Source organism: Glycine soja, chromosome 9 (genome assembly GCF_004193775.1).
Source record: "Glycine soja cultivar W05 chromosome 9, ASM419377v2, whole genome shotgun sequence".
Lineage (NCBI taxonomy): Eukaryota > Viridiplantae > Streptophyta > Magnoliopsida > Fabales > Fabaceae > Glycine > Glycine soja.
The window spans coordinates 5,410,728-5,554,906 of NC_041010.1; the positions used below are offsets into that span (position 1 = coordinate 5,410,728).

Genomic DNA, 144,179 nt, shown 5'->3' on the forward strand with positions numbered 1-144,179 from the left:
AAAAACACAAAAAAAAAAGATGGATAAATACTTACAAATATACAAGAGCAGCAAAGAACACGAGGACGATAAGCCTCTGCCTTGATCCATCTTGGTTAAACAAAAAGATCACAGCTGCCAGCTTCAACATAAGAAACAAATCAATTTGAAATGCAATTTGAAATCTCCTAACAACAACTTGTCTTTGAGGTGCAGGCTGCTGCTGTTGAGGTAGCTGTCCTGCTTGCCCCTGATTTTCACTGGCAGCAGCAGCTTCAGAACTTGGCCTGCTACTGATGGTGACCATGCAGTTACAGAAATCATTAGTTAACATTAATGAACATATTTGTTCACAAAAACAAATAAAACTAAAATAGACTTTTCACCAATAAAACAATTACTAATATCTTTGTTTAAATTTAAACAAGCACTAAATGAAACTAGTGTGAAAGAAAAATATAACATCAATCTTAACCTACTGATAACTTTGAAAGCATACAGAACATCCAAATTAATGCAGGAACAGAAAAGAAAGTCCAACAAGTGTTGTTCATGCTGCCAGTAAATCAGAATCAGGTCCAATTTTCCATGAATGTTTGGATGCCAAATTCAAGTGCAAATGTGACCTATAGGTTCTTTAAAAACTGTCTAATTTCAGATGAATCATGTATACAAATAATTTCATTTCAGTCTTTCTATAGGTAGTCATGATATTATGAATTATCATTACAGTCTGTCAGGATAGTTTTTTATTTATAGTCAGTATTTAGTAACCTAATAATTTATGGCAAAACTTGGCTACAAGTTTTTCTACGCTGGAAGGATGCTCCAACTTCCAAGACTATATATGTATTTATCGCTTGGGAGTAGAAGGCAGACAGATCAAAGAAGTTAAAGAACCTTTGGTGCCTTCTTCCTTAGTTCTGCACTTTGATAGATTCCACTGAATGACGGAATTGACTTTGCATTTCTGCATCTCAGCAAGAAGCCCTAGATTTATAGCACAAACAAGTGTTGTGCATGTTGTCAAATGTGAAGAATGCAAAATCAGGAGTGATTTTCCTTGAAAATTTGGAAGTCCAACCCATGTCCAAACTCCAAAGATGACCTATGAGTGCTTGCTAGAACTTTGAAGCTGTGTGTGTCTAGTTTCAGATGAACCCAGCAGCACATAATTGTTTAGATGAACTTTTCAACAAGAACTTATACAAAAAGAAAATGGGAAGATAAGAGGAATAAAATTCCTCCCAAAAGTTAAAATTAACTTATGCACATCAGTTTTTTAGATGTTCTTTCATCTAACTTCTCTAAAAGCTGAGAATAAATTGATTTTAACTTAGGGGAGAAATTTTATACCTTTTACCTCCTATTTTCTTCTCTTATGAGTGCTTATTGAGAAGTTTTTAAGCTTTTAGGATAGTTAGTTTAGGTTCAGGACATGGTATCAAAGCCTATTTATCAAGTTTGAAATCCTATAGGATGTCTACTTATAAAGTCAATGATTCCTTTCAGCTCATTGATCAGATTTTGAGATTTCAGCAAATTGTTAATTACTAGGCAAGCCGACACAAACACTAGGTGTTAAGAGGCCTTCTTCTTGTTATCAACTACAATTCTGTTTTCTTTAATTTTTTTCATTCACTATGCCTAATTTTCTTGGCAGAGTAGCAGACTGTCTTCACAATCCACCCCAAGCAAATTCCTAATTGTTTCTTGCTTGAGTTTTCCGTAAACCCATCAACCCCAAATCCTTATTCCCTTAGTTACTGATCACATACATAAGTGGCCATCTACCCTTAACCTAATTTTACTTCCAACTTCCAAGATCCCAATGCCTTTACACACTAACAAAAACCCTTCAAATCAAGTAAAAAAATAATCATCAAAAAGGGAACTCATGCATGTTCATTCTGATGCCTCTATAAAACCATCCATATCTCATGCAAGCCAAACTCATTCCTCATATTGCTAGCAGTTACAACTTCCTCCTTGCTTCAAATAATGTAATTTCAACATTTCATTATTTTGTATTTTAGCAATTCAAGAAATTATTGTTCTTCTATGCATCAATCATTGTGACCAAGTGCAGATTGCAAGTCAGTAGAAACATTATACCTCACCTAAAGGACCTATGGGAAACAAAGTATGAAAACGGTGTAAAACATACTCTATTTGGAAGCTTAGAAACAACATAGTGTTCTCTAATGCCACTTTCAATGCTAATGCACTGTTTGAAGATGCGACTTTTCTACTGTGGTCTTGGCTAAGGGGTTTTGAGAAAGGTTTCACAGTCCATTTCAATCAATGGGCAAGCAGCTTTACACAAAGCTTTTCGTATCAGTAGTAGCCTACATTGTTACGCGCCTATTTAATGTAAATTTCATAGCAAATATATATCCATACTCTGGTTCCCTTTCAGAATATCAATGTCTGATTGAGGAACCATTTGTATGGTCCTTTATGTACTATTAAGTACCTCTGGTACTCCAATTAATATATAGATTACCTTTGCTGATAAAAAAAATGCTGAAAAATATGTTTCAATATCAGAACAAGTAAAAAAATTCCTATAAATTGTGCAATAACCAAGCTTCACATACATCACAACATTGTCATAACGAAATAACCAGCCACTTACCTGGGTGTGTGGTAAGTCAGCGGAATCAGAGTGTTGTATGTAAGTCCAGTAATTTGTCTGTCATACGGGTTAACAGGAACAGCATATATGCCAGCTCCGCGGTTCCCATTCTCCTCATGTTGCGGCAGAGTCAACCCTGGAACTAGCGCAGGGTACATACCAGGAATCATTTGATAATACCCACCCGGAAAGGGCATAAAATTCGAAAATGCAGGGACCTGAGACAACAACAACAACATCCATACAAAACCATGACGACGATTCAGATACATGCATTTTAAAAACAACAATTCAGGGCGCATTTTCATTCACACTTGTGTTCACACAGCAAGCTCAAAACACAAGTACAAATTAAAGCATAGATTTGAGCTAAATTAGGTTGTTAACACATAAAATGCCGATCGAATCCCATCTTAACATTTTCTATTTCGCTCAAAACTGTGTTTCATTAGCTCGTATCTGTTATAAAAATAAAAAAGGAAGAAAAAAAAAAACGAATTCGATGCCCGAAAAGCATCATGCACTGATTAGGTTGTACCCAGAATTTCCTGGTCTATCAGCTACGAAATAAAACAATTACGAACTTGAAATGAAAAATAAAATGAACAACAACAATAATAATAACCCTAGTTTGAGTTCCAATTATATGAAAAAGGGTTTTCTTTTTGCGAATTAGAGGAATGAGAGGCACGAAAAATACAAATAGGGAAGTGGAATTGAAGTGGATTATGGAACCTGCGGTGAATCTTGAGGCGACTTCTGAGAAGAAGAAGGTTGTGAGCTCGACGGCGCCGTTTCGAGAGGGTTTTCCGCCATTGTTGATGATCTTGATCACGCTCAGTGTGTTAGTGTTTGGGTCTCTCTAAACCTGAAAATGAATGAAATGAAAATTGAGTTTTTTTATTTTATTCCACGCTAGTTGTGCCAATTTTAGTGGTTTTTCTAAGGACATATTGCGTAGTAGAAACCAATGACTGGATGACACGTACTATTCATTAGTGTTCTTCCATGTGTTTATGCTTCACTGGTGTGTTTATACACAAATTAATTACAAATTTTACTATTTAATTTTTATTGTTTTGTAAATTTTGTTAATTAAGTTTCAAAATTTTGTGTATTTCTTTATCATTGACATAAAAAAACGTTTTAGATAAAATAAAATAGGTCATTTTGTTATAGTATGATGATAAAATATATAATTGAAAAATTAAATAATAAAATTCATTATAAAAAATTGAATGATAAAATTCGTAAAATTATGAAAATTTGATGATAAATTTATAATTCAACCTTTATTTAAATGTTAAAATAAGTGGGGGAGAAGAGAATAAAAGGAAAAAAAATTAAAAATATAGAAAAAATAAAATAAAATAAATATTTACATCAAGAGAATGAAAAAGAAAAATAATCACTTTTAGTTTGAAACGTCATGCTTTAAAATAGTTTTTATATTTAAGATGTTAATTTTTCATAAAATTAATGATATTAGTTTCTATCTTCTATTAGAATTTTATTGCGTGTGTAATTATAGGATAAATATTTAATTTTATATAATTAAAATTTATAACAAATATTTTTTATTATATAAATTATATTTTAGATTTCTAAAAATAATTTATATTATGATATAAGATTATTTTTAATTATTCATAATTTTTTAAAATTATTCAAAATAATTTTTAAAATAAAAAATAATAGATAAAAAAATGAACAATTAAAAAAATAAGTATACAAAATAATAGTGATTTTAGATACTTGAGAAAGAAATTTTACAAATTAATTATTAAATAAAATTAAGCGTGAAAATTAAAAAAAAATTGAAAAGAATAAAAAATAAAACTAGATGTTTAAAATATTAAATTATGATAAGACCAATGACGAATCTATATGGTGGCTTTTGAGAGCAATTCTTCCAGTGACTTCAAACAATTTCTTTAACATAATTTACATCTTTAACTATAAATTATTAAATTGTCATCATAATTTAAAATGCAGTATAAAATTTTAGGATTTATTTGTGGTTAGAAATGATAAGATAACTATCATATCTTGGTATCGATTGTTGTTTATAGTGTCAATGTGATAGATAATATTATTTTATCTTTTATCCTATTATCTTGATCTAATGTAATTCTTATCATAAAGAGGAGTTGAGTTAGGAATTGGTTGAAGTGATCTTTGAACCAACTAAAAGATTGAAATGTAATAAAAAAAAAATTGGAGATATTTGAAAAGGTTTTAATAGGTAGCAATTACTAGTCTTTTTTATTTTTCTTTGAAAGTTCCAAAGAATTTTAAATAGGATCAATAAGTTTTGGAGGTGTTAGTGAAACAACAAACATATATAACTAGAAATGCAACTAGATGTGATCCATTATCTCAATTCCAACCAACAGTTGGTTATTAGTTGTGATTGAAAATATGACTAGAGTTTGTTCGTTCTCTTTACTGTTTGCTTATTAAGGTATTTTTTGGGTTGGTTGTCTACTTATATACTTCAAGTTCTTTAATTTCACTAATGACAACAAATTTAAGTTTTTTTTTTATTTCTTATATTTGTATTTGCAAGTTTGTGTTTTTTAAAGATCATGTGATTTTAAGATGTAGTACATTTTTGTGTTTGTCTTTAGAGTCAAATTTTCTTGTAGTAAGAAAAATAGGAAGTGTCTAAGATTAGTGATATTTTGGGTATTTTATATCTATATCAATTCCCTTTTTGTAATGTTATGATTTGTTTATCTGCCATTTTCCATAGGTTATGATAAATTTTTACTCCAATTAGTTAAGCTTATTAACATGATCATCATTTGTTAAATTTAGATTTTCTTTTTGAACTTGGAAGTTAGACTTACATAAAAGAATTTGTTGAATGAGATATTTTTTGTATGTCTTACTAACCCCTACACATTTAGCTATCATATTGAAGTATGCTTCGAGTGGTGAACTTTTTGAGAGAATATGTAATGTTGGTTAATTTAGTGAAGATGAGGTTGTAGAATCTATAGTATGGTTTATCTATATATTTTTTCCATGCAAATAAACTATATACACGAATAAGGTATTCATATTGAAATTTACCAAGTGAATGAATTTCCTATATTGTAGTTGCAGGCAAGATATATATTTCTTCCAACAACTAATATTAGGGTTAGCTACTTCATTCAATGGTTTGCACTCCTAATTCATTATCTTCTCACTACCACAAAAATGATATTTAACGACGTCGATTCAAAGACAATTCTTCCAAAACCATTGTTAACCAAAATGCGGTGACATTTTTGTAAATCATAGCTAGTGTTCAGCGTCAATTTTTGAAAAATTGTCTTTGAATGCAAGTGTTCAATGATGATTTTTGGAAAAACCATTTTGAAAAGTGCTTCCTTTTCATTCTTGCGACCTCTCTCTCGCGCTCTTTCAGTCTCTCATGCTGCTCTCTCTCACACCAATCCTCACCTTTTCATTCCCACCATAACCACAAGCAAAACCAGCACCGCTCACTACTAACCAACAATGCACACCTAACCTTACCCCAAACCAACTCCACCACAACACTCACAGCCCCAGAGAAGCTATTGATCTGGGCAGAGAAGTCGTAGATTTGGTCACCAACATCACAGATCTGGCCTCCAAAGTTATGGATTTGGCCGCTAAAGCTCCCTCCGAACTCGACCCCTCTCCAACTCCACTAGTCTGCCATCGCCCTTTCCTTCGACAACCTTGCCACCGTACAAACCATGGCTAGGTACCTCTATCGCCACTGTCTCTTCAAACCCCCCTCTCTCTCAAAGCCCTTTCTCTCAAGAGTCATGAGGAGCCACGAGCCACAACCCATGAGCCACTTTTCTTAGGGACGAGCCTATTTGTCTCACTAACGAATCATTTTCTATGTTTGTTTTCGATCCTCGCTCAGACCCTTACTCACACAAAGCTCGTTCTCGATTCTCGACTGGCACTCAAGTTATTCAATCTCTACTAAAGTTCTGGAAACCCTAGTAAGATTTTTGGTGCATTTATGAATCTCCCTAACTTGAACGTTATTTTTCATTGTCTTTTAACTCTTTTCTCCTATTTTACTTCTAATCAAAATCATTTTTCCTTTTTTTTCTTCTTGTTTTCCTATCAGTGCAGAGACAACACATTCAATCACTATTACACTCTAATAAACAAGGTTTTAATGAAACTTGTTCTAATCTTGTTAATTCTTAGTTTTGAACTATTAATTGTGTGTATTAACGCTATTGTAGCCAATGTTGTGTTCTAACTTTTGGGTAAAACAATAGGCTCTGAACTCTGAAGCATAAATGTTGTCGTAAAGTATCTATAGACGATTGAAACAAAAGGAAACATGGGCAAAAACAAACAAAATAGAAAATCCGAATAATTGATTATAGGGGTCTGTTTTCAGTGTCTTGGATCAACATGTTTTGCTTTGCTTTTTGATAGATAAGGGGTTTTGTAGGGTTTATTCTATGCATCCAAAAATAATGGGGTCTTTGGAAAACAATGGAGCACACAAAGCAAGAGATGAAAAAGAACATGAACAAGAACCTATACTAATGGAGCAAAGTCAGAGGTTTTGCATGTTCCCTATTTGCTACAAGCAAATTTGGGAGATGTACAAGAAGGTTGAAGCCAGTTTATGGACTAGTTCGTACTTATTTACTACTTCATTAATCATTCCATAAACTAAACTTTATTCAATCATTCCTTTCATCACAATTTTAATTGCCACTAATTCCTTTACCCTGCTTTAGTAACGTTTCACTTCCATGCATGGGAATTCAACACAATACTGATGTTATCGAAATTCTGAGTATTCCATCCCCATGTGCGAATTTAAATTTCCATATTATAAATTATTGTTTCATTAAAAAAATTATTTTTTATTTTGTATGTTGCCTGAGTATTCTATTTGTGTCACACATGTTTCGCGTTCTATCTTTTGAATATGAGAGATTTGTCTGTTCCTTCTAGATTTTATTTGCATTATTTTTTAAATCTCTCCATCTCTTTTTTATTCCCATAATCTCTATCTTCTCTTTTATGACTTTGTTTTTGGTGTGAGTTTTTTTTCCAGTCAGCATCGTTTGGAATTTGAATGAGACGAGGCTAGGTAGTTAACAATCATATAGAGCCAATTGAATTTTTCGAAATAGATTTTCTTTTTTGCAGGCGCTGATGCTATTACAAAATATTGTGAGATTTTTTTTCATTTTTTTTATATTTTTTTTTGGGAGAGCGTAGACGAGAATGGGGCACAAGCAATAAAAATTATTCATAAGGACTACGACATAAATTTTAAACTGTATAGAGATGATACAAAATTTTCAACCATTAATTTGAGCATTTTAATATCTATTAGTAATTAAATCATATTGAACTTGTTTTTCTAAAGGTATGTGATAACATTGGGTTTAGTTTGCACAAACTAATGACTACGTTTCTGATAAAACAAAACAAAAAACTAGAATATGATGCTATGTAATATGAAATCATCAAATGCTTAGAATGAGAATAAAGTTTATCAAGGTGCATATTACCCTAATATTGAAATAGTATTGGGTCTTTCCCACTAAACACCTTGAAATAATATTGAACATTTGATTTATGTTTTATAATATAGAAATAGCACTAGAAGATGATTCTCTTGCTTACATAATCTAAAGATTGCAGTGATAACTCAATTGAAGTATATGGTCACTTTTTCTTTGGGCAATGTGAGCCACTCTTCAAAGTTGTAGTTGATGTATTCTTCTCTTCCTTAGCATAATGTCTAGTTGCTTCCTGATTTGAGGTTTTTTTTGTCAAAGATGTATAGCTTGCTGTTGGAGACATATATTAAAGATTCAAGAGAGAAATATAAATTGTTCAATGCAATTGAAACTTTGCCTTGTGTTGCAAAAAAGGCTGAATGGGCATTTAGTTGGATTCATAAGTGACTATTAATTCTATCCACACTTGCACTCTGAATAACCCATCTAATAGGTTTTTTAATATCAATGAACTAGTTAAAGGTTGGTTCTGTCTGAAGAAATTGATTGGCCTAATCAGTTGGCCTGTTAGGCCAAAATATATTGAAAAATTCAGTCTTCAAAGAGTGTGTTAAAGAGGATATGAATATAAGATATTAAAAGCATTTATCGTGGGTCATTTCCTTTTGTTGGGCGGGCATAATTAGGACCCAACTCAAGAAAATCAAAGGAACATGACAATTTGAGTTGCAATATTATTGTTTTATTTGGTAATTATTCTGCTATAGTTTTTCTTTTACCACCAAAAATATAAGTTTAAAAGAAACCAAAAGAAAAAAGGTAAGGAAAGAAAAACATTTGCAGTGCAGGATTATTTCCCGTGATAAAAATTAGATGTGTCAAGTGTAAGCAACATAAGAGTCCTTAGAAAATCAAACCATGTTCTAGTATATAGATATTTGAGAAATGTACTGCTAGTCTGCCAATGACTTTTGGGTTTATGTTATCTATTACTTTCTCATTAAGAATCAAAGTGAAACCCTGGTAACATAAAAATTATTTGTGAAAAGAGAGAAATATTAAAAATGCAATTGTACTTAAGTTATGAATATTGTTTGTTCATTTTATTTTTGTAGACTTTTATTCATGTACTTGTTTAGAAATCAATCACAAATTAATACTTGTGATATATGTATGTCTAATATTTACAAAGTTACTTCAGTGCTACTACTTTTCAAAAAGGCATTGAAGTTTGTGGATTAGGATCCAGTGTCTTGTGAGGTTGTAATTTTCATTATAAACTTTTGGATGAAGGCTTTTATGTGGATCCATTTACTTTATTATTTAATGGGGATATACACATTTCATCGTGTGAGCAACTCTTTAGTTTCTTTATAAGATAATATCTATCTACTCTATTTTTTTGTGAATTGTGATCATTAGCCTTATTAGATTTTATGTTTTGTTGTTATTTGCTCTTTTAGCTTTTGTGCCATATTTTGGCTTAAAAAGAAAGGATTGATGCCAGTTTTGACATTCTCAAATGAGCTAATCTTTAGAGATGAAGGCCTTTATTGTGATTTTGCTTGTCTTAGGTAGCATTGACTTTTTCATTAATTATTCTAAATAGAATGAAAAGGCATGGATGTACTGGAATATGTTCTCATGCTTGTTTTGGAGGATTGATAAGATTTCGAGGACAAAACTATTAGTCAATGCATTGTTATTGCCTACAATTTGTTACAAAAGCCACTAAGTTCTTATGAGGTTCATAAGCTTGTACCCCAAGCTATTTAAATTCAAACTAAGTTTGTGTGTGATGTTCTCCCCTGTGCATTGATTGGCATGAACTCAGCGCTCATGAGCCAGCACATAAAAGTTGTTGTTTACATGCTATTGGTATGACACTAAAACTTTTCATTTTACTTGTGTAAGATGGTAAGAGAAACACTCATGTTATTTGAATTTATTTGTACTATTTTATTGGATTTAAATGCACAATTTGTTTGTTTTTGGTCAGGGGCATTTTTCAAATTTCTCTTAATACCTATTACTTAACTTGCTTGCCCCCTCCATACCTTTGTGGGCTCTCTCTCCATTTACATTTCAATGGATTCATATAAGAGGATTTTTTTTCATGTTCTGTTTTTAGGTCCTTAAAGATGGATTATTGAATGAAGCTACAGTTCTTGGTGTCCCTGTGAAGGCCACAATCTACATTTCCGTTATACATTTAGGTGTGTGAACATTTTACATTTATGTTTTTCTTAGTAATGTTTCATTTTTCTCTTTTGTGCATGCATTCATCAATTGGTGATTTTTAGGTGAGCATGCTCATGGCATTAGCTAAACACATATTTAATTGAAGTGGTTGAACCTTTTCCAATCTTTATTCTCTTGGAAATTGAAACAGAAATAATTGACCTTGTTTTGTGAATTTTTGTGTGGATCTCACTTTTTCCCTATTCCCTATTTGCTACGAGCTTTTGGTCTGTACAATATCGAGACACTGTTTTGATAGATTATTGTCGCCTTCGAAAATGAAGTTTGATATTGTAAGTCTAAAAGTCTTTTAACATAATTTTTTTATATTGTTTACTGCAATACATATACATGCATGTGCAATTTTATTAAAGGGTCAGTATCTATGATAAATTTATAATCTTAAAGTTAAACTTATTTATCAAAATTAAGTCAATGGCTCCTTTTATATAACTTATCTTCCTAATGGTTTCTTATTCTTTTGAAATTTTAGGAGCAACAACAAGGTGGTATGACTGATGAGGCAAAACAATTTATGGGATCCAGTTGTTTTGGTAAACTTATCTCTTTGGCTTTTGTTCCTTTTCTTTTGGGGGAATCAGCTAGCACATGCATCTCATTTTTTTGACTCATATTTTCATTTTAACAACTCGAGCTTATTCATTGGATACAATTGTGTTGATGAAAAGGAGCTTGAAGCTACTTTAAGGTTATGTTGTTCTGTAGTGGATGATCCTATGTCTTATCATTAACCTATCTAGTATTTAACATTAAATATTTTGCAATTTCTCATGGCAGAAGAATATTTGCTTAGTCTCAGACGGTAAAACTCTGCTTTTTGTGTTGTCTTTTATATTAATAGTGTATCATGTATGCTTTAATGTATAGTTGAATTTTAGCGGGGGGAAGTTTATTTTCTCATTACTGCAATGTTGGTTCTTTATGTTACAAAAGTGATCATTCATGTGACATTTTTATATTGGTATTCACCAAAATGATTTTTGTTGAAAGTCGTATTACTTCATTCCAATCAAAATTGAAAAAAAAAACTCAATTGCATTTTACTTCACTCTCTGTCTTTGTGGGCTTTCTCTCCGTAAACATTAAAAAAAATTAAAATGACATCAATTTTTAGAAAATCATCTTAAAGTGTATACTTTTTTTTTTAAAAAAATATTATTATAAAAAACAACATATTTTACATCAGTTTATGAAACAACTGATGTAAAAATCGAGATTCTAAGACGATTTAAAACTATTGTGAAAAATGTTAGTTTTCATGACGGCAGATTAAAAAATGATTGAAAACCATAAGGAAAGTGTCAAATAACCTTTTTTTGAAATACTTTTTTTGTAATAGTGTCTTAAATCATGTCATGCATCCTATTTTCAAGAAATTTATCAAAGAGATCTAAAATTAAAAAAACACTTTGTTGGACAAAAATCTTTCTCTTTGACTTAAAACTTGTACTTTGTTACTCCAAGATTAATAACATTTGCACCTAAACGAGCCATCTTTTAGATATATCATTTATCTTATATTATGTTTTTGACTTTAATTATACTTTGTGATGAATTTTACCTCCAATTTTTAAAAAAATTGTAAATTTTATATTCGATCATTATAATGCTATGAAGAGATAAAATCATTGTAATTTTTACTCTCAATTTTATACTTTTTAATAAAATTTATCCTCAACTTTGATGAATTTTACTTTCAAAAGTTAAATGTTAACATGTCATGTCAACATAATGATAGAAGATAAGTTTGAAATTTTTTCAAAATAAAATAAAATATGTCAAATTAATTTTTTGAGAATAAAATTCACAAAATAAAAAAAAATTGAAAGGATAAAAAATACAATTAAATATATGATTTATATCAAATCCTCACATGTTATAATTTTTGTTGATTGTGCATTTAATTTAACATGCAACCGTAGTTTCACTACACTTTCAACCTTTATCAATAGTTGGAACACTTACATACATCAAGAAAAAAATATGTATGATTAATATAAAATAATTTTATGTTTGTAATCAATTATATATTATTATTCAATTATATATTATTATTTATGATAAATTTATTAATTTTTATAAAATTACCTTAAAAATTATATTAATCATTATTTATGATTGAATAAAACTATAATTTTTTTTTATCTTAAATTAATTTATTCTATCATTTTCCATACTATTTTCTTCTAAACAAATTCAAACACGTTTGTTAATTTATATATATTAAGATGCGTTTGTAAATCATGTGGCTAATATTGATTTGTTTCTTAATTTTTTTTAGGAGAATGATGTTAAAATTGATTGGATATAGCCTATATTTGTAAGTAAATACTATATTTGTCCACCCATCCATCCGTACAGCCCAGAAAGTCACCGTCTTTCATTCCCAACCTAACTTTCTTCCCTCTCTCTCTCTCACATCTATAAGCAACCAATCCAATCCCATCTCTCTCTCGCAAACCACGACGACGACGACGATGTTGGGTGTCCTCCGCAGCAAGGCTGGGTTCCTCCGCCGCCTCACCTCCCTCTCCGTCCCCCTCCGGCACCGGTCGAGCAAGGCGGCGGCGGCGGGTGGACATGTGGTGGAGGTTGACATGGCGGAGTACGACGTGGCGCTGAAGCACTTCGACGACCTAATCCAGCGCATCCTCGTCAAGAAGAACACACCGGACTGGCTCCCCTTCGTGCCCGGGTCCTCCTTCTGGGTCCCACCGCGCCTCTCTCCCTCCAACGTCGCCGACCTCGTCCACAAGCTCTCCTACGAGGACCACCGCCACCCCCACGATTGCTCCCCTCTCCTCTCCACCCTCCGCGGCTGGCCCTCCGACAATTTCTTCATCGATGGTAACTAACTAACTAACTATACCACCCCTTTTTTCTCAAAATCTCATTTTTTCTGCATTTTTGTTCAATTGGGTCAACGAATAAATAATCAAAATTGGTGCTTTTTCACACCCTCCGACAATTTCTCCATAGATGGCAACTAGCTCATTGCCAACACCCAATCCTTTTCCTCAAAATTTCGTTTTTCTACACTTTTGTTTAATTGGATCAATGGATATATAATCAAAATTGGTGCCTTTTCACACCCTCTTTTGGTTTTGTGTTTAGGGGAAATTTAGGGGGGAAAGATATGGGTGTGTTTTTTATTGATTGATTTGGGGGTGGGGGTTGTTTCTTCCTGCTCACATTTAGAACTGAAGTTTTTATAAATGGTCCACAACAGCAATTTCAAATTCTGCATTTGTGTGCAATTTCTTCATCAATGGTAACTAATTGCCACACCCCCTTTCCTCAAAATTTCATTTTTTGCCCTTTTTGTTTAGTAAAAATTTAGGGGGAGTGGATGGCGCCCCAGTCCACGGCAGGGAAAGCCTCCGGGCTCAAAGAGCTCTTACAAAGGTACTTACATTTACCTCACCCCAAGGAGACTAGTGAGGGTTCGATCCTACGACATGTCAGATGGGAGACCCTGTCTTGCTCTACTCGGCCAACCCCTTGGGGTTGCCCTTTTTGTTTAATTGGGTCAATGAATAACTAAACAAAATTGGTGCTTTTTCCACTCCCTCTTTTGGTCTTGTTTTCGGGGAAATTTAGGGGAAAAAAGACATGGGTGTGTTTTTTATGGATTGATTTGGGGGTGGTGTTTGTTTCTTCTTGCTCACATTTTAAACCAGGGTTTTCAAAAACAGACCCCAACCGCAAAGTTAAGGTTTTTGGGTGTTTGCGACTGCAACTGTGGCTGCATTTATGCATTTGTTCGTAATTTTCTGTGATATCAATTAACGTGATGAAATTGCTACAGTGATTGTGATTTAGAACTTTGTTTAGAATCTGCAGTTTTGTGCCAGTGCTGATGATGGATTTATTCTTATCAATTTATTTGGTCATTGGGGTCTTCTCTTTACCATATGCTAGAGAGGAATGTTTCTGCAACGTTTGTCTTAACTTTTAGGTGTAATTTTTGGTTAAAAAGGTGCAAACTAATGGTTCTAATGCTGATTGCACATTACTATTTTCAAGTGGCTTAATTTGAGTGCAACTTATTCCAATTAAAAGTTTGTATGCCTTTCCTCATATTTTGCTGCATTTTCCTGGTATGGATGGCTGTGAAAAGTGATATGTATATGTGTTTGTTAATGAAAAATATTTTTATCTGTTTAGGTTTTAGTTTTAATGGGCTGGAAGGATGCAGTTTGTAATCTGCGTGTTAAAAATGTGAGACTTGGAACATGAAAAGCAATGTGATGGGTGTTATGCATTATTGGCACTGCATATGAACAAATTATGTACTTATGAGGAGTGCACTCTAATGGCCCATTGCTAACAAGTTGATGAATATTAGAGCACCAGATTATTCATTTAATTTGCTCTTCATAAGTCTCTCGTGTAAAAAGTTATTGATTTGAATTGAACATTAAGCTCACTGTAAGACAATAATTATTCTACATTTGAGACTGCAAATCAATGTAAACATTTTGCACTTTGGGATGGGTAGAAATATTGTGATTTATGAACTCAAACAATTCTGTGTGCTTGTCTTTTTTACTTCAGAGAATGAATCTACTGATGGTGAGGATACTGATATAGAGATAAATGGCCCAGACGGGACGAACGGGACTGTGAAAGTGAAGGTTCTGACATTTTCAGAAAATGTAGCTCACTCAGAAGATGAGGAAGGATGATCCATAATTTAGCCAAGCCAGTTGCTGCGGTGAGCCTGCTTCTTTAGCTTGGACGTTTCTTCTGTGCTTGTGCCTTTATATGTGGACATTGTAATCTGTAGTGCAAATCAACTTTTGGTTTTTTGATGGGTAACCTAGGAAAGGAGGAATTTTAAATTTCTTATAACATGTGCTACTTTACAACCTGCCTACCTAATATCAATGCATGATTTTGAAAGGAAAAGCAAAAGGAGGAGAGATCAGAGATTTAATTCAAAACAATGAAACATATGAAGATGATAATTTTAAAATGTTAACAGCTTCTTATATTCACCTTCTACTACCCAGCCTTATGTGCATATCCTTTCAGCAATTATGTGATGTAGGAGGGTAACTAATAGTATGCCCTTTGGGCAGGGTAGTTGGGTACTCCCCAGACCTATTAGCCAAGAGTACTTTGACTTCTTTTTTTTTTTTTCCTAAAGGAAAGCAAAATGTCAATAGTACACAAAAGTTTGAAGCACTTACGGTACCTAAGTGGTAGCCCAAAGATAACAAAAATCCTATTTAGATATATAATCTTAATAAATTGCAATTTTCCTTAGAATTAATATTCAATCAAAGATAAAATCTCTAAAACTAAGAAAAGATATCAAAATCCTAAATAACATAATTGTTGTCAGATCTATAGGTAAAAAGTAACACAAATTATCCTAATATATTATGCCTTGCATCAGTAGGTTGACACTTGTGCCAAGCTACTTCACAATTTAAGTTTTGAAGGCATACGATAGTGTGACACTATTTTATGAGGAATGTCCTGGAAATTTAAGCGAGTTAAGGCAGCATAGAAGAAACTGGTGGAAGTGTTATAGATGGATTATCACTATCAGGCTATCACAATGATTCTTACGTTCAATTATGTACATCTTTTGTGCTGATGCTCGCTTTATTGGCCTTGTGTCTGACATTTTGCGGTTGGTAGCGGTATAGCTTATTTCTCATTCTTTAATCCATAACTTTTGGCTTGGGGAAACAAGGGACATCTCAAGATGAAAGAGAACTAAAGGTTTTGCTGTTTTGGCAATCATGATTTTGTAGTGCAAAATCTGTGTAATATATTTTTGAACATTGTCATTTATTGTATTGTTTATCCATGTAATAATACCAATCTGAACACTTATTTTGTAGGTTTTTTTATGATGCTATGTAAGGTTGTGGAGAAGTCCAAAAAAAAAAGCATGGGAAAAAAACCAAGCTCTCTGGATGTTGGAAAGGACAGTGTGTGCAAATGAAAATTCCTTCAGGATACAGAACTGTTGGTTCTTTTGGGATTTAAACCCATCTCACTCTGCATGACTCAACATTGATCTGTTTATTTGCAATGCTAGGTTGAATCCTTGTAGGCTGAATGTATATATTTATTTATCCAACTAATAAAACACAGACATTTTAGAATATTTTCCTCTAAACCAGCAAGGACTTGCTCAATCTAGTGCACATATAATTATGTTGATGTGTATATAATTGTAATAGACATTTCTTTGGTGGTACAAAAGTGTAATAGCCTTCATGGGGCAACACTTCGAAAGTTTTTCATTAAAGTCACACTCTAGCTTGAATTTTAGCATTAAGTTCCATTATCTATCTTTTCTTCTCAACCCCATCCCCATTATTTTGTTTTTGAAGACATAGTTTCCCATTGAAAGGTTGCAAGTCAGCAAACCAACAAAACATGTTAAGGAACAAGAATTGTTGATGTGATTATCTACATACCTCTGAAGAAGAATTGTTGCCATTAAAATGGACCATGTTGGAAGAGCATTACATATTTTTCTTCATGTTTGGTTAAATCAATGTTTTCCGAATTAGCCAAATATCTTTTAAATCTAGTTATATAATATAAGTGTATTTTTATGAATTATATAATATAAAATATGATTAAGCCTTTTAATTATAATTTCAAATACTAATTGCGGAAGGCAGTCACAAAATATGGGTTGTCTTAATTTATTTCATCAGAAAAATACTAACGATATTAATTAAGGAATTCAAAGTAGAGTTTTTTAATTAAAAAATATATTATAATGTGCTCTTATCATAATTTTTAGGTTAAAATATAATTTTTGTCTCTTTATTTTCTTAAATTTGTATTTTTAGTCTTTTAATTGAGATATTTTATTCTTATTTTTAAAAAAATTTACAATTCACGTTTCTTATTTTTTAATTAAAATATTTTATGTTTCATTTTTAAAAAATTATTAATTTTAGTACTTGTGACTAATTCAAATGTTGATCTACTTATTATTTTAACGTTGAATAACAACGATTTATTTATTATGTACATAAACTTGACTAAGGAAATTAAAATCATAATTTTTTTAAAAGTGAGAGACAAAATGTCTTAATCATAAAATAGGGAGATTAAAATCGTAAATTTAAAAAAAAATAAAAGGATAAAAATTATATTTTAATCTAATTTTTAATAACAACAAAATAATTTTTAATTTTTTTAGCAAGCTCGTAATTTTATAACCCAACTAGCAAAATTTAAGCACATTCCAACATGTATTTATCCTCATAATGAAATGAATTAATCTAGTTATTCTAAAAAAAAGGTATTACAAATATTTTTTGTAGAAAAATAGACGAATTTTTAAAATTGAGAAGCAAATTATGGAAATAAATTATTAAAATCAAGACACGTCATCTTTATTGACATATCATGTCAAAATTTAAAAATATGTTCAAATTAGAATTGATTAAGCTTATAATAATCTTAAAATTCAGTTTATCTAAAAAAAATACTTTCAAATTAATAGTGTATCGTGAATTAAAATTTAAGAAGTACAAAAACTAAAATTTAAATCAAATTATAATGAAAATTGAGAAATAAAATTCGAAAGTAAAAATTATAAATGAAAAATAATTGGATATTTACATATAATTTAAATCAATTTATTTTTTAAAATATCAAAATATTTCTTATATATATATATATATATATATATTGTTAAGTATTGGGATAATTTTTTTAAGTTATTTGATATGATAAATATATTTTTTTAATTTCTTAAAATCTTGACAATAAAGGTTCATGTTAAGAATACCTATAGCCTAAGGAAAATAATATTTTTCATCATTCTCTATAAAAAAATAATCATAATGCAAGCAGTGTCAAATTTATACACATTTCGTAAAAAAAAAAAATGCTTTTTAATATTATTGATGCAGTGCAACACTGGTCATTTGTGTGTGTGTGTGTGGACTTGGCCATTTTCAAACAGACCTCTACAGAAAACAGAATACAAATGACCAGTGTGAAAGTGTATCTATCTATAGCCTAATTTATGCAGGGATGAAAATCATGCATCATCATAGTTCTCACTGGTTATAGTGTGAGCAAATGAATGGAGAGGTAAATAAACTTAAGTTATGCTAACCATGTGTGCTACCACATGCATCAAATCTTATCAAAGGTTTGAAATCACTGTTTTTTTTCCACATCTCATGCTATACGAAATACTTGTGGAAATCGCACAATCGGATTTTTCTCAACTCAAATGGATATAAACAGCCAACATTTTTTTTTTTACTGAAAAGCCATCAAAAGTAATAAGTTCGAAAACATACCACAAGTCATCACAAAACTCTAAAGTACCAACGACTCCTAACAACAAACAGATCACATAAAGGGTACCAAAAGTATATAATGCAAACTGTGCTGAAAAGCAAAAATTAAAAGAGAATTGCTATAAGTGTGAAGGACTCTTGCTCGTATTAATTAAAAAAATATGATTACACGGTATTGGTTAAATAGTGAATTAAAGAGGTTTTCTCTGGCATAAAAAATGAAAATAATAATAATAATTAAAGACTAAAATAAAGTAAGGATTTAATACTTGACAAAAATCATGTCACAATATTGATGCAGTTTTTTTTTGTCAAAATAAAGTTTTGTATTACTATTATGCTTAAGTGATCAATTTATAAGAAAAAAATGATGCAAATCAATCACTTTCTTTTGTTAATGTTATCTTTTCTCAGTGAAGCGTGCACGCTTGACGATTATACAGTGAGGCCACAAACATGAAGATTTTCCGTTCACTATTTGTTTCAACAGGAAAATATCTGAATGCTTAAGAAGCAACGATGCAAGTGTAATACTAGATCTAGGTGAGAGAACAATTTGTCTAAATGAACCATTGATAATTACAAGTGAAAAAAAAGGATTAAATATGTCATTCACTTGTCAACAATTAATTAAAGAATTTAAATATGATAAAAAAAAATGTTATTCTACTACAACCAACAAGAATACATTCATTTTGTGGTGGAAAGTGGGGGTGTGAGGAGAGGAGAAGATATCAAGTGGCAAAGAAGTCATGTTCTATATTAAATTGTAATTTCCACGTTGGGGCATGGAACTATGATTATAGTTTGGTACCAGTAAGGGATCTCCAAATGGATTATGAGAACCTGAATTCTGCATCTGATGAGGGAATTGGTTATATGGTTGTTGCTGTTGGTGAGGGACCATCATCATGTTGTTGTTGTGTTGTTGTGGTTGTTGGTACATCATTTGCTGCTGTTGGAACACCATTTGTTGTTGCTGTTGTTGTTGAGACATTAATGCCATTTGCACACTGGGGGGAGGTGCAATGTTGTTGGACATTGCAAATGGATCATGCTGATTGTAATGATCAAATGGGTTGTTATGTATATCCATTGTTCCACCATGTCCATAACCTGCATTTTGGAGTTGGAGTTGTCTCCTGGCATTTTCATCTTCATATAGACTATCCAGTAATAGCTTGTCAAAACCACCAGCCTGACTCAATAGTAAAGGATGGAAAGAGAATTGTGTTATATTTTTGCAACATGAGCTAAAAGATTGTAACCTATAACCTCATTGAGCTAAGAATAATGTTTCTCTCACACCTTCAACGACTTTTTGGTTTGTGAAAATGTATCATATTTTCACTTTGTTTCTTGTTTGGTAAAGTTTTTAGAAGTTTTTCCTCATACAAACTTTTAAAACAAACAAAATGGAAAATAGAAAATATTTTCAAACCAAATGGTCCCTTTATTTTTTACACTATTCTACACCTTTCCTTTTACGGCAAAAAGGAATGTAGATATAATTTCGGGGTAGTGTAAAAAATTTGAGATTATTGTTGCATAAATATGTAAGGAGCTCACTTCACCATGACCTTGATGCAACACTAAATCATGATTATATATGGTATATAAATTTAGCCATTTTCAAACAAACCTCTACAAAATACAAATGACTAATGTGAAAGTGTATCCATTTATAGCATATTTATTTGGGGATGAAAATCATGCAGTCATCATAGATCTCACTAGTTACAGTGTGAGCAAATAAATGAAGAGGAACTACATTGATATTAGTATAGTAGAGAAACAAGTGTAAAAAATAAAAAAAACAAACCATTCTGCGATCCGGGGCTTGACTGGAATGGTTACTTGGTGCAGTAACAAGTGAAAGTTCCCATCCAATAGTCCCGTCAATGTTACTCAAAGCAAGATTGTTTGGATTATTTCCTACAAAAGCTTGCAAAATTTAGAATTGGGTTGAGTAAAAAAAAACTAATGTAGTTTAATTAAATATGGGGATGATTGACATATAAAAAAGAAAATAATTCAAAGTTTCTTAGGTTCAAGTTCTAGTTAGTGCATGTGAACAGGGAAAGAGAAATACTACAAGCATCCTCATGGATTTTAGAGAAAAGCATGTTATGAAATGATGACTGTTAGGGTATTAGTTTTTTTTATATAGCTATCTACCATCTTCTCTTATTAGCTTCATGTGGCAAAGTTGAAAAAAAAACAATTGTCCATCAGTTGTGTTTACATTTTTGGATTTGCTTATAGGCAGATCAAAATGTACATATAAGTTGTCATCATTTACAGAAACTTTGAAATGCTTGTATGCATTAATGAGGCACATTGCAATCTATGGAAAGACTTGTACTAAAACAATTTATACTTCTCAATCAATTATCAATTACTTTAGGCCTTACCACCAGATGGTACAATTGCAAGAGCCATAGCATTGCTTTCCTCCAATTCCATAACTTTTGGATTTATTTCATTAAGACCCTACAAAGGTAGACAAATGTATATTTTATCAAGCCAACCTCACAAACATGCATACAAAACATTATTTTATAACCAACACATACCAGCAAATCATCTATACCATCATCAGTTGATATAAAAGGAGGAGACTCTGCCTCCTCCTCCTGCTTAGGTTTTTCTTCTTCCTCTTCTACTGACTCTTCCCCATTGACTTCCTCAGCTTGTTCCTCATTTGCTTGAGGCTCTGCAGATTCATTGGATTCTGATTCCTCTTTAGACGATTCATCATTTTCTTGATACTCCTGATGTTGAATAACATTTATTAATGAACCATAAATAATTACATTGCAAGCATAAGTAAGAATAACTATAGTTGAAAGCTTAGAGAAAGTTTGTTTATGAACAATTAAACACTTTTCCCTCCATTACATTAGTTTCTCCACGATTCTAGTTATAGAAAATAATGAAACCTTAATAAGGTAGTGCCATGTGAGAAGTGGCAGAACCAGTAAACAATAACATGGATACAAAGTTTGGGTTAGCTATAGTTATAAGAATAAATTGTGAAATAGGTTTTGGAAATGGTAACAAATGCTTCAGAAGCCAATGAAGAATAAATTAGTAGCTCAATTTTTTATATTAATAGCTAAGATGTTTTAGAGAGATTTGTCATTCCTTCGTGTTATTAAACATAATACATAATACACTATAGGCCTTTTCAGATCTTCTTGCCTAAGAAAATTACTCGAGCCTCATCTGCTATAATGTATATGATAAGTCCTGTAATTTGTAATATTAGGGAGTTCAGTTTGGATTTGACTCACTTGTTTTATCACATTATCATGTTAGAATGATATGTATACTTGTTCGTTAAAGTTCATATACAATCATAAGAACATGTATAACACTAAAAACCACAAGTTTACCCCAAGGAATTTGTACATCACTTTTTCTTACCAGTCTCTTATTAACATGGCCTGTCTGGGGTGCTTCTTTAATGTATTCTTCCATTGTTGCAAGGAAAGAGGGAGGTGGCTGTTCATCAAAGTAAAAAGCTTTGTGAGATTCTTTCATTCATGATAGCACATGAGACTTACTTTAACAAACAAAAGGAACCTGTCTCAGTGTTGGAAATTGGAAATTCCTAGCAAGGTCCAAGCCTTTGCAGTAATCATAGAAGTCAGCAAGATTCTCAGCCTGCATAGTATTCATAAGGAAAACCACCAACAATTAAAGATCATAAGACTCAATCCATATTGGTCATCTACAAGAATGTCTGAAGAAAATCATTGTTATAAACCTGTTGGCCAGCTCTTTTATAAATGTTTAGAGCCTTCACTGCGTCATGTCTTGTCATATCAAAGAACTGCAATTTTCATTAGTTTGTGTAATTTAAAATTTAAATGAAGCAATCAAGTTGTAAGTTAAACTGAGATAGGCACTACCATGTCAACAAGATTGATGATTCCATCATTGAGTGCGCAGTATATTTTGAAACTTTCTTTCAAAACCTAAATGAGATTGCCAAAAGCCAAAAGATAGTGACAAACAAAGATACAAGTTCATGTAAAGAAATGTACTAAAAAATAATCAAAATTTATGGATTTAAATGGTGTGTTGAGGATGAATTAGGCTACTATAATTATAAATTATAGGAGATAAAATTCTCTATATGTAACAACTCCACCATGTAATTCACTTAATCACTATGATCTTCACTCCGAGTGGAAGCAATTTATTCATTGACTTCTAACATTATGTAATAGCAAGAATCATACAGATATAATCCAGACCAAATTTATATGTAATTTCTTAGATGCTTTTAGTGTTATTCTACAATCAAAATTGAAGTTTCACATCGGTAATTTTTGTAATAAAGATCAGCATTAAAGGTCAGTATAGGTGAAACTCCAATTCAGACAAACATGCAATTCATTAGGTGTTTGATGTTACTCTCTGATTAGAATTGGAGTTTCACTTTGGTAAGATATATATACTGACAAACATATGCAATTCATTATGTAATAGCATATGCCTCTAAGTTTTGTCCATATAATTCTAATAGTTCCTTGTTGACAGATACCGATTTTTGTGTATATAGGATCACGACTCACGAGTAAAAGTATTCACAATTATCTAGTCATGCTATTGCCCCTAAACACTTTCTAAGTTTATACTCAAAGTGCTATTATGTTGAAAGTAGAAATTCTAAACATGCATACCAGGGCCAACGCATATTGTACTAGATGATTACGGTAAGCACATCCTTCAGGCTGCAAGATGTTAAAGCAAATTAAATGCAACTTAGAGCAAGAAAATACAGTGATTCAATGTTAAGGGATATGTCATAACAAAAAATGCAGACATCAAACTTGAAAATTACTATTAATTAATTTATACCTGACAACCAATAAGGCGATATAGAAGTTGTTGTAGTGCCGGTAGCTGCTCCAACAGATCATTACTATCCAACAATCGAGTTCTGCTATGTGCCTGTCATAATTGAAAGTTAGTGATATTCTGAACATAAAAATATGATTCTTGAAAAATAAAGTTGAGTATGAATAAAACAAGGCAAAGTGCACACTTTATTTACAGCTGGTGATGCTTTTGTTAAACGCTCGGATTCTATGTCATATTTAAGGACTCTAAAACATTCAAGTCTTTCTTCTAAAAATAGTGCATAGACTCGAACCCATGCAGAACAATCCCAAGCTGCAAAAATAAATTTAGTCAGTCATGGAATTTGGAACAATAATGAATAAGAAAGAAAATGGTCAAGATATTCAAAATAGTCACAACAAATTCATGTACAGAACCAATTAATTTACCTAGAGGGCTTGAATCATCTTTGAAATTGGATATATGGAGAATATGTCCCCTGCGGGAGTAGTTAAGAATCTCTTCTCTAAAGGTGGGATCACCCTCTCTCAAAGTCCTGTGAATGACTATCAATGTCTTTATAGCAACCTGACATTTCATTATTCACTGACATGAATGTTATACAATGATAAAAATTCTTTTTCTCAGTAAAATTGTGTGCAAATCCTCTCTCTAAATGTGAGTTGAATCTCAATTTAGCCCCTTTATTGTCCCTTTCATATTGGACGCGATGATAATTGATGAACATGTCATATCCCATTAGTTTTGCAATAACATTAGAACCATGATTTATATTATATATGGGTGTGATTGATTACACACATGATATCATTCAAATGTTTCTTTCTTTCTTTCTTCTTTTCCCCCTTTAGTTTTTTGCTAGTATAGGTACATAAAGAGGAAAACAAATCTAACAAAACCCTTAACTGAACTGTTACAACACTTAAAATCTTCTACCATGTCATATTAAAAAAAAGTTCTTAAGATCTTAGTGCTTTCAAAGGACAAGATATCAAACTACTATAAGTATCATGAAAAGAATTATACTATCCAACTTTGAGTCTTAGAAAGTCTCTTAGAAAGTTTGTGAATACAGTATGCCACATCTGCCCGTGGCTGGTGTGCTGATGTTGCATAGAATATTTCTGCAAACCATTCAGGAAAATTATATTTAGAAAAGAAAGATGTGAGAGAAATTAAAACAAGCTTTTCAACAGAAAAAAAAAAATCCGATTTATGCCTTAAAGATGACATTATGGTAATTTTTCTATATATTTGGTGCAATATTAGCAAGGAAAATAAACAAGCATAGATTGATGAATCAAAGCTTTGAAAATACCAAAGATTACATGAAACAAGTTTCATGATGACACATGATATTAATTAAAAATGTATGAGTATTATTTACATTCAACAAAAATTGGGAATTAGGAATGATTAATGATATATATATATATATATATCATATCATATGTTAGCATACTTCGAACATGACGTTCCTTGGGAGGATATTCCACATGATTGGTGGCCTTTACAATTGCAATATCCAACTCCTTCATAAACAAAATGAAACACAATCAATCTAAACAATAGAGATCATGTGTATATGTATGCATGCATGCATGTTTATGTATATAAAATAATGGAGAAATCAAATCACCTTGTATTCACTATTGACTTTGGCGAGGCCAACCTTGGTTGAGTCCTTGAGAGCTCCATAGGCTTTTCTGAAGCTCTGAAACGTTCCCATTATTCATTAAAAACGACTTGCTATTATGATTTGGATGAAAGAAAGAGAAAAAGAGAAAGGGAGAAAAATCCTAGTTTTCTTCTTGATTGTTTTATCTCTGAGAAGGGTATTTTGGTACTTTGAGGTTGTGTGATCTTAACTAACTAATGAATCTTGAGGGGACAATTGGGTTACATTGGACGAAAGTTTCTGCAGAATCAGTTGGTTGAATTTTCCAAGAATAGAAAAAGTCGGATTCAGTTTCGTTGAGACTCAAGTTACTCAATTGCCCATTGCTAAATTCACTATTATGGTAGGAACATTGATTGGTGTGGTATTTTGAACTTAGAATGACATGTTGCTTCTAATAATAATGAACTGTCATATGGTGTTGCTTAGTGGTCGGAGAAGAAAAGAAATATGTCTATCATACAAAATAAGTTGATATTGTTGAACTTTTTATTATATATATATATATATATATATATATATATATATATATGAGGAATGCTAGTAACATTTTTTCTAATCTTTTTTTTTATTCTTTTATGATATAATAAAATTGATTAAAAATCATAAATTTTGTTATGTCTTATTTTTTATTATTTAATAATTTTTTCTTCTAATTTAAGAGTGAGACCCCCCAAAATAGGTGATTTTTAATAAAATTTAGTTAATCACTGAGAAAATATTAAAAAGAGAATGTGTTGCTCGTATTCTTTTTTTTATACACAGTTTATTCTAATAATTTTTTCGGCATTAGTATTTATGTATGCAAGAATTGAGAAAAAAATCAGATTACATTATTCCCAAACAATTACATATAATTAAACTCATATATTACCTTTGTTGTTGGTGAAACTTGATTATGGAAATAAACATCAACAAATGTATTGATCATAACAGTTTGAGTCTTAATCACATTGTCTATAGAAGGTGAAAAAATCTTCCATTTGACTATGTGTTTATGTTTTCATTCCAACAATTGATCATTTGTCAACAATAATAAAGTCGTAGGGATGCACATGAATGGTGAAGGCACAAAGGAGGTAAGCAAGAAATTGTTTCCTGAGAAAGAAACCAGAATAATTTGAGATAGGAAATAAATTAGAAGGATATTTAAGACAAAAAAAGTATTGTTTAGAAGAGGAAAACAGAGGCATATTTATTTATTAAATAAAATAGGGGATTATTCAAAAATAAAAAAAATAAAATAGGGGAGGTATAATTATCATTAGCCAAAAACTCAAAACTATGTAGGGCCATGCTAGGTGCACCACACATATTACTTGTGCACCCTGCATCAAAGAAAAAATTTTAAAAATGCCCTTAATTTTGTTTATATAAATTACATAATTTGTATAATTCATATGAATCATATCCGTAAGTGTTTTTTATAAAAAAATTTAAAAATATATTTTATGAATTAATTTAAATTAATGATTCTCTTTATTCATATCCCTTTTACGAAAGGATAAAATAGAAAAATCACATCGGTAATTTGGCTGGATGCACGTAACTGCCCTGTTTGAGGCCTAAAATTTAATCCAGAAACACATATTAACAGCACGTGAGGCAGCATCAGATATGGGTCGGGTCACGTGCAACGAACAGACACACAGTCACATACATAGAAACCCATTATTCCCAATTTCCCAATTTCCATTAGGCAGAGCAAAGTAATCGCAAAATCTAGGGTTTGTTCGTTCGCTCGTTCGCAACAATGGCGCTGAGGAGATTCTACAACGAGATCAAGGGGAAGAGGGTGAGCGAGGTCCCTGAGCACGTGAAGCCGATGCTGTCCCTGAGCTACATCAAGAAAGCGATTCAGAGAGGCTTCGACAATTACCATGCCAAGTACATTGAAACCAGTTCCCCTGATCCCATCTTCCATGTCTGCTACGGCGGCATGATCTTCTCCTACCTCGTCGCTCTCCCCCACGAGCGCCGCCACCTCCTCCACGCCCAGGAGCACGCTCAGCAGCATCACTGATTCCATCCACCTTCAGGTAGCACCTTTCTTTCCCAATACGATGACGCCGTTTTTTTGTTTGTTTCGATCTTCGAGGAATTAGATAGATCATGTGCTTGAGTGGTTTGTTTTTATTGAAATTTGAAGGGTTTTTTTTTCTTCTGCGGTTTTCGTTTGTGATTATTGTAAGAGCATGATTAGGAATCCGTTTGTGATTAGTTACCCAACAATTATGTTTTCTTAACATCCAGAACATTGAAACTTTTCTTAGTAATTATTCAGAATACATTCTAGTTTTCCAAATCTGGAAACAACCACTTTGCACATGCTAGGGTAAGGCTGCATATAATGACCCTCCTCCAATTTTCATATAAAAAAAGGGTACTTTAGTTAGTGGCATTCTACTTATACAAATTTTTAGTTGGTGATGTCTGATGAAACAATATCTCAATTCTATTGCTGTCAATGCACATTACTTTTGGTTTTTATTAACTCGATGTGGGTAATGTTTTGTTTTATGTTTGGTGATTGATATCTACGTAATTTATTGTTGTTGTTGTTGTATTGAAGATGGTTTCCTTGCTTGATCTCAGATCATTTTTGAAAAATCATGGCAGGAGCTTACTGTCATCTTTGATGTATTTAATTGGTTACGTTAGATGATAAAATGAGCTCTCTATGATACAATCACAAATGAATTTTTTTGGACTTTTGTGATAATTGAGTGCATGAAAGAGGATGGAATTTTTTATTTGGTTGCAGTGCTTTAGTCTCCTAACTGAATATGTTTTGATTACTATTTGCATTTGAATCTTGCATGTCATTTGGACTGTGTTCATGTTCATGATGAATCAAGTGGTTCTTAGGCTTGCCTTGTCAAAATGTGTGAGATTTTGTTTTTCCAAACACTAAATCTATATCACCTATGGGGACTTCAGACTTTAGTCATCTTGCAGAAGAAAAAGTGAAAGGGTCAATGCTACAACAAATATGTTTGGAAAAGGCGCATATACAAATTTTGTTTGGCATCTCCTCTGTTGTCCCCTCTCATAAATTGTTTTTATCACCATTCTCAGATGTTTGAAGAGGAAGTTGGGACATAAATAACATTCTTAGGAAACCTATACTGACCAAGGTGTATGTTAGGTATAATAATGGATGACCAAAGTCCACACATTAGTAGATCCTCTTTGTTAGTTTCTGTTAATGAAATTTGTTAGTTAGGAGTCTCTGACTGAAATTGTTAGGGGGAAGGAGGGAATATTAGGTAATAAAAAGTGGTGAACAAGAGGAGGGAGTTCAGACTGGAAAGTGGTGGGTAGTGGGGCTAGAATTATCAGCTTTCTGGAATTGAGAGGAGACAGAGCTTCTTTTTGTAGAGGAGACATAGCATAAAGCATCCTATTTCTATGATCTGCAATCTTCTTGATTCATACCTGGGAATAGGGGACTTGCTCAATAAAGTTTCTAGTTTCTTTTTAGTTATTTCCTACTTCTAATCCACATTTTAAGGCATATATTTCCATATTTATTTTCAGTTGATGTGTTTCCATTTACAATTATAGTTTTCTTTTTAATTCTTATTTTCAAAATTGTGAAGGAGGTAGTGAAAACAAAGAAATGTTTATTTTCACCATTTCCTTTACTAATCTTGAAAACAAAAAGCATAATGAAAACAAGATGACATGTTTGTAGTTATTACTGAAATTTATAATGAAAAGCACAACAAACCAAACACCTCCAAAAGTTCCATCATAATTTTGGGATGCTGGCCTTTGAATATAAATTGACCAAAGTAACTGCCGGGCAAAGCAGTTTTTATGGCATCCCAAACATCAAATTATTTTTAGTTATTTTTCAAAATACATTCTACTTAATCTTAATGCAAATTCTAAGCCAGTGATATTCTGCGATTCTATTGTTAATATGCAATGTATCTTCTTTAACTTGGAAGTACCTATTTGCTTTATATTTGTGGCTAATATATATATTTTATTTTTGTTAGCAGGATCCTGGTTGAATTGGAGGTGGTTGGCTTGCTTGATCTTTGTTTTAAAATCTGAAAAATCAAGGCAGAAAGATACTGTCAGCTTCTGTGTATTTCATCATTTGGATGATAAAATAAGTTCTATTTGATACAATTCTCAATTTTCTTGCAGTTAAATGTTTAATTGAATGTGTGAAAAATGAGCATACTTTTTTATTTGGTTCTGTCTTTTAGGTCCTCTTGATGTGGTGATGTAATTTTGCAACTGTTCAAATTATGGGATAGGTTTCATATCTCAAACAAATCATAGACAGTGTGCCTAAGTTAAATTTTTTTAAGGCAAATCTGAATAATGGATTTAATCTCTTGATAATTGCATTTGAATGTTGTACATCATTTAGACTGTTCACCTTTATAATAAATCTATTGGTTCACAGACTCGCCTAAGAAAAACCTAAGAAAATATGTGGGTTTTTGTTTGGTAAAAAAATTCGTGATTTATTATACATTACAGGCTCTTTGGCTTTTAAATTCTATATAACATATCAAAATCATACAAACTTAAATGCTATTGATTCTACCATACTTTTTTTATACTATATTTTTTGGAGAGGGATGACATCTCAGGCGGGGAAAGCCTTTGAACTAGGGCAGGTCCTAAAATTTTATGCTTCTTGGGCGAAACATTATATAAGACCATCTTATATTTAATTATTTGAAAATATAAATATATTATATAAAAAATAAATATTTAGTGTTTCATTATATTAAATGAATAATATAATTTTGATAAATCTAAAAAAAATACATTTTTATTTTATTTACTTTTATGTTATCTATCATTTAATTTATGTTTCTAAAAAAATTACATAGATAGACCCCAACAACAAACTTAAGAGTAATGGTAGCAAGAGACTGAATTTAGTAGTTTTTCATATAAAATTATTGACTCTCGAGATATAGTAATATGGAGGAGACAAAAAATTGGAAGCATCGTTTCTTTTAAAGTTTCAAAGAGGGGAGGATAGGTTATTCACATTTTATTTGATGGTCAAAGACGAATTGAAAGTTCAGGTTGTGATAATCTTAAGAATTTTTCTTGGGAAAAATAGATTAAATAAGGTAGGAATGATAATGAGGCAAGTCGAGGATGACTTTTGAGTTTTTCGTCAAGATTCTTGCAAAAGATGACAAGTTTGGGTTTAATAAAGGTGCTTTATATTTTTAAATTAATTTTCACCCCATCACTTTATTAGATTAATCTATGGAGAATCTGTCACATTTTCTTACAAAATTAATTCATTTATGTATTTTTAAGATGTTAATTTTTGCATTTATAATTTAATTTAATTTATTTTTATATTTGGCTCCCCAAAGAAATTGCTCTAACTCTTATTTTCTTTATAATCAACAAAATATTATTTCATATTAAAGCTTACATATTTAATACTGACAAAAAATTATAACTTAGTCTGACGAAGGAAATTATGTGTTGCATCATTTGTGCATGTATGTATTTAATGATAGTGATTATATGTTTTTTTTAATCATCAATTTCGTGCTAAGTATATGTGTGTGTTCGTGTGTTTATGTATGATTGGTTTAATGAAGCTTGACAAAGAAATATAATTTGTCTTAACTAAATTTTCATTTATGGAAGAATTGTACTGCACATTGAGTTGCAGTGTAAATTATCTCTTTATGAGGTTTACTTTGAGTACACTTATCCCTAGAGAGATTACCACAATAATCTCTGAAATTAGTACATTAATCTAGACGCTTAAGATAAGATTTATCAGTTTTGGTGACAAAAGTAATTTTTACCATTTTTGTTTATGTCTACTTTATCAATTTTTGGCTAAAATTTCAAAAAGCAACAACACCCATAAAAGGCATGTCTTGGCAAGTAACTTGGGCTGCCAAGTGGTCACTCAAGGTGTCAATTAGGCCTAATCAAATTTCTTTTGAGCAAAAGCCTTAAACCTTATCTTCATAATTCTTTAAAAACCAATTTTGGGACCCTTCTTCCTCCTTTTTACACGAGTTCACCAAGAGGGAGAGGAAGCCACTCTTCTGCATGTTTTTCAAACTTGATACAAGTGTTCTTGAGGTTTCTTCCATCAAAGGTTTGGTAAGAAGTTCTTAATCTTCTTTCTCTTCTTGTTTTCCTTACCAAATCCATGCAAGCTTCTCATTTATGGTTCCAAAATTTCATTTTCATTCTTAGAAGTTTGAGACATAAAGGATTTGAGCTCTTTGTTCATCTGAGTCATTTCGTGTAGTTTCATCAAGGTAAGAAGGGTCTTTCCACTTTTTGAACCCTAACCTTGTTATCTTTCGAAGCTAGGCTTCATTGCATGTTATATTGATGATTAAAATTTCGTATTTGTTGCCATGATTGGAACTCTGTAATATGGTGTTTTCTTGAAGTTTTAAGGTTAAAAATGAGTTCTTTGGATTTAAAACTTAGGGTTAGGCTTAAAGTTCACTTAAATCGGAGTTTTTTTTATATAAAAAGTTATTAATAAAATAAGTTTAAGGACATTTTGTAGAATGAAAATTTGTCACGAAATTGAACTGATTGTTATAGTTATATGAAATTCTTTTCATACAGTTTTGACCTCAAAAATGAATTTTTTAGGTGTGAAAATGTATAGTAACATATAAGATTCATGAAAAACCAATTCCCAAACCATTGAGAACCTTGAAATCAAGTTTAGGAGTGGAACTTTGTAAAACTGAATGACAGGGTAATTTTAGATAGTAAACAACTTAACATTGGAATCCGTGCCTCTGGACAAAGTTACCCTAGGATTATTTATTCTAGAATTGTTGATTTAATTGTTATATTATTGCTTAGATAAACTGCAAAATATGATGATTGATGCATGCTCTGGAATTGTGGTGATCTTTTACTGATAGAATTTTTTAGATGTGTATATATTATTTTATTATTGTGGAATGGTACAACCGGTAGAGTGTGAACTCTAACGAATTATATCTGTAGTGTGTGAATTTACATTCTGTCACACATGCACGCACATGCACACACACATATTTGTATATTATTATTTTATCGGTACGCGTTGTGGTTTGGGTTTGGGGGTGTTCAATCTTGACAAATTGTTTGTTATGATCATTAGATGGTTTCAATCATAGTTACTATGTTGTCCAATTGTTTGTGTGATAAGTGATTTATGTTGCTTAAGGGGCCACAATTGGTTCCCTAAGAGTAATATGTAGGCCTAAGCCTCGTCTCTTTTTCTTGTTTGTTTGAAGGTACACATTTATTGATGTACGTGGCATGAGGACTACTCATGCAATACAGTGGCAGAAGTCAAGAGAATTGGAGAAAGAGTAAAGAACCAATGGTTTTATTTTCTTCTGTGAGAAAGTGGATAATGGACAAAGATACATTGAGGTATAATGGCTGAAGAGGTTTGAAGAACCTGGGGGAATTAGCAAGTGGTGACTCTCCGGTATTTGATGCACTCATTTGGTGTGAGTAACTCACAAGACTCACTTAGCTACTCCTAATTGGCTCCAAGACTATGCTTTTTGAGTTAGGAGCATAGGGATCAATGTACATTGTATCTATATGTGGTGATCACTCCCGACTGTCATCCACATAAATGTATAAGACCATCAAGACCTATGAGGATTGGTGGTAGAGGTTAAGCCCTAATGGGTGACAAGTGTGTCAGTAACACGCTTAGGATCTCGAGAGTGTTGGTTGCTTAGAAAAACCACTTGTAGTGGTTAATTAGGTTGTATGTTTGCTTTGTTGGATTATTGTTTGCTTGTGGCATTTGAGAAACAGAGGACTCACCTTTACAACCACACAACTTTAAAGTGCTGAGGATGTCGATGACACTGAGGCATCTGCGGGCTTGACGTTGCTCACAAAGAAAGCGAGCATGGTCGTGCACAGTAACGTGGATTATGTGTTACACTTGCCATACCCGAGTTCACTTCGTGCTAGTAAAAACTTTGAATGCAGTCCCCATTATTGTAGACCACACTTAACTTGCTATATTCCATGGGGATTTACATCTTACTCAGAGGTTAGTTATTATGAGGACTTTTGCTTGTATCTTGGACTAGAAGAGCTTCGTAATGATTTGGAATTCCTGTGAACTCTGGTGGAGTACGATGGACGGGGCAATGTTCTCATATATAATGTAAAGCCAATGCCCATAGTTGAAGTTACAGAGGATCAAGGAGACCATGCGGATATGTCGTCTGAGGAAATCGAGGAGTACATGGAACTTTTGTGGTAGTTAAAGCCGACATCCAAGGAGGAGAGTAATGATCCTTTTGAGGACATGTCTTAGATGGTCTAGTACTTTTAGCATGATTGTGTTATGCTTTGGTCCTAGGTTTCTTTTAATGATTTTGATGTATTTTAAGAGATGTTTTCTCTTAGGGCATGTATTTTGTTGTAGCAAGAATGTAAAATTTATTTTGCTTACTTTCATCCTATATAGGTTGCATCCATATTATTTCTCCTATGACACTACTTATGTTATTTAATTATGTATGAAGACTAAGTTATTTTATATTTGAATTTATTTTAATTCAATGTAAAGGTTTATTGTTTTACGATCGACACGTTTGTTTTTTAAAAAATATAGGAAGAAATTTTACTAATTATAAGCACCGGTTAAAAATTTGTGATGCATATCTCTGAAATAAATTAAATTAAAGTGTTTTCAAACAATATTTTCAATCTAAAATTTGAGGTGTTATGACATATACTTTTGAACTTAATTAATATACTAACTTTTAGTTTTATTTCCTTTATAACTTGTGTTTTTGTTTCTTTTCTTGTTAAAAAAATACAAAGAAGAAGAACACAAATACTATTTTTAGACATTTTGCATAGTGTGAGCCAAATAAGAAATAAGAGATTAACAATTTTTGACAACTTTTGATGGCCAAAATTTGATTTTCTATTTTCTATTTTAAAATAATTTAAAATACAATTTCATGACTGTTAAAAACTATCAAAATCAAGTCAGTAAATAAATTACAAAGTCATTAACCGCTTTAATTCTTTTATTGATTTGATTCTAACAATTTTTAATGACAGGAAAATCATACTTCAAATTTTAAAATAGAAAATAAATTTTTGGTAATAAAAAGTTTCCCTAAATTGTAAATCTCATATTCCTTGTTTTGGCTCATATTATGCAAACGGACTAAAAAACATTTTATTGATTTTAGAGAATAAAAAAAACAATTTTAAATTTGGAAGATTAAAAGCAAAATAACTCAAATTTGAGGAATTAAATATATCTAACGGGGATAGATGGTTGGAGACACTTCATTGCCATTGGCTCCACACACACACTGAAAAACATTAAGACAACAGCATAAATATATCTAACGGGGATTTGAGTTCCCCCAAAAGAACAAATCTGTTTTTGTTTGCCGTACGTAAAGATACAATTTTGATATAAATAAATAAATAAATAATTAGTTCAATAAATAAATAATTACCTAAGAGATTTTGTAAAATTATATAAACAATTACTTTTTTCTACTCCTACGCTAACCCCTTAATTTTTGAAAAATATACACTGGTACCTAGTTATATATTATACTAACTTCTTTAATTATTTGAAAAATATTATACCAAATTCTCGAAATAGAAATTATTATAAATGTAAAAAGGTAAAAATTTATATAATTTTACAAAATCTCATAATGACCAGTGTAATTTATTATTTGATAAATACACATGTAATTTTTTTTTTGAATATTGACAATAAAAGAATATTTAAAATCAGTGATCCAGTGATAGTATAAAAAATACAAATAATAACTGTATAATAAATACATAAATAATAATTGTGTGTATTTTTTCTAAGAGAAGTAGCATATTTACAAATACGAGAGATAATTAAAAAGTTATAAATGAGAAATAAAAATAAACAAAAATTATAAAAGCCAATAAAAAATATAAACAACCATAAATAAAGTAGACATTATTCATAACGAGTAGATAAATTATTTACTGGATAAACCGATAAACAAAAAGTATAGAAAGACAAACAAAACAAAGATGAACACTTTTTAGCTACTATGTAGAAATGAGAAAGTCATCATAAGGTGTAAGTACTATACACACCCCAACACAAGAAAGGTAGAGTTTAACAGTGAAGAGAAAGAAAAGAAGCAGCAGCATAAGAAGCTTACCGTTGGTGGTGAGGCTTCGGGAACAACCACACCGTTACCGGTGATTGTTCTATCATTCATCGACATTGGGAATCAAAGACCCGATTTCAAATTCAAGTCATATTCACTCAATAAAAAAAAAGGCTAACTTCACTTATTATTTCTTCAAAGCTCTCAGTTTTATTATATTCCTTTTTTCCACCGTGACACAGCTTCAGAAGCCATTCAAAGTTCAGATCTTTATCCATCTTTCATCTTCCATTGCAGGTTGGTTTTCTCTTATTGGCCTTAAAACTCATGTGGGTTTCTTTGTTTTGTCTTTGAGCTTTGTGGGGCTCAGAAAAGTTTAGGCCTTGACGTGGCTTTCTTGACCAATTGGCTTCTCTAATCATAAGTGTTTGTTTTCTAGATTGAATTATGGTTCTGAGGAAGATTGATGAAATTGATGATTAGTAAATTTTTGTGGTTCTTTTAGCCTTTGAAGTGATCAGGGTCTTGTTTGTAGTCATCATGCCTAAGAAGTTTTCTTCTTCATTGAATTTGTCGAGTGATTCTTGAATTGTGTTCTTCTTCTGTGTGTTTTTGTGTTGTGACCATGTATGTAATGCATGGAATGGTTGCTGGCAAGTTTTGTGCTGTGCATGCTTGGCAATTTTGCATCTGGGTTTTGATGAACTATTTGTGTGTTTGATATGTTTTGCTTTGATCTGAATTTGTTTAGGTTATCAATTACTATGCTATTATTGATGATTGTAGCTTGATTTCCTAGGGGATTATCAAGTAGGTCATCATCACTCGTCCTTACCCCTATCCTTTTTGAAATAGTCTTTCTCATCTTTGCACGCTTATGTATTTGAATTGATTTACTGTGAATCAACAATAAACATCATGCTGGTTTGTCAGTTTGAATGGTGCAACCTAACTGAACATACATTGTGTTTTGTGTGAATTTGGTTGTAATGATATCTTTCATTATCTTATAATATGGATTCATAAGTCAGGGTCGTATATATGTATCAAAATATTAATGATTGTAATCATGGTTTTTTCTATTAAGGATTGTTATTTTCTGTGGGTTATAAATGACTTTGTATGATTGACAAATGTTAGTTTGTTACAATGTTAGTTTCTGTTAGTAGAGGAGATCGAACCTGCGACCTTTCCCCTCTTCCCTTCTTCCTTAACCATCCAACACACCTTATATCTACATATCAAAGTGCAATTATTTTTTTAATCCGCAAATGTTAGGTTTTTAGAATGTTAGTTTTTGTTAGCAGAGGGGATCAAACCTACGACCTTTCCCTTCTTCCCTTCTTCCTTAACCATCCAACCCACCTTATATTTCCATTTCAAAGTGCAATTAATCATCAGTGTGATATGTCCTTATTTGTACCAAATATATGTCTGCACATAAATATGTTAACTGCCATATCTCTTGTACTTTTTAATGTCATTATTTATCAATTTTATGCCTGTACTTCAGGGGTGATACAGAATCAATTAATATGCGGGATGTGGATAGTTTAAATAGCGAAGGATCTGGAAAATCTAGTTACTCACAGGAACAGACTATGTCCAAGCTAGTTTCCTCGAAATTCAAAACAAGTAGCACAAAATGCCAAGAGAAGAAACACAAAGTTAAGTTAAAATCTCATAAACACAGAGCTGGTACAAACAAATCAAAGAAGACAGTTACGGATTCTTCCATAAAGGCACCGCTTGAGGATTCTTCGAATAAAAAAGTGATTATTAGAAAATATCGGCATAAAACCGATGGGAAATCTTCGCGGATGCTGTCTTCAACAAAGCTAGAAGGAGGAAAAAATTCTCATAGTTCTGGAATAGAGGGGAATGATGTTGATGGGGAGGAAAAGATTAAAAAACATAAGAGAAGAAAGAAGAAAAGACAAAGGAATAACATGGATGTTGATGATGCTTCACGCCTGCGAAGGAGAACAAGGTACCTCTTAATCAAAATGAAGCTAGAGCAGAACCTTATCGATGCTTACTCTGGAGAAGGTTGGAAAGGTCAAAGGTATGTGAAAATATTTTAATTAGCTTATATTGTTTTTCAAATGATTGAATGAGATGTAGTCTTCCCTACTACAAATTCAGATGAATCTGTAAATGGATTGTTATTATTATAAGTAGGAAAAATATGATCACTATATTGCATCTAGGAATATTTTTAATTTTTTCATGAAAAATTGGGGCATATATTGTTAAGGAAATTTGATATATACCTATTTTACATTGGCAGGATAATCATGGTAGTGTTGCGTATAATGCATAATTTCTCCATCAATAGAAAAGATATAATACTAGGAAATTATACAACATGTGAAGAAATGATACGAAGTTAGTTTGATAAAACAGAAATCTTAGAAATTGTCCAATTCCAGATTTCTGGACCCTAGCCATGGTAGTGTTGCGTATAATGCATAATTTCTCCATCAATAGAAAAGATATAATACTAGGAAATTATACAACATGTGAAGAAATGATACGAAGTTAGTTTGATAAAACAGAAATCTTAGAAATTGTCCGATTCCAGATTTCTGGACCCTAGCCATTGTTGAGGAAAGCTTTTGTTTAGTCTAATTAAATTACATGTGAAATGACAATTTGAGGGAAACTTACTTTGTCAAAAAGGAAATAGGAAAGACACAAACAATCATAATCAACAATGGTAGGACCCTTGTGTTTACTATGTGTCATGTCCTCAGAAGGATATTTTTAGAATGCTTTTAGATAATTTAAGTTGTCCTGCAATTATTAACCTATGCTGTGTATTATTTGACTTATTATCGCAAACATAGGGGAAAAAAACACTTGTAGAAACCAGAGAGAGATGGATAAATATATACTTCTTGCAAGAAACATTCAATTTTATTTATTGGACATTCATTTGTATGTCCATTAATAGTTTCCCTTGTTTTTAAGGAAAATTTTCTTTTGTATTTTTCTGTGTGCTGAAGCCTAGGCAAGATTTTGCTTAATTATCATCAGTTATGTTAGATATAAAATCATTTATAAACCATTTATATGAATTTATTCTTTTTTCTCATGTTGACCATACTTCCAGAATTGACATTGTTTATGTTATAATTATTTTCTTAATGATATTATATTTGTTTCTCTGTAATTAAATGTGTTCTTACTAGTGCTTTTTTGACTCTAAAATAAATTGATGAATTATTCTGAAGTTGAATTTTTTTAGTTTCTTTACATATTTTTCCTGTTTCTTGGAAAAATTGCTTGAGAAACAATGCAGTGTGATCTTAATTGAAAAACAATTAATAGTTTTTAGAACCAAAAACTTTCCCTTGAGAAATAGTTAAGTAACTGATCATTATTCTTGCTACAGTCGGGAGAAGATTAGGCCAGAAAAGGAGCTACTAAGAGCAAAAAAGCAGATTTTAAAATGTAAACTTAATATTCGTGATGCCATACGCCAGCTGGATTCTCTTAGTTCTGTGGGTAGCATTGAAGATTCTGCCATTGCTCCAGATGGATCTGTTTATCATGAAAATGTGAGCAAGTGTCAAAACTATGGCTACTTCACTATATTGTGTATTGATGTTATCTTTTTGCATTCTTTCCTGTTCAGGACCTTTTATAATGCTTTGCATCTTGTTTTGATTTTCTAATGGGGAATCATTGATTGCATACTGTTTTCATGTCAAATCAATTCATACAAACAAGGGATGGCTCACCATTTCCAAAGTTGAATATTTTTCTGGTTTTTTGTTCATCTAGATATTCTGTGCCAATTGCAAACTACATGAAGCTTTCCCAGATAATGATATTATACTCTGTGATGGCACATGCAATCGTGCTTTTCACCAGAGATGTCTCAATCCTCCTTTGGATACTGAAAATAGTGAGTTCCTGTTTACACCTGTCAGCTTGTTCTGTAACCTTTATTGTGCTGATTTTTTATTCGTAAAACAAATTGCTTATTATACATTGCAGTTCCTCCTGGAGATCAAGGCTGGTTTTGCAAGTTTTGTGAATGTAAGATAGAAATACTAGAGGCAACAAATGCCCATCTTGGGACTCAATTCTCCCTAGACAGTACTTGGCAGGTTTTTTACCTTAATAGTCTCTTATCCACCAATTTTTCAAATTTCAACTTCTCTTTAGATATATTCATTCTTACTGCTATAAGTAGTAATGCATTTGTCCAATAAATTAAGGATGTATTCAAGGAAGAGGCTTCTATGCCTGATGGTGACATTGCATTGCTAAATCCAGAAGAAGAATGGCCATCAGATGATCCTGAAGATGATGATTACAATCCAGAGAAGAAAGAAGACAGCCACAGCATCGACATAGAAGGAGATGATGGAAATGCATCCAATGATTCAACCAGTTCTTCCAGTCTGTGGTCTTTGAATGGTGAATGTCCTCCAGTAGATGAAGGCGTCAGTCATGAATACTATTCTGTTAATAGCTGCATAGATTCTAATGAATCTGGGGAAATAGCATGTGGCCCTAGGCAGCGTAAAGCTGTTGACTACAAGAAACTCTATGATGTGAGTATCTAAGTTCTCATTCAACATACTCATGAGTTCTCAAAGTAATGTTGACAACTTCAGCAATAGTATAGAATTCAAAAGTCACCAGCCTTGAGTTTATAGTGCAAAATTTAAGGCTTTTGTTAAGCCCCACTGCCTGTCATTTATTAACTGGTACCGTGTTGGTCTTTCTTATAAATTGGGTTGGGAAATATTTGATTATAGTAGTGATTAAAAATGAATTTCCAATTAAATGTATTATTTTCTCTTGGTTGTTGTACAGATGGAAATTTTGTGCTTCTTCACTTTTTTGTGCATGGAAATACTACTAAAAAAGTAGTGCTCCCTATTTTCTTCTCTGGCCATAAGTTTCATTTGATTTTACGTCTTTTCAGGAAATGTTTGGGAAGGATGCTCCACCTTGTGAACAAGTGAGTGAAGATGAAGATTGGGGTCCTGGCAAAAGAAAGAGAAGAGAAAAGGAGTCTGATGCTGTCAATACTCTTATGACTCTGCATGAAAGTGAGAATAAACATTCCAATAATGAGAAAAATGATACAACAAGAGAGGGCTCTTCAGGCATACAAATAAGAAGATCTTGTTTCAGGATTCCGGTTGATGCCGTTGAGGTATTACTTGTAGAGTTGAGTAATTCCTGTTGTCATCTTTCTTTGTTGTCATTACCCCCTTCCTCTCCTCTTTTGAAACTCCAGTTGACAACACATATATAAATAATTATACACGCACTAATTTGTGTCTTTTAATTTTTTTTGATGAAATATGCCAGAAACTTCGCCAAGCTTTTGCAGAGAATGAGCTTCCTCCAAGATCTGTGAAGGACAGTCTTTCGAAAGAGTTGGGACTAGATCCTGAAAAGGTTATGCCTTGCAGTCTCTAGTTGCATCTTGTTTCTACATTAATCTGAAATTCTGAATTTGTCTTGTAGTAGTGTTACCTTTGTTAAACATTATGTATTAAACAGCAAATTTTGTACTATCTCCATCTGCAAGTTACTTGCATTGCTTTTGGTCTTTATTCAAGTCAGTCAGCTCTTGACCTGTTCAAACTCTGTTACTAATGTGTTAGAAAATGCAGGTTAGCAAATGGTTCAAAAATGCTCGTTACTTAGCACTTAAAACCAGAAGGGTAAGCTTTACTGTTATGCTTTTGCTCTCTCCTTTTTCAATTTACGAGTAATATTATTTCTTTTATTCTGTTCTTTCTCTGATTCATATTTTTTTAGAAATCTGCCATATGTCTCTTCTGAATGATTATCATCTCATCTAGACATCCTTTAGTGTTGATATATTTATAATCAGTCGGTGAATAAGATTTATAATAACTAGTTCAGTTTATAGGCAGTTGGGAACAAGATAGTGAATTGGAGGTTATTTGATGAAAATTAGGATCCATCTGGGATTTAGTAACATGTTTTTGTGCAGAAGTTTGAGAAGACCAAAAAATGCTTCACAATATCACTCAAACTCATTGTTCTTATTAATCTGTTAATAACATGGCATTTATTTATGTCAGGAATTAAGAAATTGTGTTTCTTGGAATCTGAAATGAAGTCTGACATAAGTGAGTGTTGTTTCAGTATCAATCAGAAGGAGAACAGCTTCAGAGTTTCACTTCTAAGATCTCAACGGACTCTATATCTCAAATTGTGGAGAAAGATGAGCTTTTGAAATCAACGGTCTCCAAAATTACTGTGATTCATTCCCAGAAGGATGGTAAAAACATCACAGGCAAAGAGAAAAATAACTTATCTGACAGTCTTTTGAAGAAAAGGCAACAACAAGAAATACCTCCACCTTTGGAAAGAGAAAATGGCAACAAGGTGCTTTTCTACTAATCTAAATGTTGTCTTCTGTTTGCGTTTTTGCTTGCTTGAGAAGCGACTATGCAGTGCAAAGTATTTCAAAGAACACAGAATTTTTCTTGTAGATCACTTGAGAAAAGGTAGCCTATGTTATTGGAAGTTCTATTAACAATTTGTTGCACTTTAATGTTGTATTTTCAGGATTCTATGGAGGTCAGCAATGATGTTAAGTTGAAGAAAATGCTGAAAAAAAGGAAAAGAGGGGTAAATATTATATTTGAAGGAGATTCTCAGGCAGCAGAGTTGGAATTTGAAAGACTCAGCAAAGTGAAGAGGAAACTAGATAGCATGAAGCAGAAATTAAATGAAGTTCAAAATTGCAGAGCAAAGGGTTCAAATGAACCCTCTATTATATATGTACCCACAGCCCAATTAAGGGAAAAGGTTGAAAAATAATTATATTTTTTTATTACATTTTTGCACAGCAGAGTAATACATAATATATGTTGTAAGTTTGATGTACCTACCTTACATTATAAATAAAAATGCTACAATCTTTTTTTTAAAGTTAATAATATTAGTATATGTCCGTTGCTAGATGCTCTTGGCAGAGCAATGAGCAATTAAATAGAAATTTTTGTACTCAACTGTGAAGTAAGTACTCTACTCCACTGCTTGCAACGTTAAAATTGAAACTAGCATTGAAATTGACCATTGCAACATTAATGAATATTTAACTAATTTTAGTATTCGATTGAAAATTTGGACTAAATATTTAAATAAAATATTAATGAACAGAATACCATTTTCAATCCAGACTCAATTATAATAGGTACTAAGTCTCAAAATTTAAATAAAACATTTAATGAATAGAATACGGAATTTTAAATGAATAAAATATTTAACTAATATTAGTATTTAATTAAAAATTAGGACTTAATAAATGTTAATTAAAATATTAGTCGATACGTTATTGAATAGAATACCAAAACTTAAATAAATATAATATTTAACTAATTTAAACATTTAATTAAAAACTAGGACTTAACAAATATTTAAATAAAATATTAATTAATAGAATATCAATTTAAATTTAGAGTCAATAGATATTTAAATAAAATATTTAAAATCTGCAGGTCCTTGAATTATTTTACAATTTTTAATTAAGTTCCCGAATCATTCTTTTTACGGCACGGACTTAATTAAAAAAGAAATAGAAGTTCCGGAATTCAATTAAAAATATTATTTAGGGGCATAATTATTTTTTTAAAAAAAATAGGAACCTACTAAATAATTTAATAGTAAATTAAAAATCATAAAAAAATATGACTTAATTGAACAGTGTATTTAGAAGGAGTGCATTAAGTTTGTCCAAGCAGAACTTGTAAGGGAAAACTAAAAATACAATTAGGGGGATTCATTCTTCTGGAATTTGAGAATACTAGCTGAAGAACTTGCAGAGAGGTTGAGAATACTAAACTTAAAACCTCCACTGTTAAGAATGTTGGCCTAAAAATAAGATAATAATCACCGATGAAAGTACTAAATAGTAGTAGCCTATAGAGACTTCAGAATAATATTGTGGAAGCCTAAGAAGAGTTTAATAAGTAATAAGGTAAGTCCTTGAATTATTTGAAATTTTTTAATTAGGTGCCTGAATTTTTATTTCTTTTTTAATTAGGTCTCTATCGTTAATGAAACGATAAGGATCTAATAAAAGTTTAAAAACTTAATTAAAAATTATCAAATAATTCTAAGACCAATTAATTTAACCTAAAAATTATGAAATTTTGATTAAATTGAATAGTTACTTATGATCATGTTCGCTAATATATTAATCTTTATGTACATTTCATGTTATTAAAGTTAAGGCATCTAAATAATAATGTGGCACACCTATATAACATGTGAGTATCATGTGTCATTTGAGAGGTATAACTTTTCATGAGTCTATAAAACTATAACACGGATGTTATTTTAGTCTTAGAATTCTCGCGTTATTAATTTCACTTTAATCTCTGAAATTGTAAAAGTCTCTTTCATCTTCTTGAGTCTCATGACATGCAATAAATCTCATACCAAACATTTCTGTATTTACAATCTTGCAAGAGTTTACTTAGTTCAATTTTTACACTTTATTTATCCTAAACCATATATATATACATTTTGTTAGGATTAAAAAATTTACAAAAAACAAGAAGAAAAATATCAAAGCTTCTTTTTTAATCAAATACATATCATGAATGTAATATCTGAAAGAGAGAAAAAGGAAAAAAAAAAAAAAGCATATTACTATTTTCTTGTTTTTCTAACAAATCAAAAATTTTCTAATATGGTCAATTAAACTCAATCATGCCTTCATTCTGGGCCGTTGATGTGCGTTGACTATCCTAAACTGATGTCTGATCTGCTTCTTTTCTTTATAGCGTAGCACACTAGCTTTTCTTACTCCTCCCTCCCTCCACCAAGAAATCGACATGTCCTGAAACCACACCAATATTGCAAAACCAAAAAAAAAAGGTTCAGTGCTTTTGCACCACACTGCACTACTATATAGCACTAGTATAACATGAACACCCCCACTAAACATTTTGAGTTCAGATTTCAGAAGCTACACTAACACATGTCAAATGTTGATAAAAGGTAGTAATACTATATATATAAAAAAGGATAATAACCAATAAAAAATTTAGTGAAATTACGTACATATAATAATAACAAGAAAAACTAACAAATTAACGACTTATATTTATCGTTAAAATAATATCAACAAAAAACTTTTGTGAGTTAGAGAGATCGTTATACAATAGCAAAATAGAGAGAGATCGTTATATATATAGTGCAATTCATGTAATTACGTAAATATTATGATAAAAAAATAATGCTTTCCATATGCATTTAAATGCAAGGGTCGTTCTTTTAATTTTTTCCATCTATTTAAATATCAAATAATTAAGATGTTAATATTGATATAAAAACATAACCCCGAAACAAGCCCTATTTTAAACTTTGTTCATAAAATAATGAAATATACAGGTCTCTAACTAAAAATACATTATTATATTTAAATTTGTATTTGGTTTGTATATGCATTATTAATATAAATTCTTTTTACATTATTAATCAATAAAACGTTTTTTCTTCCAGAAGCTATTATGTCTTTAAATTTTCTTCCAAAAGCAAATTACTTATAGTTAAATAGGGACCATAGGAAGGAGAAGGTTCAGTGTTTATTTCACAGTGAAAAACGAAAGTTTCAAACCTTTTTTCTTTTAGACTTATTCAAATCGCGAGCGAGAGACGAGCAACGTAGGGTGACGTCATTTCCCGGCGAACCATCGGCAAATGGCGACCCCCGATTGGACCAAGCACTCCGAACACCGTCGTAATTCAATTTCAACCGCAAGCCCTTACTCACTGCTACCTCTGATAATTCCTGAAAATATAGGGTGATTTGAATGATTAAGAGAAAAAAAAATTGAGTTCGATCATATGTTATCAAAATTAGTATTATAAAAAATTAACATTTGTCCATAAAAAAAAAAAAAAAAACCTCTGTTGATTTCTTCACCACCTTTTTGTTTTTCTTGTTCTTCGTCTTTGTCTTCTCGGTCGTTGTTGCCATTGCGGTGGCCGGAACCAAATCCTCCGCCGCAGCGTGCTTCATCCGCGGCGAGATTTGAAGCATGTCAACCACACAAAAATTCCACCACTTCGTATCATCTCGCCGTAGAGCCCTCACGCAACCGAATTTCTCGCCGTCACCGCCGTGACACGAAGCGGCACGATTAACATCATCCTCTTCAACTCTTCCTCCTCCTCCTCCCATGATGCTATCGATTCCTTCCTCTATTTCCTCGTCGAGCATCGATTGGCAATCGAACTCTTCACTCTCAAATTCATCGCAATTCGGCACTGAAGTGCTCAATTCGCAAGGCTTATTAATATTCTCTCGCACGCCGAAGAAGACCTTGTTCGACTCCGTTTGGAAACCACGTTTGCTTTCAAGGAGAAAAGAGAACGCGTCGTTGTCGTTATTTTCACACTCTCTGAACAGTAATAACGGTTCTGACGAGTGGCTAATATTTTCTGTTACTGGTTTGGTGAACTTTTCGGGTTTTTTTAGGTTTTTTATTGAGAAGAGGTTCGGATGTGCTGTGGAGAGGAGTGTGGCGGCTTCATTGAAGGTTTGGTTCGGTCGCTTTCGGAGGGTACGAGGTTTTTTCGTGAAGATTATTGATTGGGGGGAGTTGGTGGTTTCCGAGGTTGTTGTTGAAGAAGGAGAGGAGGTGGGTGAAGTTAGGGTTGAGGTGGATGAGGATTTGGCCAAGTCCAAATTGAATCCATGGGTTCTTCCGCAGCTTGAACTCATTTATTGGTTCAAATCTTAATTGAAGAAGGTATTTGAAGTGTGGGAAAAGTGATTTTTTGAACTTTGGTTGGAAAATGGAGTTAAATATCAGTTTGTGTCTCAGTCTTCAGGAAAAGGCTCTCTCTCAAGTAGTAGTACTATTATATTACCTAATTGGATTGTCGAGGAAGATAATGACTTTTTAGAAGGTGCAAAACCCTATACCCAATAAGTAGACAGAATACAAGTTGTTGGCTATGGTTTTAGGTTTAAAAATGGAATAGTGTTATTCCGCCGCCCAAAAATGTGGTAAAAATTGGAGATGGGAAGAAAAAGAAAAATTAATTAAATAAAGAGAATAAGGGGTAGATGTGATATAGTAAGAGTTTAATGGGTATGTGTTCTTGTAAAAGTTTTTATTATGTCATGCATTAATATAAGAGATTTTGCAAAGTAATTTTATTATGTCATTTAATTAATTAAACCACCTGATAAATTTGCTGACATGACTAAAATGAGTATGATTTTTACTGTGAAAAATATACTTAGGTTAAGTATAAATGAGTCTCTTTTTGGAATTGGGGACACTTTGACCCAGGAAAAAAATCATAAGAATGGATAGATAATATATTGATTTTAAAAAAAAAAAGGAAGATAACATTTTAGGAATACGATGAATTTCCCATTTTATTAATAAAAAAAAGAATGCCATATATAGAAAGATCACCGCTGAATTAAATATATATTGTACATTCTAAACCTCTCTATTGTAGCCAAAATCCAAAAAAGAGTGGTGTGTGCGATATATATTCAGTCTGAAACACAAGTCCAGAGAATTAAGAAACGGAGCACAGATATCAAATTGGGTTTGGCTAAGTAAATATCTGAAAGGAAATTGGAGAGTGTGAAGCACGCAGTAATAGACAAGAGCAGGCTAGGGGATAAGAAGAGAGAATGAATGCTTTAGCTATAGCAGAGAGAAGGTCACGGGGAGAAGTAGAAGTAGATAATGGAAAAGAAAAGACCACAAACCCGTTGGAGGCTCTTTACTGCACATATATGCAAAATGGCAGACGAACGTATGCTCACTGACTCTGGAGATGAGAACGAAGGAAAAGACAATCATGCATTGTTTCATGCATGGGACCACTGCATTTAGCTCTTGTGTTTTTTTTTCATTATTAATATTCCAACTTGTTTTACCCTAACAGTACCAATTTCATTGTTTAAACATGTTAAATATTTCTCAATTTTATAATTATACATATGCATATATATATATATATAGAGAGAGAGACTTATCATATGAGAATGATCACTTTATGTGACAATGAGAATGATTAATCTCAACATTTAGATTAAAATGAAAAGTCAAGATTAAAGCATTTAAAATTCAAATTAAAGTTTTATTTAAATGTAAAATCTCTAAAAGATTTATCAAACAATAAATCAAATATCTTAAAGATTTAATTTATTTTATCATAAAATATCTCGAACCTATTACCTCCATGACCATTATCGTCATGATCGTTTTCATCACAACTATCATGATCACCGTCACAATCACCGTTCACCGTCACCACCACCATGACCGTTGTCACTATTACTTCCACCATTACTATCACTATGATCGCCCCCATGACCACCGACAACAGTGACAACGACGGTGGTTTTAGCAGCAATCACGGTGGCGGTATGGTGGTGGTTGTTGCAGTGCCGATCTTGACATAATTTTTTTTTCCGATAAAAGACATAAGTTAAATATTTAAGATATTTGATTTCATGTTTGATAAATCTTTTAGAGATTTATGGTTAAATAAAATTTTTATTTGAATTTAAAATGTTTTAATCTTGATCTTTCATTTTAATCTAATGATTAAGATTGGTCATTCTCATTCTTACATAAGATGTTCATTCTTATATGACACACTCTCTCTACGCACTTGGTTTTAGCCATGGTTATTTTATAGCTTACCAACGGTTCAAATTGACATTAATTTACACTTTCGGTGATTATAAAACTGACGTTAAAACATTAGTCAGAAATCCATATGTCAATGTTTTTGCATGACCACCAGATAAACTACTGGAATGTTACTTTCTCTGTCGTCTATATTTTATCTTTTTTTCATACACACATCTAAGATATCTTCAATGTAAATAAAGTACAAGGAAATGTAACTTGTTCATCCGATAGTGAGTGAGAAAAGTGAATAGAAATACAAAAACAAACAAATGTAACTTGTTCATCCGATAGTCAGAACCTAACCGAGAATTATGGTGAAAAAAGTGAAGAGAAATACAAAAATAAACAAATAAGATGAAAATGAGTTATAAGATAGTGAGTGAGAGTAATATCATTACTCAAGAGTATAATGTTCATTAAGAGTTATTCTTTAGAATAAATTACACTTGTACCCTTAAACTTTTTTTGAATTACATACAACATTACTCTTTTTTTTATTCATGTACTAACTCTTTTAATGTTTGAAATGTGTAATATGTGTGTGTATGCGTCTTGATGTTTGAATATTACATTGACATCCCATATATGGGAGGTTGTTATAAACATTAAACAATGAGGGGTATTATGTATAATTTGAAAAATCTCAAGGAGTGTTAATGTAATTTATTCTATTCTTTAATAATAAGAATATCATTTTAAGAGGGTTGTTTTCAATAAAAATCATTTCTAATAGGTTTTTTAAACAAGAGATTTTTTTAATATTTTATCTATTTCAATCTACAATGTTTAGATAGAGTGTTATGTGTTTCTCCCTTGTTATGTGTTATGTGTTTCTCCCTTGGATTAGACTTTTCATCTCCCCTTGATCCTCTTTTTGTATTATTATTTTTAAATAAAGGATTAGACTTAATTTGTGCATTTATGCGGGTGGTTGTTGTGGTGCCAACCTAGTTGGGATGACTACAACCACCTAGCTTCTTATGCAGCCTTTTTTTTTTTGTCTTAAAAAAATGAATTTCAACATTTTTTGAAAATGAATTGTCAACAGTTAAAATAGTATTATAACACAATATAAGTTGTTTATCATAAATTTAAACTATAATTTGTAATTTCATAATATTTATTTATTATAAGTTTTAATTATAATATTATTTATAAATTCAAAATTATTTGGTTAATATAATTATAAAATAAATATTAATCACGTGTAACGCACATGTTTAAATACAAGTATATTTTAAATTAAATTTTAATTATTCATTCGGTCCTTGTACCTTGACAATCTTTACATTTTAGCTTAGTATGTGTACCTAAAAATTAACTACTTGTTTTAGTCATCCCCATACATAGGGATGATAGAAAATCCCAAACCCATGGAACCCATTTGAACATGCTCCAACTTTTGATGAGGAAAAAATGGTTTGACTAGGTACAAGATTGAGGTTGACTTTCCCCCAATCATTTGAAGCAAGTTAGGGTTGGGAATATCAATATTGACCCTCTTAGGTTAAAATTATTAAATTATCCTTAGTAAAAAAAATATTATTGTAATGCCATTAGGTTTGGGCAATTATTCATTCATCGTTATCCCATAACATAAATGATTTTCCCTAGTCATTGTTGTGTTCTTTTTACCATCGATCGATCGCTCTTAAGTCTTGTTGGTGTCATTGTTAGACATTATCTCTCTCTCAGACTACATCACTCACATCTCATTGGTGTTGGCAATCAACTACAAGAAAATCAAAAATTTAATAAGGGAATGTGCCCTCACAAATCCCACACTAATTAGATCAACAAGGGATTTTCTAGGGAACATTCACTTACGAGTCTCCCATCTCATCATCTATATTGTCACTACTACACTATTATGTTTGAATCCTTGTTTGCATGTTTCTTATTGGTTCATATGGTTAGACTAATCCACAACCAATTTATCATTTTCAAGGCAGATTTTTTAGTATAAATAATTTATTCAGTAAATTTAAACAAGTGTTACAATTTGAATATGATTAATTGTCTAATTTTAAACTTCTGCTAAATTGATTAATTATCTAATTTTAACATATTAATTTTTTCTTTTTTTTTAATAGTGTTTGAAAGCTATTGAATTGTATTGATAATTTTTTTTATATAAAGTTATTTGTGCTTAAGTTGTACGTATTCTATTATTTCAGTCCCCTAATCACCAACAAATACAAAGTTGCAAGTTTAGCATATTTTTCACTTGCATAAGTACCATTGTCATTTCACATTAAGCCAAAGTTAAAAGTGGGTTTAGGTAGGTAGATCAAATAGTAAAAACAACGGTGATATAAGGAAACCTAACCTTACTTTAGGTCGAGGGTAGAACACCAATTTTGAGCCTTGTCTGGAATTAGGTTGAAGACATGGGCGTTGTTAAAGAGTCATGGTGGGGAAGCTAAAACGCATCCATGTCTTGTTGCTATGCTTGCTTGCACGTAAACTTTTAGTATTGTTTTGGTCATTATCATCAAATACCAATTAACATCGTTAACTATGTGTTGACATGACATTGACACAACAATCTTATGTTTAAGTCACTTTACCCACACAATCTATAAGTTTTGGTCCATATACCTACCCAACATTTTCGTTTTAGTCCATATATCAAATAAGAAGGTGATAACAACACAAATATAGCTTTGCATGCAAGTTTTGAATAACAAAACTCTGCATGCATGGCTTTACATGGTTCATCCTATAGGAGAAATGAAGAGTAACAAAATCAAATTTGAAAAATGCTTTAGATATGACAATCAGAAAGTTGCATATAAAGTAGATTTTTTTAATACAATGAGTAAAACATCAATATACACAACTTGATTTTTTTTAATTAGAACATTGTAGGGAGAAACCAAAGAAAGAAGTGAAGAATTTAGCTTACCAAGCTCAAAAGAGGTAGAGAATTTGACCGAGCCTTAGTGATGCAACCACGAGCTCAAGTGAGACCGATGAGTGAGAAATCAGATTGATGATGGTGTGAGGGTGTGAGACCGAGAGATTGAGAGGATGAATGAAAAATAAATTGGTGTTGGGTTGGGCGTGGAGATAAAGCCATATGGAATTGAGATAAAGAGGGATGCATGGATGGGTTTTTGGTGGTGTGATGGGTAAACGAGATAAAATCTGAGTGTGAGAGTAAAAGTATAAGACATTAAAATCATGAAAGTTTTAGTTTATGACGCAATAGTATCATATTAAAAGATAAAGATATAGGTATAATAACTACTTTTTATTTGGGATTCAAATAAATAAAGTTTTAGGAATATAATTAAGTCTAAAGAAATTAATGAGACTGAACAATACATTACACACAAACACATAACATAAAACATATACTCATAGCATCTAAAATAGGATTTTACAATGTATTTTCATATCAAATAAAATTTTAAACTTCAGTTTCAAAAACATCATTTCATTTCTTCATATAATTTAACAAAATTACAAACACTTTTTCCTTTTTATGATAGGGTGCACTTTTTCTATTAATAGAGAGTGTTTAGTAACTTGTAAACAATTTCATTTGAAAAATGAAAGAGTTTTAGAAATTAAAAATATATAGATGGATTAATAATAGTTTTAATTTCATTTTTTTGTTTACAACTTATGAAGAAATGACATCATGAAAGTATTCAAGACATGATTTGGTGTCTATATGCCGCCAACATAATTCCTTAAAGCAAACTTTCTCTTTTTTTCAATGTGTAGTTTGATTGTCAGCATTTTGGAGCTTCATATGCTATATTGAAGTTACATTGACTTATATTTTTTGTTCCTTTTATCAAATATTATTTCAATACTTAAATTATGAGTACTATAATTTAAGTGTAAAAATAATACTTGATAAGAGAAACATAAGTGTAAGTCAATGCAACCTTAAAATACCTTATGAAAATGAAGATGCAAAATGATGACTTGATTATCAAAGTACACATTGGAAAAAAAGTTACATTTGATGCACACAAACATTAGGTCATGACCTAGATACTTTTGTGATGCCCTTTCCGTATAAGTTGAAGATTGCAAAAAAAAAAAAAAAAAGAAACTAAGATTATTTTTATTCATCTATATATTATCTAAAACTTTTTCTTTTGTCAAATAAGATTTTTTATAAGTTACTAAACACTCCCAATTAATAGAAAAAAGTTCTCTCTATTACAAAAAGAAAAAAAAACATTTGTAATTTTGTTAAACTATATAAATAAATGAAATGATGTTTTTCAAACTGAAGTTTAAAATGTTTTATTTGATGATCTGTCATCTTATTTACAATTTAGTTTCCAATTTTCACATGTATTCATATATATGATCGATGCTGATTAATATTCAAAACTCATTTGTTATAAATAGTCACACACATCAACTCTCAACCATAAAAGAAGCTTTTTCTTACTTGGTTTGTATGAAAAACATGAGATGTAATCAAGTAATCACAAACACTAACAAACGGGTAATTAATTCTTGTGTTGCATCACAACAAATAAATGTTAAGCAAAACAAATGAGGAACAAAATAATAAAGAAATTATTGAACAAATAAGGAAGAAATAAAAAACATATATCAAAGAACTAAAGAAGAAAGTTTCTACTATCATGACTAAGTGAGTGAGTTACATTGAATTTCTTATTGCAAAGTTGATGACGAGCTTGTAGAGATGACGATGCACACATAGTTTCACAGAGCGACACACATACATGCAAAAATACAAAAACATAATTTCACATAGTCATGCACAAATACACACATGGTAGCACACATAGTTTCACGTCGTAACAAACACAAAGTCACACAAACACAAAGGCATAGACATGCATGTACAATACTGCACACATAGTTTTCACATAGACACATATACATGATAACACATTTGAACCATCGATATTTGAATTCAATCTCAAACACACAAAAATAGGCAACCATAGAGATGACCCTTACCATTGATCTAATCATGTAATTCAACACAAAACGTATAACAAGGGTTGGAGAAAATCATTTCTCCTCATATAATTCACATAGAATTATGACCAATTGAGTCAAAGGTCTACCCTTCTACCCGTGGCTACTGTCACACCCGTAAGCCAAATAACTCACTCTTTCTTACCTTGAAAAGATAAACCCACAACAAGAGGACTTAACAATCACTTCTCCAATCCTTTGATCACGGTAGCAACAACTTTTGTAAAAGATCATGTAGCAGCTCTATCACAACAATTCCAAGAGCCGTAAGTAAGAGAGAATGATTTAGGGTTAGGTTTTAGAAAACATAAACAATTTATTGAACATAGCTGGGCGGGCCACAGGCATAAGGCCCAACTTTGAAAAGAAACAAAAATAATCAAAAAGTCCAAAATATCAACTTTAGAAACTTCTCTCATTATATTTAAAACATTTAATTTAAAAAGCCTATTTTAATACTCACACTACCCTTCCCAAAATATTTATTTATTAAAGGATTAAATATGATTTTGGTCCTTGATAAATTACCTATTTTTTTTTACCTAATAATATTTTTCTTAACTTTTTGATCTCTAATAATTTTTTCTATTTTATTTTTGGTCCTCAAATTGGCTTTGAAAAGTGATTTAGATAGTGCTTGAAGGGCTAAAGTGATTTTGAAAATTAAAATTATCACTTTACACCTTTTTCAATGTAGGAGACAAGAGAAAAATGTGTTGTTGAAAGTTTGATTTTTCGAGGGTGCAAGAAAAATGTTTGTAAAGCATAAAATGATAAGTATATGAGGTCTAGAAGTCCGATAAATTCGCTTAAGCAAAATATATTGGCTTAAGAGAATTTGGGGTAGAATGAAATGCAATGTTTATGTAAACACAATGTGATGATTGTGTGAGCATGCAAATTAATTATAATGTGACTGGATATGCTTGTGAAAAGGTCTCCTTTGGACACGGAAGGATAGTAAACCCTTTGAATCCCCAAGGGACAATAAATGTATTTGTTGTGAAAAGGCCATCTTTGGACAAGGAAGGGAAGTGACCTTTTGATCACCAAAGGATGATAAAAGATAATAAGACTTAATACCCTTTGGACAAGATGTCTCCTTCAATTCCTAAAGAGCGGTATGAGACATTCCTTGTACAAGAAATGGTTGTAAAATTCATAGTTCCCTAAGGGATGTCTGACAAAACAAGGGGCACAACTTGAGATTATGAGCTCTAATTTTCAAAGATGGACAAAAAAGAAAATAAAAGGATAAAGTAATGTATGTTAAGTAAGGTTACAATGATTGATGAGGATTTCTAATAAAGGTGTAAGCCCGTTAGATTTGAATGTTTTGTGTTATGGGGATATTTATAGGTTTAATATCATGATTAGATATCTCTATAAATGAGATTTTTAGTATGACATGTTTACGTATGTTAAATGGTATATTTTTTTATTGGATAATGTTAGTTGTTAGTTTTTGTTAACAAGACGATTCAAAACTGCGGTCTCTCCCCCCTTCCATTCTTTTTTCTTCACTTGACCAATCTTACATCTCATTGTTAAATATGTCATATGTGCTATATGAGATGTTATTGTGTGTCCTTGGGACACTTAATGAAACATTTTGTCGCATTAGTTTAAATTATAGTGTTTCAGATTGAGAAAGATCATGAAACAAGGAGAAAGAGGAAAAATGACTTAAGTTTTTGTTATAACTTTTATTATATTAGGATGTAGTTAAGAACCTCCTGCATAAGGTACATCTTTTATGATGAAAATTTTTATTTGACATGCAAAGTTTATTTAATTTCTATTATTTTAATTATTTCAATTTGTGTATATGAATGTACAATAATTCCTGTAATGAGTGTTACACTTAGTATCAAAGTAGTTTGATTAAAAAACAAACTTGCATAGTATAGTAATGACCAAAATAAGAATCTCTAAGACTTGTTTATTAATCAATGAATAAGTGTTTGAATAATTTTAAAAAAATAAATTAAATTTAAAATTCCACATGAATTAATATATATATATATATATATATATATATATATATATATATATATATATATATATACTTGTTTCTTTGTGAATTTTTGTAAAGTAAATTTACAAAAATATAGTATGAAGATCATTTGACAAAGTAAAGGAATACATTGAGATAATTGATAAATAGTCAAAGGACCTAGAAGTTGTTATTAGAAACCATTTAACACCATTGGGGATGTTTTCAAAATAGTCTCATACTCATTTCATGACCCTCAATAAATATTAGAAATTTTATGAAATTTTTTATTTCATAAAACTCACGTATTTCATAATCTTGACAAATAATTCCATATAATGTCTGTGTATTATATTCCAGTACACAAGTTATTACTTTTTATCAGTGTAAGAGATAAAATATATGTGTCATTATTATTTTGAAACAATTAGAATTTTATTTTTCTATCGATAATTCATGTGGTGTCCAAACTAGAATTTATCTACAAATTGATTTTGCCGATAAAATTGACAATGATGGCTTTGCAAGTACACAAGTACATGAAGCTACAAACTCAGATATGATTTTCCTTCTTATGCTTGGTCCTGCACGTCACATTTCCTTGGAAGAAAAGCTTAGTTATTTTTCTTTTTCCTACAAAAGTATCTACACTTATCCTTATCTTTTTTACTATTACAAGTCTTGCCCAAGTCAAATAATATATAAAATAAACAACTCACACACTCATCAACTCCTTTATAACCATCGTAATGTCTAAGCCTCTCTCATTCTTCTTTTTTTCATTTCCTACTTGCTTTCTAAGTTCTTGGAAGAAAAACTCGTAGCAAAGGTGAGAGTGGTTCATTTTTTTATTTCCATTTCTTCTTCAGTTTTCCTTCTTTCTTTTCTTTATTCTTTCTTTCATTTCTTCTTTTCAATTTATTATGACTTTGTAATCTTGGTGGGCTCAAAAATTATTTTTGGTGGTGGAAAATGGTAAAGTTGTAAGCTTGGAAGAGAAAGTTCTCAAAACCCTCATTGCTTGTGTTTGTGCTGAAGATTGGTAAAGAAAAATTTTATTTTTTTCCTGTGTTTATGTGATGTTCTATACTAGGATTGAATGATACTGATTATGTAAATTGGAATTTTGGTGAAAAGTTGTGATTTTGGTGAGTTTTGAGTTGGTACAAAAGCTTGTTTAACTAGTGATGTTGCTTGAACATTTTCGTACGGAACATGTGTTAAAGAAATATACATAACTTGAGTTCTAGTTATCTTTTTGTGTTGATTTTTGTCTCATTGGAAAGTTGACTGAAAACTCTATTGAAAGAACTCAAGATTCATGTTAAAACACTAAGAAATGAGTGAGTTGTACCCTATGCAAGTTGATCCTATTGTTGGAAAAATGTTGACCTTATGTTGCTTGATTTGCATTTTTGAAATTTTATGGACATGAGATTGGAACGAGTTTGATTATATTTAAAAACTATACATCCTAAGCTTTCTTTAACATAAACTATGCTCATTTTCATTAATTTTTCAATTGTATATAATTTTTATAAGATGCTTGATGTGCATTGATTTTAACTCGTGTTGACTTCTCAAATTGTTTATAAAAGAAAAATTGTTATAAGTAGTTGTTTTTGCTTTGCTAGGTCGGCAAGTATACCAATTTGCACAAGTAGTATATTAAAACGGTAAGACCGAGTATCATATCCATAGAGAATTTGTTTCACTCAGAACTGTACATTCAGTGAGCAAACATTTGTATAAACTAAAAGTAAGAAAATATCAAGTTGGGATTTTGTTCTAAAATCTATTTAAATACAAACTAAATATCTAAAGTTTCAGAAGTAAAAAACAGTCAAGTAAAAAGCGTCGGGTCGTTCTACTGAATTTTCCTTGATGTTGTTATGTATTTTTCTCTATTTAATGTTATTCTAGTGTTTTTATGTTGAGAAATTACTCAAACCAAGATCCCTCTAGTGAATGAGCCTAACTCTCTTTAAACCTCATCATTGATCCCTCAACAAACTCAGCCTAAAAGAGTTGCATTAAGTCTACAGCATAATATGGACTAAATCACTGCACTCCATTCCTAGACATATAATTTTCTACCTTGCTCTACCAAGTTCTAAGGCTTTAAAGCACTTTCCAATGCTAAAAATCCTAACTATATATACAAATAGGTGATCAAGCCACAAACTTGTAAAAATAAGCATAGATAGAAGCAATGAACACAAAAAAACAACATTAAATAGATAGTGAAAGAATATTACATCAAGGGTTCAGCAGAACTTCCCAACCAAAAGGTTTAGCCTTCCATTACAAGAAATGAACTTTCCATACAAGGAAGAACAAAGTTTAAGTGGAAGAAAATGGTTAAGAAGGGTTGAAGATGTCTCCTTCAACCTCTAGAACCCTAATCTCACTCCTCTAACCTAAAATCTCATGGTGACTTGAATTTTGTCGCTTCAGTTTCTCCCTTGGCTCTATTTTTTTGACTCCTCCCTTAGTTTCTGCCAACTTCAATGTTTTAAAGGTTACTTGGACGTTTCAGCTTCTGAAGGCTCGCTTAGCGAGATTGGCTCGCTAAGTGAAATTTGGCTAAGCGAGCTGGGCGCGCTGAGCGCGAGAAGAGACAACCTACTCGCTTGGTGAGCTTGCGACGCGCTGGGCAAGCACATCTCTGACCGATCCTCTTTTAGGGTTTCCCAACACGCTAAGTGATCTGCATGCCTTGCTTAGCGGATGTCACTCGCTAAGCGCATATGCCTCGCTTAGCGAGACATCAACTACTTGAACATTTTCTTCTTTTAGCCTGAAATTGAAGTGGTTTCAACATTAATTCACAAAATGGGAGTATCTACTATATAAAATCAAACTAAACATGAAAATATGTACAATTCCTACAAAAAGAACCATAAATTGGAGGTAAAGCGTTATTTTTGTGAAAATATTCAATACAAAACTTAGTCGTGAATAACGACTAACAGTAGTGTATCTTATGTTTTTGAGTGATTCCAAAGAATTTAAAACCTAGATTCATTTATCTTTACCGTGATATAATATTAGTTGCGTAAATATTTGAAAGGATTAGATTTATACACTAATCTTGTTGGTTGTTCTGTTTGCTAATATTGTGAAACAATCTAACTTCTTTGATTTTTATAATTTTTGTAGATTTTTTTCTAATAAGTAAATTTTTCTATTAAAATAGGCTTAATTATATTTTCATCAAGATATAACATAAGATAAACTAAAATTGTTTAAGGTATAAAATGCTAATATCTTTCAGATGCTACTATAAAGTAAATTTTAAAATGAATTTGCATAGTTCTATCAACAAAATTGACTATTTTGATTAAATAATTTCCAAACTTGATTTATATTTGTATGTGAGTAAATTGAAATGTGTTCTTGTTGAATATAATAGATATCATAATAAACTTAACATAAATATAAATCCTTGTGTATAAAATACGTCATTAACTTAATAATTTTGTAAATTGTATGAAAGTTATGTTGTTGTTGTTGATGGGTTGTGAATTTGATGAGTGTGTGATGATGTGATTATCTTATAAATAAGAAGAAGTGACAATTGAAACTTTAAGATTTTAAGATATCGAAGGGATGTGGGATTTCTGTAGAGTCCTACTAAAAGGACCTTGTCCAGTGAAAGGACATGTTGCCCTCCTGAATTCTTATTGTTGTTCTGTAGAGTCCTATTGAGCGAACTTTATCCAGTGAAAGGACATGTCGCCCTCTGGAACAACCATTTTCCTAGATGCTCCATAGAGTCTTGCTGAGCGGACCTTGTTATGTGAGAGAACATGTCATTCTCCGGAGGTACTAGTGATTTGGCACATCTAGGGAGTTCTGTTGAGAAGACCTTTTCTTGTGGGAGGACATATCATTCTTTGGATGAAATTGTATAGTATTGGTTATTGACACTTTAGAGGGTAACATTTGTTTTATGTCCTTATAAAAATTTATAATGAAAGATGTAATAATTTATAAGTCCTTGTGAGAAAGTAAGAGTTAAAATCTTTAATCACCATATACAATAATGATTTAAGTTGTTGTGAGAGGGAAAAATTAGAAGTTGTTAAATAATTATTGAATTGACAAACTAAGCTTGTATTTGTTGTTTGACTTGCAAAAATATGTTTTCTTATTTCTTTAATATGAGAATTTATTAAATTGATATATTGCATGGATTTTCATTATATATATATATATATATATATGTTTTATCTGTTTGGTTAGCTTATCCTTGCGTTGTTTGTATGTGTGTGTGACTGCGATGATTGTGGCATTCAGGGGAGTAAATGGTGGGAACTCGACCTTATGACCTTTTCTCTGTGGAGCTACACCCTACCACCCAGGGCCTTAAGCAAGGATGAATGTTGCTCCTTGATTTGCCAGCTTTTCGTTATGATGGGTTACTTTTGATACGTTGTGTTCCCGATGGTACTATTGTGATGATGACCACCTTAATATTATCGTGACTTTTGAGGAAATGATGCATACTCTTGGACATGCCCTTTCTATGATTCCTCGCAGGACTAGTGATGCTCATGATTATAGGGGTTTGTTCTCTGGATGCAAACGTGGTCGTGGCAGTTTTGGTGGCCCTATTGGCAATGGAGGGCCATCTGTTCCTCCTCGTTACCCTTAGTGGATGATGACTCTTATGTACTTTTTTTATTAGTAGGCCAATGTTAGGGAGTGAGTCTTTGTATTTCCTTCCCCTTTTGTTATATTATATACGGTAGAGGGTACATTGAAGACTTTATCACACACACTCCACTTACTCTTTAAAATACTCTTTATTTCTAGGCATGTATATATATCTAGAAAGACATGAGATAGATGCCATCTCGCCTAGTACTCTTGGGATATAAATATATGTTATGTAAAATAGGTTTATTCATGTTGAGTTATCTATATTTTTGCATTGTCATTAATCACTACAACATGAAAAAATTAACTCAATTTATTAATTAAATCAATTAAGAGTTTAATTGAAACTAAAATAAAGTAATAATTACTTTAGTAACACATCCGGGTGTTACAAAATAATTGGTGGTTTCGTTGTAGCATGAAGTTTGGTTGTCTTGACTAAAATATTGAGACGAATCATCACAGTATTTTGTGCAAAAAGTTTCCGGTAGCTTAATTTCCCCCTGCTAAGACGCAGTGACCGATCAAGGAATTTAATGTAGTGGGGGCAATAATTATATAAATAAATTTGTAAGTGTAAAATGTTAATTTTTTTATCTGCCATAAAAAGATAATATGTTAAAGGATATTAGGTGCGTGAAAAGTTAACATGTTCAAGGCATTTAGTAGGATTTTTATTATTATTATTATTATTATTATTATTTATAAAGTTAAAAATAGCAATACAAAAACAGGAAAAAGAAAGAAAAAAACAACCATTGCCTCATATGATGGACACCCAAGACATAAACAAAAATAACATCAAACATAGAAATAGGACACGTTTCCAGCAGAAGCAAATCATCTTCAGAACTAGGCCTTGCAAGCCTATCCGTCAACTTGTTTTCTTCATGATATATATGGTGGAAAGACAAGTTCCAATCAAATTCCAGAAACTATTGAATTTGCCGAATAAGAGAGTTATAAGGATGCAACTCATTAACACTTTTGTTTGTAAGATCCATAGCTTGGAGTCAGATACACACTAGCATATCTTCTTTAATAATGTTAAAATTTATTAGCAGTAGTGCAATATTGTTTTGGGCTAGAGAGTGGGGCAATATAATGGGTAAATTAGTTTAAATTTTTAAAAAAAGTTAAAAATAAGTATTTTTTTATAAAAATATATATGATTTGTTTATTAAAATAAATAGAAAATTATTTTTTTAAGTATAAACAATTTAGATAAATATATTGAAAAACAAAAAATTATTTATTTTATTAAAATAAGTACTTATTTTAATAAATAAGTTTAATTAAACTGACCCAATATAATCTTTAATTTATATATCTCATTCATATTAAACAAAACTGAAAACTTAGTGGGGGCAGCTGTCCACACAACCTTAGGAGTAGATCCGTCCCTTCTAAGACCAATTTCTTGATGAATCGAGGTAGTAATTAGAATTGAGGGAAAGAGATAACAAATGTTAGAGAATCCTAGAAATTGAAAGGAAACTTACCTTACACTTTTTGCCTATTTCATGTTTTCATGAGTTTTGTCATCAAACTATAAAATTTACATTTTACCATCTAAATTTCAAAATTTTCATATATTTTCTCCTAATTTTAATACTTAATTTTTAAATTTTCACGTATTTTTCACCTTGTTTTATTTAAAAATGTTTAATTATATTATATGGGACAAAATGCAGGCCTGACCAGTCCTTTAGGGGGACCAAATATAATTTTGATGATTTTGAATTAAAAAATTAATCAATTATTTATTTTATAAAAAGTCCAAAATCTATTAAAATAAATTTCAATAATATTTGATACAAGTTAATATTTACTTTACTTTTCTAAAGTTATATAATGAGGTTTTGCTTCACAATTTCAAAACTTGACTCATATAGAATAATCATTAAACAAGTGAATTAATTAGTGTGAGATTATTTCCACATGTTCATATTTTAAATTTAAATTTTGAATAGACAATTGCGTTAAAGTCTTGAAAGAAGAATTTTACTTCTCCTATACTCCACTTAAAACAAAAAAACTAAATTCATACACTCAAACTCAAAATTATATTACAGCTAATCATGACAAAAAAAAATGAAATAATAAGAGAAAAAAATACATCTAAATAATATTAATAAAAAAAATGAGAATAATTATAAGTATATCTCCCAAATTTAGTTATCAATGTGTAATTTTATCTCATAAACAAAAATTAATTAACCATAACATTTAATTCCTCAAATTAATTTTAATCAAATCAATATAAAAAAGAAAGGATAATAAAATTATTTGGTTATAAATGTGAATATTTTAAACCTTTAAAATAATAGTAATAAATTTTGTAAAATGAATATATTAACAAAGAAAATAAATAACATCAAATATCATTATTTTTTCAATGAATGCTATTATTAAAATATTACATTACATTTATTAAATATAGGTCCATTATGTTTGGGGTCCTCCAATAAACATAGATCCGTCCAAGACAAAATGTACAAAATTTTGAACTTTAAGTGACAAAATATGTGACATTTTGTAAGTTGAATGAGAAAATGTAAAATAAAAAATAAAAATTGAGTCACAAACATAGAAGATTTAATGATTTATAATTAAACCTAAAGTTTATAAAACATTTTATCTCAAAATAATTTCTTAAAATTCCAATTCAATACAATTCCTTCAAAAATTATAATAATAAAATAAAAACAAAAAATACTGAAGCTAAGCTATACAGCGAGACGAGACGCCAGTGTGTTCCTTTTCCTCCCTACCCTTTCGAAGACCTCAGCTTGACCACCCTCTATTTATCTCTCCAATGGCCACCGCCGAACCACTCCAGAACGGCTCCGCCGAAAACCCACTTCCGGTGGACAATGCCCCCGCCGCGCAACCGCCCACCGAAACGGAAGCTGACGCCGCCGCCACGGCATCTACTCCGCCGGAGAAGAGGTGGCCGGGGTGGCCTGGGGACTGCGTGTTTCGGCTCATCGTGCCGGTGGGAAAAGTGGGAAGCATCATTGGACGCAAGGGAGAGCTGATAAAGAAGATGTGCGAAGAAACTCGATCCCGCATTCGCGTTCTCGACGCTCCTCTCGGCACTCCCGATCGAATTGTATGTCTCAATTGCATCTAATCCCTGTTTCTGTTTCTAGGGTTTTCTTCTTATCCCCTCTCGTTTAATTTTTTAAATTTTAAATTTTTATTTAAAATTTTGATTGATACCCTAAAAGAAATGAAGTGACTTTTTCTTTTTTAATTATTTTACTGCTTGTTTGCATCTCTTTTCTTTAATTCCTATGCTAATAAACTATCGAGCGCGTGCGCGGAGCTGTATTAGCTTAATCAGTGGTCTCGAATTTGAATTCTGGATATGCAACTGCATTAAATACTCCATAATGAGAACTTTATCGCTAATGTGCAGATTGTGATATGCTAATGTGCTTCCACTTCTCTTGTGTTTAGGAAGCCGTGGTATTGAAATTGAGTTTTTTTTTAGTCTAAGTGTAAATTTATGTCAATCAAATAGACATCAAAGTTAGGAATTTTAAAGTAATTATTATAAAAGTCAATAGTAATTTTTAATTATATGATTATCCACGGTTGGATGAAGGTGAACCGATTTCAATTACATTCATTAAAATATAGCTGTAAATTGGAATTAATTTTTTGTTACTACTTGTGATGGAATAGTTTTTTTGTCTGCTCTATTTTTTTTTTCATTCCGTTTTTCACATTCTGTTTTGTTTATGCTTTCCTCTCATTAAATGTGTGTTTTAGTTGGTGTTGTATTTTGGGTTTTACGTTTGCTTTCATTGTTCAACTTCAATTTTATCCTAACTTTAAAATTATATGTGGTGTATAGTCTTCTGTGTATGTGCTTAGAATTTTATTTACTTTCCTATAGAAAGTGAATGGAAGTTGACTCTATAGATCAATTGCTTTGTATGTTTCTGTTCAGATGACAAGTTTATGCATGCACGTCAACTCTTTTGAATGTTTTCCTTTAATGATGATGTCTATTTGTTTGTGTATTTGTTTCTGTGTTATACTGAATATGGTTAGATTTTTTTTATTTCTCATAGGTACTTGTGTCCGGGAAGGAAGATCCAGAGGCAGCTCTTTCCCCGGCAATGGATGCTGTAGTAAGGATATTCAAGCGTGTCTCTGGATTCTCTGAAACTGATGCTGAGAATCAAGAATCTGCCGCTGGTCTTGCATTTTCTTCCATCCGTTTATTGGTGGCATCGACTCAGGCTATCAATTTAATTGGAAAGCAAGGCTCGTTAATCAAATCTATTCAGGAGAATACCAGTGCTTCAGTTAGAGTGTTGTCAGGAGGTATGCTTCCTGTCATGTTATGCAATTATGCATCTATGATGATGCCCCTATTTCTTAGTAGTCATGTGATCTTTTGTGTATTCTCTTTTATGGACTAATGTTATGTGAAGTATACTATAGGAGTCACTCCTAGGTAGAGGTGTGGGAGCACAGGACCACAAAATTTTGCTTTATCAGAAATAGCAAATAATCCACACATAATAGACACATGCAACTTAAAACAGAAAAAAAAAAAAAAGAACATGTTTATCATTCATATTCAAAATCAATGATAAAAGGAAAAATCATTATTGATATAGGCTTAGATGTTGTTTGGATTAACTTTTCCATTAACACTTACAAGAAAAGAAAATGAGAAGGTAAAATGAATTGACCTTCTTTCATAAACTAAAATCAACTTATGCACTTAATATTCACTGTTCATAATACGTGCAAGTAATATTCCTCTTGTCTCTTCCTAAAATTGCAATGCATGTACTTTGTCTTTCTTCAACTTAAGCTTAAACCTTTTGTTTCCAAAGTCTGTCACCAAAGCTCAAATTTAAACTTAACTTCCCTTGATTCCTAACTTTTTTGTTTAATTCTTTCACAAGTCACAACACTCCTCTTGGCACTTGATCTTAAGTTTTTTTCATGTCAATAAAAGTAAGCCTCTTTCTTTTTGCTTTGGTATCTTTCCATCATCAACTCTTGTAAAAGATAAATGACTTTTTGTTGTATAACTTCCTAGCGTAAAACAAAATTGATTCTCAGCAATTCTCATCTCTTCTCTTAACTATGCTCAATCACCGTTTTCCATAATTTCATGGTACAACTCATAAGTTTTATACCTCTGCAATTTAAACAATTCTGAATATCCCCTTGTTCTTAAGTATAGGAATCAAAGTGTTCTTCCTTTCCTCGTCTGACATTTTCTTAGATCTCAAAATTTTGCTAAATAGCTTAGTGAGCTGTGACACCTTATTCTCCTATACACTTCCAAACTTTAATCAGAATACCATTTGGACCAATAGCTTTACCATTATCTATCCTTTTAAGGGCTTCTTTTACTTATCCAATCCAAATTCTACAGTAGTAGGCCAAATTTTGTTTGTCCTCATGGATTTCTAGTCCTTCCATGTTCAGAGTCAATCATCCAAAGTTGAAAAGATTATAAAATAGTTCTCCCTTTTCTCTTTGATATCTTGATTTGTGACCATTAATACATCTTGCTTGATTCAATTCTTTTGTTTTTCTTTCACTATTTCTGGCAAGCTTATATATCCTACGTTCTCCATTCTTTATCCCGAGATCCTTGTAAATCTCTTCTAACATTTTAAATTGTGCTTCAGTTACACCTTTCATTGTCTCATTTCTAGCATTCCCAAGAAAGAAATATCTACTAGTTAATAAATTTATATTATGTGTGTCATATAATAGTGGGATAAGGCTTTGTTGTTGTTGTTGACATTTTGTTGTTATTATATGTGTGCCATATAAATGGAAATGCTCTAGTCTTGTTCAAGAATATGATTCTCCTATGTGCTAGTGAAATTTCCATATAATGTTGTTGTCGTATAGTTAAGCATCAACCTTATAGTTTTATACAGTAATTTCTTTGTATCCATCAACATGTGCGTTGATGAGTATTGTGAATAGAAATAGTTAATAGGTATATTGTTATGCCGGTATGCTCACATGAGTTCCGGTTGCCCTGTCCTGTTTACTTTTAAATGCAATTTTACTGTTCCCAGATTAAAAGAAGACCTCTTCCAGACTAGTCATTTCTTAAATTCCATATTTCTTGTTAAATCTGGATGCAATGATACTAATGATCTGAATGCATCTTTTCTCTTCTTTCATCATAGCATGGCATTCCAGTTAGCCTGCGATGATTTAATCTATAATATATTATTTTAATGGCAAATCATTTTCATGAAGATGAGGTGCAATTTTATGCTACTGCGAATGAGAGGATTGTGGAAATTCAGGGAGAAGCCTTGAAGGTCCTTAAAGCTCTGGAAGCAGTAGTTGGCCATCTGAGGAAATTTTTGGTTGATCATAGCGTTCTTCCCCTATTTGAGAAAACTGTAAGCTTGTAATTTTCCTGATCTTGAATTTGAAAATAACATATGTTTAGGGGGTCTCTCTTCCACTCAACTTTCTACAATATAGCGTTTTATTCTTTCTTTGATGTTCTTTCCTCCTTCAAAACACAAGGAATAACAGTTTGACACCTTAGTTGCCTTTTACAAGTTTAAAACACAACATATAATATAATATATCACAATAACCGTTGAATCATAACCTATAACTGCCTAATTTGAAGTTAATATAAAAATAACTATCCAATAATATTATCCTAGATTCCTAATACAGAATTATAACTTCCAAAATCAGATTTTGGTCAATTGTTATATGATGTTTTGGCTTAAAATGTATATTTTCTGTGTTGAACTGCTACTGTATTCTGTTAATGTGATGGATGTCGTCTAAGAAATGAGAAATATATTATTTCTTATTTTTGCTATATATTTACACTATTGTATGTGATTTCGTTGTGTCAAAGTACAATGCCCCTACCTCACAAGACCGTCAAGCAGAGACCTGGTCTGACAAGTCATTGTTGCATACTTCTTCACGTACTAGCATATTTGCCGATATTCCTCTTTCAACAAAAAGGGATTCTGTCTTAGCTGACCGTGAAAGTCAATTGGACTTGTTTCTCCCTTCCTCCACTATGTCTCTCTATGGGCAGGATTCTTCACTTTCTGGCGTCCATTCTTCAGCTCTTGGCCGTGTTGGTGCTCCTATTGTTACTACGGTTAGTTATATTAACCCTTCACATGTTTTCTGTTCATTGCCTTTCATGAAATTTACTGGGGAATGGGACTGATAACTGATTGCCTCTATTTTGTCAAGTTTTACTGCTTGTTGCAGAATAATGTGCATGCGTGATTGCCTGTTTTTTTGCAAAAAGAATATGTATGTGTGTCAAGTTATACTTGTAATTGAGAGATTTCTCAAGTTTGTCCAGAAAAGTTGTAATGTGTTGAGATAATGAGCGATTGTTGAAAGATTCCTGTGGGGCTTAGGAAAGAGGTGCCAAACCACATTAAATTTGTGTCTTTTGCTATTTATATTTTGTGTTTCTGAAAACAACTGTGTTTGCTCATGCTTCAGTCTATATATTTTGTTTATTTATGTCTTCTGTTGAATTGTTGATAGTCATGGTACCCTTCATTCCCCCAATAATTTCCACTTATTAGGTAATACAAACAATGCAAATACCACTATCCTATGCGGAAGACATCATTGGTATTCAAGGGACTAATATTGAATACATTCGCCGCACTAGTGGAGCCATATTGACTGTGCAGGAGAGCCGGGTTCCTGATGAAATCGTTGTAGAAATAAAAGGCACCTCATCTGAGGTTCAAACAGCTCAACAATTGATTCAGGTAGGAGACTTCAGAGGGCCTTTTCTTCTAGGAAAAGGAAGTTATATTTTTCTGTTTCTGTTACATAAGCATGTGTGCATGGTCGGATGGGGTGGTAGTTAGTATTTATGCATGGGGAGGTCTCTTGCTTACATATTTCTATCCTAGTTGCTCATTCTATAGCCATTAATGTTTCACTTGGTAGAATGCTTTAGGAACACTCACTATTACTTCCTCATCTTCATATTCTTTGCTGAAGTCTTTTATTTTTATTACTTGAGTGTTACTTGATAGTGCAATATGAGGATTGAAAGACAATAGTTCAATTTTGTTTGTAAGGAAATGAAAGATGATTTCGAGTGCCCTTTAGTTCTTTGTATATATGTAACGTAAGAGTAGAAGCTAGATGAAAGCATGATATTATTGATTCATAACTATCTTTGTATAAACTAAGTTGTAACATTTTAAGTGGACATCTTACAATGTGACTATTTTGTTGGAAGTTAATAGTTGGGTGTTTTCCCTTACTTCAACCTGAATAGGCCAATCGTTTAGGAGTTATTGTTGACTTCGTCTGATGGATAGGATTAACTTTTCAGAGATAGTAATATCCATTCCTGAAGGGAATATGCTCATGCACAGGACAAAATTAAGCATAAAAACTTCGTACCCCATTGCCTAGAGGCTCTTCGCTATGCGAAGGTATGGGGGAGGGATGTTGTACGCAGCCTTACCCTTGCATATGCAAAGAGGCTGTTTCCGGATTCGAACCCATGACCAACAAGTCACCAAGGCACAACTTTACCGCTGCACCAGGGCTACAGGACAAAATTAAGCATATAAGTGTTAAATTTTCAACTTATTTTGCTCGACTGACACTTGATTAGAGTACTTTACCTTCAGGATACAATTCCTATTGGAACAGTTGATTAATTTAGCTTTTGCTCACATAAATTCTTTCCTCTGCATTGCAGGATGTTATAAGCAGTCACAAAGAACCTGTCACTAGCAGTTATGGCAGGCTAGATGCAGTTCCAAGGTCTTCATACTCTCATTTGGGCACTACATCACGCCTCCCTCCATCTTCGTTGTCCTCACAACCATACACAGGTTATGGAGCTTCTGGTTTAGGAGACTACAGTACTTTCAGGCTTTAAATTGGTTTTCCCTATATTCAAGGGTACTCCATTTAGACTAGTTTCTTTCTAATTGGGTCTGATTGGAGAGATTAACGCTTGAGTATATCATGAGGCCTCAGAGAAGCTTGCTTTCATGTATTTGATATCATCTTGTATTGTGAGTAATTTTATAGGTGGCCTGTAGCTGAGAAATTTTATAGAAAATGTAATGAAATATTAGTCATTTTGATGATGTTTGTTTTTCAAGTGCGCATATGAAGCAGGTTGCAAATACCAAATATCTCGGTTTTTTTACCAACAAGGGGTATTTTTTTTGCTATTTTTATATGGGTGCAATTTTTGAATTATTTATCGAAAGGGACTAAGTCATAACAAGTGTTACGACTTTTTAGTTAGAAGTCGTAACACTTGTCACAATTTAAACTTTTTTTTAACTAAAGTCGTAAATAATTGTATGACTTCAGTGTAATTTTTTTTTACGACTTAGAAGTTGTAACCTGTTTTTTTTTTTTTTTTTTTTTTTGCTTTTACAACTTTAAAGTTGTAAAAGGTTTTTGTTTTTTTTCAAGTATTACGACTTCAAAGTTGTAATATCCTTTTTTTATAATTATTATGACTTTGAAGTCATAATTATTTTTTTCATGCATTTTTTTATACTACTTTGTTTTGTTTTCAATTTTTTTAAAATTGTAATAAAATATATTTATTTAATTATTAAATAAATAATTTTAATTTTACTTGTTATTAGTTTCATTTAATATGTCGTATATTTTTTATGATTTTTAATGTTATACTATTTAAAATATATTATATATTTTTAAATATTATTTTATTTAATATATTTTGTATATTTAAAATTTAGATAATCTTTTAATAATGTTATGCAATTATTTTTTTTAAATGAAATATAAAAGTAACTTAATGATATATAATATTTTTTTTAATATTTGTTTTATTTTAAATACTTAAATTTTAAAAACTAAAACTTGAAGTCAAATATTAAAAAAATTGTTACTAATATTAAGTTATAATTTATGAAATAATATTATTTATTCTGGGTAAAGGAATTTACTATTAATAATATGTAATAATTTAGTAATAAAAGTAGTTGTTAAATTAAAAATAACATAATAGATTAATATAAAATGAATAATATAAATTAAATAGAAACATAAAAAGTAGAAGTAATTAGTCATCTACTTGTTTGTATAGACAGTTAGTACGATTATATTCTTTACTTCTACATAATGAGCATTTCTTAGGCCTATTTAGAATTGGTTCGTCCATCTCATTATGTATACAAGTAGTGGTTAGCCTTGTTGTTTCGAAGGATCATGCATAAAATATGAACCTAAATATTGAGGTCATTTGTCTTCACTTCTAAGGGAACGAAAATGATGCTGATAAACTTTGAAAATGTTTTCCAATTTGTATGCAGGGTCAATAAAGTCATCATAATTTAAATTGCAAAAAACACACGCTGCAATCGCATGCGAACAAAGAATTTGAAGTGCTTGAAATTGTCCATAATCACATGACCATTGATTCAATTTGGCAACGCATGCTATTGCTCGTCGACCAAGCTGCATATTTGCAATTTCTTGAACCTTAAATTCCCCTTTTTCTCGAACATACATGCGGACATAATGTGAGGTAGTAATGTGTTGATTTTCTTGCATCATGACATATTACGTCTTCAAAGTACCTATGTTCTGCCTTTATCATATTCATGATTTTATGCCATTAGTAACAAATAAGTCAATTATTTTATTAAATGTTTCATTGACTAAGGCAGTAATAGGTAATGCTCGAGCTCATTTCAAAATATAATTCATACATTCAGTAAGGTTGGTAGTCATATGGTCATACCGTTTATCTTCATCGTAGGCTTAAGCCCATTTACTCTTGAAAATTTGATCTAACCAATCTGTTGCTTATGAAAACTCTGCTCGCATTGCGAACAACTTTGCCTCAAATCGTGGTTTCCTCATCTCATATCCTATGTCAAAAGATAAAACAATGAGTAATAAATATAGTGAAGATGTAATAAAGCAAGAATTTGATACATGAAATGGTTAAAAGCATACCTATATTGATGACTTGTTTTTTTAAGTCAACATTTTAAAATTGTTTGTTGAAATTTGATGCAATGTGGCGAATGCAATACACAGACGAAACATTCGGTCCATTCCACCCAACTCGTTCTGATTGTAAAGCTGCTAGCAAACTGGTTCCCCTGTCTGATATAATACACATATTTGGTTGAAGTGTAACATATCTCCTTAAATAATGCAAGAATCACATCCAAGCTTCTTTGGTCTTGCTCTCAACAATTGCAAAAGCAAGTGAAAAATTGTTCCTACTACCATCTTGTCTGATGACAGTCAACAAAGTACTACAATATTTTCTAGTTAAAAATGTCCCATCTATTTGCACAATTGACTTGCAATATTTAAAGCCTTCAATGCATGGGTTAAAAGTCCAAAATACACGATTAAGAATCACCCTAGGAGACTTATCATCACCATCCTCCATTGAAGATGAAGTTTTGTATTTTACTATTGTACCTGGTACAAAGTGTTGAATAACTGTCAACCATACAGGCGGATAACTGTATGATTGTTCCCAACTTCCAAATGTCATTTCAAGGGATTTTTGTTTAGTTGTCCATGCTTTTTTGTATGAAACAGTATAACCAAACCGTTGTAGCATGTCTACAATCAAGGTTTTGATTTCGATACCAGGATTTGTTTTCATTAAATGAACAATATTATGAGCAATTACAGATGAGTCTAACCTAACATGATCTTGTGATATGACAAAATTTGTACAAGTGTAAATACCATTTAATTTCTTTAACTCCCACCTCTTGCGTATTTTGCTAAACGATACTCTCACCCTCCAATAACATACATTACCATATTGACTACACATGACAATGTACTTGTCACTCTTGTTCTCGACCACACCAAAATTAAATGAATGCATAAAATGAAATTGTTTAATGACATTCATAACTACTTGTTTTGATTCAAATGTCAAGCCTTCAAAGGTCATTTGTACTAGCACTCCCTCTGTTTTGATAAGGATTTGAGTACTCTTGATTTTCTGAAAGTTGGCTACTAATAGTTTCAAAATTAGAAGATGACTCACTTTGATTGCTTGGTTCTCCAAGTTCATGAAAATCGTGTTGTTGCTCGTCGTCACTGAAGTCACTAACATTATCTCTTATTATGGATTCTTCACTAGCCATTTGTCAAAAAATAAAAAGTAACTTATAAGTGAAAATGTAAATAATTTAGTATATCTATCGTTAAATAAAAAAACACCAAACCAGGAAAAATTGAAAAAAATACACTCTTCTGGTAAAATCCCTAAAATTATGTATCTAACTCTAAATAAAAAATATACAAATAAGACTGTAAGAAGAAGGCGAAAATGAGAGACCCTTTTGTATTCTAATAAATATGCAAGATTGTTAGTTCGTGAAATAAAAGTGTGAACCAAACCTCCCTTTTATAACTTACATAATAATGAACAGTAAAATGTGAATAGTGAATACTAACTAGTGCAACATACGTTTGTATCAATAAAAATAATAATAACTATTATAAAATATTATTATCTAATAACTTATTTAAATTTCTAAAATCCTAAATTAATATTAGCTTAACACTTATAATTTATTAAAAGACTAAACCCTAAGATATTATTATGTAATGAATTATTTAAATTTCTAATACACTAAAACAAAATTAACTTAACACTTATAATATATTAAAAAACTAAACCCTAAAATAATAATAACTTAAATCTTATAACTTATTAAAACACTAAACCCTAAAATAATAATAACACAATTATAATATTCTAATATATAATAATCTATAATGTTTTAAAATTGAAAAAAAAAAACAGATAGTGAAGTCGTGGAGCCTCCATCCACTGTCCATTTATGATGGACTCCAATCCAAGTCGTCTATGCACCATTGAATAGTGAAGTCGTGGAAAGGCTCACGACTTTGAAGTCGTGTGTATGGTTGCCACTTCCATATGCACCATTTATGGTCCTGGAATCAAGTTGTAGACTGCATGAAATATGCAGAAAATGAGCACTATTTTGGCCATTTTGCGCTCAATGACAATGTAGGAAAATTGCAAAAATTTATTGCAGTAATTTGGCCACTTGCACACAGTCAATATGTTAGTCAAAGTGCTGGAAAAATGCAAAAAAAAGTACACCATTTTGGCCTTTTGCATGAAGCTGAAATAATGCAATAAATTGTTGAATCAAACTGCATAAATAATAACAACAACTTAATGTACTCATGAAGCATGCACAAGCCTTCACAATAGTATAATTCTTGTGTTGTCGTGCACATGCTAGTACAAGAACAACTTGCTGAATATTGCATAGGATACCTATGCATTCGTGAAACATGCACATACATGAATAGTATAAAAGTAAAGTTGTGTACAAGAAGGAAGCACATGCTAGTAAATATCAGCTTGCTGAATATTGTATAAGGTAGCTTACATGAAAGGATATATCATACTCGTGGAATCTTGGTAGAAAAATAGTTGGATGAAAGACTAAATGCATGTTTTACAACAACTGAATAATAAGTTGTCATCACGGCAACTGAAACCATTAAGTGTATGAGGTCCAATCAAGTTGTAATATCAAACCCATGAATAGTATGGTGATGTGTATACTAGACTCCACGTGATGCATATTGGCTTTATACAAGTTAAGTTATCGGAAGCCTACACTTTGGTAACAAACCAATACTTATTAAGTGTGTCATGCATTTTCATGAAGCAACTTATATAAATATAGTATGCTTTTATTGAGTTGCACTTTCATTCTTCTCCATTGTTATTTTCATCCAAACTAAGTTCCTCACGAAGCGCGTTTTTGTTTGTCTACATCCCACTTTTTTCATCCTTCTATCCATTTCTTGTTTTCTTCATTGTGAACCAATGACATATGCACAACCTAGACCAATTGATGGGTTGTTGTTGCACTTACAAGACAACCATATTTCGAATCAAGTGTGGGAAAGACAAGAGAGAATGATTCGTTCGAGGTATAATTCTGTCTGGGATTTTACACACTTGGATCAAATAGATGATTGTGTAAAAAACCTAACCTCTTTAGCTGGTTTCGGTCATGTTATAAATGTCAGAAAAGTTGATATTAACCACCATTTGGTTAGTGTGTTGGTTGAATGTTGGAGAACCGAGACATACATTTCATTTTCCACATGGAGATGCAACCATAACTTTACAAGATGTGACCCTAGAGTTGGGCTTGAAGATTGATGGATTGCCAGTAACTGGTATCATCATAGGTGATGTACATGTTGCTTGTCAGACATTACTAGGGGACACTCCACATGATAAGTATGTAAAGGGTAAAATGATTTATCTAAGCTGGTTACAGAAAAAATTTTCAACAACTTCCAGTTGATGCTGATGATGTTGTCATTGCACAACATACTTAAACTCATATCATGATGTTGATAAGCGACTGTTTGATGCCATATACATCAGGTCCAAGAGTTCATTTTATGTATCTCATTTTATTATCAAATTTGACTGAGGCGGGTCATTACAGTTGGGGTGCAGCAGTATTAGCATCCCTTTTTCGAGCTCTAGATCAGGCTGTGAAGCGTGACCAAACGGAAATTGGTAGATGTTTGTTGCTGCTACAATCATGGGCGTGAGATCACATTAAATGTATTACCCCGAAGATAGATCATCTATCCATGGAAGAAGTACAAGAAGGACTTGAATTTCCTCTTGCACGAAGGTGGTCTCATCCAACAACCCAAACAAACATTTCTGCCAATTAAGTTAGATTGATACGCGTCATATTTGATAGACTACATATAATGAGGTTCATTTCTTAATTTTGATGAGTGAAGTATTTTTTTTGTTTCCTTTTCAAACTTAAATATGTGACAATAATAATGTGTGTCTTGTAGTTCTTGTGGACTCCTTATGATACACCAGAAATAAGGTCATTAATTAATGATGTTGAGGTATCAATGATTATTCGAGCAAAAGTCTTTATCATACATTTTGCAGCTGTGGAATGCCACCCAATAGACAGGGTCATGTGACAATTTGAATTGCGACTATTATTTCAAATGACCCACCAAACCTAGATCAACTCCATGACATAGACATGAGAGGGAGAACAAATATTTTTTGGCTTCACCATCATCGTCACTGGATTGGCAAATGGAATAATTGAAATGATTATATTGTTCACGGTAAAATGGACCAAGTCTTTTGCATGAAAATTTAGAATATATGTAATGGTATATACATCGAATTAGACGATATATATCGCGTAAGGGGACACTATTATTTACTGAGGTTGTACGTTTAGTTTACAATTTTAAAAAATTATTGATATTTATTATTCTTTATTATTTCTAACTTTGTAAATCTTAATTCATTATTCTGGTCATCACCAACATCAATCATATGCTGAACCTAGCATACCTCTAGTGCATGTTTCTGGATATGTTCCCTAACATCATCCATCACAAGCACAATATCAATCAACGACTTTCTCTGGCTACACGTCTCAGGTATGTCAACAAAATCTTCAACCATTAGGATTCTCATCTGATTTATGAAGATGAAGATGAAGATGATGATAACAACAATATCAACAATAATGATGATGATGAAAAAGATGATGATCATGTTTCCAACAACAACACAATTACACTGATCATCCTAGACGAAGAGGAGATAGAGGTAGTAGAACAAGAGGACAACAAATACATGCAAATCCAGTCCAATAAGACGAGAGACCTCAAGACGTACCTAAGATAACTAGTTGTGGAACATCATTTCATATGAATGAATGTCTTTGATTTTTAAATTAAAGTATTTTAAAATTTTAGTATCACCTTTTAATTTTAGTATTTATTTTTATTAAAAGATTATCTAAATTTTAAAGATACAAAAATATATTAAATAAAACAATATTAAAAAATATAATATATTTTAAATAATAAAACATTAAAAAAATACATAACATATTAAAAAATCATAAAAAATATACAACATATTAAATAAAACTAATAAAAAATAAAAATAAAATTATTTATTTGATAATTAAATAAATATATCTTTTTTACAATTTTAAAAAATTGAAAACAAAACAAATTAAAATAAAAAAAAAATTACGTGAAAAAAAAAACTTACCACCCTCCGTCCGCAATTTCTTCCCCGCCGTCCGCCTCCTTCTCCCAAACCTCGACCGGGAGCGCGCCTCCTACGGCCTCAAGGAGTCCGTCCTCGCCACCTCCCTCATCGACGCCCTCGGCATCTCCCGCGACTCCCCCGACGATAAGGGAGCTGAATGAGTTGCTTGACCGGTTGGCTTCCGCTGAAAACTGGTGCATTGTTTTTTTTTTCCTTCTTGTTTATAGTTCTATACTTGATTGTTGTATTCACATTTTTAGTTACTACGTGATGTTGATGGGGGAAAGTTTGCGAAATGTTGAGAAATAAAAAAAAAAAATGAACCTTGAGGTTGATGTGAAAAGTTTTGATTGACCGTAAGGAAAAAAAATTGATGCTGCGAGAAATTCTCTCTCTTTTTTTTTTTTTTTTAATTGGCAAATGCTAGTTGTTAAGCTCTTCCATATAGCTTATGAGAGCAACTTACAAAATTATATGATAACACTAAACTCTATGTCCTCTTTGATTATAAAAACAACTTGTACAAAAGTGCTTACATGTTAAGTACTTATTTTGTGAATGCTTGATCAAGGCTCTGGTTGGAAAATTTATTCCAAATGCACATATAAAAGAAGGGAATAAGAAGGTGGAATGAATTGAGATTCTTCTATAAGCTAAAATCAACTTATGCACTTCAACTTTTGAAGAAGTTAAATGAAAGAGTTTCTATAAAAGTTAAATGTATAAGTTGATTTTAGCTTATAGGATTAGCTCATTTTATTTTATTTTCTCATGTTCTTTTCCTATAAGTACTTATTTTCTTCAAGCAAGGGCTTTACAGTCTTATGCTTGGGCCACCCCTGGCTCCCTGGCCTGCCATTCAAAAATGAAAATGGCAAATAATAAAAATGAAAGATAAACCTGCTCTTGGTCTATTTTTGGCATTAGAATTTGAATTATGAAATCAATGTCGTTTGTTGATTCCAAGGGAGTATATATATATATATATATATATATATATATATATATATATATTTATTTATTTATATTTATACCAGATTCTGTTATCTACTGAAATGTGTAGGTTCTTAACAGCATGCAGATGGGATTGAATAATATTGTTTACACTTTATGGTGCGTCAGTGTTTTGTAAACCTTTTATTATTGATAGTTTACAAAATTTGAAAATACTTTGCCGTATATTGAACCAAAAGACCTTATCTCTCCCCACATTCTTGTCTAATATGTTGCTATTATGTTTTAAGTTTTATACATTCAATTGGTGATGTTAGAATATTCTAATGGTTCTTAACATTTGGCTTCACCATTCTCAATGATCTTTTTTTTTTTATTTAATGTGATTCTTAATGGTGCAATCATTGTTACAGGGCTGAGAAAATTTTGGTTCTTTCTACCCTTATCCAAAAGACAAATGCACAGGAAATGAAGTGGATAATCATGATAATCCTGAAAGGTGTTTTTCTTTTACACCAGTAAATTGATTTAATATCTTAACTCTTAAGACTTAAATGAGCTTTGAGCCTATAACTCAATTTTGTTGCAGATCTAAAACTGGGAATTAGTGAAAAAAGCATTTTTCATGAATTCCATCCTGATGCTGAAGTCTTGTTTAAAGTTACCTGTGACTTAAAATTAGTATGTGAAAAGCTAAGGGATCGGAATCAACGTCATAAGCGGCAGGTTAGTTGTGATTTAGTAAAATAGTTTTGGAACACTATATAGCCTTCAATGATATCTTCTTTATTCTTGCAACTTGGGCTCTAAATGAGCCTAGCAAGATCTGAACATTAGCTTTCTGGGTATGGTGTTCTTATTGAGGGCAATGCCACCTCATGTGAACTTTAATTTAATGGTTAATTAGTAGCAGATAAGTCTCTCCAAGGCCACAGGTAACATGCATATGAAACAAGTTTGATGCATATGACTTATATATGCTGCACTAGCTTGAGGGAGAGGGAAGATATTATGTGAATTAGTTGGTATTAGTTGTTATATTTTGTACTTAGAATAGTAAATAGTATATTGTATAAAGATGTGCCAGTCCCTAAACTAAGGGATTTTGTTTTGTAATGTTTTCGATATAAATCCATGAGGCTGAGGGGATTTGTCAAGCCATTCCTAATTATCAAAGGTCTGATGTATAGCAATGGAAAATAAAGTGATAGGTAGAAGGAGGCACATGGGTAGCAAACACACGGGTTCCATGCTCAACTAGCAGAAAATGTGGTGCAAACAGCAAGCCTGCTTCAAGGTTGGTGCAGGTATGAAGAATAGTGGCGTGAAAGGGAGCAAACCTGGATTGTGAAAATGGAATACAAATTGCAGAATTGCTAATGATTTCTAGAATATTCCCTTTACACAAAATGACAAATTCCGTTATAAGGGAACTGGTATAAATAAAAGCATTTGTAAACCATTGAGGTATATGAATGAATGAAATAGCAGATTTCTTCCCTTAGCTTTCTTCTTCTCTTCTTTTTCTTGGAGGTGCTGACCCTCGAAGTTCAGCTAGCTTTCCCCTGCACGTAACATAAAGATTGAAATATAATTGAAAATTCCTATTTGCATATTGCTTGTTAATATGCTTTGTATAATCAATCTTAAATCTTTTCTTCTGTAGGATATTGAAGTTGGAAAAGCTGTGCGCCCCCAATTAGCTAAGAGAGTTGCTAATGCAACTGAAGCATGGAAGAATGTTTGCTTTGCTAAGCCTTTTATTCAGTCACTTATGCCCCAACCAAATCACTGGTCAATCTTATTCCTTTCCATGACAAGGTGACAAGAACCTTGGAAGAACCTGATACAGACCCAAATGTTATTGGGCTGAATGAGCCCTTGATCCAAGAAGAGGATGGTAAGAAGAGGTGGGGCAGGGTGTATGTGAGGAAGAAACCTAGGATGGGTGACGTGGCACACTAGGAGGGATAGGTTGGTTAGAAGAGAGAGAAGAAGGGAATATTGTTTGTTTATAGAATCAGGGAGGGGGGATTTGATTAGGCAGGCTGTGATTGTTATTTTGGGAGAAGAGCCTTCACGGTTGCTTCTTAGGAGCCTAGCTCTGGGCAGTAGGAATTTCCTTTCCTTCTGTATTTCATATTTCAATCAAACAGGATCAGTGTTTTCCTCATTTCTATTGCTTGTTTTTCCTTACCTGCATTTTAATATCTATCAGAACCACACCACAAAAGCTAGCTATTGTAGTTGGAGAGCCCAAGGCCTTATAAACCCACCACTAGAATCCCATACTTCCAATGTGGGACTCCAAGTGTCATACCTTGCAATTGGATCCTAACATAACATGACATGGAGATGGAGGACATATTTGCAAAGTTAACTCCTCTTTACACATCAAGCATCATAGGTTTTCTCCTCCTTGCCAAATTAATAGGTGAAATTCTGTCATGAAATATCTTTTTATCCTCCAACCTAAAAAAAACTTGTTTAACCGAAATCAGCCTTTACAGATCCTTATTTTCAGCTTGGAGCATATGACAAATCTTTGAACTTCCTATGCTGTGTATTTGTTCAGATATTTATTGGGATCTTCTTAGGGATTTTATCTTTCTCTTTAACAAGTTATTGGCTCCCTTATTTGATTAGTGTTAGGGGCCTAAACCTGATTCCTAGTATAAATAGGGGTTTGTGATTTCACTGTTGTATCACATCGTTGTATACCATATCAATCTAAGAAGAATACCGTTGAAAGTTTCTTTGTTTTTCTCCTTCCCTACCTAAACCCTATAATTTCAACATCTGTGACCACTGACCACCTGTTCCAACCTAAACTGTGGTTAAAGATTATGCATGCTTCTATAAGGTGATTTTCAACACAGGACTTGAGGACCTCAACAACCATATTTAAAACTATTTAATAGTTAATGCGATAATACATGATTTCATGCATAGCGAATTCATTAGTTTGCTATTTTTTACTTTTCCTATTTGTATGTTTATGCTATTTAGCTTCATGGGAAGGAAGTGGTTGTTGAGTGCAAATTTGATGGTGGCTGCATTCAAATTCGTAAAAATAGAACTGAGATACATTTCTTCTCAAGGCAAGTGCATATGTGTGTTCTATATTTAAATGTATTTTATATTATTTTTCATTTAATATAAAAGTGTTTTATTGTGTGTTGTTGTGTCACACGTTATTCTTCTCTCAAGAAGAACCTAACTCTTAATACCATCTTAGAATGTGAGTTTGGGCCTAACTCAACCCCAAAAACTAGCTCATGGGATGAAGGTTGTCCCCCACTTATATATTTTATCTTTGCTTTGTCTTTAGCTGATACGGGACTTGGATTTTTCCCAATACACCCCTTCTCGCTCAGAGAACTTTTGGACTTGGTGCGTGGATAATATGATGGGTGGTCTGTTAATGGATCTAGGATAGACTCTAATACCATCTTAGTATGTGAGTTTGGGCATAATCCAACCTCAAAAGCTAGCTCAATTGATATTACACAATAAAACACTGTTATACTTAAGATTGTGGCCCTTTCACCACGGGATTCTTGTTTTCACCCTGTCTTGCCTGAATGTGTTACTTTTGAGCTTTGAAAGCATAAGAATGCTTGGTGAATTGTTTTATATATTTATACAACAACTTATACATTGATAAAGAAGCCTAATGTAACACAATATGGGTTACTCTTCGTTTTTCCTTGGGTTTTCCATTTGCCTCTATTTATTTCTTGTAGATTTTTTTTCCTAAAGATAGATATTCTGTTATTTACTTTTTTCATCATTGCAGGAACTTTATTGATCATTCTGAATATGCACATGCGATGTCCGAAATCATAATACAAAATGTTCTTGTTGATAGGCGAACATTTATTTTGTTTCATGTATTACAATTTTGTTTATATCTAATAATTTCTATCCCATTTGTTTATTCTTCTTGATGGGAAGGATGCATGCAACTATAACTTGGAGGGGCTGTTTGATATAATGTATATATAACAATAGTAGTGTATGTATGTTTCTGAAATAGCTTATGTATTTTTCATTTGGGTCCTTGTTATCTTTCTTAGGTGCATCCTTGATGGTGAAATGTTGGTGTGGGATACATCCTTGAAACATTTTGCTGAGTTTGGTTCAAATCAGGAAATAGGCACGTACTTTAATAAGGCTTGATCACAGTAAATCTATAATTTTCTGTAACACTACCATTTAATATTTTCTGTTATTGGCAGCCAAGGCAGCAAGAGACGGACCTGATAGTGATAGACAGGTTATCCATTTTGAATCTTTTCTTTCTTTTTTTTTTTTACGAGAAACTATCAAGTTCAATTTTAACCTTTTTAGGTCCTTTCTTGATGCAGTTATGCTGTATCCTTGTATCTGAACATTTCAAGTTTTCAACTATTAATTCCAGCTATCTGGAAATTTGATATGGTTTTGGTTTCAATGGAAGAATGAATATCTCTAATTCTGTAGGTGATGAAGATTTTCTAATGCAAGAAAAATTTATATGATATGCCTTGACTTGAAAGTGGCTAGATGTTGCATTTGATATCCTTTATTTTGGAGATACTAGTGTGATTCACCAAACTTTGAAGGAACAGCATGAGATTTTGTGTAAAATTGTAAGGCCAGTGAAGGGTCGTTTGGAAATTTTGGTACCTAATGCTGGTATCAACAGTTATATTTCTTCTGGTAAGATTTTCTCATGAGCAATTTGTCTTGTCTTGTGTACTTTAAGGAATTTCCCAACTGTTCTTTCTCTTCAATCCAACTTTCATGATTTCAGATTGGTGATGTGGCTTGAGTTGATTTTTTTTTTTTGGACCATATAAATGAAATTTATATTCTGAGACATGTTTAGACAATTGTGACATTATTTTCTTATTGTAACTTGAGGAAAGATAAAGAGAGAGATAGAGAATGTGTGTGAGGTTTGGGGAAACTAATATGGGTGATTAAACCTAGTAGTAAATCTTGTACAGTTGCATTCACTATTGAGCTGTGGCAAATGAAATGAAACTTGTTGTTGCACAGCACTGTACTTCTCATGTAGCAAAAATCAAAATGTGTGTTTGGATGTGAGGAAAGAAAGGGAGGGAATGGAATGGAATAAAGTGGAATAGAGAGGAAATATTTGAATTGAAGTTGTTTGGTAGGTAAGGAATAAAGGTGTGTGGCCCACATTGAAATTTTAAAATTTCCACACAATTCCACACAAACAAACACATGCACACGTGTCTTCCACACAATTCTCTTCCTTCTCTTTTCCATAGTAACCAAACAAGGGGTAAGTGCATTTTGGTGGAGCAGAATGCCCACATCATCAAGGGCATGTCTATACCCTAAAACTTGTTATAGAGTAGGATTATGCTTATGGGTTCTCAGCTCTCAGCTGTTTAAGGGGAGTTTCCATTTTTTATAGTTGAGAGCCATGCTGCATTTTTATCTTCTGCTTGCTTCTTCATCCGTCTTTTTCAGAATATCTTTTTCTCCATCTAGTATTACTTTCTTGTTAGATATACAATGCTTTAAAGTACTGTATATTGGGTGGTAAGGTGCCACTGTCAACAAGAGGTCAAGAGCATAAGGTACATTGTACAAAGATGAAAGTATTCTGGTAAATGAGTGGATGCATGAGAAAATATACTACTTGGAATGACAGTATAGAGAGAAAGCAGGAGTAACATCTATTAAGGTAAATATGACAGAATCTGTTAGGAAACCACCTATTACTGAAGTTTACCCAATAAAAAGAAAGAGTGAGTGTAAAGGAAGATAACTGGTAATATCCATGTAAAAATCTATCCGGAAAGTCAAAATTTGCGGGAATCTTACAAAGGGATAAAAAGGAAACAATTTTGTATGTGTTTAAGTGTCATGATGGGGATGACATGAACTAATCAAGTTTGGTGAATGGTAATGATTACACTTTCTGTGGCCATCTCCTCTGTCTTGCTATTTGTTGCAATGTCATGTCATTTCAAATCATCAATATATTTTTGTTATTATGGATGTGCAGTTTTTAATCTTGTGTGTGCATCAACATTTCTGCTGGCAATATGCTTATCTTTGATACTATTTCTTTTTATCATATCCTCATTTGTTAATTTTCACATAATTTTCTATTTATTGGTTCAATGAGTTAGCATATGCTCATATAATATTTGTGATTTTTGTGCTGTTATACAGGTGAACCTTGTTGGTCATTTATTGCTCATAATGTGGATGGAGTTGAGAGGTTTTTCATAAAAACCATTGAAAATAGGTTAGTAAAACCCTTAGTTTATTTTGGTTAATTTTGCCAACCAAGCTATATGTGGATATATAAAGCCGCGATCTGTAATTTTTTTAACTGACTTGTACAAAAACTGATCTAGGAGGGTTTGGAAAGCCTCAAACACTTAATAGCTATTTTTACATGTCAAGCTAAATGACACAAGCTTTCAATATAAGAAAGGAGCATGCCATGAACCAACTATACCAAAAACTTTAGATGTTAGGTATTTTATATTAAATATCTAAATGCCCCTTCATTCTCACCAAACCAAACTCCATTTCTCTGAGTTTTCTCAATTCTTATTTTGAAGATTATTATGGAAGATCATATGTTATATATATAGAAGGAACTCTTGTTACCATGAGAAATAAGAAGTATAAATCTGGACAGTTAGATCATATTTGAATGTTCAAGATTAAATGATAAATGTACATAATTTTTTTTTTAAGTGGCCATGTGTTTGCAAAGTTTTACTCCGAACCATCTATGTATGTTTCTACAATCCAAATTTATAGTTCTCATTTCTCATAACCAAGAGTTCTTACTTAATATGCCTCCTATATATATATATATATATATAGTTGCAATTGAAGATATTAACATCATTCATGAGCCTCCACCTTAGATACTTGTGTTTAAGAGATCAGTGCTGTCTCAAGTCTCAACTTTTGGTTCCTCCTTCTCCCTTCTCATCTTTTATTTCTATTACAACAATCCTAACTAACTCCCTCTGTTAGTTGCACAGCTATTAGGGAGTTGCACAATTTCACTATTTCAAAGGCTATGATCCTCTACTTTCTTTTGTTCCTCCTTACATTTGCCCTCTTATTAGGTCTTAGTGTTTCATGTTATGCATTTCTTTTCTTCCTTTTTTAAGAGACGTGGGAATTGTTTTAAAAGACCACAGCTCCAAATGGGAACCTAGTGATTGTAGTGGAAAGTGGCTAAAATTGAAGCCTGAATACATTCAAGCTGGCTCTGATCTGGATGTACTTATCATAGGTATATGATTTATGTTCTTAAATTGATACATCCTATTTCTGCTGGACCTGGCTTTAAAATGTGAAAAAAGGATTTGACATTCCGTTCCACTCCTGGTCTAGCAACATCAGGGCTGGGTTTCGTGTTCCGGGGGGAATTGGTTTATAGATATTTTGTGGTTGGGATCCTAGTTTAGATACAGATCTATGGCTGCCTAATTATTTCTTTAAAGCTTGTATTAGGACACCATAGATCCGCACATAATGTCACTAGGATGTAAATACAACAGTACCAATTGTACTGATTTTACTACTATATATAATATATTCGTATTTTTGCTGATAAAAAAAAAATTATACATCCTATAGCAGTTTGTTTAACATGGTTATTTTGACTTTGCTGTTTTCTACTATTTGTAGGTGGCTGCTATGGCTCTGGACGACGTGGAGGAGAGGTTTGGTCATTTTCCCACTGCATTTGACCTTTTAACAAATTATTCCTTTGCTCTTCAAATGAACTTGTAGCAGCATGCTTTTCTTTTCAGGTTGCTCGATTCTTGGTTGGCCTCGCAGAGCGTCCATCCCCAAATACGCACCCTAAGCGGTATAAATGTGTCAGGGATTTCTTATGATTTTGGTTCTTATGAATATGTCAAATTTTGGTTTTGATCCCTAGTCATTTAAAAGTGCCCAATTTTAGTCCCTGTTGTTGGCATGATTAAATGATGTGGCAATATAATTGCCACATGTCTTATATACTCTATATGGCATTAAATCATTGACCGCCTCTCCATCATGTCCCACATCACCACCCCTCATATTAGCCTTCGAATAGTTTCAACTTTTATTTCAATTTCTGCACAATGAAAATCCTTTCAATATTGCAAACATGTGGTAAGTAATATACTTGGGTTACGCTAAATTAGTTTGGTTTGGTTACCCACATCTGGAATATAAGTGAACTGTGTATTGAATTTGATAAACCTTTGCAAATTTTCTGTTTGTTTCATTTTGTTCCTGTTCTGTTAGCAAACCATGGTATCCCTTTTGTTGGGATAAAGTAAAGTTGAGATACTTAAACTAGCTTGTTTTCACTTATATGCATAGCTATCTATACATAGCTCCATTAATCAGGTTCTTCTTTATATTGCAGATTTATCTCCTTTTGCAGAGTTGGTACTGGACTCTCTGATGATGAGCTTGATGCTGTAGTGACCAAACAAAAACCTTACTTCAGGTAAGTTATATTTTCAGGTCAATTGTTTTGATGAGGTAATATTGCGTATTGTTTTTCCTTGTGTGTTTAAATTGCTTGCATTTTCTGGTGATAAACAAAATGGCATACTATAATTCATCAAATATCTTCAACTTCTCTGCCTCTTTTTCTCTCAGAAAGTATGAATATCCAAAGAAGACGCCACCAAGTTTTTATCAAGTAACTAATCATTCAAAAGAAAGACCTGATATGTGGGTTGATAGCCCTGAGAAGTAAGTATTTTCACCTTAATTATGAACTCGCCAAGTATATGTCACTGGTATTTTCAATGTTGATCAATATTTACCCTTCTCTTCATGCAGATTAATTATTCGGTCTATAACCAGTGATATCCGAACTATAGAATCTGAGGTATGTCCTTCAAATGTAGTGTGTCTATCTTTAAGTGGAAGCAGGGACCGATCCAGGAATGCATCAAAGGTGGGGCCGATTTTTTTTTTTACACAATTATTTAAATAAATAACTTCTAATAAATAATTATTTAGTAAATTAAAAGTTCCACAAAAATACTTATTATTAATTTTGTGTAAAACTAGATATAAAATCTACTACTAGAGAAAAATTAAGCAAACATTAACTCAATACTCTATTTTTCTATCAATATTTTCTTCTCTTCTCAAGTATATACAAGGGATCTTGAGGGAGGGACAAGGCCCCTGCTCCCCCCCCAAAAAAAATCCGTCCGAGTGGAAGGATTGCTGTCTACATAATAGTCTTATGAACAGCACAGTTTTATGAATGATTTTGTTTACAGGTATTTTCTGCACCTTACAGTCTCGGATTGACAGGGTGAGATATGGCAAGCCTTGGTATGAATGCTTTGATGTTCAATGTAAGGGATTTGCAAAATAGGATTCTGGTATCTTCATTGATGATGTCACTGTAAGATTGATTCCTTTCTTTTTCTCCCTTTACAGCATTTATAGAACTAGTACATTCTAGCAATGGTACCACGCAGAATATGGCAGCAAACAGGACAGTAAACCAAAACGACCGAAATCCTCCACTAGGGGAGAAAAGAAAAACTTGTCCATTGTTCCTTCTCATTTAATTCAAACTGATGTTTCCAGCGTTAAGGGGGGGTCCTTAATATTTTCAAATATGATGTTCTGTATCCTGGAGAATCTTGCTACCTACCAATTGTCCACTAACTAACTGCTATTTTTTATATATATTTTTGTTTTAAAATTCCTCCTTTATACTTATTTCCTCACGTTAAAGGTGGTGTATTAATTTGCGTGTAGGTTTTCTAGTCCTTTGTATTATCCTGTATGACATTGTGCAACTACCTTATTTTATTCTACATAAATACATGACCTGCACCCACATTGGTTACATTTTCCAAATTACCTCTTTTGCTCCTTTTCTTTTTTTCCGAGTTGCATGTGCTTCTAGATGTTCATATTTTTCTTTTCCACTCCACATTCACTGAAATGGTTGTGTCAACAGAAAGCAATTGCATATGCACAAAATGTGATGACAATCGCTTCAGGCTCCATTAACTTGTGTTCCTCTTAATAATAGGGGGGCTTTAATTGCCATAAAATAGACCCAACACAATTCTTTCCATTACAATTATAGTTGCAATATAGTTTTCCTTGACTTGCACAGATTTTGTTAATGTGCCTCAATCTCATTCTCCCGAGTCCTTGCACAAATTAATTGCTGAGAATGGGGGAACTTTTTCAATGAATTTGAATAACTCAGTCATGCATTGTGTTGCAGCAGACAGCAAGGGTTCTCTCTCTCTCTCTCTCTCCGTGTTTATGTATTTGTGCAAACGCTGTGCATGAAAAGGACAATTTTACTGTCTCAAGATCTAATAAAAGATAGTTGTCTGTACTGTAGGGTTTAAATTTGAAGCAGCAAAGCATCATGGTGATATCATTCATTATTCTTGGGTGTTAGATTGCTATGAACAAAAGAAGCTTTTCTGCTTACAGCCTAAGTGAGTTATATGACTGAATATAAACTTATTTGAATCCTATAAAAGCTTTTCTGATTGTATATTGCTTTCAATGTTTCCTTTGAAAGGTACTTCCTTTTTCTATCTGGACTGACAAAGAAGTTACAGGAAGAAGTTGATGAGTTCTCAGACACTTACCACTTGGACCTTGATCTTGGAGACATCAAGCCGGTAATAGCATTTGCTACTAGCTAGTTTCTATCTTGTCAAATTTTGGACTCTATCTATCTTAAGTAAATATTCACATTGAAATATGAAGGAAACAAAGCACCATGTTAATGTGAAGATTGGGGTGTGGTTTTCAGTTAAGTCAAGTGTTAGTTAATGCATTTTTCCCTTAGGGGGTGTTTGGTACAAGGAAAATTTTTAGATTCCTGGGATTCTGAAGTTGGGAATCCTTGTTTTCCATGTTTGGTTTATTTTTTAAAACGGAACATTCACTTGAAACAATATTTTTCGAGATTTTTTTTAGCTAAGTTTCTCACAAAATTGTTCCCGTGGGAGGTGAGAATCTAACTTGCTCAAGTTAAAAAAAAGTTTTACTGTGGTAAATAGTTAAAGTTTATGGTAAAAATACCATGTTACTCTTTAATTCTTAGGAAACTTGTATAAATATTTTCAGGAATATTTATCACCAACCAAACAGATTTTAGTCATTCCTAGGAATCATGATTCTCAGGATTATTCCCAGGCATGAAAAAATTTCCCTTGTACCACCTGCCACCCTTAGATTGTTGCACTTTTTTTTTTTATAGGAGCCAAGTGGTAACTTCTTTTCCGTTTGTGTGTTGTGGACTTTGCCGTATGATGGGTTGTTTACATTGTAACTAGTAACTAACTACTTGATTGATGTGATATGTGTTTTTTTTCCCTTAATATTTAGCAAAGTCAACATAGGTTATGCCTCATTAAAGTGAATTAACTTTCATTTATATCATCTTTTGTAGCTCTTAAGCAATATTCATTGGTCAAAAGATGCTAGCACTGTCGATCATTACAGGAAAAAATACTGCCCAAAGGATAAGTGGTCTTTCTTTTACAGATGCTCCATTTATTTCCACTATGTGATACCTTCATTGTAAGATATAATGTTAAATCAAATCTTTTTTTGAATTTCAGCACTATATGAGATTTAGGATTTTGATTATGATCATTATTTTCACCAAATTTTCTCCTTAGCTCTCTGATCATTCAATATTTTCATATAGGAAAAGTGATTGGCATTTTATGTTGCAACTTGCTCTGAGGAGATTTAAGCTTGAAGTTCTAATGGGTGGTGGAAAAGTTACCTCTAATCTTACTTGTGCAACCCATTTAGTGGCCTTGCTTGTGCCAGGATATCAGACTGACTTTGAACAAATACAGAGTAGGTAAGTGATCTGTCCTATTGGCACCTTGTTAAGTGTGCACCATCAACGGCTTATGCAGTACAATTTGTTAATTACAAGATAGTTTTTGTTTCTCAATTTTCTGTTAGCTTTTTTTTTTTTTTTACATGTTTCTTCTTTATAAATGATAAATAAAAACTAGACTAGACAGGCAACTTTGATAGGAAAACAGTGAATCAATCAAGTCATTGGTTTGAACAATCCGAAAAACCAGACAAAGTAATAAAATATGGATATGCTATTGCACCCAAAGATTCATCATCTGGGCTTTTCGTAAATATGTTTCCAAAGATGAAAAAGGCCAAAAATAACATGTGTAACATCCCAATCTTTGTAATCTAGATTAAAAAGGATATTTATTTATAAATAAATAGAGTTTTATAAAAATAATGAGATTTTATAAATAAATAAATAAGGAGATATAATTATTAATTAAAATAATGATTTGAGAGAAAATAAAAAGGGTATTTTATTTATTTGTTTGATAGAAAATAAAATAGAGTTTGTTTTTATAAAATAAATAAATATAGAGCAAATAATAGGCTGAATACCCTAGGTATAAATAGTTATGTTAAGTCAGGTGCCTCTTTTTGGCCTCATTTTCGTTTTTCCCCTTCTCCTCTCAAAACCCTTTCTTTTTCTTGCAGCCCACCAAACCTGTCTCAGAAAAATGACGATCTCGGACTCGTTCACCGTTGGATCGTCGTGAAATTTGAGTACCACGTTCGAAACCCAATTTCTAACATTCTCACCGTTGGGAATTTTAAAATCATATATGAGCTTAGAGGAAAACCCTTCGCATTGTAGCATTTTAATTTCCCGTAGAAACCCAAAACTGTCTCGGTAAAACTACGATCCCGATTTCGTTAACCGTTGGATTTTCATAAAATTTGGATATGTTGTTCGAAATTCAATTGTGCACACTTTCACCGTTGGGATTTTCGATATAATATTAGTGGAGGGAGAAAAAGGAATCGCATGAAGACAGTACAAGTGGAGGTTTCAATCTCTTCTCCGTCTCTCTGACGTTTGAGAATTCTATCGGAGCAGTCGGAGGAATAACTGAAGGAATCTCAGGGAACCGCTAGAGATGGTACTATCGCTGGCTGAAGGACACGTGAGTCCGCTCATAGGTAAGAGATGAATTTATCGCAATTGGGGGTTAGAATGAACATGTGTAGGGATCCTTAGAGAACTAAATTTGGGTTTATTTTGGGATGTTTATATAATTATAACTTTTCCTTTATGATTATAAATACAATATTATTGTGTTCTATGTACCAATTGATGTCCTGATGAGAATTGATTGATAAACTTGAGTGCTCTTGATGTCTTTGTGTTTAACCCATGATTTTGATTAATTGATTTTGATACAATTGTGAGAAACTATTTCAGAGGTTTTACATCCCATATTGTGATAAAATCTTTTGTATAAATTGTTATGTTTAGGTTATGAAATGATGATTCAAACTGTGCGTATGTGATAAATGGAACATGTGACGGATGATGAAATACATGTGTATTGAGATGAGATGTATGTATTGAGTTGTGAACTATGAACTGTGCAATCACACAATTGTAAGACCCTTTAAGGGCGACGAGTATTGTGATGGGATCCACTGTGGGAACCCGACGAGTTAAAATAATTTTGAAAACAATTGAGTAAATGTGTGTATTGCGTAGTTCATAAGTAAAGTGTATATGATCCATGAGGTGTGATAACATGTTATTTTGATATTATACCATTGTGATTGAGATCGAGTGTATGTGATAAATTGTGTATGTATGTGATTGAGATATTGTGTGCATTGAGTATGAACTATTAATTGTATAATCACACGACTATAAGTCCCTTTAAGGGCGACGAGTTAATGTTAAGTCCCTTTTTGGGCGACGAGTTAATGTTAAGTCCCTTTAAGGGCGACGAGTTAATGTTAAGTCCCTTTAAGGGCGATGAGTTAATGTTAAGTCCCTTTTAGGGCGACGAGTTAAAACTATTTTGAGAACAATTGAGGAGTCGTGTGTTTTGTACAGTTCATAAATAGAGTCTGTGTGCTAAAATGTTTTTTGGGTTGGACCTGAATCAGGAGGGAGAGGCCCTGACGGACTCTTTGGAGTGTAGGCCTTGGGGGTCACACGGTTTGAGTGCTCCTTTAAGCCTATGTTGATCCCATATGGTTGGAGTATTCTCGCAAAACACTGTGACCCTGACTGGTCTCCCTATGATATTACCTAGTGAGAGTGACTTGACTTACTATTGTGTGGTTTGACTTGTCATGTACTCCTAGGCGCCCGACGAGGTTTTTCACTGACATGGTACCACATTGCATATAGGCTTGAGTCTTAGCATAACTGTTGCATACGCTTGCTAATTGTTTATTATGAAATTGATGTGTTATTATGTCTTGATCGGAGTGTGTGATTCCTGTGTATTGTGATTGATGATTGAAAGGTGTGATTGATGGATGAAAAGTGTGATTGATGAAGGACAAAGTGATGAAATAATGTGAGATATGCTAAGTAAATTGTATTTGGCTACTATATGTTGTGTTATTTCTCTCTAGTAGTTAGAAATGTGATAACTCACTCCCGGTTTATTGTTTGTGTTTGGATTCTGTGATGATCTTGAACTTTGTGTTCGGGGAAGCAGATGAATAGGTGGATGACTATGAAGAACCTCATGCTAAAGGACACGGGAACACCACGCTCTGATAGGATGTGACATTAGGATACAGGTTTTATATTAATTGTATGAAATGATCTTCTTTGAGCCGAAATGACTTTATTATTTATTTAGACAAGTTTGAATATGATGTAAAAGAAAGTGAATGTGAGCCTTTTACCCATTTGAAAGGCTTGTATTTAAAAATATTTTAAAAATACTTTTAATTAATATTTGAATTTTTATTCCTTTATTAATATATATGTGAGGGGTAGAGGGTGTCACAACATGCATAAATTTTAGTTTAAAATGGTGCCGGTATAGCTTGTCTTGTTGATAGAGAGAAAAATAGATGCAAGAGAAGCTGAAAGCCATGTATATTGACTGTTGACTGCACAACAGAGTCTATTTTATATAGACTATATGCAATAAATATAGGAAATAATGTTCCTATTTACATGATACAATAGGTCTATAATAACAAAGATCTTAATTAAACAAGGAAACCTATCATCAAATATAAAAGAAGAATAAATCTTAATGGATCATCTAGGATGCTCTAAAATATTTTTAGATATAAAAAAGATATCAAAATTTTCTCAGATTTTCTAACATGTCTTATTGGTATTCAAGTTTTCTACCTTGTTCTATAGAGTTACGAACTGTAATTTTCATTTCCCAGCTTAATGAGATTCTCCATCTTAAATTTCTTATTAAAAGAAGTGGTGAATTAAAACTATATTTCCCAGCTTGGTTTGAAATTACTGGGTGAATGATAATGATTTGTTTATATGTTATTTAATTGTGCCCTCACATACTCTCTCCCCCTCCCTCCATCCTTTATCTTTCCATTTTGGTCGGGAGGGATGGGGCAACTTTGACTATGTAGTTTCACTTCAGTAGAAAGAAAATTTCTGCAAAGCAAGAGGTTGCATATAGTTAAATCCCAGTGGTTAGAAGATTGTTCAGACAGTAGCCAAAGATTACCAGAAGACTCTTACAGTTTAAACCCTGGGGAATAGAAGAGACAACTGCTGAAGATTGGTAAGTTAATGCATGAAAAGCATTTAGATTCTGACTTTGGGGGATGACAATGTTGGAACTTGGAACCTTTTGTGAATCCAATTGCTTTAATATTTGAGACATTATATGTTCTTGTTGGGGAATTTGCACCAGTGTACTACATAACAAATTTTTACTTTATTTTGATTAGCCCCTGGTGTTTAAAATGGATGGTATTAGCTGTGGTTAAATGTAGGAGTCGTCTTATTCTATCAATATTTTCCTTGGCATTTGATGGTTTTTTGCTTTCTGTTTTAGTGAAGTGGACTTGGGGTTAGAGGCTCATCTGAGTGGAGATAATGTAGAAGAACAAAAAATTTCTTTCTCTGACAAGGGAATTCAACAGAGGAGTGTTAAAGCTGTTTGTGAAGACAGTATGGCTTTGGTATCCCAAGAGAAGGGTGGCAAAAAAAAAGAGAAAGACCTGCAGGCAGTGGTACCAAAAAAGTAAAACAGCCAGCTGTCAAACAAGCTTGAAGAGCACGACAACAAATTGCGAAAAAGCCTGCTAAAATATGTGAATATGAATCAACACATGAAAGTGATTCTCATGACATAAGACCAATTGAGCAGGAGATTGACACGAGTGCAGGAAGTCTTGATTTTTACAAGAAACGTTCAGAACCACAGGAGACTGAGGAATGTGAAAATGTCCAAGTTGCTGAGATTGGGGAAAATTTTGAACAAAATAAGGCAGACAAGCAAGAGGACTTGAATGACAATGAACATGAAAGAATGTTGGTTCCTGAAATAGAAATGTCTGATAGGCACAATGAGCAAAGCAATGAGGTTACTGAGAAACTTGAAATTTCGGATTACCCTCTGCAGGCAATGTTATTTGACATGATTCCTAGCCTTGCCACCCAAAAAGTCAAGCAACCGATGAATCGAAGTGTTAGAGAAGAGAAGCTACCAGAAACCTCCAATGCAGAAGCGGAGCCTATGATTACTAATAAAAAGAAAGTTAGCTACAAGGATGTTGCTAGTGAGCTGCTGAAGGGCTGGTAAAGCATCGTCTTACAAATGTATTGCTAAGTTCTTAATATATAGGTCGAAAGTTCTTTGTCAAATTTGATATCTGAATTTTATGTAGATCAAGAATGAAAAAAGTAATTTTAAGTCTAAAAATGAAAAAAGCGTTAACAGGATTAAAAATGAGTAAGTGTGAACTTAGAGTTAATATCATGTTTAATTTTAAGATGACGTGTTTTTTTTTATATATTTCAACTATGAGAGTCTCTATTTGATATGACTTACTCTAATATCTAAGATGTTTTTTAGTAAGTTTCCTATTCTCCCTGTACGTAATTAAAATTCCTTTACATTGATGATGTTCACTATCCTAAGAGAGCCAAGCTATGATATGTTACAATGACAAACATTTCAAAACTAAAATAAAACAAAAGATCCAGGATGATGTGAAGTGAACTTTTTATTATAAGAATAACATTAATTGATACACTAAGCACACAAGGGGATGAAACTAGCAAACTTTCCCTGATAATAAAGTTGAAGAAGAGTCCTGATTAAGGGGAATGTTGAGTGCGAAGAAAAAAAGGGGGTAACGAAACCAAATACGAGAAACTCCTATAAAACCCACGGTTCCTAAACTTTCTATTTATATACTAGTGACCCCAAAATGAGAACCCCAATTTATATATTTTCTTCCTCAAATGCTCATGGGGCTTAAAGGGTCATTATTAAGAGCTTTAATGGCTGTCTGGATCTTTATCTGCAAATGATCTTTCTCTTCTTCATTTGCCTGAAAATAGACAATTAAATATTTATCAGCTCTCAATTACTTCAAGATTTAAATAATTAGAAGATATATATTCCCTTAATATTATTGGATTAAAATAATCAATATGCTTAGGACTGGCTGATGTGATCGCTACCCATTCATAATCATACACAATTTTGACTTTTGTTACTATTGATTTAAAACTTTCTTATATAATTTTTTTTTTGTGCAAAATAACTTGAAAGGACATGACTGTGAGGAGATTCTTTAAAATTTTATTGGGATTCTTATGTTTGATATGATTTTTTTTAAAAAAATATTCTTAGAAACTAACATTTGAAGAATAATTTTAAGTATTCTTTTAAAAAAATTAACTATGTTTTTCTTTGTAAGAGTAAGGTTCAGTTATCTAAAATTATAATTATGATTTTTTTACTTCAGTTATAATTTAATTTTATGAGAATGAAAAAATACACGAATATTTTTACAAGAATAAATAACATGTATTTTTAATTTTATGAGGACAAAAATATATATAAATTTTTCTTAAAAGTTTATTTTAGGTCTTATCTATCGTTAGGCCAACCCTTCTGTATTATCTTTTCATTATTATTATTATTATAATAGTAACAGTAATAATGCATTTGAAACTTTTGCTCTTAGAATTAGGTGTTGACATCTGTACAGCATATTGAAAATTTAGTTGAGGAACTATCTCGGTTATAAAATAATTCTTGAATTTGAAACAGCCACGTCTACCTCGATATATTTTAGAAGAAAAATCACATCCACACTATAGTATATTGGAATTGTTTTTAGAAAGACAGATAATGCGGTACTTCTTTTTTAAAAAAAAAATAATATTTCTCAAAGCATTTCTATCTAAGGTAGGTTATAGATACTTAAGAACTTTTTAGTCATATTTAATAATACTCTATTATATATTTGTTATGCAATCATTGTAATTGATAAATAATTAATTTTAGGAGTTGACGTTAATTAAGAAATAATTGATAACCCACTTTAATATCATACACATAAAAGTATTATTGCTGAAAAAAAATACACATAAAAGTATAGCAACATACACCAAAAAAGTAAAATGAGAGTATTAGACAAGTTTCTTGACTCTTGTATAATAAAAAGTTAGTAGTACACACACAGAAAAAAAGGTTAGTAGTACTGATCAAAGAATTTGTAATAATTTTTTTTTATTAATATCGTCTTAAAGATTTATCAGAAATTAATAAGATATATTAATAATATTTTAAACAAATTTCACATTTGATTATTCAAAAATGTTCTTAAAGCGCCAATTATTATTTGCGTATAAAGCACTTGAGAAATTTAAAATTGAATATAAGAAAAATTCTGAAATAAAATAAATTATACAATAATTTAAAAAACATTAAATTATAATAATCTATGTGCAATATTATGACTCAGATCTCTATGCAATTATAATCATCAATTTCATAATAATTTATTGTAAAAATCCTCCGTGTCAAAGCATATAGTCTATTGTAACAATAGAATTATTTAAATATTATTTGAGTTTGATATTTAATAAAAATAATTCTTCATTTTGCTTAAATTTCCATCAAAGTTTGGATTAATCAGGTCATTTTTTCTCTCTGATCGGAGGATTAAAAGAAATATATTAAAAAAATGATTATTGTTTGGTAGGAGTAGTATTTTATTATCAATGAGCAAGTCTCCATTCATGAGGTTACAATAAGTCTAATTTATTGCCGGTGGGTAAGTTTGTTCCGTCACTCTAAAATTAATAATAACTGACATCAAAGAAAGAACATAAATATATAGAATGCGACGGCAGGTTTCCTTTTAATGAAGAAAACTTTATAATATACTCCATTTAACATACCCACTAGAATCCGTTTAGTTATTAGAGGTTTAGATAGTTTGTACAATATTCTAAATCAAAATCTCATTGTCACCATTGTGAAAAATAAAATACCTCACTTGTTTAAAAATACATAATATAAACTATTTTACTTTTATGTCTTAAAACAAAATTAAATATATAACTAAGTATTATTTAGTATGAAAGATATTACTCATTTAAAAAAAAAATACCAATGAAACGTGTGTGTATGCACCTAAAAAGCTAGTTTTGTGAACAAATATATCTTTTTCCTCCAAATAGTAATATTGGAAAGAAACCCTTTTAATAATGCATTATTTGCAGCCGTAAAGCTTGAAATAACGGTTGGACGTTGGAACATCCAAAGGAAACAGAGAAAAACACTTATCCGTTTCTTATTTTTGAAAACTGTTTTTGCTTCTAAAAAAATAAAAATAAAAAAATAAAATAGTTTTAAAAAATAATTTTAAAAATATATCTCTAAGCTATTTCAATTTTTTTATTTATTATTATATATATATATATATATATATATATATATATATATATATATTTTTTTTTTTTTTTTTTCTTTTACGTCTCACCTTCTCTCTCCAATTACTCTCTTTCAATACCTTTTAAAAAAAAATTGTATAAAATAAACAAATAACAAACAAACAAACAAACACAAGCAAGCAAGCTTTTCAAGCAACTATTAAAAAATTATATAATTAATATTAATATTATCATATGCAGTACTACTTTTTATGTATGGTTTTCCCCGTGTGATCATTTGAATTATTTGACTTTCAATTCAATTAAAATATAAAAACACGTTTATGTGTTTGGCTATTAAGAAGGTTCCTCATCAACACACTCTCTCTTCTCTTCTGTGAAAAACGACAGACTAACCAAACCAAAACCGTATAACAATGAAATAGTTGTCACTGCTAACATATAGTACGACACTTTTATGGTCTTTAATTTCTACGTTTTGGGATTGGGATCCAAATCCAACTAATTACAATTAGACACAAGCTAAACGACAATTCGTTTTGCGTTTCTGTCAAACCACAGTTTGTTTGACTAGAGTTTTTCTTTTAATTCCTATAATATTCACGTGAAACATTCATTAACTTTAAAACTTAGTTAGTTATCTTTTGTGGATTTTTTTAGTTATGATTTTTTTATAAAACTTAAATTTAAGACTTTGTTTAAAATAAAAGTAAGCATGATCCTTGAAAAACTTGAATTTTTCCCCTACCAAACACCTTCATAAAGATCATAGGTCGCCCACCTCTATAATGATTTTATTTAGGATAGGTTCACATCACATTTTGTGCCGCCCAGCCCAATTTAATATTTATTATTCTGTTGAAAAATATCAGTTTTTTTTTAACAATTTTTTATTAATAATAAAAATTTTATTTAATAGTCAATATGTTATATAGCATGATATTATATTTATAATAAAAAAAATTATTTTAAAATATATCTTATTTTAAGTTTTCTACTTCTTTTAATTCTACTATAATTTAACTATACATAATGTTAAAACTAATATATTGTGTAAAAAAGTTAGCTTACCTGGTCTTTTTTTTTTTCAATCAAGGTATTATTTATTAAAAGGTAATGATTAATTTTTTGAGGTACTAAGATTTATTTAAATGATTAATATTTTTTAATAAATATATTTTCTCATAGGCATGAGTTAGAGATAGAATCCATGATGATCTCATGCTTAAAGAAAAAGTTATATATCAAACATGTTTCTTGTTTCATGGATGTTGGGTCTTGATCAAGTCATATTTAAATCTAAAAAAAGTAACTTGATCGAATATGAACAAGAAAAAGCATAGCAAACCCGATTCATACTCAGCCCTAATGAATTCTCTGAGAAATAATCATATGTTAGTTTTTGTTTGATTGGTTTGAGTCACAAGTTGGACTACACTGTCCTGCACTTTTGGTGTGGGCCTGTTAGTGACATAGTCACTGCGGAGGAAGGTGTTATATCGAATTTAGGTTAAATTAGAACAAGAAAAACAACAAGAACGTGCGCCAAAGAGAAAAGAAAACGGTGCCACATGGTCAGAGAGGCACGCCGAATGACACAAATCCCTCTTTCACAAAACAATGAGAAACACGTTTTCAAAATTAGGTCTTGGTATTGCACTATTATTACTACTTCAATGCAACGACCTAATAGTAAGAAATTCCTCCCAAGTTTTTTGGCCTGTTCCCTTCTAAACGGCAAAATGAAATTTGATTGCGACAATGTTTAAGGAGCATGCTGAAAATGAAATTAATTTACACATTTATCATACAAGTAAAAAAAAAAAAAAACACTGATATGTATGTATTTATTGTGAAGTGGAAATTAAGAGAGACATTGGAAAACTTGATGACATTTTTTAACCTATGATTCTTGAAAAACGTGATTTTCCCCCTACCAAACGCCTCTATAAAGATCAAATCAAGATGTTATTATGCAAACTAGAAAAACAAAAAATAAAAGAGCAAGCGTTTTTGAATAATTGATTAAATTTGGTAAATTCGATTTACTTATAATGTGTTTGGTTATACACTATGAAGAATGGAATTTCATTATGCTAGAGCATTAATAACTAACTTTTATGTTCTTTTGGGTGTTTGATGCAAAAATGAGTATAAATATGAATACTCAACACCTAATTAAACACACTTAATTCATGATCAATTTTATCCCATGTTTGGATTGAGTGATGTAGGAAAAAGAGAAACATAAAAGAATGAAATAAAAGAGATTACTTAGCTTTCTCTTGGTTGGTTAAAAAAGAAATAGACAAGGAAAAGTGCCAAATTCCATAGTTCTTCCGTATTTATCATGATTAGAAGATGATAAATCTAGTGAATCTCTATTTTTCTTTTTTTAATCTTTAAAAATTAAATATTTTTAATATAAAAATAATAAATAATTTGTATTAAGATAAAAATGGAATAAATTAATATTTTTATGTTATTTATCTATTTTTTCTACTCTCTTTTCCATTCATCCAAACAAATGAAGAATTTTTTTTTTAGTTTTTTTTCTTCTCATTTTTATCCATCTAAACAACACATCGTTTTCATTGTATTTCTTTTGTTTCTATTTCACTTCTAATCCAAATAATGTTTCGTAATTCTTTTATAGGTCAGTTCCATGATTCCTTAAGAATAACATTATATATCTTCTTATAAATTTTCCTACAAATATTTTTAATATTTTATAATGAAACTATCAAATAAATAATAAACGCATTTAATTTCTTAATTTTTTTATAAAAAATATTTAATATTTTAAAGCTTAATGACATTTTTGGTTTCAATATTTATTCATTTTATTAAATTTTATCTCACTATTAACTAAAGATTGAATCAGGCTCCATTATTTTTAGAATAGCCTCAATATAGTTCCTTCGGTACAATTTTATCTTTATTGTTTACAATTAGTGTCTATTTTAAATCATCACTAAAAGATGGAAAAAACTACATTAAAGTTCTTTTAAAAATAATGATATTTGATTTAACATTTAATAAATAGTAGGACGAAATTGAATAAAATAGATAAATAGTGGGATAAAAAAGTAGTTAAGCCTATTTTTTTATCTTAAGGGATTGGTAGAAAGATTTTGATTCAAGATTTAGATTTATTGTTCTTTCTTATTAGATATTTATTGTTCTTCTAAACGAGATTTCACACTAATTTCCGGTTTAATCCCATTCTAATAACAATAACAACAAATTGTAAAGCTTTAATTTTGATTAAAAAACATCCAAAATAAATATCATGCTCCGCTTAAACTGTCTTTTATAAATATGTTAAAGATCACAATGATGACAAAATATTAAGACACCATAAATTTTGTTTGGTATTGACGGAATAGACAAAGGAGATGACCCCAAATAAGTAGTAGCCAAACTTCTTTCTCAAGAAAGGGTCATGTCTTTAATTAATAGATAATTTTGTTGGTTTGAACCAAAAAAAATTTAAAAGAAAAACATATAAACTTAATTTCGATATTCATTTATGTAAGAAATTTTATTAAAAAGTTTGATTTTTTTTTCTTTTCTCAGAATTATTTTTTATATACTAAGTTGAAGGATAATAATAAAAAATAGCATGGTTTATAGGAAATAGAATCTTCTTTTAAGTTTAAATTGTAATATTCAAAAGGTCATTTCCTTGAAATTCCATTTCAAAAAATAACTATAAGTTTTATTGTGACTTTCACTAATAATTTTATCATGAATATGAGTATATTACACCTCTTGGCTTTACTCGGAATTTCTAGTTAAAGCCCTCATGAATGCCCTGAAAAGTCTAATACTATTCGCAATGGGTGTTCCGCACTTCCACTTTAGCTAAAGTGGTCTCGTAGTTTCCAAGCATGTAGGCCCTAATTCTAGCTGTAACTTCTTTATTTTGTGCCATATAATATACATACATGATATAAATATAATATAACATTGGGTTCATTTATTATTAGGAGTAAAAAAATGAAATCCAGATCTCACACACCTACCAATTCACCAGAGCCAATTTAATGCGAATAAATAAAGTAAAGAGAAGGAACTATTTTGGATGAATCTAGCCAAGTAGTCGAGAACTAAAGATTAATCTTTCAAAACGAGTGATTTATGTAAAAAGTTATCTATTAAAGTAAATATTAATCAAAATTTATGATGTCATTTTTTTATAATCTTTATAATAAATATATATTTTTAATTTTATAACTAATTTCCTAAAAATAGGATCGAACACACTCATGTATTAATCATGTGTCACATTGTGACCATAAGAGAAGGAATCATCATTATTATTATATGAAAAATAGGAAGGTGGTGTCATGAAGACTAACCTCAATGAAGACAGTCTTCAAAAGCCTCCCTGAAAACGAAGTGATGTTGGCAGTGATGATCTTGAGCTTCAAAGATTCGAACACTTCACACAGTTTCACCATTGTGTCTGTCCTTTTGCTGCATGTCAAACTCACCACAACAGTTTTCTCCCCCATGTATGTAACCCTCAGCTGCACCCACCGTATCAAAATAAAAAATTAAGAAATTCAAACAAAGCTTTTAAATGAATAAGAACAAATTAACAATATCCCACATCATCTTCATAGTATATGTCAAAATAACAAATTAGCAATACCCCACATCATTTTTATAGTATCAATAATACAAGAGAGAGATCAATACTCTTAACCATCAAGTCTCTTGAATGACTAACAAAGGTTGATCCAGACACTAAGGATTAAACTCATATCGCATAAGGATGTGAGTTCAAATCCCACTATCATCAATGTGAGATCATGGTTAGTGGAAGATCTTTGTAAGCACTCTTGGTGAGTCCTTAGAATCCAATTCATCTGATCTACTTTTACATACCAAAATAATAATTTAAGAGAGAGGGTTAACCTCAAGGACTTCAATTGGGGTGTTTCTTGAAGTAACAGAATCATATAGCTGCTCTGTTCTCTTCTTCTTGGACCTGAGAACCACAGGAAGCTGTTCTTGCTCAAAACCATAGCTTGGACTCTTTCTTGGCATCCCAGATTCAAGTTCCATTATCTCAGCTTGGATAATCTTCTCTTGCTCGTGCAAGTGCTGGATGTACTCAATAGCATCCTTGATAATCGAAGCCTTGTCCATCTACAACACCACCACCACTATTCATCATTATTGATTACAAACCCAAAAAATAGGCAAATATGCCTCACACACACACACAACAAGAGAAAGGTGCCAAATTACATGATTATACAGCACTACTCTCAATTACCCGATTCAATTTTTATAAATGCGCACACCAAATGAATAGTTTTAGCTAGCTATTAATTAATTAATCAACCTTGTTACCTTGCTAATGTTAGGTACCACCGATCTAAGCGCAAAAAGCCTTTCATTGAGCTTCTTCCTCCGATTCCTCTCGGAAACAATGTTCTTAGATGCCGCAGACGAAGCAGCGCCGTCCGGGGAACTCGAATCGTAGTACCCAGATAAGGCCTCATCCAACCCCCAACTACCATGACCAAAAATAGCAAATCAAAACACCATATGTTAGTTAAATTAATAACATAACATATGCTTGAGATTATTAATTCATTAGTTATTGGTTACTTGTTATTATTACCTGTCAAGTTCTTGGGTTTGGAGGAACATGTTGGTCTCCCAGTAATGCTTGTACTCTTCTCCAATATTCTCCATGATTAAGGTTGAGGAGGAGGAGAAAGAAGGGGAGTGGTGGAGAGGGAGAAAATAGAATAAGATATATGGTTTGGTTTGTGTATAATATATGGTATTTCCTTTTGTGTGTGTTTTGCTTGCTTATTATGTGTTGTTTTATTTTTTGTTGGCTGGTGCGAGCACTATTGGGAATTGGGACTTGTATATATATAGGGAGAAGGAGAAGGAGAAGGGTGGGATTTACTCACGTGTTGGGATAAATAGTGTTGATTGTGTTGTCTGGTTTCTGGACTCTTTGTGGATTGATGCTTCCTAGAAATATCCAAACCGTTCAAACAGTTTGGTTCGCGTATAAGGCATGATACGAATATGATTAGGAACCAACTCATGGCCTCTTAACAACTTATAAATCACTTTACCTGTACTATATTCTTTTCATATCTTTAAGTGTGTGTCCTGTTAACCAATATCAAAGTTGCTTTGACGTTTTTGTTTTAACGTGAAGAATTTTTCCATTTATCATAAGTAGAACACACTTTCAACAATCCATTGTGTTCATATGAGTGAGTTCATATGAGTGAGTATGATTTATTTAGTAAAAAAGTTTATATTTAACTTTTATCGGATGTAAAATTTCCTAGGGTCGACAACAGTCACGACTCACGCACCGCGAATAAGATTAGTCTTTGATCCATTAAATTGAGAGATACTCGTGGTGTATGACCTAAAATAAAAAAGTACAATTTTAACTTTTTTCGGTATACAATGATAATATTGAAGTTATATTTTTTTATATTTTAAAATAATTGATATTTTAGAATTTTTAAGTTATATTATTTTTTTTCAATTATACCCACGTTTAATAGTTATTATAATTGAGATAAGTAAGAATTTATAATATATTTTAGACTAAATTATAATTTTGATCCCCTAATTATATAAATTAGTGATTTAGATCTTCCCGATATATTATTAACAAATAGTTATGACTAACTGAATTATTAAACTAATTATAAATTAATCATAACAATTAATTGTTAAAAAATAGAATAAAAAATTATTAATTCTAATTTTTCAAACAGTATGTTCCTCTTTTCTGCAAATACCTCTTATACATTGGCGGATCTACATGGTGTTTAATGGGGAAATTGCCCCCACAAAGTAAATTTTTTTACTTGAATATATTGAATAAATGTTTTTCCCCCATAAAAAATAGATCTTGCCCCAACAAGATAATTTTTAAATAAGATGAATGTAAATAGTTGTATAAAATAAAAGAGAGAATAAATTGATATTAATTTTATCCACTTTATCCTTTTAATTTTTACTGTTTTTAATTTTTTTATTACCATTTTTAATAAAGCTTATATAATTTTTTGTTTGAAAAAATATTAGACTATTTTTTACCTCCACTAAAAAAAATTCTGGATCTGTCACTGCTCTTCTACCTCCACTGCTGCACACATCTCCAACGACAGTAACACTACATCAGGATTAATAGTTTTTTTATTTAATTTATAATTAATTTAATATCTATAATAATTACAATTATTAGTTAATAATCTATTAAGGAGACCAAAATTACAAATTTATGAAATTAGAAAGACCAAATGTTACAATTAAAAATTAAAGGGACAAAAATCATGGATTTGAAAAATTAAGAGAACCAAAATTACAATTCAGCTTATATTTTATACTACTATATTGATAAGGACTTTTTAGTCCAAATTTACATTAATTAAATATTTCTTAATAATCTACATTAATCTCAACCATTTAAAGATATGAAAATGATGTATTATAAGATTAGGTTATGAGATATATCACACTTTTTTGGCTTAATTAATTTTTTCATATTTGGAATATAGGCTCTTTTCAGATTACTACCTAGCATTTATTTTTTTTCAATCGAGTATTTGAAAAAAATTTCAGTTTCATTTTATTACCTACCATTAATCGTCTTCCATTAATTGATGACATGACAGACGGAGTTCCAAGTCACCAGGCTTTGTTACGAATACCTCATTGTCATGTCAACACCTTCAATGACGTGTTAGTGACAAGGTTTGATGACGTGGTACTCTGTTTGTCACGTCATCACCTAATAAAAGAGAATTAACGATTGATAGTAAAATGAAAATGAAATTTTTTTCAGATATGTATTTGACAAAAAATGAATTTTTAGGTAATAATATGAAAACGGTCCATTTTTTCAGGTATGAAAAATTTATTTAAGCCAATCTGAAAAATAATTTTTTAGTTAACAAATGATAAGAAGGAGTTTTATTAAAATAAATAATTTATTTTTAGATAAAATGTTAAATGATAAATTTTATTATTTTATTGAAAATAAAAATAAAAATGGTAATCATAAATTTAAGTTATGTTAAAAAAAAACCTTATAATTTAATAAGAAAAAATTGTTTCTCCAGCATTTTTATTTGATCAAATATTTGTAAACTTGTCAAAAAATTAAATTGACAAGTTTATTGACAAGTTTTTATCTTAGTTATTAGTTTGTTAGTTTTTAATAGTTTTAAAAACAAAAATACTAATTTTGTAATTTTAAAATTTAATTTGAATTATACTATTTATTTTAACTTAACATATATATTTTTTTAGTGGGAGGGGGAAAAGCCCAAGCTAAAACTCACTACCTACAATGCTAACTAACAAAGGAAAATGAACAAGGTCTGAAGCTATGTCAAAAAGCCTAAAATTAGTATGCAGAAATAGTCTAATTTACTTCCCTAAGAATATCGCAAAACTGAATAGGCTGTCCTGAAAGTATGCACTGAATAATTGGCTGTTTCAATAAAGTGGAGAGAAATAATAGAATTGGTAGAATTCATGCCAAAAAGCCGTCAAAAGTAAAGAGAAAGAGGGAAGGAATTAGTTAATTTGTAAAAGGACCTGATGACCAACTTGTTTTTATTTTATACTTTTTTCAAGAATATTTATGTCATTTTATATATGTTTTACCTTTCTTTCTTTTTATTTTTTAATTAAATAATCTAAAAAAATCACCTAATTCTCTGTCTTTATTTTTTTTCTTTCCTAAACAAACATACCGAGTGTAGGAAGGATAAAATTTATCACAATTTTAACAATTTAATATAATTTTATTATATTATCACATTTCACCCAAATTCAAAATCAAATTATTTCTGGAATTCCGGTAGTATGAACTTACAAAGCCTACTTTCCCATCTGTCGCGTGTGCAGTGTACTCACTGTTTCAATAATTAGAAGATTGGACTTTGGACCAGATTTTTTTGTTTTTTGGTATATTACATGATAGAGAAAGGCACAAAAATAATTATAATTATAATAATATTTATTATTAGGCTGTCTATTTCTTTCTGTCACTATAAACCAATACCATTCTACTAATTTGGTTGTTGGGCCCGGGGTAGGAGAAAGACTAATAATTTATATAGGTTGCTGAAAACGGCTAAGACTAGAAGCACCACCACGAACACATGTTACAAGCGCATGATTTGTGAAATGGGGAGAATGATTGATATGGGTTGACTATATAATAAATCATGAGAAATGATAATTCATATCCTTATGATATAGATTAAAAAATTACAAAAAAATAAATTAGTATTCTATATTTTTATAATAAATATTTTTTTCTTTTATTATTATAACATAAAGGTTATATGCTCGCATATATATACCTTTATACTCAAGTTTGACATGACACCGTATTCATAAAAGAATACTTGACAAATTGTTAGAGTTTCATATATACTCAACAAAACATAAGCAAAGGTACACTACTTATTCTATACACATAAACACTTCAGATCTAACTAACTTAAGCATTAAAATTTCTTTTGTAGATATCTCACTGCTCATTGAGACATGGAGATTGGAAATCATACCAACACTAAACGAAGGAGAAGATCATATTACTTGGCTAGTAGACTTGGTAAGAACAAGTTTCTTAATCAATCCCTAAAAACTTTGGTTAGCAAGATTCACAAATTAATACAAAATAGTGTCTTTATTGTTTATAATTATGTTATTAATACAAAATATTTAGTGACCACTTTGCTTATAACTAATTTATGTCAGGAACCTGATAGTTAATTGATGATATTTTCTATTTCAACTATGTTTTTTTTAATCCACAATGATACAAATAGTATTTCTAAGTACATATCTAATTATTATTTATAAGTATTTTTTAGAAATAATTTTGTTTGATGTATAACTAGACTCTAACCAGAAATGGAGCCAGATATATATAAAACATAGTAAGAGTCAATTATAAAAATTATAATTCATCTAATAAATATAAGTATTAATTTCATAGCAAATATTATTTATAGCAGAAGGATGTTCATATGGCCAAATACCCTAACAAGCACATGCGAAACCAACACTGGATTCCCAAGTCCTTATCCTGACTGAAGATTTCATAACCCTTTGTCCAGGCCGAGTGCTTCAGACATAGATGTTATGACCGAAGTAGTTATCATAAAGAAATTAAGACAGAATCATTAAGAAAGTCTTAAGCAAGAATGCGAGAAACAAAACCAAGCCATTAACTATGATTATTAGAAGGTTTACCAAAAATGGTAATCCATAATAGGGCCAATGAATCCAGTGACCATCATGGTACAAATTGTTGGAGAATAAACCTTTGCACACTCACACACAGATATAAATAGGGAATATATTTCAATGAAACTTGTGTATATTTTCTTATAAGCACTTACGCATATGCACATTTATATAGTGCTTTTATCAAAAAATTGTTACAACAGAAAACAGAAACCAGTATAAAACTAACACTCTAACCAACTACTACTAACAATACCCTTACTTATATTTGGATTAAACTCAACACTCCTCCTTAATCCAAATCATCACAAGATATAACTACCAACTCTATTATGAGTTTTACAAATCTGTCAGGCCTAATTGCCTTAGTTAGTATATCAGCTAGCTGAGTATCTGTTGAACAATATGTCATTTCAAGCTTTCCATTATTCACCTGCTCCCTTAGGAAATGGAATTTGGTTTCAATGTGCTTACTTCTCCCATGTGAGACTGGATTTTTAGTTAAATTGATAGTTGACTTGTTATCAATTAGCAATTTAATAGGTTTCTTTGTTTCAAACTTCAATTCATCTAGCAATGAATCTAGCCAAATAGCTTGGCAAGTAGCATATGAGCCTCTGCTATATATTCAGCTTCACAAGAAGACAAGGCCACCACAGGTTGCTTCTTAGAGCACCAGGAAATTGGAGCACCTAGAAACTTGAACAAGTACCCTATAGTGTTTCTCCTATCTATTTTATCTTTACACCAATCTGAATCATAATACCCCAGTAAACTCATTGTTCTCTGGTCTATCTTTCTAGGAAACAAAACACCATATTCCAATTTTCCCTTCACATACCTCAAAATTCTTTTGGCAGCCGTCGGATGAGACTTCTTTGGATTATTTATGAACCTATTGATTAAACCAACAACAAAAAAGAGGTCAGGTCTACTGTTACACAAGTACCTCAAGGAGCCAACTAGTTGCTTATACATGGTTGGATCCATTGCTTCTTCTTCTTCTGTTATTTCCAATTTTGTATTAACCTTTGCTGGAGTATTTGCAAGATTGTAATCTGCCATATGAAATCTTTTCAATACATCAGTAGCATACTTCTGCTGGTGAAGCAGAATTCCCTTTGAGGTAGTTACAAATTCTAACCCAAGGAAATAAGCTAGAGTACCAAGGTCTATCATCTCAAATTCCTGCATTATTTGTGCCTTATAGAACTTAATACCCTTTAAATCACTGCATGTTACCAGTAGATCATCTACATACAAGCAAATCAGAATCACACTTGTCTCCTTCTTCACATAAACACCATATTCAACTGAACATTTCTTGAATACACTCTGAATAAAAAATGTGTCAATCCTTCTATTCCACGCCCTGGGAGCTTGCTTTAGGCCAGACAATGCCTTGTTAAGCCTGTACACTTTGTCTTCCATTCCTTTTTTCACAAAGCTTGGTGGTTGAGTCATAAAAATAGATTCCTCTAATGGACCATTCAGAAAAGCAGATTTTACATCCATGTGAAACAGTGCCCAATTGTGGTTGCTAGCCATTGCTACTACTAGTCTAACAGTCTCAATTCTTGCCACTGGTGCATAAACCTCAGAATAGTCTATGCCAGGTTTTTGAAGGAAGCCTCTTACCTTATGCTTTGCAACAGTGCCATTGGGATTCAATTTCAACTTAAACACCCACTTCACACAAATTGCTCTCTTCTTTTTTGGTAAGTCAACTAGCTCCCAAGTGTTATTCTTTTTAATAGCATTCAACTCTTCTAGCATTGCATTCTTCCAAACATGTTCTTGTAATGCTTCTTCATGACTAATTGGTTCTGCATCTGCTAGTAATGCAAAGTGAACCAATTCTCCTTCTTCTATTACCTCAATATCATTTCCTATTTCAAAATCAGAGTATCTAGTTGGCATCCTTCTCTCTCTTTGTGGCCTTTGATTTTGTGGTAATTCTACCTCTGCGTTTACAGTGCTAACCTTATTCTAATCTTCTTCAATTGTTGATATCATTGGTCTGATTTCACACCTTTGTATGCTCTAGTCCCATGCCTCTTCCTCATTGAAGTATACATCTCTACTGATCTCAACCTTCTGCTTGTGTGGATTATAGAGTCTATAGGCACCAGTAACATGATAGCCTATCAGTATCATTGGTTCACTTTTGTCTTCCAATTTCCTCTTTTTGGCATCGGGAATGTGTTTGTAGCATAAGGATCCAAAGATCCTAAGATAACTAACCAATGGCTTTCTTCCAGACCAAACCTCTTTTGGGACTTTCTCTTTCAATCTATTAGTAGGACATCTATTTAACAGATAAGTTGTTATGCTCACAGTTTCTCCCCAGAATGAATAAGGTAGCTTCTTCTGCTTCAGCATGCTTTTTGCCATGTCAAGGATAGTTCTATTTCTTCGTTCTACCAAGCCATTATGTTGTGGTGTATAAGGTGTCGTTACCTCATGAATTATTCCATGTTGCTCACAATAGGTGTTGAATGCCTTGGAGTGTATTCACCACCTCCATCTGTCCTCAGAACCTTCAAAGCTTGTCCACTTTGCTTCTCTGCCATCACCTTGAATTTTTGGAAAACTGAGAACACCTCATATTTTGTCTTGATCAAGTATAACCACATCATTCTGTCGTGCTCATCTACAAATGATGTGAAGTACTTGTTCCCACCCAGTGATAGTACCTTAAAAGGACCACACACATCAGAATGCACAACACCAAGTACAATGGAAGCTCTCATTGGAAAATGTGAATTAAAGGAATTTATTGGTTGCTTGCCAATGAGACATACATCACACACCTTTTCTGGTACATTTAATTATGGCAGACCTATAACCATATTTTTAGTTACTAACATATTCAAACTTTTGAAATTTAAGTGACCAAACCTGAGATGCCAAAGCCAGCTCAATTGGTTGATCTTTGTAGCCATTAAACATTGTACTTCTGCTGCCTTAATGTTGGCTTGAAAGGTTCTATTTCTTGAGGGTTGAGATCTCAAGACTAGCTTCCGATTAGGATTAAACAATTCCAGCATTCCATCCTTCATTGACACAGAGAATCCCTTTTCCACCAGTTGGCCTACACTCATCAGATTGCATCTCATCCCAGGAACATACAATACATTTTCAATGAGTGTTGTTTTCCCATCCTTTCTCTGAATAAGAATGTTCCCCATTCCTTCTGCACTTAGAGTTTTGCTATCCGCCAATCTGATCTTGGATCTTTTGTTTTCATCAAAATCACCAAGCCACTCCTTGTAACCTGTCATGTGGTTAGAACAACCAGTATCTAGATACCAAGCCTCATAATGTGGGTTGCTATCACTAGTTGTCACTAACATCAGAGGGTGTTCATCTTCTGAATCCTCATCTTGAGCTATGTTTTCCTTTTCTTCAGAATTCTTGTTTTATTTTCCTTTTCCATGCCAACATTTAGAGGCATAATGCCCCTATTTCTCACAGTTATAACATTGAATCTTTCTTTTATCTTGGCCTTTCTTTTCTTTTTGATTACTAAAGTTCCCTCTTCCTCCTTTATTAAAGGATTCATGTTTATCTCCAATCTTGTCCTTTTCTTTGTTTGAGAACCAATTCCCTTTGCCATTGCCTTTTCCTTTCTTCCATTTCTTCTTGTTTCCATCATTCTTGGTAAACTGGGCTTGCATCGCTTGATCCAAATCCCTTGAATTTGCCCTTTCATTCAACCTCTGCTCATGGGCTTCAAGAGAATTTTGCACTTCTTCAATCTTTAATCTTTCAAGATCCTTTGATTCTTCAACTGCTACCACAATGTGATCAAATCGAGAAGACAAAGTTCTCAAGATCTTTTCAATAATCATCTGATCTGACAATGATTCTCCACAAGTCTTCATTGAATTTACCAACAGTTGCATTCTGTTGAAGTAATCAACCACTGTTTCTTGATCACTCATTGAGAGGAATTCATATTGCCTCCTTAAAGATTGCAACTTCACCTTCTTGGTCTTTCCTACATTTCCAAATGCCTTCTGTAGAATTTCCCAAGCCTTCTTGGTTGTACTAGCCTTTGCAATCTTCTCATATACAACAAGATCAACACACTGATGAAGAAGACACTTTGCCTTGAAGTCCTTCTTCATAATTGCAGCATCATCTTTCTCCTTCTCTAAGATTCCTTTCTTCACAATGCCAAGAATCTCATGGAAGCCAAGAATCGCTTCCATCCTTACAACCCATTGATCATAACTCTTGCCATCAAGAACTGGTAACGCATGTATGAATCCACTAGTGTTTGTTGCGGAAGCCATTGCAACACCTTCAATCAGGTCCCTGAACCTTAGAGCTCTATGATACCAATTTGTTGGAGAATAAACCTTTGCACACTCACACACAGATATGAATAGAGAATATATTTCAATGAAACTTGTGTATATTTTCTTATAAGCACTTGCATATATGCACCTTTATATAGTGCTTTTATCAAAAAATTATTATAGCAGAAAAAAAATCAGTATAAAACTAACACTCTAACCAACTACTACTAACAATACCCTTACTTATATTTAAATTAAACTCAACACGAATAAATAAAGGTAATATTTCCAAGGTAAAGCACAATGTTGATTCTAATTTATTACTTTTATTTATTTTTCAATATCGAATCCTGATTTGAGCAGCAGGAACAATATTCAAGAGGAGTTTACCTAGTTATCCATTGGCAAGTACATTAATATTAATGTGTTTTCTTAAACGATCTAAGAACATAAAATAAAAAAATATATTCATACAAAAGATAATTAAACATATTTTTATAAAAAAAATTAAAGACTATTATTTTTTAGTTTAGACTACATGTATTTTATACCCGAGATAATTTTATTCTAGTTAGATAGGATTATTATAGGTGATAAAATTTTCTCTTTAATATTTTACACACTTACATACTCAAAACTCATATCTAAAATTATTAGTTAAGTTGAAATAATCTAATATTTATGGTAAACTCGTAAAGACTCAAGATTACAAATGTTATTTCATGTGTACCACCAATGTTTGCTTGCATTTCCAAAGTTACATGGTGATCACATATCTGAAGTCGTATACTCATGTGTACCACCAATGTTTGCTTGCATTTCACAAACAATCAAAATAAGAACAAAGACGAGAGGAGAATAAATAAATAAATAATAGCAATGAAAAGAGAAAATGTATTTTAGTGTGTCTCAAAATTTAAGTTGTTATTTTCTTATATAATATTTGTATGTTGCTCTCGTTCACGAAGATTCATAAATATTTTTAGTTATCAAATTAATTATAATCATATCAATAAAATGAAAAGACTAATAATATAATTTGATTACAAATGAAATCTTTTATAGCTTTTAAAATAGAAATGATGAATTATAAAATAAATTATTAAAATAAAAATAAATAATACTTGGATATTTTATCTGAAAAATGAAAAAATATAATTATCTGTATAATAAAAATTATAAAAGGTAAAAAAACGATAATAGTGAATGAAAAACAACATCAATGACTAAAAAGTGATGGGAATAAAAAAAATATATGAAAAAATTACTGAAAAAAAAAACATTATGAAGTTATCATGTATATAATAATTAAAGCTTATGGCTTTAAGATATTATGGAATATTCTGTAAAAAAAGAAGATATTATAGAATATTATGGAATCCTATGAAATTACATTCCTCGCTTTCTTTTCCATTTCATCGTTTTTATCTCCATCAAATGCTTGATGACCCAAATCACAGTTTCCTATGCATATATACCAAACAGACCAGTGTTATTTTGGCCTGAGATTATGCTTAGTAAATTAAGTCAAACCCCATATGATATTTGATTTCTTAAATCTTTCACAATTAGCACGGGTGTCGTTCTTTCAAGTACTGTTAATCAAACTAAAAGGGTTTGATTGATTTAATTATATATGAACTGGACACTTACCAAACTCACTATTTAGTTTGATTTGAACATTGTTTTTAAGTTTGAGTTTGAGGGAGAAAGGGGACAATATTCATTAAAAAAAATTGATCGTATATTTATTCATCTTTTCATTTTAGTTTTTATATAAAAAAAATTACATTTTTGACCGTTTCATAAAAAATCAATTACAAATCAGTTTTTAATATCATTTGTTGAGATTATCTGAAAATATATTTATTTTATTTCATACAAAACAAATTTATATTTCATTTAATTTTTTCATAATACAGGATAAAAGAATGAAAATTTTATTCTTATATATAATATATTTTCATTTTAGTTTTTTTATAAAAAAAAAAACTAATAACATTATAATCTAACTTAAAAATATTTTCTGTAAGTGCTTTTTAAATGGGAACTAAACATTATTTTTTATGTAAAAAGAAAAAAAGAAGTAATATTTAGTGTGGAAAATAAAATGTGAATATAAAAAATGAAAAAGAAAGAAGAAAAAGAATTCCCTGTAGAAGAAAAAAAATATAGTGGCGTTGTGCGTCTTGCTCTTGGTGTTTGCAATTATGATGGTCAATTCTTGTGATGACATCATTGGCATCTGATGTGTGAAGTCTGAACACATACGCGGGCCACTGACAAAGCAATGATCTTCTTCTGACTAAATGCTCGGCTTCATCTACTCCTAATACTAGCCTAAAGAGAAATAGTATTTGAGAACTATATTTGTAAGTTGTAAACTAACATCAAATATTTTTTTATACGTTTAAATTACCCATTTGTTTTATAATTTCATTATTTTTATTTTCTTAATCTCTAATAGTAGTTTGAAAATGATTTTTTTTAATTTTTTTAATTTATATTTTAATTATCTTTCGATCCCATAATTTAAAAGTAATTTTTTAGTGTGTATTTTAGTTTTATTTTAATTTTTTTTAATCCCTATAATTTAAAAGTGATATTTTTAGTACCTATAATTTATATTTTAATTATTTTTAATTTTAGTCTTTACTTAAAAAAAATATAAAAATAATTAACTACAAATTAATTATAAATTATTTTTTATTATAAATTATTTTATGATAAATTAATTTTTAATTACTTACTAATATTTTTATAATAATTGTAATTGATACTATTACTTATATTTTGATGATAAGAACTAAAATAAAATTAAAATATAAAATACAGAGATTAAAAAAATTACTTTCAAACTATATGGACTAAAAAAAATTAAAATATAAATTATAAAAACTAAAAAATTTACTTTCAAAACTATAAAAATTAAAATATAAATTATAAAAATTAAAAAAATCACTATCAAACAAATAATTTAAGGTTTTTATATGTATCATATCATAGGTAACTTTTATTAGAATCAATTATTCTCGAGTTAAATTGGAATACAGGTACATATCAAAACTTAAAAGCTGAAATATTTGATTAAGCTGGATCAATGCCATGTAAAATAATTTATATCAAACATTTTACTTGTACATGATACAGTTATATAAATAAAATCTGTGATATTTATAAGCAAATATAATTGTAATTAAAATATTTTATTTAACTGAAAAATTTGGATAACTTAAACCTCCAAGGCTCATTATTAAGATAATTAGGTCTCAAAATTCAAATAATACTTATAAAAATAGTTATAGATTATTCACTAATAAAATTATTATATCATCAGTACAAACCGAACTCATGTAGTTTTGAAATATGATTTTTTTTATTATCAATTATACCAATTTTTGTTGTTATTGCAATTAAAATGATAAAATTATTTGAAAAGAATATATGTGATATTGATCTGAAAAAATGTGTGATGTTTCCCGTTAGGGCTAAGTCAAGGCATGGCATGGCGAACGTACAGGATTCCTCCAAGCTCGTTTATACTAAAGCAGGACCAACAAGGCAGAATGTGTTGTGCAACTACACTAGCTTCCAATGGAATCCAAGGTCGTCATCATCATCATCATCTTCATATTCTCCTTTACACTTGCCGAGGAAATTGCACCCATTAAAGTTTCAACTTTATTAATTTCCCTTCAAGGAGTACACTAAACTATCATTATTTTAATTAATTTTAAGTATTTGTGTTTGGTTCAGTCAAGAAAGATTATAAGACATCAGCCTCAAATTGTCTATGTCTGGTTCATTTAAGTTTTTTCTTCCTATTTTTTTCTAGGCAAATTCTTTACGGATATAACTTATGATAATTAGCTTGAATGATAATATTTTTAGAAATTATTTTTTCCAAAAGCTTTCTAAGGAGTTTTTCATAAAGACAAGTATTTTTAAGAGTCATTATCACTCAATTGAAACACGTACGTCTTATTATAATCTTGTATATTGAGCATCTTTTTGAGTTGTTATTATTCTCATTGAAACATGTCTTATCCTAATCTCATATTTGAGCATTTGTTTTTCTTTTTAATTTTTATTCTTTAAAAATATGCTTCTTAATTTTAATTTTAAATTTAATTTGATATAATAACTAATTTAAAGTTGTCTCATGTCTCAACATAAGAAATTAAGAACAACATATAACTTATCATGAGGGTGGATATAATTTGAGTATGGGACGAATCTAGAAACATATTAAAGAGGATTCATTTTTTTATATAATTGTTTAAATATTTAATTTTAATTATAATAATTTTAAAACATAGTTATTATTTTTACACGTAAAATTGAAAAAAAAAGTAACAAATATAATTGATTTTACACTAATTATCACCTTAATCATTATAATAATTACAAGAAATACAACTAGTTTACACAATTTTACACCAATTAACCATAATAATAATAATAATAATAATGAGTCTAACAGCCAACTTACTACTAATAATTATTTGACATTATTTTAAGGCGAACTTACCAACCAATGCTTGTGCCCTAGAGCATTTTTTTTTTCTATTTTACTAATTTGGGCACACGTTCCGAATTGCTCAATTTTGTGAGAAGCAAAAAAATTCAGACTCTAGTAAACGTTCGTTCCATAGGCTTAATTTTAATGAAAAAACAAACATACTATTACTGGTTCTTCAAGTCTACTCTAACTCAACTATCTATTTGAGCTTGAAAGGCAAGTGCATGTGTTCAAACTTAAGTCCGAGTTTACACAATTGAGCATGACCTAATTTGAGAAGATGCAATCTTTAATTACTTTTCTTTTTAAATAATTTAAATTAAGTCTTTTTTTATCTCGGAATTCTTTTTGACAATTTTTAAGAATATAAGAGACGTAAAACATATAGTTAGTTTGTATATATTATTAAAGAAAAATATATAATATATTCAATTAAAAACAAAAAATAAGATGCAAAATGATTTTTTATAGAACCATATTTATCCTCTTAAATTAATTTATATAACCAAAGGTAAAATATACTTTAGTTATTTTATTTATTCGTTAATTATTAATACATGGGCCCTGATGACTGATATTGGATGGTGACAATAATTATGGTCATTAAAAAACTACACTTGATATGTCTGAGTGCGCTATTCTTACTCGTACAGAAATGTGTCTGATACTTCCTAAAAGTGGAGTGAAAATATATAGTTGTTTATCAATAACTCATGTTTTACACACTCATGATCAACTTGTTTATAAGATCATCTTTTGTAATATGATAAGACCCGACAACGTTACAAAAAGTTTTAACGTGTTGAAAATTATATGTATAATTTATATTTTAAAATCATTGTAATATTATACATATAATTTATCTTTTGTTTACCAAAATCTTAATTTCATTTAAAATTTTAACGAGAAAAAAATTTATATACCAATAACGTAAAATCATTTTACATTATACATTATCATCTAATTATATATTATTATATAAAATAAATTTATTGATTTTTATAATAATTATCTTAAAAATCATATTAACAATAAATTATGATTGAATTGTAATATAAAATGATTTTATAGGATGAATATATAATCATTCATCTCTATATATATATTAATAAAGATAAATAATATGTCTTAATTTAAATAATTTAGTTCTATATTTTTAAAAGTTATAACCGTTTATTTTTTTTAACCACTACAACTAGGACATTTAATTTTTTGTTGAAATCCGGAGGTATTTATCAAGCTTCAGTCCGTTGGATCATATATGAGACTAATTCAAAACTTAGTCATATTTAAACATTTTCACTTTTCCTTAAGGTTGTACTTTGTGGAAATTAAATCCACTGTATCCCTTTATTGTAATTAAAAGTTTAATTACACTTTTCATTCCTATTCTAATTGTCTAATTTTAGTTCCTTTGGTCCCCTAGATAACACAAGTAGGGATATAAATAAACCAAACTATTTGCTAACTATTCTGTCTAGATTCACAATTACTATTTATTCAAACTCATTTATTTAATTAAATAAATAAATTCAAACTTAATATTAGATTTGATTATTTAAATGAGCCAGCTGAACCCAAACTTTGAAAGCTCAACTATGAAAATAGTTTTGCCTCTTAAAAATGTTAAATTAATTACCCAGTATATTATTTTTTTATTTCACTTAGCACATGTTAAACTGAGTTTGCTATCAGTAGATAATTATCTAGTATTAAAATAATTATTAAATATTATATTGATAAAGTTAAAAACTATTTAAGAAAAAAATAATTAAATTATAAATGAAATAAATAAGTTAAATTCAAGTTTAATATTTCTTAACAAGTTAAATCCAAACTTTCTATTCAACGACTCAAATAAATAAATAAGTCAAATTTGAATTATCAATTTTTTTTTCACAAGCCCAAGCTTCAAGTTAAAAGCTTCACCGGACTTGTTTACACCCGTAAATATAAATATATAAATATATGATTTTAGTTTCTTTTATTAACAAATTATTACTCTTGTTTATATACTCAATGGAATAATTATTAAGGAATCAAGTTCATACAAAAGTAAATTTAAAAGAATTATTATTCATCATAATCATTGATATTCTTGAAATCTAATACTTAAAATTAACTATTTATTACGACTATTAAATTTCAAAATAATAAATGATAAAAATCCAAAATAAATCTAAAAGAATTACTCTCAAAATGAGTTAATTCATCCTTATATAATAATAATAATAATAATAATAATAATAATAATAATAATAATAATAATAATAATAATAGACCCAACAGACCCAGATTATAAATTTGTGATACTTAAAGAAAATAATTCACAGTTTGAAAACTAAAATCACACAATTATTATGTTACCAATAGAATGAAAATGCAATTAAACTAAATAAAAACATTATTTTCACTTTTTTTTTTCTCACAACTAAACACAATGAACATCTATTTAATCAAATACCACTAACTTATTCTCGTCTACTCAAAATTATTTTAGTCTCTTGTAGATCTCAAGTTCAACTAAAAAACAAATACTCGTGCATATATGTTTTCCATCACCCAACAAGTCATGTCATGCGACTCATAGTGTGTGCTATCGCCCTCTTCATAGTTCAGCCGTTTTGTTAATTGTCATAACTACTGTATTGAGTTTTTTTTTAATCCGCAATAACATAAAATTTATAATAACTTCGTGTTGAATTAATTGGACTAAACTCTCTTAATAACTATTCTATTGAGTATTGAGTGTATATTCAGACTTAATTTTTTTTTTATTAAAAATCAAATTTATAAATATTTTTTTTAAAAAATGTAAATATGTTTTGAAAATTAAATTAAAATTCAGTTTAACTCCATTCATTTTGTTTTAAAAATTATAATTAAAAACAAAAAATAAAAAACTCACAACTATCATCACACATAAAATTTAATTAGTGACTTCAAGTTCCTTTTTTTCTCAAACAAAAGAAGGTGATAATGTACTATTTTTCTTCTTCCCATGCTTTCTCTCATCCTATGTTACCTTAAAGAACAAAATTACCACTTCTTGTAAAATAGAATAAAAGCTATTGACTGCCATTACCGTCTGGTGAGGTTCCTTGTCCACATTGACCTGTGATGTTGCCAGCTTGAAAGTCAAACACGTAAACGGCCAGCCCTTGTCCCCTATTTCTGTAACAACAGTTGCGTGCATTAATGTAACCACTAGCAGTTGCCATTTTCTCTTTCGTTTTCTTTCTCAATAACTACACTGATAAATATGAATTATACAAATGCACAGTAGCCAACTCATTATTCATAAATTGTAGTAACATTGTTTAGGTCAGGTAATTATAAAACAAATGTATCACCAATGTTTTAACTTAACTAAAGATGTGTGATTATATAGTTATTTAAATTGGAATGAGAATTTTATCATATATAATAATCTTATAAACAGTATTATTTCTTATGGAGGATACATACGTGGCTTAAAGCCAAAAATTATAAGACGAATAAAAAGCAGCAAATCCGCAGCCTCACACCACACGTTTATTCGGGTCCTGGCTTGACCTAACTTGTGTCTCTCGTCCCATGATGTTACATGAAAAGAGTCGAGCACCACTGTGACTTCAAAATCAGGACTTCAACTCTGGCCCTATGTGTTATCGTTTTGGACGAAATTTGGAGCCTTTAATTTGGACCCATACATGTTCTGTTACCATGGGCAAGGGGAACTGGGTGATGGCGGGCCAAGCTATAGCTTCAAATTTTATTTTCTATGTTTTCCTGTGTTTTAAGAAAAATGGAAATTTCTCGTATGATTAGTAGTCTCAATTAAATTAAACTTAATTCTAGGACCCCTCTAGATAAATTAAAATTCGTGGCACCTTAAAATCATCGTTTTCAAGCACTGTACTCAAGGTTTATTGGATCTGGCTGAGTTACCAATTTGTTGAAGAGTTTTAATTAGGTTTAGTGCAATTACAGTTACCTATGTTATTGATGCATGTAATCCAGAATAGGAACTCCATCTTTTTGAAGCTTTTCCTAGTCCACCCATTTTCCTAGTAGAAAGTCTGTTTCAGGAAACTCTTCCATTGAAACTTTAGATCTACTCCGTTGAGTCATCTCGGACAGAAATAAGTCAAATAAGGAAGAGATTACTGTTTGGGGGGTTTAGCAGAGTGAGAGAAACTTAGATATTAGACGAAATGCATAAGATGCATGGGAAACTTTTTAATTTCTTTTTCTCATAAATGTTAATTGTTAGTTTTTGTTAAAATGGTAGCCAGAGATATTCCAATTTACAACTTCTTCAATTTGATAAAAACATGGAGTTATGAATGTAATAAAGTTAGAAGTCCATTGATGGTTAATTTGTATCTATATGAATTTTTTTTTAAGGCTTTGTACCTATATCTATATATATATATTGAGATTTTTGGATAGATTGATTGTACTAGTTAGTATTAACATGAAATATAGGTATATTGTGCTCAAAATTAGAATAATTTTTCAACTGATATTTTATCCATAATAATTGTGAATAATAATTGACAGCATAAACATATTTAGCTTTAGTAGTTGAAAGAGTGCGCAATAGAGTTTTTCTTGCTGGTTCATGCGATAAGACATGGATCTATGAATTTGTACTTTTTTCTTCCAATCCTATCACTAGCATAGTTTGCATAAGCTTATAAATATCCTTGCACAAAGATTCACAATTAGTAGCATTAAAGATAATATCATCAATACTATAAAATGAAAAAATATTAAATATTTCCATATTTTAATTTTAAGACATTATATATATATATATATATATATATATATATATATATATATATTGTTTTCATATTAAGTATATGATGATATTTAATAGTAAAAAGGTATTGTGAGTTTAATGGATATTTTGTCTTTATTTTTTTGTTGTCGCTAAAAACAAGGTATTTTTATTGTCAAAAGCCACACGAAATTAATTTTCCAAGACAGTTTTATTTTTTTAACCCTCTTCATACACACAGTTAAAGAATTAAACCCCTGTTGGTATGAATTGATATATATTATTAATGCCCAGAAGGAGTTATATATATATATATATATATATTTATCAATATTTTCATACCTTACTATTTATTAAGAAAATAAATAAATAATAATATAATAAAAAAAATATAAAAATATCCTTTAATACATTTAGTTCTGTATAGAAAAAATAAGTTATACATTAATAATATAAAATAATTTTATACTGTAATTCGATTATAATATATTATATATGATAAATTTATTAATTTTTATAATAATAATTTCAAAAAATTATATTAATAATAATTTATAATTATACGATAATAAAAAATTATTTTACATTATCAATGCATATCTATTAAATATTTTTTATATTATAGTTCATGTTTAAAATAATCTTGTATAATATATTAATTATTGCGATTTCCTCAACTGCTGAGGAGTGAGAGGCTTAGCAGTCGATGAAAGTGAAACAAGTACTGCAAAGGAGCTTCAAAGGGGTGACAAATGTACCACCTATGATATGCTAATCTAGTAATCTAAACATGAGATAGATAGCAAGGTGAATGGTACGAATCGTGGCATTAATGAACAATGTCGTGAACCACCTAATTCATTCATTGTATATCTCCAACATTGTTCTATGAGAAGGATATATGATTCAAGAATATAATGCTGTCTTTTAATTGGTGGAGGGAGTTTCCAACTCACGTTTTGAGAGTGATTTTTAGGAGGGAAAAAATTATTGTTTTTTTCTTTCTAATCAAGCGTGACCTTACTTTCAAAGCACATCCTTTCTTACAATGACAAAAGGCAGGCTTGTTCATTTACACGTGTCTCACTCTTACCCTACTTAAATGTTAAATCACAAATACATGAATGCTTGTTATTCAAAGCTCTATATTAAATTGATTAAACATTTTTTTTCCAGATATATTTCCTTTAAATTAAATAAGTTAGTTATTGCTTGATACTTACCGTTGCCAATCAAAAACACTACAATTTTATGTACTGGTCTATATAATACATAATAATTTATCAAGGGAAATTTACTTTTTTTTTTCAGTCAAGGGAAATTTACTTGAAACTTGCTATATGTTATTGATGCACTAAAATGTTAAAGGAGTATTTTTTTTGTCTTTGAAAATATAGTAATTTTTTTTAGTTTCTATATTCAATAAAATATTAAGGAGTATTTTTTTTATTTACCTAAAAAATTGTTAGTTTGACACGTCATAATATAAATATGTGGTGTAACTATAATTTGGAAGAGAATTAGCTTTGTGTCTACAAAAAATTAAATGAGTTAAAAAAAAAAACTACAGAACTATACTTCACATGATTTAAATTTTGATACATAGGAAAAGTTAGAGAAAAGAGTAAGGGGATTCTTTGTAGTCAAAGTGATAATTTTCATTGTATATCATGTAAGATCTTTTGTATTATTTTCATTAGTAAACATATGTTTAAACCTTGGAATGATAGGAAGATATCATAACACTTTCACCCGAGGATCTTTTTTTGTGTTTTCATCATTGCTACACTCGTCATCATCTTTCACTTTGTATCGTGATATTTGACACCTGGGGCATTTATTCATTTCTTCAAATTCATCTTTGTACGGTATGCAATCATTAAGGTATGCATGAATTTTTAGACATTTCATACCCATCAGACATAATATCTTCTTCATTTCATTGTAACCTTTTGGCAACGTGTTTTCTTTTGGAAGCATACCCTTCAGTACCTTAAGCAATGAAGTGAAACTTTTGTCACTCCACCCATATCTGACATTCACATTTATTAGACTTAACACTGCTAACAACAATGTCAATGACTTCTTGTATCCCATATATAAAGGCTTCTTTGAATCACTTTCCAATGTATCATACATAGGGGTATGTGCCTGCTAAAAACACTCTTATCCAAGATCACGAATCGTATCCTTTGATCGAATTTCCCATTTCTACATCAACTTGCTCGGTTTGGGACCCCCTTTTCATGTCTGTCAATCCTCATCCGATCAACTTCTTTCCAAAGAAAATTCCAAGAACTATTTAACCCTTCCTCATACGCAGGACTCATGCGACTTGTATTCATCCAACTTCGATCTATCTAATAACTCTATGATACTCATAAAGTTATTCCATCCATGAAAACCTCGCTTTTTTTCATTGAAGGTATGACTCTATCACATTCAGGAAGAATTTTTTTTACAATAGATTTATACGTATAGGTTAAGTCTCATTTCTAAGATTTGATTAAATTTCGACAACATTACACATTGATCTCCAAGTACACGACATGAAAGCAGTGACATGAATTCCATTGCAATCAACTATGCACCTAGAGAACAAAGTGAAATGCACTATATCAAGATTTCATCAAATTTAAGAAAACAGACTTAACTTATGCGTGTGAATCTGGTATAAAAAATCATTCTTCCAAAATTGTCCAAACAAACAATTCAACATTTATTACAACGATTAACCAAATTGTTCGTATTAATCATTGTATTGAATCTCAAACGAAAAATTAAGGTTCACTCAAATAAACATAACTTGTATATAAAAATACACTCATTAATCACATTAACAAGTATTTGATTGCATTCGTAACAAAAAAGAGCCTAAAAAGTGTATGAAAGACATTTGTACCTGAATAGATGATCAGTAACAATATCAATCAATGTGGTAATGATGGTGTAGATAGGAAAAAAAAAAGAGCCTATAAAATAAATCATATCAAACAATCTAGTTATGCCAAAGATACACCAATGAAATACAACTATTACTACATATGTTTCATAACACCATGTGCTAATTTTTTTTTCTAAAATTTTGCATGTTCTCTTTATCTTAATTGGACTCTCCCACCAATACAAGTGCTTTTTTTATTTATATATTATGATAAATGTATAATGTTATTCATGTAAAAGTTTCTCGTGGGGTAACTAAAATAAGGTCTTGGTTTTGATTACTGAAAGGACAAACTATGTTAAAGATGGTATCTCAACTTCTGTATAAATAGTATGTTAATTGTTATTTGGTAAAAGTGTTTAAAGAAATAAAAACTTTGATATTTCAAGGTTTAAATGTATATACACATACTCATTTATTTCGAGCTATTTTGAAGAGTGTTTATATTTAGATACTTACAAATTTCAAATACTTAATTGATACTTTTGTTTTTTCTTTATTTTTCTATTCCTATCAAATTATATCACCAATCATATATTTATATTTCTCTTTCTCAACGGTTCACATTATTATTTTTTCTGATTGCATATATAAATCTTGCTTTTGGGTGGCCCAAGCCAAACGAAACCAACACAAAAGCAAGGAACAAGGTACGCCTTTTAGAGTTTTGTCCAATAGTTAAAATGGATAGAAAAAGCCATTCCAAAGTTTCATATTTATTGTTGGATACCAAATAAAAGATTGTGTCTCACATTTCCAACTGCAGGAACATTTCCCACCATTATGTGGGGTTCAATGTTACAAAATGGCAATAATGGCTCAAGCAGCTATTCCTTTTCAGCCAATGAATGGAATATAAATGCATCAAAACAAAGGTTTTCTTTTTAAGTCATATTTGGGGATGAGGTTAATTACTTGTTGTACACAACTACAATAATGGTGTCATGCTCCCTTTCCTGAAATGAATTTTGCTTCCAAGCAAATGTAAGAATATTATAGTCTTTGTAAGAATAAGAATATTCAGCATTTTGGTACGTATAAATAACATAATAAAACAAAAATCAAAACCTCATTATTGTTTGCTACTAGTTACTACTTATTACACATCCACCTATATTTGATGCTTGAAGAGTGATAGATATTCATCTTTCAAAACCCTAAAGGCTAGTGATAAGATTTTCAAGGATTTTAAAAAGTAGAATTACAGCTAATATATCATGCTAAAACTAATTTCTCAAACAATAAAAATCAATCAATCTCCCAATAATATTCTTCTTCAATGAAAGATTTATTTTTGGTGAATCCAATGCAAGATTTTGTATACAAAAAAGGCCTCTAACAAAATTTATATGAATACAGTCTATACAACAAGTAATTGTATAAACTTCCCTAATAAAAATCATTCATTCCTACTTTCTGTCAAATTAAAAACCTTTATAATATATTTCGAGATGGTGTTGTAACATAAAACATCATGCCAGTGTTCACCAAGAACCCCAAACAGATTGTTCGATAAGAAAGAAGAGAACCTTCAACATAAACAATCGAAATACATGTCACTTATTAACAAAATTTTTGCCTTGACTGCAACAATCCATGTCAATCATATCCCTCTAAATCTCTGATTTCCTGAAAATTATTATGTTTAATACTTAGATATTTCATGTTATTAGAACAACAGTTTATTATGCACTTTTAGTTTTAATATATAACATGATAAAAACAAGTCCTTGATAGATGTTGTTTCAAAACGTATAGATTAACAAGAATAAAGAAAGGGGAATTTATTGAATATCCTTCTCCTACTAGAATAGGGGAACCCAAAATGAAGAATAGCAAGAATGTCTTGCAATAGAAGTCTCCATGAATTCAAGAGCCTGGTCTCTCCCACGCAAAACTTATTGACCAACTAACTCCCTTTATATGCCCTTGCCTCTATTTATGGCAACCTAACCAGTAACCAATTAACTAATTTTAACTATTTTACACTTTTACTAACAAGGTATACTATCAAGTAGCAAGGCCTAATAAAGAGCTAAGTAGGAGCTTGCCCACTTGATTCCTCATGCCCTTCTTTTTTCCCTAACGTAGAAATTTCCTAATTGGGGATCGAGTGCTAACAGTCCCCTCTAAAATTCATTTCATTTTATGTAACTAATTATTTAATAAAACATGAAGTGATTAGATAAAAATACTATCAAAGAAAGGTTTTGGTATATATAAGAAATATAATATAGGCCAAGGCAAAAGGAGATGCAACTTGCTTTCTCTGTATTTAATCAAAGAAAGACAAATGCATAATATGGCAGAATGTCCAAGCTCATCTCTCTGGACCCTAAATTCAAGTCACCACGCCTTTTAGAAACCATTAATAAAATGCCACAATACACAAATGAACAAACAAAGCACAATAAAATCCATCAAGCAAACTATGCAAAATATAACCTCAACTTAGTTGGACAGGGGCTGCGCTAACGCAGGCCATGCTATAGCAGCCATAAAGAACGAATCACAGAACAACCAGGGTAATGTTCATACTTGGTTCAACGTAAGAGAAAGAGATTGGCAATGAGGGACTCGAGGCCAACCACTACTACACGAGCGGAGACGGAGAGGTGGCGACGCAGCGGAGAGGAAGAGAGTGTGCAGTGAATGAGTACTAGAGTGAGAGTAAGAGAATGAGGGTTTTGTGAGCAAAGGCGCAGGAGGTTTTTAGTCTAGGTTCAACATCGGTTTTGAGTAAAAATCATTGTTAACTTATCATTTCACATTCATTATTAGAAAACGGATATTCATTGTATATTTACAATATCAATTTTCTGAAAATTGATGTTATGAGACTGCTAGCAACATCTGTTTCGTGGAAATCGATGTTAACATGCTTCTAGCAATATTGATTTTCTAGAAATCAATTTTAACAAACTTAACTTATTTATAAATATGTCATTGCGTTTTTTTTTTAACATTAATTTTGTAAAAATAAATGTTAAAATGATGATGTTAAAAACATTTTTTTTAAGTAGTGTGAGAATAAAACTAAAATATTAATACTCAATTTTTATAAAATTAAAGAAAAAAATAACCAATAGATCTTGACTGCAAGTAATCTCGGTTCGAGAAAAAAATGTGTAAGTATTATTGTCATTACAAAGAAAATCACCTATATTAATACACAAAAAGTATCATTATAGATATAATATATGTAGGTATATGCCTATTTGACATATACTCACACTCAATTTTAATGTGAATTTTGAGAGAGATTCAACAACATAACTGGTGTGTTATTATAGCCTATGTCTACATTTTTAGAAATTATGAGAATAGAGTCAATAGACTTGTTAACATATCCCAACATGTATTGTGTGTCACTATAGCCTATACCTAAATCATGAAAAATATTTTAATTCGTTTAAATATTATATACAAATTTAAAAAAATCATAAATAATTATAAAAAAAATTCATTAATAAAGTAATAACTTAAATAAATATATTATACATATGTATTTAATTACCCATATAAAAAGTAGTCATCCATTCATAACAAAAAATAAAAAATCCTTGAATTTAAATTACATTTGAGATATAACTTAAAACAAGGAGAATATTGCAGACAAAGCACTCACAAAATTTGTCCCTCCTGCATCAGTAGAGAATAGTCAGAAAATTTCAGCAACATTGCTGACAAAGTATGGTTTTTCCTGCTTCTAAAATCTTAGAGAAAATAAATTTGAAATCACTAAGAATTTGGAGACATAGGTAGAAAGCAACATGAATCAGAAGGTAAAGTTTTGGAAAACAGTAGAAGATCTATACCAACAACCACAACATCTCCAACCTAAAAGAGTGAGCCCAACAGGTAACTGCAAGCACTAATCTCAATGAAAGTACACTATTATGGAAGGAATAAGCAAAATAGGCTATTAATAAGTCTAGCAAAAGTATAGCTGCTACAAGACAGCATTTAATTAAAATTCTGGGTAGTGATTGCACAGAACTATAAGAACTTATCAATTTCTTATCAAAGTAACACAACTTAAAAAATACCTAAGAGCTCTGGTCACTAAGCTTTGAACTCTTCCTAGCATTCCAAATAAAAACATAAAATAATAATAATGTATATATTACAGTTAGTTTAAATATATAGGTAAAAAGTGAAAATACAAGCACGAGAGAAAGAAAGAGATGAGAAGAAAGGGAACAACAACACCTTAGGACAGGACACATGACACGTTCTCTCCAAAGACCCCCAAGATGTCATTTTCATCTTTCTCCATTGCATTAACACACTTGTGTCATTTCTCTCCTTCCACATTTAACTGTAATTAGAGCAATTTTGAATTAAAACAAGGAAAATAAGGAACCTATACCTTTGAAGGTAACAATTCCAAAAATAAAGATAAGTAGCGTACTTCACCTGAAGATAAAGGAAAAAGTAATGAAAAATCATTCCCCACGAACTGTCAAATTTTACAATGTAACACCAATGATACATAAGCTTCAGAATTACATAAGGCAAACATAATTACATAAGCAATCTTTCTTTTGCAGCATACCTGGTAAATACTAATGCATAATGTACAATATCATAGAAGCATGCATGTCAGCAATAGATTTTAACACCAGTCATTTTATCAAGGAGGACTCACCACTTCTGGAATTAGATTATCTCCAATCTCAAATACATGGAGATAATAATCTAAAGTTCCAAATGTAGCTCCTACGTTTCCCTTCCTGTGGTTGGAACTAAAATTTTGGCAATAGACCAATGTCTTTAAAATTTAAATTATTTATTATTTATTCAAATATAAAGTTGAATAAAACCAGACTCAAATTATAGTCCTAAACTAGAGGAAAGCTTAAGATGTATAAGATCAAAAAATGAAAAAAAAAAAGAACTTATTCAATCATTTACAATTTTAATGGTGACTTTTGGTTCTATATCCCTTGATTATGGAAATAGAATATATAACAGTGAGGGCTCTATAATATATAGAAGCAAGAGGTTAACAAAAGTTGAGGAGGAAAAGGTCACAGACCCCTGGATTGCTTTTCTTTCATACAAGAATGCATGATTCAACTAAAACTTACATGAAAAAATAGAAAACTGCATTGAATGTTTAGTAACAATTTAAATGAATAAATTCTAAATTGGTGAAAGTGCGTGAAAAGCAAAGCCAAGCCCTATTGGACAGCAGGTACCCTTTAATTAATACATAGTGATCTCTTAATACTTGTAGCTCCCAATCAAATACAGTATCATGTTGGGCAAAAACCCAAGCTTGCCACCCCTCAGGTGCCTCATGTGCTGCCATATCAACAAAAAAAAAGTGAGTTAAAGGAAACAAAATCCAAGTACGACTTTGTCCAATGAAATTGGTGCTATGCTCTTTTCAGAAACAAGCCTTACAATGGAAACATTAACATTGAGCACCTCAACAATTTCATGGTAAGTGGAATCCTGCCTCAGTCTTTTGCTCAATCAAAACTGAATTCACGGAAAAATAATGAAGATCCAATGCCTAATCATTATATGCAAAAGCCTAAATCCTGTTGTATATCTAGGAACTTTATATAGACAAAAAAGAACCTCAACTAACTAGCAATGCAAGAAAGACTAAAAATACATCATGATTCATGTTGTAGTAAAAGGCATATGTGACAGTCCAAGGGATTGATTCTTCATGGCAAGGCTTTTAAGTTGGGAGTTGGGACAAAGAACAGAAAATTGGAGAATGTCCTCAACACGACATACAATAGAAATAAATAATTGGCAATAAAATAGAATCGAATATTGCCCCAAACAAATTTAAGTGTCTGTCGTTTTCTTATTAAAAATGTGTACTTGAGATGAGAATGGAAAATTATAGTTTAGTACTGACAAGGCACTAGTTTTCTTATTTTGTAGAGACTTGGGATCAACGGATTGCAACTTCAGAAAATCACTCAGAACTATGTCAGGAAACAATACAAATTACAGTCTGAAGAACTAAGTTTGTACCAAAACCATAGTTAGAGGAAGGAAATCTTAGCATATTTTAATATAAGAGAAACATTTGAAGAACTAAGTATGTACCAGAAAATTAAAGGAAAAAACATCAATAAAATAGAAGTAAAATTATGATATAATTATTGAGAGCATAATATAGAAAATTTTATGATGAACTAGATAAATTAAAGAAGAATAAACAGTAATCCAATTACCTGTGAAAAATGAACAATCAACAATGAACAACAAATGATGCATCAATTGATCAAAGAAGTACCTAAGCCAAATCTGAAATGAGACATGGATAATAGTAAACAAAAGTGGTAAACATGAAATAAAAGCCATAATAGCAGCCAAACTTGAAATGAGAGTTTCAAAAGGAACCAAATCCAAACCTAATTATGAAAAGCAATTGACAGATCGAGATTGGTGAAGATAAACAACCAAATCTAAAGTGGATAAATTGTCTTACGTGACATCAATGAGAAGAGTGGATGTGGATATATAGGTTTTAGTTCAGGAAGAAAAAGAGAATGTGACCAAAACCAAAACGGACATTCGAAAAGATTAAAGTGATTTCTTGATAAATAACATCTTTGGTCTTTAACTGAGTAAAATGATGTCATGTGATCATGTAGTCCACTTCACCATGTAATAAGTCTTTGTTATTATATATTCAATAAAATAATGTTTTAAAGACAAATAGATATATTCCAAATTTTTTAAACATTTTTTTTAAAACAAACAATAAAAAAGCTTTAGAAATGTTGATCTACACAGTTATGTAATAAATTATGTATTGTCCCATGGATGAATCTCAATTTTATAAAACCTTTTTAAGTTTAAATTGAATGTGTTTTCTAAAATGAATTAGAGATTGAATTGTGACATTTTTAAGTGCAATAAATTATGTATTATAATTTTTTGTTTAACTTGCAAAATTGATGTAGTTTTGATGAACTTGCTTAAGATTCTATCATTTATTAGATATCAGAAGATACTTAAAAATAAGGTGTTAGAAGATATTTAGAAGGAAGAAAACAATTTTTAATCAAAGGAATGTCCTAACACAACAAGGTCATGTTTTTGTGAAATCTAAATGTTTTTTTTAAACACAAACTAATGATGACTACTCTGGTGAGTGGTGACAATGAAGTCGTGTTGGTGGTGACTAGTCAACAAAAACGAATTGAGAAAACTAACTAGACAGGGTGAGGGAAAAAAGAAATGAAAGGAAATTGGGGGAGTGTGGGAAGTTGGAAGCACTACTAAAATTATTATTTTTTATGAAGTCCCTTCTACGACATGGTTGCAAAAAAATTGTCTTAGTTAATAAGGCGGTGACATTATCGTGGGAAGCTGGAAAGTCTAAAAGGGAAAAGAATGGGGTGTAGGGTTTCGAGTGAATGAGGGAAAGATGTTTGTTAAATATTTATCATTCCTTGAAATATTTTTATCAAAAATGTTTGTTAAATATTTATCATTTCTAGGAATATTTTTAGTTTTTAATTTAAAAACAAAAATAACAAATAAATAAATAAGATAGAATAAGAGAAAAGTGAGAAGTTATTTTAGAAAATAATTTTGATTCCCATCCTTTTACAAGAGAATAAAAAGAAGGAAAAAACATGTGTAATATAGATTCTTGAGAATGAGTTATGCATGAAAACAATTTTTTGAAACTTACAACAATTATGGAAATGTTAAATTCCCATGAGGAATGTAATTTCAAACTGCGAAACAAACACCCCTTAGAGAATATTTTAGTTTTGAGAATATTTTTTTTTTCACAGGTAATTTTTTAATCTTGAGAATATTTTTTCCTATGAATATAACATGAGAATGTTATTCTCGGATATTATTAAAAAATATGTTTGGTTAACTATTACAATTGATTGAGATTATTTTTTATATTCCAATGTGTTTGGTTGAGTTATTTTTTTCATGGAAATATAAATTATAATTATTGAAAATTTCTTATTAAAAAAACTCTCATTACATCCCTAAGTCTTTGGAAAAGTATGGAGTGAAAAACTGGAATTTGGGGGTGGGTGGGATTAGTAACAGCCAACCCAAACCCATGCAGCAGATCTAGAAGCGAGGCCCACGTTGAGAGCACATCCACAGTAGACAGTTGTTGGAGTTGTTAATTGCTAATTAACGACCAATGAGCTCCGATCTGCTGTGACCTCCAATGGATTCACAAAACTGGAAACACTCTCTCCTCTACATCACTTTCCTCCTCGCAATTCTCCACCTCACGCAGAACCATTTCTGCCACAAGCTCTTCTTCGCCAACCAAACGGTGCGCGTCAAGAAGAACCCCGACCTCCCCCTCCGGTTCCGTTCCGACGGTACCTTCAAGATCCTCCAGGTCTCTCTCTCTCTCTCTCTCTTCATTTGCTTTCATTTTTGAACTCTTTGAAAATCCTTCCATGTTCACGTGGCAGGTGGCTGATATGCACTACGGCACTGGAACTAGCGTGACACGGTGCAGGGACGTGTTGGCCTCCGAGTTCGAGTTTTGTTCCGATCTTAACACCACTCGTTTTTTAAAGCGTATCATTCTAGCAGAGAATCCTGATTTTCTTGCCTTTACTGGTACTTCATTAATTAATCCCCCCCGTTTTTTTACATCGACGGTTAAAGTAGCATAGTAGTATTAATTTGCTTTCTAACCAAAAATAAAAAAGGTAGCGTAAATATATCTTAAACAATTCTTGCTCTGACTCAGTGTCCCTTTCTCTTCCCTGATGAACAGGAGGTTAAGACAAAAAAAAAAGGTGTGAAAAATGTTACGGCTATATTGCACGTGTAATAATTTTTTATTTGATAGCTTGTATTTGTAACGGTAATCTGGTGCGTATTGTCTATATAAAAATGTTTACCTATTTGGCTAATGTTTGTTCAGAGAACTACCGGAGTAGTAGTTGTTTGTTTTGGTGAATTATTTTTGTTCACTGGGATGATAGTATTCTTATTGAGAACCATGGAATCTTTGTTTTTTTTATTGATATTGATTTGGACTATCTGAAACATGACCATATGATGATATAGTCTAGAAATAGGTTCTAGGTTCTAGGCTTTAGCTTAGGATATATTTCAAATCATAAGATTTTTTTTTATCGGTAGGAATCGGAGACAGGATCAAGGGGTTTACAGTAATTCATGCACCCTGCTCAACCAATTGAGTTAGACTCCCTTGACAAACCATAGGATTTATAGACATTGATGTTTGATTTAAATATTTGATTACTTCGGGTTTAGTCATTTCTGTACAGGGCTACAGGCTTCTCTTTCTAAATGTGTTCAGCAACAGCAGGATTTAAGCAGTCTGACTGAAAATAAATCTCCCTCCTTCCTTCTTCTATGTGGAAATGAATCAATGATTACCTTATCTCCATTCAATATCTTAGATGGCTGAACTAAACCGTGCTGGCTCCATAGGTTGTTTTTTTATTTTTAATGCTTAGTTGCCAACTTGCCATATAGCATCATAGTCAGTCCCAAGCTTGGATAAAGGAGAAGGGCTGTATTAGACTCTCAACAGCCTACGTAAAACTTGTCTATATATCTATCGTGGATCATTCAAGCAAAAGTTTGGTTTCTAACCAAGCCGAATGACATCATGTGATTCATGTACTTAAAAAAATAAGCATGGTTGGACGAGAATAATATTAAGATGGGTGATCTCTTAGGAAGTCTTCATGTTGTACCTCTTTACCTAGAGGGATGAGCCTTTTGTTGTTCTTTTGTTAGTTGCCATATGGTACTCAACAGGACATTTTGTTTTATTAATACTGAACTATTTCCAGTGAGTGTGTGTTGTGTTGATTTTTTTTCTTCACGTGCTTACTGCCTAATTAACATGGATTCAGTTCTTGCAATTAGGAGATAATATTTTCGGATCAAGTTCACCCGATGCTGCAGAGTCTCTGTTTAGAGCCTTTGGCCCTGTTATGGAATCAGGACTTCCTTGGGCAGCAGTGTTGGGAAACCATGACCAAGAATCAACTATGGATCGTGAAGAGTTAATGTCTTTAATCTCTCTTATGGATTATTCAGTCTCACAAATCAATCCATCGGATGATGATCTCATTAATCCTTCTAAAGGTGGTGTGATGACTAAAATTGATGGCTTTGGGAATTATAACCTAAGAGTGTATGGTGCCCCAGGGTCCATGCTGGCAAACAGCACTGTTTTGAATCTTTTCTTTCTTGATAGTGGAGATAGGTCTGTTTATCAGGGAATTCGAACTTATGGATGGATCAAGGAGTCTCAACTTAATTGGCTTCGTCGTGTTTCTCATGAATTCCAGGTAACAACAAACTTATCTTCATTTAAGAATTGTGCTCACTTACCATACATTTAAGAGTTGCTAAACATGAAACTAATGTTTTTGATGATTATAAAATATGAAGAGACTAAGGGTTATCTACTTATTGTCATATACTTCAATTTTGACATGCTTCTTACCCGTGATTGTTTTCATTGACTTATATTTCAGAGTTATTTTCTACAAACAAATACAATCTTCATAATTTTCTCCTTTTCTTGGTAGTGATTTTATACTTTTTCTACAAGTATATTTTCTATGGGAAGTGTGACAGAATATTGTGTATCATGATAAGTTTTAGCTTTGCTATATAGTATTTATTTCATTGCATTGCAGAAAAGTTGCCCAACAGGAATAGAACAAAGTGACATGTGGGCAAAGTATTATGTATAGTACACATGCACTATCAGACAGTAGGTGGAAAAAATGATAGTCGGCCTTAGGAAAGTTAGAAAATAACTCAGGCATGTCAGATAAGGAAGCAATTTCTGTCTTGAAATAACTTTTGATGTGCTTCACACCAAGGTTCATAAATGTATGAAATCATACTATAGCATGCTCAGGAGTGACATAACTCTTCTTTCTATGGTTTTAGCTCTTTAGTAATGAACATCAACTGAGTCTTTCAATAGCCAACTGTGTTTGACTAGAAATTGTAATAACTATTAGAGAAATGAATATATTGGGGCAGGGCAGACAGTATTGGTTACAATAAGTTTAATATTTTTCCCACTTCTGTTTTGGCTTTTAGTTTCACCCTGTATCCTCGTAACCTAACTCCTTAAAATTAATCAACACTTAACCTAAAAAAGGTTGAATGCTGTGAGAAAAATGTTAGTCCTTTTATCAGAACAGTATTATTCATTTCTTATGCAATCATGCACTTCTGTCATTCATAGGACACGGCCTTTCTTTTCCCTTGAGGGAGCTTTCCCAGATGTAGACCCCATTAACATCTTGCAGGTCACACACTAACAGGGACAAAAGCGGGATCCTCTTCACCCTACCGATGCTATTTCCACAATGAAACCCCCAGCACTTGCATTTTTTCACATCCCAATCCCAGAAATTCCACATCTGTTCTACAAAGAGATCATAGGGCAGTTTCAAGAGGCTGTGGCTTGTTCGCGAGTGAACTCGGGGGTCTTGCAGGCCTTTGTCTCCATGGGAGATGTGAAGGCTGTGTTCATAGGCCACGACCACACCAATGACTTTTGTGGAAACTTGGATGGCATATGGTTTTGTTATGGTGGTGGCTTCGGATACCATGGCTATGGGAAAGCAGGGTGGCCAAGAAGAGCAAGGATTATACTTGCTGAACTTCAGAAGGGAAAGAAGTCCTGGATGGACGTGCAGAGAATCATGACTTGGAAACGCCTTGATGATGAGAAGATGAGCAAGATTGATGAACAAATCCTATGGCAGTCTAGATGACAATGCTACTATTGCTTCGCTGTTACACGTACACACATGGCACGATGCATGTTATATCTGTGTTGTTCACTTTAATAGTATTAATTCAGTATTTTTTTACATCTTTTTGTTTATTACTATTCTGTATTCCTCTTGCAATTATGCTTTAATATCGTGCTAAACACTCATTGATTTGTTAGTGACTGTCAGAGTCTGTAAATTGTATCATTCCACGAACATGGAAACTAAATATCTTATTTGATCAACGGGTGATTGGATCAAATGGTACATGATTTTCTTTAAATGAAGCCCTACGTTCGATCTTTATATATTGGAAAAGTTCCAGTCTGGACTCTGGAAGTATTTATTCCATCGTACTGTAGAAATTTCTAGTTCAAACAGAATTGTGATTTTGACCCAAAAGAAAATCTTAGTTTGAGATCATTTAAATTGTTCGTTGTGCTTCTAATATATTTGGTCTTATTTGATCAACAGGTGATTGGATCAAATGGTACATACTTGATTTTCTTTAAATGAGGCCCTATGGAAATATTTATTCCATCCTACTGTAGAAATTCCTAGTTCAAACAGAATTGTGATTTTGACCCAAAAGAAAATCTTAGTTTGCGATCATTTAAATCTTAGTTCGTTGTGCTTTTAATATATTTGGTCAATAATGCTTCTGCTTGTGCTGTAGATAAGTGAAGACAGTCTCACCTTCCACTTGAGTTCCAAATTCGATCCTTGTCTTCCCTTTCGTTAGTGATATGTATTTTAAAGCTATGCTTAGGTTGAGAGAATGGAAAAGGCCAATGGAAAAGAGAGAAAAGGGAAAGCTAAACCACTACTCCCTGAACTCAATTTATTTAGAAAGTATCATGATATTCCCCTATTTTCCTACCTTACTGTATTTTGATTCATTACATGCAAATGGAAGTTGTCTAATCTTAGCTTACCATTATAACTGCATGACATAGGTTTAAATATGGGTTCCCTATCCATGTACAGTGATTTGCCGTTTGAAATAAAGAAAGCTTTCCCTCACCCTAAACTGCTTCTCATAAAAAAAAATCAGTACTTTTCTTCTCCTTCAAAAACTTCCCTATGTTATTTAAGCTGCAAACACTGCAATTAATGATGATACATTTGTCTTTGTTTTTTTTTTTATCAGGTTACATAAAATTTTGTAGACTTAATGTACTTGATATTAACTCATTGATGAAGTTTGAAGTATGTAAATTTTTTAATGAATAGACTAATTTAAATAACATTTTCTCCTAAGATATTCTTTATTCAATGTGACAAAATTTTATTCAGATTTTTATTTATAATTAAATTTTTTACAATAATATTTAAAATATGCAACAATTAAAAAAAGTAATATTCAAGTTGTATTTTACTATTTTACACTAGCATCAAGTTTTTCTTTTTTGGTTGTGACATCAAGTAGACCTAAGGTGAGGAAGAGAATTGGGCCAAAGCCCACTTCTGCCCCAATACCAATATTACTCATTGGCAATTGGAAAAAGCGTTAAGATAATTTGAATTTGTGAAGAAAACAACAACAATAACAAAAATGGCGGCAACCAGTGACGAAGAAATGGAGTCACTACTCTCCGCGTTCGATCAGATCTACGAGGTATTATTCGAATTCGATGCAAACTCTTGCTATTATTATTATCAATGTTCAATAATCATCAACGCTTAACCCTAACATATTGATTTTTTCTTTGTTCGTTTTTTCAATTTTGCGTTAATTTTTGCTCAGGATGCGAAGAGCGGCATTTCGGAGATGCAGTTGCTGCAATCCAACTACAACGCAGAGTTTAAGATGCGTGAATCGCTCCAAATCTCTAGCAACGCCCTCAAAAGAGGTTCGTTATACTATAATACACAAATTAAAATTTTCGCGTGCCGTATTTTTTGTAGCTGAATTTGGTTGCAGAAAATGACAGTTTGACAAAACTGTACTCGGAGTCCTTGAAGAATCTTGCGGATCAGGTACTTCGATTACGAAATTTTGAGACCTTAATTGTGACCGCAATTTAAATTTAGATATAGTTCTTTATATGTTTTTAGTATTATTTTCTAATCAGAATTAGAGTTTTATCTCAGTGCGATAACGGTTTACATTAAAGATTAATGCAAGTGAAATTTGAATTCTAACTTGAGAACAGTGTGAAAATTACTTAAGCAACTCTCTATGATCTATCTAACTTTTGTCTTTTATTTTAAATTTAAAATTAACTGATGGTGTGACGTGCAGCTTGACTATCGTACAAAATGCCTGAATTTGAAAGAAGAATTGGAAAGAGCGAACAATGAAGTTTTGCTTAAAGAACACGTGAGTTGCTTTCAGGATTTTGAATATTTCTGCTGTGAGATTTGATTTGATTACGAAAGAGAATATTACCAATGCGGTGTGGATGATATGTTATGGTTTTTGAGCAGGGACATAGGAAGGATGTGGAATTGCTTAAGCGAGAATATGAACAAAAAATTGTGTGTTTAGAAGCTCAAGTTAAGTGAGTATTGATGATTCAGTTAACATTTGAGTAAATAGTTAGATTTATTTTTGAAAGATTTATTAGTCTTTGAAGGATGAAAATTACATATATGGTATCTATATATGCATTTAGAAAGTGTTTCCATGTTGAAATCTCATGCAATAAACAAATTGCAATTGTTAGAAGAAGATCAAATGACTCAAATTTCGTATACATGTTTTAAGTCCAATTTATCCAAATAAAATATGGATGATTTGATCTTCATCCATTGATTCTGATTTGCTGACTGCACGAATGAGAGAAAATTTTGACTTCAAATGGAGAAGTTGTAAAGCAAACTAGCATTTTAGATCCTGCGAATGAGAAAACAAACATGTTTAATTGTCTTAATCAAATTATTCATGGAGATTCTGAGATTCATGACATCATTGACATGGGGGTTAATTTGACTGAAGAAATGCACATTTAGGGACTTTAGGTTTAATTTTCATCGTTCAGGGACTAGTATGAACTTAGAAGCACTAATTTAATTTTTTACTCGGAAAAATATGTCAATCACTGAACTGAAGTTTTGTTCTATTGATGGTCATGGGGCTGACCTTATGTCAGGGAATCTGTACACGAGAAAGCAACATATGAAGCAACCGTAAACCAACTCCATGGAGATTTAGCAGCACATAAAAGTCATATGCAGGTTCTAGCAATGAGGTTGGACCAAATCCATGATGAAGTGGAATTAAAATGTGAGGCACTTTGTTTACCACTAAATGCATGGATTTACTTTGCCTCAAGGGTTGTGATATATCCATATGTAGGTCAAATGGTCTGAAGTTTTGTTTGCTTTTGCTCATTATTATCTGACAGATAATTCTGAGGTTCAGGACTTGAGGGTATGTCTTGCGGTTGAGCAGGAAGAGAAAAATGATTTGAACAGAAAAATCCAAAATCTGGAAAAGGAATGTAAGACTCTGATTTTATTCCCATGTCATGTCTCTATTCCTTCCCAAAACCAGTTTATTTATTGTTATATTTTGAGCATTTTGGTCTTATACATGTTACCTAAAAACAAGTGGGAAGCTTTTTTTTTTTTTTTGTGTACCCTGCAGTGTTGATTTGTAAAGCAAAATTGGTTGACCAGCAGCAGGAAATGACCTCAAATTGGCATGTGGAAACACTTAAGCAGAAAATCATGAAACTGAGGAAGGAAAACGAGGTCCTGAAAAGAAAGTTCTCTCACTCGCAAGAGAGTAAGTAATGTTGGAAAACCTCAAACTAACAATAGCAGCTTTGGGTTCACGAGGATAAAGTAAATGTATAATGGGGTACTATATACTTTCTAAGCAATGATTATAAAGTTGGTAGCAAATTTTAGTTTAATTACATTCTGAAGATTCAACTCAACTAGTTAAATTACGATAGTTTCTAACTAATTTAGGCGTTTAGTAGTCATTAAACTTTTTAAACGAATTTTTAGGTTTTAAAAAGGTTGATTTATATACTAGAAAGACTTGCAAAAATAAATAAATAAGATTTATTTATTATATTTTAAAATAAAAATGTTAGAAATATGAAACAAATATATTTTAATTCTTATGGTACAAGCAATATGATTGATTGCTCTTTCGCTTTGGTGAAAAACTCTTACCAAAGTATTGTTTATTCAACGTGCAAGTTTTTACATTTCACAAATGAAAAATATCTACTAAACAACAGTTCTGGTTTGAGAAACATGCAAGTCTTTATAAAATAAAAGTCTAAATGTATATAATTCATTTTCTCGCTTATTGTGCATAATAAATAAGATAAAGGAAAATGATGGGTGAACATTATACTCCACTTGACTCCAAGAGAAATAAAGAGATAAAAAGATAGAGTAGTGTAGCTATCATAAGTAATATAATATAATACGATAGGAAGAGAAATGATTAATGCTAATAGGGTGTTTTGTAATATGTAGAAAGATGTTCATATATTGTTATTCTATGATAAATTATATTACTTTTGCAAATAAGGACTTCTTTGCTTAATAAAATGTTTTGCCTTTTATTTTAATTAATATTTGTAAAATAACATTTTGTTTAGAATAAACTCTTTGAATATTGTTAAATATATTAACTATGAATATTATATCAATTTAATTATAACATTTAACTAGTCAATGAAATTTTAAATAAGTTTTTGTTTTAGATGACATGTAATAAGTTGAGTTACGTACGTATATAATACTTGTTAAAAGGTTTCTGTTTTCATGTGACATTATTATAAAAAGAAATTCTTATCAAACAATTTTATCAAATTTGTGAAACCCCAATTGTAAGAGAGAGGATAATCATTCTCACATTAAAAATCTTTTTTTTCCTCTTTAATTGATGATAGAATATGTTATAACATGTACAGAAATTTGTTTTTTCATGTATTACTTGATTATATAGTTTGTTTTATAACAAAAAGATAAAAAAAAATACAACATTAATGTGATAGGAAAATATATAATATTACAAAAATGGTTATAAGTTTTTTTTTTATGAATAACATAATTGATAAAATATTACCTTTAATCCAATATACCTTGATTTTCACGGTAACTTTTCAACATTACTGGGAGAAAGCAGTCCATATATCACATCAAGCAAAATTACCCTATGATCGATGTTTGACAAATGATACGACCCATGATGTGAAGTTTCTGAACAAAACTTACAAAAACATTTCCGGAATATGATGGTCGATGTTCAGGGGGTGTCACGACCCAAAGCAGCACACCCAAAAAAGTGTCATCTTAATGGGTGTCAAAAGCTGAGGCCCAAAGCCGAAATTTTATCGCCTCTCCAAACTAAAAGCCCAGAAAAAGATCATGCCTTGTTGTGAGGTCTACAGTGGATCGAACCATTGGCTTCACCCTCACCACGGGATACGAGAGAAAAATAAGGATAATGATAAAGAAAAAAAAAAACAAGGGAAGAAATACTCAACATGTATCTACAATTTCATTTTTCTCTTTCTTCATGGAAGTGCTTTTGTTTTCCCTTTCAGCAATATTTTATGTTTTGTTTTAACTTGTGTACAAAAGATTACATTACAAACTTAAAGAGGTTAGTTGAGTGGGTGTTTGAGGTAATTAAGGTAGATGTAATTACTTCAGTCAAATGCTCTTATGTTCAGAGATTTTTCTTATCTTGAATTGGAACGTCATGTCTTCTCCCTAAATTTCAGTAATCAAAATAGAAAAAAAGTTACATTACTTTACATTGATTACAATCGAATTGCTTTTAGTCACATAAAAATACAAAATTTTAACAATTATTAAAAAAAATTTAATAGTTGATATATTATTTGCATATAGACAAAAATATGAATTGGTTAAAATTAATTCTTTATTTGTATTAATAATTAATATGTTTCATTTTTCTTTTTTAGAGTAATGATTTACTTTATAGGAGTTGGATTCCATGTTTCAATTGCATTGTTTTTTTTTTTAAGTTAAATTAATCCTTTACACTCTGACTAATTATCTTTTAAGGTCCCAAGTACTATATATGGGGGCAAGGTTTATTTATAATTAAATGTTTACAAAATTAAATATGCACTGTTAATCATGTGTCATAAGATAGCAACATGCATGAGAAATGCATCAGAAACTAAGTCTAATAATGATCATTATCTATCTTGCCCTTTTTGATAACTTATCTTTATTATTAACACAAGTAGACAAGTAGAATTGAGGTTATATTTTCTATATAAAATAAATAAATTTCTTATCTATCAGTAAGTTCCCTTTCATTTCCCCACTTAAGCGAGCCTTCAAGCATAACATATATGACTTGAATTAATTAATTAACATCTGATATATATGAGAAAGAGGTGAAATATTATGGTTACAAAATTAAGTATGTGTATTGATTGAATCGCTGTAGTTAGGTTGATCTAATCTCAGGAGGAGTTGGCTTACATGAGTTCAGAATTGCAGTTTCTTTTCTCCTAAATAACATCAAAATGATGAAAACACACATTCTTGCCTAGATAGAATGCCATCTTAAAAGAGGTAGACACAAATTTTATCACATAAAATCCTATCACAATTTATTTTAAAACTTACTAACTATTAAATTAAAAAAAAAATCACATGTTTAATTAATTATTTTTATAACATGACTATCTATCCTCTATTATTCAACTATAGGAAAAAGAGAATCTAGAACCCACCGTGCCCATCCATTCGAATAGACGACGACAACAATAACAGTTGTCATCGTCACTGTTGTGTCGATGTATTAAGCACTGCAAAAAACGTACGTTCGGAGACAGACATAGCAGATTTAATTACGAACAATCACTGAAACCATGATTGCTGTTTACTCTTCTTTTTAGCATTAACTACCCACAATTAATGTGGCTTAAAATTAATGCACGTGGCAATGTAATTACTCAATTATACGTGTTGTTAATTAAGCAATAAGCATTATCGATGGAAATTAATTAACACCAAAGTTAACCAACCAACCTTAAAATTTCCCACTACTCTCACAGTCGAAGTGTGAGAAAGTGGTGAGAATGAATAAAGAAAGAGGAAATTTAGAAGATCAAGCAAAGTGACATTCCTTCCTTCATTCCTACCAAAAAAGAATAAACAAAGTTCCATATATATGAAAGGGTGTTAAAGCAACCCATGCATGCCCACCAACTCAGCTGCAATGATGACACTAAGAGTGGAAGTGGAGTCTTTTTAAAGGTGACAAAAAAGCTTGTATCATTAAATTCAATATCATCTCTGGTTTGTTAAATTTTCCATGCAAATCAGAAAGTAGAAAGCATGATTCATATTATGCATATTCAAATATTTCCCCCCTTCATCAACAACCCTACTAGTTGGTTTAAATGACAAAGATGGTTTTCTTCTTCTTCTTTTTCTTTTTTACAAGAAAAGAAAATAATTATAAGAAATACAAAGAACACTCTAATTCATATACAAATGTTCTTTTTTGTGAATTGAGATATTTTTCATCCAAACGCTAGAAATTAAAATTTATTTAAGGGATCAATATTTTTTATGGTTTAAATCATAGGTATTTTTTCCTAAAGATAATATTGTTCAAGGTAGATAAAATTAATATAGACGATGAAATTCTCCTCAAAGTATTTAATTAATAACATAGTTACAAATCTAAAATTTGAATTTGAGATCACATCAGCTTTTTTCAAACAAATGATCTCGAAACCCTGAAGACATATACAAATGTTTAACAAAAGCAAACAACACTCACACCAATTTGAAAACTCACAAGAAGAAGGTTGATTTCTTTTAAATAAAATATTGAGTTGAATTTTTTTTAATTAAAGATAAACTTAACAGTAATTTTTTTTTCTTGTAATTGACTGATATGAATTGAAATTGATTGCAGTGTAAGCGGTGAATACGAGGGAAAAAATAAATAAATCTTTGCCCTGAAGAAATGTAGTAGTTAGTAGTAGCACGTTGGTTAAAGATGACGATAGGAGCAAAAAGTGTGAAAGTAGAATCTAGTCCTATATCTGTTGAGAGAAGTGATGGGTTTAGGCACTGCAAAGAGAATCTATGTTGGGAGAGAACTTGAAAAGTCGAGCCACAATAAGGAGAGGGAGGGGTTGGTGTCGGGCACGCCTAGCCTTCTCTTCTCTTCTCTTCTCTTGAAAGTTTTTTGTTTCTTCATGCCTACAACAGTACCTCAGAGCTTAGTGGGAGCTGAACATTGGCTTCATTCCCTTTGGCGTTTTCCCATGCTCCCCCAACTCACACCTTATTCTCTCATACATACATACCCTCCAAAATATAATGTGCATGTAGTGATCTTTCGGGTATTAGCACTCAATTCTATGCACACCATAAACCTTCCTCTGTCCCCCTTTGTGCCCATTCTTTGATTTTATGTGCGTAAATATTGTGCATGCGTGTTGTCTATGATAGATATTAGAGAGAGAAGGCAGATATATACAAGGATTTACTATAACATAGTGTGGGTTGGTTGATAATTTATTAAGTATAAATTATCTTAAAATATACTAAGGATGATGTAACTTATTAACATACTTATTAAAAATAAATATGCCTACGTTAACAAATACTTTATGGGATTTGTTAATTGTTATCATACAGACTTATATTTTAGTATGAGTGTATTAGCAAATAATGATCAAAGGTTCTTTTTAACTACATCAACAATGTAACTTGTTAATTTATTCGTACTGATATATAACTTGTTAATGTATTCTTATTAAAAAATATGTGTATGAATGTTAACAATTCTCATATATATATATATATATATATAATGAATAAATGACTATTTTAGGTTCCTAAATATGTAAATCAATAATTGATTTCGAGAGTTTCAATTATTATGTTATATAGTAGAACTTAATTAATATCAAATTAATTTTAAAAAATATAACTTAATGTTGATTTTCAAACATTACAATTTAATAAAAAAATCCTAATAAAATTAAATTGATGACGTGATTAATTGTACAATTTTTACAATATGCAAGACTAATAAAAAAATTTCAAAGACTAAATTATTATAAGTTTAAGATTCAAGAATCAAAATAGTTAATTGAACTT

At 31.2% G+C, this 144,179-nt stretch overlaps 10 protein-coding genes and 1 pseudogene across 16 annotated transcripts in view; 7 read left to right on the plus strand and 4 right to left on the minus strand.

The window, feature by feature from the left end:
• Positions 1-3,539, minus strand: part of LOC114368682 — a 4,814-nt gene extending 1,275 nt beyond the window's left edge. The window contains exons 1-3 of one of the 2 annotated variants that reach the window (XM_028325907.1): positions 3,353-3,539; positions 2,618-2,835; positions 36-272 (exon numbers count right to left, since the gene is read on the minus strand). In XM_028325907.1, the coding sequence (XP_028181708.1) occupies positions 36-272; positions 2,618-2,835; positions 3,353-3,433 (536 nt within the window). In that variant the 5' untranslated portion in view covers positions 3,434-3,539. The remainder of the gene's footprint in view (positions 1-35; positions 273-2,617; positions 2,836-3,352) is intronic. The other variant, XM_028325908.1, reaches the window with a different exon arrangement.
• A 9,171-nt stretch (positions 3,540-12,710) lies between these two features.
• On the plus strand, positions 12,711-16,681 carry LOC114368674. Of its 2 annotated transcripts, XR_003657382.1 has the most exons (4): positions 12,711-13,218; positions 14,929-15,088; positions 15,779-16,107; positions 16,230-16,681. XR_003657382.1 is itself a non-coding variant. In XM_028325901.1 (3 exons), the coding sequence occupies exons 1-2, from the start codon at positions 12,849-12,851 to the stop codon at positions 15,057-15,059; spliced, it is 501 nt and encodes a 166-aa protein (XP_028181702.1). In that variant the 5' UTR covers positions 12,712-12,848; the 3' UTR covers positions 15,060-15,088; positions 16,230-16,672. The 2 variants fall into 2 exon arrangements, 1 of the variants encoding a protein (XP_028181702.1); XM_028325901.1 differs by lacking the exon at positions 15,779-16,107 and having other exon boundaries at positions 12,712-13,218; positions 16,230-16,672.
• A 2,612-nt stretch (positions 16,682-19,293) lies between these two features.
• LOC114425704 (putative clathrin assembly protein At5g57200) lies at positions 19,294-25,275 on the minus strand. Its single transcript, XM_028392651.1, has 15 exons — positions 25,186-25,275; positions 25,009-25,078; positions 24,573-24,670; positions 23,975-24,113; positions 23,731-23,858; positions 23,544-23,636; positions 23,366-23,416; positions 22,589-22,654; positions 22,444-22,509; positions 22,260-22,340; positions 22,101-22,178; positions 21,248-21,445; positions 21,089-21,164; positions 20,494-20,606; positions 19,294-19,869 (listed from the first exon to the last, which is right to left on the minus strand). Exons 1-15 carry the CDS (start codon positions 25,273-25,275, stop codon positions 19,429-19,431), a joined length of 1,788 nt encoding a protein of 595 aa, XP_028248452.1. The 3' UTR covers positions 19,294-19,428.
• Positions 25,276-26,856: 1,581 nt separating this feature from the next.
• LOC114368984 lies at positions 26,857-29,583 on the plus strand. 2 transcript variants are annotated; one of them, XM_028326288.1, is made up of 2 exons: positions 26,857-27,263; positions 29,232-29,583. In XM_028326288.1, the coding sequence occupies exon 1, from the start codon at positions 26,978-26,980 to the stop codon at positions 27,245-27,247; it is 270 nt and encodes an 89-aa protein (XP_028182089.1). In that variant the 5' UTR covers positions 26,857-26,977; the 3' UTR covers positions 27,248-27,263; positions 29,232-29,583. The 2 variants fall into 2 exon arrangements, with proteins under 2 accessions (XP_028182089.1, XP_028182088.1); XM_028326287.1 differs by having other exon boundaries at positions 29,235-29,570.
• Positions 29,584-35,319: 5,736 nt separating this feature from the next.
• LOC114425397 (pathogenesis-related homeodomain protein-like) lies at positions 35,320-42,369 on the plus strand. The gene is made up of 11 exons (XM_028392315.1): positions 35,320-35,660; positions 36,877-37,428; positions 38,761-38,926; positions 39,153-39,276; positions 39,369-39,481; positions 39,593-39,931; positions 40,309-40,542; positions 40,701-40,790; positions 41,009-41,059; positions 41,511-41,753; positions 41,937-42,369. The coding sequence occupies exons 2-11, from the start codon at positions 36,899-36,901 to the stop codon at positions 42,189-42,191; spliced, it is 2,145 nt and encodes a 714-aa protein (XP_028248116.1). The 5' UTR covers positions 35,320-35,660; positions 36,877-36,898; the 3' UTR covers positions 42,192-42,369.
• Positions 42,370-43,948: 1,579 nt separating this feature from the next.
• LOC114367580 (protein CHLOROPLAST IMPORT APPARATUS 2-like) lies at positions 43,949-46,324 on the minus strand. Of its 2 annotated transcripts, none has more exons than XM_028324772.1 (3): positions 45,289-46,324; positions 44,998-45,171; positions 43,949-44,217 (listed from the first exon to the last, which is right to left on the minus strand). In XM_028324772.1, the coding sequence occupies exons 1-3, from the start codon at positions 46,105-46,107 to the stop codon at positions 44,086-44,088; spliced, it is 1,125 nt and encodes a 374-aa protein (XP_028180573.1). In that variant the 5' UTR covers positions 46,108-46,324; the 3' UTR covers positions 43,949-44,085. The 2 variants fall into 2 exon arrangements, with proteins under 2 accessions (XP_028180573.1, XP_028180574.1); XM_028324773.1 differs by having other exon boundaries at positions 45,310-46,321.
• A 16,094-nt stretch (positions 46,325-62,418) lies between these two features.
• On the plus strand, positions 62,419-68,873 carry LOC114367982 (RNA-binding KH domain-containing protein PEPPER-like). The gene is made up of 6 exons (XM_028325289.1): positions 62,419-62,811; positions 63,782-64,037; positions 65,958-66,106; positions 66,586-66,840; positions 67,286-67,477; positions 68,431-68,873. The coding sequence occupies exons 1-6, from the start codon at positions 62,515-62,517 to the stop codon at positions 68,611-68,613; spliced, it is 1,332 nt and encodes a 443-aa protein (XP_028181090.1). The 5' UTR covers positions 62,419-62,514; the 3' UTR covers positions 68,614-68,873.
• A 6,948-nt stretch (positions 68,874-75,821) lies between these two features.
• On the plus strand, positions 75,822-93,530 carry LOC114367770 (annotated as a pseudogene). The gene is made up of 25 exons (XR_003657262.1): positions 75,822-76,019; positions 77,193-77,278; positions 77,369-77,505; positions 78,446-78,520; positions 79,789-79,880; positions 80,579-80,650; positions 80,859-80,938; positions 81,021-81,066; positions 81,302-81,483; positions 82,981-83,056; positions 83,946-84,070; positions 84,469-84,503; positions 84,594-84,652; positions 85,202-85,285; positions 85,441-85,536; positions 85,627-85,675; positions 86,079-86,156; positions 86,242-86,456; positions 86,936-87,061; positions 87,173-87,272; positions 87,359-87,461; positions 88,238-88,368; positions 88,499-88,660; positions 92,230-92,384; positions 92,661-93,530. The product of XR_003657262.1 is annotated as a DNA ligase 4-like (transcript).
• A 286-nt stretch (positions 93,531-93,816) lies between these two features.
• Positions 93,817-102,578, minus strand: LOC114367939 (transcription factor bHLH35-like). The gene is made up of 5 exons (XM_028325208.1): positions 102,165-102,578; positions 101,891-102,053; positions 101,450-101,683; positions 100,888-101,058; positions 93,817-94,164 (listed from the first exon to the last, which is right to left on the minus strand). The coding sequence occupies exons 1-5, from the start codon at positions 102,236-102,238 to the stop codon at positions 94,072-94,074; spliced, it is 735 nt and encodes a 244-aa protein (XP_028181009.1). The 5' UTR covers positions 102,239-102,578; the 3' UTR covers positions 93,817-94,071.
• A 28,889-nt stretch (positions 102,579-131,467) lies between these two features.
• On the plus strand, positions 131,468-135,406 carry LOC114368792 (probable inactive purple acid phosphatase 28). 2 transcript variants are annotated; one of them, XM_028326050.1, is made up of 4 exons: positions 131,468-131,701; positions 131,778-131,928; positions 133,222-133,646; positions 134,643-135,406. In XM_028326050.1, the coding sequence occupies exons 1-4, from the start codon at positions 131,522-131,524 to the stop codon at positions 135,096-135,098; spliced, it is 1,212 nt and encodes a 403-aa protein (XP_028181851.1). In that variant the 5' UTR covers positions 131,468-131,521; the 3' UTR covers positions 135,099-135,406. The 2 variants fall into 2 exon arrangements, with proteins under 2 accessions (XP_028181851.1, XP_028181850.1); XM_028326049.1 differs by having other exon boundaries at positions 131,470-131,701; positions 133,219-133,646.
• Positions 135,407-136,592: 1,186 nt separating this feature from the next.
• On the plus strand, positions 136,593-138,966 carry LOC114367541 (protein At-4/1). The gene is made up of 8 exons (XM_028324740.1): positions 136,593-136,716; positions 136,846-136,951; positions 137,023-137,078; positions 137,344-137,421; positions 137,529-137,602; positions 138,194-138,327; positions 138,449-138,544; positions 138,691-138,966. Exons 1-8 carry the CDS (start codon positions 136,654-136,656, stop codon positions 138,837-138,839), a joined length of 756 nt encoding a protein of 251 aa, XP_028180541.1. The 5' UTR covers positions 136,593-136,653; the 3' UTR covers positions 138,840-138,966.
• The last annotated feature ends 5,213 nt before the right edge of the window (positions 138,967-144,179 follow it).

Excerpts from the sequence above, each read along its gene's own strand:
- LOC114425704 (XM_028392651.1), bottom strand. The coding sequence starts at position 25,275 with ATGGGAACGTTTCAGAGCTTCAGAAAAGCCTATGGAGCTCTCAAGGAC. Across the intron at positions 21,446-22,100 it reads GCCATGTTAATAAGAGACTG|GAGTATCAAGAAAATGATGA; the intron begins GTAAGAAAAAGT and ends ATTCAACATCAG. Across the intron at positions 20,607-21,088 it reads TCTTGCAATTGTACCATCTG|GAAATAATCCAAACAATCTT; the intron begins GTGGTAAGGCCT and ends AAGCTTTTGTAG.
- LOC114367982 (XM_028325289.1), top strand. The coding sequence starts at position 62,515 with ATGGCCACCGCCGAACCACTCCAGAACGGCTCCGCCGAAAACCCACTT. Across the intron at positions 64,038-65,957 it reads AGTTAGAGTGTTGTCAGGAG|ATGAGGTGCAATTTTATGCT; the intron begins GTATGCTTCCTG and ends ATTTTCATGAAG. Across the intron at positions 67,478-68,430 it reads CAGCTCAACAATTGATTCAG|GATGTTATAAGCAGTCACAA; the intron begins GTAGGAGACTTC and ends TCTGCATTGCAG.
- LOC114367541 (XM_028324740.1), top strand. The coding sequence starts at position 136,654 with ATGGCGGCAACCAGTGACGAAGAAATGGAGTCACTACTCTCCGCGTTC. Across the intron at positions 136,717-136,845 it reads CGTTCGATCAGATCTACGAG|GATGCGAAGAGCGGCATTTC; the intron begins GTATTATTCGAA and ends ATTTTTGCTCAG. Across the intron at positions 137,603-138,193 it reads TGTTTAGAAGCTCAAGTTAA|GGAATCTGTACACGAGAAAG; the intron begins GTGAGTATTGAT and ends ACCTTATGTCAG.
- LOC114367580 (XM_028324772.1), bottom strand. The coding sequence starts at position 46,107 with ATGAGTTCAAGCTGCGGAAGAACCCATGGATTCAATTTGGACTTGGCC. Across the intron at positions 45,172-45,288 it reads TGGTGAAGAAATCAACAGAG|GAATTATCAGAGGTAGCAGT; the intron begins GTTTTTTTTTTT and ends CTATATTTTCAG. Across the intron at positions 44,218-44,997 it reads ATAAGTCTAAAAGAAAAAAG|GACATGTCGATTTCTTGGTG; the intron begins GTTTGAAACTTT and ends GTGTGGTTTCAG.
- LOC114368674 (XM_028325901.1), top strand. The coding sequence starts at position 12,849 with ATGTTGGGTGTCCTCCGCAGCAAGGCTGGGTTCCTCCGCCGCCTCACC. Across the intron at positions 13,219-14,928 it reads CGACAATTTCTTCATCGATG|AGAATGAATCTACTGATGGT; the intron begins GTAACTAACTAA and ends TTTTTACTTCAG.
- LOC114367939 (XM_028325208.1), bottom strand. The coding sequence starts at position 102,238 with ATGGAGAATATTGGAGAAGAGTACAAGCATTACTGGGAGACCAACATG. Across the intron at positions 101,684-101,890 it reads TGGTACCTAACATTAGCAAG|ATGGACAAGGCTTCGATTAT; the intron begins GTAACAAGGTTG and ends GTGGTGTTGTAG. Across the intron at positions 101,059-101,449 it reads CCCCAATTGAAGTCCTTGAG|CTGAGGGTTACATACATGGG; the intron begins GTTAACCCTCTC and ends CGGTGGGTGCAG.
- LOC114368792 (XM_028326049.1), top strand. The coding sequence starts at position 131,522 with ATGGATTCACAAAACTGGAAACACTCTCTCCTCTACATCACTTTCCTC. Across the intron at positions 131,929-133,218 it reads TGATTTTCTTGCCTTTACTG|GAGATAATATTTTCGGATCA; the intron begins GTACTTCATTAA and ends TCTTGCAATTAG. Across the intron at positions 133,647-134,642 it reads GTGTTTCTCATGAATTCCAG|GGACAAAAGCGGGATCCTCT; the intron begins GTAACAACAAAC and ends ACACACTAACAG.
- LOC114368984 (XM_028326288.1), top strand. The coding sequence starts at position 26,978 with ATGGCGCTGAGGAGATTCTACAACGAGATCAAGGGGAAGAGGGTGAGC.
- LOC114425397 (XM_028392315.1), top strand. The coding sequence starts at position 36,899 with ATGCGGGATGTGGATAGTTTAAATAGCGAAGGATCTGGAAAATCTAGT. Across the intron at positions 38,927-39,152 it reads GATCTGTTTATCATGAAAAT|ATATTCTGTGCCAATTGCAA; the intron begins GTGAGCAAGTGT and ends TTGTTCATCTAG. Across the intron at positions 39,932-40,308 it reads ACTACAAGAAACTCTATGAT|GAAATGTTTGGGAAGGATGC; the intron begins GTGAGTATCTAA and ends ACGTCTTTTCAG.